The 143,897-nt window shown below is 39.6% G+C and overlaps 7 protein-coding genes and 1 long non-coding RNA gene across 10 annotated transcripts; 3 read left to right on the forward strand and 5 right to left on the reverse strand.

Moving 5' to 3' along the window:
* Positions 1-1,678: 1,678 nt before the first annotated feature.
* myl13 (myosin, light chain 13) lies at positions 1,679-4,811 on the reverse strand. The gene is made up of 5 exons (XM_086272042.1): positions 4,655-4,811; positions 3,115-3,142; positions 2,547-2,696; positions 2,194-2,367; positions 1,679-2,099 (listed from the first exon to the last, which is right to left on the reverse strand). The coding sequence occupies exons 1-5, from the start codon at positions 4,760-4,762 to the stop codon at positions 1,993-1,995; spliced, it is 567 nt and encodes a 188-aa protein (XP_086128168.1). The 5' UTR covers positions 4,763-4,811; the 3' UTR covers positions 1,679-1,992.
* Positions 4,812-24,564: 19,753 nt separating this feature from the next.
* On the forward strand, positions 24,565-68,269 carry pth1r (parathyroid hormone 1 receptor). The gene is made up of 13 exons (XM_086271003.1): positions 24,565-25,749; positions 47,628-47,730; positions 53,696-53,803; positions 53,986-54,107; positions 56,178-56,272; positions 58,006-58,189; positions 62,030-62,183; positions 62,584-62,644; positions 63,487-63,553; positions 63,703-63,797; positions 64,843-64,984; positions 65,321-65,362; positions 65,442-68,269. The coding sequence occupies exons 1-13, from the start codon at positions 25,681-25,683 to the stop codon at positions 65,802-65,804; spliced, it is 1,605 nt and encodes a 534-aa protein (XP_086127129.1). The 5' UTR covers positions 24,565-25,680; the 3' UTR covers positions 65,805-68,269.
* Positions 68,270-68,371: 102 nt separating this feature from the next.
* Positions 68,372-82,994, reverse strand: tmie (transmembrane inner ear). Its single transcript, XM_086271007.1, has 4 exons — positions 82,693-82,994; positions 78,508-78,625; positions 73,032-73,181; positions 68,372-68,679 (listed from the first exon to the last, which is right to left on the reverse strand). The coding sequence occupies exons 1-4, from the start codon at positions 82,801-82,803 to the stop codon at positions 68,390-68,392; spliced, it is 669 nt and encodes a 222-aa protein (XP_086127133.1). The 5' UTR covers positions 82,804-82,994; the 3' UTR covers positions 68,372-68,389.
* Positions 82,995-88,377: 5,383 nt separating this feature from the next.
* On the reverse strand, positions 88,378-100,545 carry ccdc13 (coiled-coil domain containing 13). Of its 3 annotated transcripts, none has more exons than XM_086271005.1 (13): positions 100,408-100,545; positions 99,980-100,172; positions 98,745-98,893; positions 98,495-98,637; positions 98,323-98,406; positions 98,112-98,225; positions 97,894-97,998; positions 97,564-97,734; positions 96,469-96,645; positions 95,514-95,720; positions 95,293-95,402; positions 94,725-94,787; positions 88,380-92,033 (listed from the first exon to the last, which is right to left on the reverse strand). In XM_086271005.1, the coding sequence occupies exons 2-13, from the start codon at positions 100,165-100,167 to the stop codon at positions 91,952-91,954; spliced, it is 1,593 nt and encodes a 530-aa protein (XP_086127131.1). In that variant the 5' UTR covers positions 100,168-100,172; positions 100,408-100,545; the 3' UTR covers positions 88,380-91,951. The 3 variants fall into 3 exon arrangements, with proteins under 3 accessions (XP_086127132.1, XP_086127131.1, XP_086127130.1); XM_086271004.1 differs by having other exon boundaries at positions 98,112-98,228; XM_086271006.1 differs by lacking the exon at positions 94,725-94,787 and having other exon boundaries at positions 88,378-92,033; positions 98,112-98,228.
* A 2,425-nt stretch (positions 100,546-102,970) lies between these two features.
* Positions 102,971-105,429, reverse strand: higd1a (HIG1 hypoxia inducible domain family, member 1A). The gene is made up of 4 exons (XM_086272845.1): positions 105,267-105,429; positions 104,699-104,773; positions 104,423-104,557; positions 102,971-104,288 (listed from the first exon to the last, which is right to left on the reverse strand). Exons 2-4 carry the CDS (start codon positions 104,766-104,768, stop codon positions 104,212-104,214), a joined length of 282 nt encoding a protein of 93 aa, XP_086128971.1. The 5' UTR covers positions 104,769-104,773; positions 105,267-105,429; the 3' UTR covers positions 102,971-104,211.
* Positions 105,430-116,720: 11,291 nt separating this feature from the next.
* On the forward strand, positions 116,721-118,618 carry LOC147308294 (5-beta-cholestane-3-alpha,7-alpha-diol 12-alpha-hydroxylase-like). Its single transcript, XM_086271198.1, has one exon. It carries the CDS (start codon positions 116,792-116,794, stop codon positions 118,355-118,357), a length of 1,566 nt encoding a protein of 521 aa, XP_086127324.1. The 5' UTR covers positions 116,721-116,791; the 3' UTR covers positions 118,358-118,618.
* Positions 118,619-123,440: 4,822 nt separating this feature from the next.
* On the reverse strand, positions 123,441-128,574 carry LOC147308295 (uncharacterized). Its single transcript, XR_015125973.1, has 2 exons — positions 128,138-128,574; positions 123,441-128,009 (listed from the first exon to the last, which is right to left on the reverse strand). It is a non-coding gene; the product is annotated as an uncharacterized LOC147308295 (long non-coding RNA).
* A 7,397-nt stretch (positions 128,575-135,971) lies between these two features.
* Positions 135,972-138,351, forward strand: LOC147308296 (7-alpha-hydroxycholest-4-en-3-one 12-alpha-hydroxylase-like). The gene is made up of 2 exons (XM_086271197.1): positions 135,972-136,099; positions 136,211-138,351. The coding sequence occupies exon 2, from the start codon at positions 136,314-136,316 to the stop codon at positions 137,877-137,879; it is 1,566 nt and encodes a 521-aa protein (XP_086127323.1). The 5' UTR covers positions 135,972-136,099; positions 136,211-136,313; the 3' UTR covers positions 137,880-138,351.
* Positions 138,352-143,897: the final 5,546 nt, after the last annotated feature.

The raw sequence follows: 143,897 nt of genomic DNA on the forward strand, positions 1-143,897 counted from the left end.
ATATGATGCTGCCAGTTTACTGCATTACTTAAACCATACAGTCAATATGTCCCAGCAACTATAAACTGGTGCCAGTCTAGCCGTCTGGTGGAAAATTGGCTGTGAACACATAATAGGTAAATATACTATATAGCCTGAAGCGGCTGGATGAGGAAAGCAGACTGAAAAAGATTATGATGAAGGTCAGCAGAGCAGTGAAAAAGAAGTGCTTGAAAAGCTATTTAAGGTGAAGGATAATGCCACGGTGAACTTGTTTCGAAATGAGTTAATCCCAAAATGGGATAGTCTTTACTGTAATGTCAAGATACAAGCGAAAAATCAAAGAAATTTCTATTTTATATTCAGATTTCAGACTTATGTTGAAATATGTTGTTTGTTGTTCAGCAATATCAGGAAAATAATGTAGGCGTAGCATGTTTGTATTTGTAGCTTCAGGCCTCAGGTAACAAACGAATGTAGTAAGTGGGTCCTTTTCAACTCATTCACAACTAGCGAAACCCCACAAGTATAAATAATGTCTAAGATTGTGATTCATTTAATTGAATGGTGCAGGCATAAAGCAACGGCGCTGAATATTTTACTTATTATTGCGTAGGTCCATAGAGCACCTGTTCAACCTAATCTACAACATGACAATGACGATATTGTTCAGAAATCTGAGCGCTTTTGTTCCTCTTGGGGAAATAAAAGGAAGATCCTTGTACAGGGTTGATGTCGTTAAGCTTGTATGAACTTTACCACCAAAATAGTATTTAAGCAGTACTACATAACAATGCTCACAAACAGCGAACATTTTATCAGTTATGGTAAATTGGCTCATTATGGGTCTTACTAGAGGCGTGGGTTTACACGCTGATTAACGAGCATTATGAAACTAACCCTGCCATTGGATAAAATGCCAACCAGAATTTAAATGACTTTCCGTAATGTGGGACTAGCAGGATGGATAGGCTGTGGCACCTTAATGTTCCTCATTTGTATATTTGTAGCAGGGCTGGAGGTGAAGAATGGCATGTTGTTTTTCATTCGTCAGTGTTTACAGAATCCCCACATTTACCGCAAGTGAGACATTTTTTGAGCAACAGCTCCCTCTGTTGGCTGATTAGGGAAAGTACTATTTTTTCAAAATTTCCTGTGATTGACACTGTAGTAAGTGCTGCTGCCCTATATTAGGTTTAATACAGACTTTAAATGTCAGTATTTATTTTTTTACTCTAAAGATGCTTTTCTCTTGGGGACTTTGACAAAATAAAATACATTTTGAGAAACGAAATTTAGGTATAACATTTTTAGAAGAAGTAATTGAATCAAATATATGCTCATTTACAGCAAACTACAGAGATTTTATATAGTTTCCTATTTTAATTGTTGTCCTGTTGCTATCTTAAGAATAACAAACAGGACACTCTATTGATTTGTCTGTTAGTATAGCTTCTTTTATTCATGAGGGGTCACCACAGTGGATGGTTCCACATTTTTTAATCAGCATTTTTTTTTCCTGAAACCAGTGAGCTTTTAGATTTGGCTAATGTGCTAACTACTAAACCATGGAGTCTCTGATTTGCTTCTTAATGCACTATATTATATATTATGACTCAATCTGAAGCAAAATGAACTGCCTTATGTGAAAGGCGCAGACAATAACACACATTTCTGCGTTCGTTTTTGAAAAATCGAGTACAGCCACAATGAGTGTTTTTATTTACCATGCTCTACAAAATAAACAGGGGCAATGTGCAGTGTGCGCACAGCATTAACATCAGGGACCTTAGAAGAAAAAAGAAAACATTGAAATATTGATGAATTATGCTGTAGATCAATCCAAGATGCATGGAAATGAAAAATATACAAGATGAGATGTACGGAAATCTTTTGCGGTCAAGAATTCACAATGAAGGAGAGACAAACTCATTACTCACTCATATTGATTTCATTATGTACTGCGATGTAGCACCAGAATGACAATGAGGCTGAAAGAAACATCGGCCCCTCTTAAGATGCCATAATGTACTTAACAAAAGCTTCATAATTTATGCACCCATTAGCATCCTCTTGGTTTTGCATTAGCTGCTCCACCTCGTCCTCCCTCATCTTCTCACCTATGATCCCCAAGGAAGAACACAGGAAAGCAGTCAGTTCAGTACATTTCCTTATGATGACAGATTCATGAATTAAAGTTGTTAATTAACTCACCCAGTGTTGCCAAAACGTGTCTGAGTTCTGCACCCATGACCGTGCCGTTCCCCTCCTTGTCAAACACCCGGAGGCCCTCTACAAAGTCCTCAAATGTTCCACGGTCCTTGGCTTTGCAGATGTGTTGGTGGATGGGTAGAAACTGGTCAAAGTCCAGCATCTTGGTATTCATATCTGCAGAAAATAATGAAAGTATAACAAATAAAGCACAAAAAAAGAAAGAAAGAAAGACGGAATTCCTTTGTAGTGGTGAACTTTATTTAGTCCGAGATTGTACAGATTCTTGAACTACATCCAGCTCCAACGCTTAACAACAGCAATGACTCAGTTTGCACACTTGTCTCATTACTAACCTTCAGCTTTGGGCTTTCCAAGCACGTACATTATCTCTGTATTTGTGGGATTCTGGCCCAAAGCTCTTATTAGGTCACCACACTGGGCATAAGTGATTTTCATCTCACTGGTTGGGGTCCTGTCAAACAGCTGGAAAGCATCTTTGAAGTCTGTGAATGAAAAGAAAGCGCATTATTCCTTTTGATTTCTCATCTTGTTATTGTAATCTAAGAGAACATGCAAAGTCTTTGAGAAAAGGCATCACATGCTCTCTGTTTGTGTAACGATCAACAGCATAATTGCACGCCTCACATAAAAGAGCCCACCGCTAATGAAGGAGTCAAACCCTCAGATGTTCCTCTCTACCTAGACTGACATGCATCTTAAAGCCTTTTCAAAGCGACTGACACAGATGGATGTTTATTTTAATATAATAGCATATGCTGGCTCTAGTGTATCACCAGCTGCTGCTGAACATTTCTCACACACTTATGGGTGGCATGATCACACAAACAATTTATTCACTCTATAAATAACTCACAAACCATGCAGCCCAGAAGACAACTGTAACAGCCGCCTGAGCCTTACCCTCAAGTTGTTCAGGAGTAAATTCCAGCTGCAAAAAGACATAGAAAACAAAGCGACTGAGGGATGCTGATCATTTGGGACATAGTACCGCAAACACAGTGAATTCATTTAAGACGGTGAACTTGATGACCCTCCTACAGCAAGCCATTTTAGCAGGTCGAGTTGTGACCTTGAGGCTAAAACCCCCTTCTTACTAGATGTATACTGTCTACCAGTGTCGGCGTCATTTGAGTTTATTTTTAGATGTAACGTGGAATCTTTGGTGCTGTCAGCTCCACGGGGAAGTAACAAGGCCATAATGTCATGTGCATATGCACACGAGCAGCATTATTAGATATAAAGAGTGTAAAGTACATAAAATCTGTTAAACACCATTTAGAGTTAGAAAACCTGAGATCCAGCGATTTATATATGCTTCTAATTATTCTTCTATTTGTTCAGCAGAACAAGCAGAACAAAACCTTGAAGGGGAACCCATCTGTTTCATCTCATTTTTTAATTTTTTAATTTTTGTGTTTGTGTGAGAGAGAGAGGGCAGGGCGGTCTTTATCCTTCAAGCTCGGGTCCTCTACCAGAGACCTGGGTGCTTGAGGGTCCTGCACAGTATCTTTGCTTTTCCTGGGAAACTGCACATGTTTGACACTCAGGTGGTAGAATATATAGTAGAAAGAGAACTGAATGTTAAACCAGCTGTACAGCTCGTTTCTACAATCAGCTTTGTGCTCCATTAAAATCTGTTATTTTAAATCTAAAAATAGCTTTGGCCTCAGTAACCACAACAACTTTTGAAGTTTTGCACTTCAAGCATATTTTGAACTGTCAGGGCACGCCCCTGTTTCTGTCTCATGTCAGGCTACATCTACAGACCCCTAGACCCTTTGTGAGGTTTTGTAAAAATATTATCCAAAAACGTATCTAAGCATGTTTAAAGATGGATGAAGATGGCTATAATTATCTGTATTTTTCTTCCTCCCAGTTTTTCCACCCCTTTTTCCCCACAGAGGAATGGTGAGGGTGGTCTGCTATTTGCAGACATAATGAAGATCACATTTTGTGGATTTAACCACGGTCCATTGTAACATGGCAGCTCGCTCAACCAAGAAAACATTTATCCATTGAGAAAGGGCCAAGTCAGCAGAAGACAATGTTTCCATGATGTCTGACGTATCAAGTAGTTTGCTTCTGAACCTCGCCCTGACAGTGAGTTACATGCTTTTTCCCCCATAACTGTCAAAGATGCGCGCAGTTTATGAAAAATTCTGTAAAGCTATGAAGGTTAGAAAAAATATTACAAGAATCACCATAATGCCTTGAAAAATCTTTACCCTCCTGTTTGTCTTGCACTGCCAAGTAAATGTCACATGGGGTCTCTGATGCACTTTAAACACAGGCATAGGTAACAGCATTGGACTCTTGAAATGAAGTCTCCTTATCTGTCTAATATGATTGAATAAAAAAAGGGGTTAAATTCACCAACAACCTCTATCTGAAGCCGATCCACAATCTGTGCGTACAATAATAATATCTGTTGATGTTTTACCGTCACTGATGTTGGGTCAAAGTCCGGGGTCTTGGGGCGCTCAGGCTCTGGGGGTTTGGGGGCAGCTGGTGCGGCAGGTTTTGGCTCTTCTTTCTTCTTAGGGGCCATTGGAAGAGACAAAGGGGAGGACTGACACACAGCAGAGTGATCCTGGACACTGCGGTCAGAGATGGGTGATTAGAGGCCCTTTATCCACTGTTCACAGGTGTCACCTCCACCCCCACAGTGCCAACAATAGGGGAGGACTATAAAAGGATATGCCTTTGTGCTTCTATTTAAGACAAAGGTTGTTGTGTGTATAACATCATCAAGACAGGAGTGATGGAAAACTACATTAGCTGAGATCCCCGGGCCTGGTTCCTTCTGTTAATGAAATATAAGCGTAGATCAGACTTATTTGCACAATCTTCTATAGATGCAGAGAAAAATGCTTTAGTGACAGAATGATGTCGTACAAAAATACTCAAAAAGAAGAAAGTGTTAACAAAGATCTACAAACTTTTAAAATGTCAAATCCACAATGCATCCATGAACATGCTCTTTATGAGCATGAATAATTAAGTCTCCGCTGCATCTGTGAATGGACGGCTTGCTTTTTACAATATTTTTATACGCTCACTGGTCTCTTTGTTAGCTACATCAGTTCAATTAATCAGTCAGTCATATTGCTGGGACTCAGTACTTTTAAGCATACAGACATAATCAGGATGACCTGCTGAGCAGAATGAGGAAGGTCGTTGACTTCAGTAATTTTGAATATAACATGACTTCTGTTGCCTGACGAAGTGGTCTCAGTATTTCAGAAACTGTTGATCTACCATCTCTGGAGTTTACAGAGAGTGGTTTAAAAAAGAGAAAATAAGCAGTAACTCAAATAAGTACTCATTGCAACCAACCCTTCTGCTACAGAAGCAGAAGACCACACTGAGTGCCACTCCTGTCAGCTAAGAACAGGAATTTTAGCCTAAAGTTACACAAGTTTTAGTAAAAAAATAAATAAATTGAACAATAGAAGATTGTTGCCTGGTCTGATGAGTTTACTTTCTGCTTTAACATTCACACGGCAGGGTCAGAATTTGGCACAAACAACATGAACACATGGATCCATCCTGTCTTGTATTAACAGTTCAGGCTGTTGGTGCTGGTGTAATGGCCCACTTTGGACCTCTTAGTTCCAGCTGAACATTGTGTAATATTATGATGGAACAATTCAATTCAGTTTTATTTATACAGCTCCAAATCACAAGAGTCACCTGAATGCGCTTTATATTATAAGGCAGACCCTACAATAATACACAGAGAAAAAGTAAACAACCCTATGAGCAAGCACTTTGGCAACAGTGGTAAGGAAAAACTTCCTTTTAACAGGAAGAAATTTCCAGAACAACCAAGCTCAGCGAGGGGCGGCCATCTGCCGTGACCAGCTGGGGTGAGAGAAGGAAGACAGGAAAAAAGACTTTTAGGATCAGGAAATTTTCATCATGAATGTGCAGCTGAGTAATGCTACAATATCTCAAATCCCTGAGAAATGTTTCCAGACCCTTTATGAATCTATCCCATGAAGAAAAGGGGAAAAGGTAGTCCAACCTGATCATGAACCAAAGTGCGTTACAGTGGGTTTATTTCTGTAGCTGGATAAACAAGTCACGTGTGGATACATCCACACATCTTAATCAAGATTTGTAAAGTCAGAAAATCACAGGAACTGTGATGCTAATATGAATGTCAAGCATGACCTTTCATTTCCAAGAAATTTCACTCTGCGTTAATTAGCAAATTAATTGCATGTTTGTGTGAGTTATTCTTGCACACATGATTCTGAGTTCATAACTATGTGAATAAAACCGAAAACATCAGACAGCTACCACCCTGTGTCTGCATTCAAGTGTGAATGGCAGCTACACAAAGCAGCACCCAGTGTTATCACAGATTACTTTATTCACTTCTCTGTTTGTTGTATTCAACTTTGCGAGTGGTTTGTACACATATAATCACCCTCGCAAGACTAAGATCACACAGACACAACACTTGGTGAATCCTATTTTAATGGCCTGAAAATCCCTCTGATCGCACTAGATAAACGGTCATCATAAAGGCTTGTCCTGGCACACAGTGTGCACAGCGGATGATGCCGTCTCATTGGTTGTAATTTTGAATAATAATCAAGGATAATTGCTGTTCATCACAGAGCATTGTGGCACTGGAATTTAAGCAACTTCCCCTCTTGTTCAGATATCATCATTTTCGTCTTCCTCTCCTCACTAATAAATGCTACACTTCACCGAACAAGGTCAATAGTCAAAGATTGGTTAGGTAACATGAGGTCTCGCGTAGCTTGATTAAGGACATTTGTCCATATAAAAACTTTAACAGTGCGTAAAAACCACAAAATCTAAAGGCTGATATGCTATGAACATCTCATTTCTTTGGTTCACATGACAGCAGGTAAAAATGAAGTCAAAAATAATTTTTATTATCGTAATTATAAAGACAGCAATCTTCAATTGATTGTCTACACTCCTCCAAGACTAAAAAGGGCTTCTCTCTCTCTCTCTCTTTTAACGCTGTGATTAAACAGTCGCAGTTTTCTGAATTTTCAGAACTCATTTTTCTTTCGATTGGCTAAAGGTAAGTGGTGAGCAAGGCAGTGGAGTATTTTGATTTTTTGTTCTGGTGCTGCGATCTGTGGAGGATGAAATTTGAACTGTGCCTAAATACACAAGAATGAAAGCAGTGTGAAAAATAGCAGCTACAGATTCTACAGCAGGGAAAATGTATAAATTTGGCCTGTTTTTAGAAATATATGCTCGATGTGCTCCATGTCTTCACTCTACAGACTGATCATGATTACATCTCCATGTCTTTTCAAGGAAAGATGCTTGTCAGCAGCTGCTCTTGGCTTGCCTTTAAAGCCTTTAAAGAGCTCCCATCAAGCTCATGTGATAAAAATGTCAACTAATGAAGTCAACATTGCCTGATGGTAAGTTTGGTAAATCCTCTGTTAGGAAGTGCAAATACTGAATAATGTGAAACAAATCCTTTAATCATCAGTTTTGTAGGAGCCTGAATCATGTAATTTCATGACAGTGACATATTCAAGCGCTTGATTTAAATCTTGAGCTAACTATAATTTCCTTTATTAGGAATGATGTCACAAAAAATATGACTGGCCTGTCAGCACCAGCTTGTAGAAATGCTAGAAAAGGAGAGAAGGAACTAAATCATAATGATCAAGGGGATATTGTCTTTAAAATGCAATGAAACACAAGAGAAACACACAGGAAAATAATTTGGCACGCTCTTCTTCTGTTGCTCTGTTTGACTGTGGCTTCATGGGGGAGATGGTGCATAAAATTGTAAAAAGAACAAAAAAAAAATCTGATGAGTGAATGCTTGAGAAATGATTAGTCATGGCTGCAGTTTGTTCCTCAATATCTTCAAATGGGAGATGACTTAAATTGTCAGTGTCTGGTTTGAGCGAACCTACACAGAGACAGATGGAAACAGTGTATGTTAGCCCAAGTATAAATGGATCCAGCCATACATAGCTCACTGCCACCTCCCCCCTCAGATACTGTCAGGTGATCCCATCAACAGGCCGCAGCAACAACTCCTGACATGACCAACCACAAACACTCAAGCTCTCAAACCATCTAAGACCTGTGCAGTTTGCTATTTTGGAGTTAGTCTGTTGTCTGGCTGGCATGCACCTTGGAAAAACTCCAGTAAGCGCACAATGCCAATTGTTACTCTGACCTATCACACGACCTTCAGTGCAGCTGTGGCTTTTAGTGTATGATGTTTTAGCAGCCAGGATAAAGCAATGCTATTACACTGCCATTCCAAAAAGTGGCAGTCCAGTTCTGATGACTCACTGAAAAAGTACAGTTTTTATCAGTCAGACATCAGAAAGACACAAAAGCCGCAACAGAAAAATCACGATGTGTCAGTGACATGTGTTTTTTTTTTGAGGCAATTAATAGTATATGATTCTGCTATACTGTAGATGTGACTCTAGTCTTCTGAGGATGTACTTAGCAATCTATGGGACTGTTATTTGTTACCACTGAAGGCAAAGTCCTGAAAAGGCTGCAAAATGACCCCCCAAAAAAACCTTCAACAGGGGTCGTTATAAGCTCCCAGAAGCCCTGGGCCCATTCAGCACTGTCAAACAATCAGAACATGTTAGCGACAGGCTGGGCGAAGACCTGCCAGATCTGTTCTGCAAACTATGGATATCGATGCGTGGATAACATAACATGTATCACATCCGGGTTAAGATTTTGTTTTTCTCCAGCGGGCATCCATTATTGAAGATTTTCTCATGTGCAGTAATGAACAAACAAAACATTCAGTTTGTCACCTCTGTAGTCCAGAACATTTCACACTGAGCACTATATTTGGATGCAGGTTAAGACCCACTCTCGGGATGTGTAGCCCCCTCCGAAAACATATTTTTTTTTGTAATTTGTTTTCCCCTGTAGGTGCAGGGTAGCACAGCTGCACATGCCAAAGCATTGTGTTGCTTTCAGAATTTGTTGTGCATTGTGTTGACGTCACTGATGTGGAAGCAGCCTGAGCTACAGCCGATCTTCAGTGGGGAAAAGAAATAGCTAACCCTCTTAACCAAACATGTAAAAGAGGCTGAAAGCAAAACTGCAACCTGAGCACTATGTAGATGAAGGCTTGAAACCTCTGTCATGTTTCATGGCTGACAAAAGCAGCCTATTCCCCATGAGCGCATCTGCTCATGTTGAGGTGCTACATTATCACTGATAATCAAAGAAATAATCAAAAAAATGCCTGACTTTAATGCAGAAAATATCTTTGGTCATTTCACGTTCTATGCTGTACAGGCTGTGGATTCACTTCTGATCCGCAGCAGAGAACCTGCAACCTTCCTCAGAGGAATGACTCACTGCTGCACTGAGCAGTAAGATCAGGAGCACACAGCGCTTGACCACACAATCTGCTCTGCTAACATGATCACAGTGATGGCATAGAGATGTAAAGCTCCTAATGCACCCGAAAGCCTCTGTTATGGCCTGCGCTAACATAATCGCTGTGTGAAGTAGCTGAAGAGAAATGGGCTCAGGGCAACGCTCCTTTACAAGCTGCCTCACTTATGTCAGCATAGGTGCCACATGGTGCAGGTCAAGAGGTAAAGAGGTAAACACCACCATCAGGCTGTTCCTTATTTAACTATCAGCTTTCATCTGAACCTATTGGTGTGATCGTGCAAGCAGTGTCAATAAAACACACTGACAGCCTGCATATTAATGCTTCTGTCAAACCTGGTGTTCCCTTATTCTGAGTTAGCTGGGGGCTTTCACTTGCCAAGCTAACGACTGAGCTCACCTGTGATTGTGAAAGTAGGAATAAAGCCCATAGCTACCATCCCCCTTTATTTATGCCACCTATAAGCTAAAAAACCAACGCATTTTTGTGCAAGACAGAAGCTTGGAAGCTTGGAAAGCCCCCACCTCAAGTAGGAGGTGGGGGCATTAGCAGGTCATATCTCCGCTGTGGTCAAATCTGTGATCTGGCAGTTTTTATTGTGGGAAGTCTGCCATGCAGGAATGCTAAACTGCTTGCCAGGGCTATTGCATACGCATACGAAGCAAGAATACAATAGAAAGATAGCTTATGAGCAAGGAAGACTGAAAGTGTGCAGGCTGGGACTGTAGAACAAAAGACAGAAAGCTTCTCTGTGTCAGAGCTCGGTGCAAGCCTTTCCATTGCTGGCATGGAGGGTTCAGACAGATTCCACGAGCTGCTGTGGGCTCGGGGTTAGCCTTGGCCTGGTGAGTTTGACTGAGGGAAAAACAGGCCTCGGGGTGAGTGTGAAGTCTAAAGCCGAAGAGACATAGAAGCTACTTAATTTTCTTTTTTCTTAAATTGCTTGTAGACTTATTTAGGTCCTGCATCAGTGTAGCAGAAAGATAAAGGAAAATAAGCAGCTTAGGTGGGCAACAGAGCTTTTGTGAAAAGAAAGAAACATTCTCGGGATTCGTTTCTGTCATTGAAATTGAACATAAATCATCAGAGATGAATCATTATGAGGTTGATACATAATTTTACAAAGCAGGTGATCTGCAGTAGATGAGCAATATTTTATAAATTGAATTAATTATTTGTAGCCCATATAGAATACTGCACATTCACTCAGAGATTTAAACACAGCATTAATGTGATTATCAGTTTTAACACTAAACAGATCTGTTCTATACAATTGAAAAAATTAAATCTGAAGCTGGGGAGATTTAGTCTTTTCCCTGTTGTAGCAGGTGCGGTGTTGGGGAAACCTTTTTTATTTGCTTTCATAATTCTTTACAGGGCAACATTAAGTCCAGTGCTCTGTAACTGCATTAACAGACAAACTACCCTTTGGCTCTGTGACAGGGCTCTGTGGAGCGGGGGCGACACTACTCCACTGTGATCATTTACGAGCACTCAGGATACAGCGTGTCCTCGCCAACGTTAATACTAATAAGGTGGTTAATATACCAGCTCAATTCCTGGTAGGTTTTGACGTGTTCATTATCAGGTCCACAAGGCAGTCAGTGAAGTGAAGGAGCGTGTAATTAAACTGTCCCCTGTCCAACTAGGATCCGATGTGCTATCCAGTTTAGTGTGCTGAAGTGGTAATGGTGCCAGTCTGCACAGGCATCACTCCAACATAGACTCCATAGCTGCCATGTTGTTTGGCAGAAATTCTTATTTAGTAAAGAAAATATAAACACAGGTTTTTTTGGGGGCTCTCAGTAGGATTTCCGCTAAAATATATTTTATGCGAAACATTTAATCTACGTGTGTTTATGAAAGTGTGCGTCGCCAGACAGCAACATTCGTCTTACAAACTCCTAGTCTTACCTATTCTGTCACAAACATTTACACGTGTAATAGATATATAAAAAAGCACCCTTAATGTTCACAAGCTAAAACTTCATGCATCAGAGGCTTCACGTTAAAATGTAATGAGAGAGAGGTATTATTATTCAGGCGCAAGATGTCAGTCCCTAATTATAACTTGTCAACATCTGTGCTGTCAAACATGGAGAGCCCAGCCAGCATCTGAACTACACTGCCCTCCTGTGGTCACAGGGTAATTAGCTGGGTGTCGATATTGCCACTTAATTTAGTCTTCTCAGTTGCACAATACTCAAAAAATACAGAGAGGGATGACATCTAACAATCCAGTAACATCTTATTACTGGTGGACATTTGAAAGAACATTTCTCGTTATTTGACCACAATTTATTGATCAGTTAGTCTTAAGAATATGCTAGCGTCATTTAATTGAATATGTCATCATCTTCAGAAAATGGGGTGGTTAACTGTCACAATCTGCCAAACTCACAGGTGTAAATTATGAATAGAAATAATTTTTTTGTGCATATATATGTATAGAATATGAAAGAGTCTGCTCAGACAAACATTTATTAGCTGGTGAAAAAGAAAGAGGAGCAAAGATATGGCAGTGTACCAACGGGAAGTCAGCAGAATACAGAGGGATGCAGAAGAAGTGCAGAGGTTGGATGCAACAAATCCCCTGTTACCTTGTAAGGGAGAGCATTAGGTGTGAGGTTTAATAGAGCCTGCGGGCAAAAGGATCCAGTGATTTCACAGCACAGCTTTGTTATTGTAGCATTCTTTTTTTTTTTTTTTTTTTTCTTTTTTGCCTGTCCCGTTTGGCTCTTTTGCCCTCAGAATTGTTGTCTAAAGGCAAAGAAAGATGCCCAACGGATTTACTTTACCAAACTGACCATCCCAGCCTTGCCGTAATGGTCCATTTGATTCACCTTTTATTGTTTATTTTATTTTCACTTACTGAATACGGGACAGACTTGACTGGGGGAAAGAAGGGGAGAAAGAAAGAGGGAAAGAGAAACAGCTGAGAAGAGGGACGGGGGAGAAGGGCAAAAGACAAAAACCAACAGAACGGGCAGAGAAAAAAAATGCATATATCAATCACCTGGATCACCTGCTGAGAAAGAAAAAAGAAAGCAAGCAGAAGAGAACAAGAGTAATAGAATAAACAACATCACAATGATATATGGGAATATGACAGGAAATACTAAATATTAAACATTATTGTGCAGCACATAAGATCAACAGAACACAGTGTGCTTTGAGGTAGGAGCCAAAAAGGGTGTAGTTTGTGGGTGTGATCACCCGTGTGTACACCTGTGAGCATGGACGCGCTTGTTTTTTGTTTTTTTAAAAGGTTCCTTCATGTAATAATCTGCTAGAGGGTGTGGGGGGGCCACAGCCCCGTCCTCCAGGGCGTGAAGCAGGTGTGGAGGAGATCAAAACTCCAGACATCCAGAGGCCCCCAGAACACAAGAGACCAAGGAAGACCAACAGAGGGGCAGCTGCGCCACTGTCCCAGAAAGAGCTGAGGAGAGTCCCAGATGAGGGCTCACTCAGCAGCCGCGGAGCAGAAGCCAGGGGGAGTTGCAGTGACGCGCCCGTGAGCTCCGCCGGCAGCCAGCTGCGCCTGAGTGACCGAGCCCCAGGCCGAGAGGCCGGGGGCACCCCACCTCCGAAGTGGCCCGAGCGAGCCCCAGGCTCCAGGCCCCGATAAGCGGCCGCCAAGGAGTGAGCCGGTGTGTACCTGGACGCCCATCCCCGGACACAAAAAACCACCAACGCACCGATGTCTGAGGGGGTCCGCCACTGGCAGGGGAAGTGGTGGTAGGGGGAGATAGGCCTCCAAACCTTGGAGGGCCTGAGATGTCCCCAGAGAGGTGGCGCCTGACACCCAACCTGACATATAGACACAGACATACAGGCACACACAGATACAAACATCCATTCCCACCCTCATGCTCTCATATGCACTTACTCCACACTCAACCAACGTGGAGACAGACATAAAGAGACGTTGTACACACGATCACACTCCCCAAGCGTACTCTACAAACCGGGTCTAGGTGCCCTCGCCCCTGGAGGGGGGAACTGCACCCAGACCCAGGTGGTGTTTCCCTTTTCCCTGCGGTGGGGGGAGGCAGACCGCCCCGACTCCGCAGCAGCAGGAAGGCTCCACACTCCAGACCGCAGTCGGACGGCCAACTCCTCCTCCTAGCCCCCCCGCTCCAGCAGGTCGCAGAGAATGGGGGTGAGAGAAGACTCCAAACCTCCCTCCACCCGCTCATTGTAATGTTGATGCATGTGTGTTCTAAGGTGCATTTAAAACCCAGGAGGGCATGGAGCTACCTGCCAGAGAGCAGCAGGTAAGCGCATGGTCCCTCCTGCTGGCCCTCAATGTCTACGTGTATTTAAAATTGAGAGGTGGGCAACGATGCCAGGGGTGGGGTGTACACCCTGATGGTACTTTGGACTCCGTGTATCGTGCCCACCCCCAAGATCCTATATGTATGTGTAATGAGAGTGTGAGTAATGTGAATGTCTAAGTTGTGGGATAAAATTGAAGCAGAGGCAGCCAGAAGGGGACAGAGGGGGGGGGGGGTAGCCTCCTCTGCACCCTGGTGACATACCCCTACTCCAAGGTCCTGCATGTGTGGGTGGTTGTGGTGGAGCGGGAAGAGGGAGGCAGCTGGAGATGGGGAGGGAAGGAAGGGAGGGGCAAGTGACCCCTCCCTGGGGCCAGCTCCCCCGCTGACCCCAGTAGGCACCCCCATACTCCGCGACCCGCCAGGGAAAGGGGGCCCAGGCCCATCCAGACCGGGCCCAGTGCAGCAGCGCCGCCCGGCCCCACAGAGCCCGGGACAGTCCACCCAACCCCACCACAGAGAAAACTGCACCCACCCCACCATCCACTCATCTTCCAGACTACATAAGACAATAAACACCCAGGCTGAGATCTTCCTCCACCTCTCCTGTATCTCCCCCTCCTGCAGAGGGAGCTCCTGAGGAGAGGAAAGCTCCTGCAAGATGTGACAATCTCCCCCACCAGTTGAAGAGCCCCCCAGGTGGCTCGACGCACCGGCGGCACCCTGCTCCAGGGCTGGGCCCCCATGCACCCACCCGCCCACAACCCCGGCAACACACCAACCAGGACCCAAGCCCCCGAGGCCCGGTCCGGGTCCCAGCCCAGAGACGGAGCGCCCCCAGAACCTCACGCCCATCCCGGACCCACCCAGGGCCAGCCAGGCTACCAGGTCAGTAACCCACGTCCGTCAGCACAGACCCTCCCCTAGCCCCGCTGCACGCAGCCGCGAGGAAACAGTCACCGGAGAGCCAACAGAGCCCCTAACCGGACATGACCGCTACCCCGGGTTGAGCCCCCCAAGGAAGATGCCTCCGGGGAACCCCCCGACGCCCTAAGCCTGTCCCTACCCCCACACCAATCACAACAGTGAAGGCGGGACCAAACTATGACCCCCCACCCCCACTAGGTGATGGAGCTGATCAAAGGAGCCCAGAGCAATTGATCTAATGTGGTGGCAGAGGCTGTGTCAAGACTAATGTAATCTAATAGATAATTTCTATATTGGTTAGAATTAAGATTATTTTTATTTTTCCAGTTCATGAGGACTGTTTTCTTGGCTATGCATAGGGCAGTGAAGATCATATGGGCTATATTCTTTTCTGAAGTGACATTATCTAAGCTGCCCAACAAACACACTAAGGGGGAAGTTGGAATGTTACATTTCAGACACTTCGATAAGTCTTCACATATCTCGCGCCAAAACTTCTGAACTGGTGGACAGAACCAAAGAGCGTGGATATAATTGTCCGGTGAATTGGTTTGGCAGTGTGAGCAGTTGTTGGTAGACGTAAAGCCCATCTTGAACATCCGATGACCTGTATAGTGTACTCTATGTAATATTTTGTATTGAATTAATTGAAGACTGGGATTTCTAATTAGATGAAAGGTTTTTATTGTAGCATTCTATTGCACGTAGCAGACTCGTGTTTTGTTTCCACAGTATGTGTTTTTTGGCACTGATAGCTGATGTGTTTTGTCTCTGTTTTTTCAGTTTTTCTGTAACTATAACTGTAATGTGCAGCCATTTAGAGGAAAAATGACTCATAAAACATGCAAATCACAGAAAACATTTTGTTTGCATGTCGAATGTAAAACCATAAACGTGCACACTCTCATATACAGTTGTGGAGTCAGAGGTTTACATACACTAATCATGGTCATGAATGTCATGGTAGCTTTGTACTTTTAATGGTTTTGATGAGCTTTTTGTTTTACAGGGTGGAACAATTATACAGCATGCATCTTTAATCACTTAAAAAAAAGAAAAAAGAATTGGATCCACAGGTTTGAATTTATTTTGGATTTTCTGTCAAGACAATAATCCCAAACACACATCAAAACTGATTTTGAAATGGATAAAGCAGGCTAACATTAAGCTTCTGAAAGGCCCTGACCTCAACCTTATTAAAAATTCTTTAAAAGCTGGATCTGCACTAGGAAAACAACCAATTTAAATGACCTATGTCAATTCTGCCAAGAACAGTGGTCAAATATCCAGCCAGAATTATGCCAGAAGCTTGTTGATGTCTACCAAAAGCATCTGATTGGGGTGCAACTTTCTAAGGCACATTTAACCAAATTTTAGTTGGGCTCTTTGGGTATATTTGAGCACAAAGAACAGCTCAAAGAAATCATCAAAACCCCCAAATTACTGTGACATTTATGTCCATGATGAGTCTACATTTAAACTTCAGACCACAAATGTAGCAGGTATTCTCAGGAAGGAATAACAGTTTTATTCAAAATGCATTTGTTGTTACTGAAAACACGAAGGACAAGACTGTAAGGAAACATGAAGAGAACAAACAAACTAAATGTCTATGCATTTTTCTGCCTGGCTTTAAACACTTATTCATTTGCACAGAAAAACTTGAATTTGCCTGCATGTATGAGCAGTTTTGGGAAATGCAGAGAAGAGAACTGAGAAAATAAACTTCAAAAATCTTTTGAAAAATGTGCCAAAGCAATTGAATAAAAAAAAACAAACTGTAAAAGCAAATCTTTGAATCCGCAAATGATTCATCATCATGTGTTTCCCTCATATCACCTTTTTCCCCATTAGAATACAAAATGTTTTACCTCAGTTAATATGAACTAACATAGAGAAAATAATGGGTCAATCTGGAAGTTTGGACACTTAATCGTGCAGAGCAGCACTGCTGAATTATTCCGACTTTTCGAAGACAGCCTTGTTTAAAATTATCCTCACATTAGTTTGATGTCACATCTAATTTATTTGATTAAGGCCCCATTCTTTCTGCTCTCTGTGTAATTATCTGCTTGTACCTTGTCCCCACTATAGACCTCTTATATTTCTGTGAGTCGGTGGGAATGAAGAAAGATTTATCGAGGTACTTCACATGTATTGATCCTCCCGAGGACATTCATTCTCTGAGTTTGACCGAGCTCAGCAGCCAAGTGGTCACAGTGACCACTAGAGTGCCCTTGCTGAGAGGCAAAAGTGTCACACCAAGTAACTCTGACAAGCGTTGTTTATTTAAAATTGCATTTTCAGCTCTGCAACGTGCAAACAGTTCTCTTATTAAAGACAGTTTTCGCTTAACTTTAAACCCCATGTTGCTCTTGACCAGTTAAGTGTTTACTCTGCTCTGCTCATATGATTCCTGTTTACCACAACCATATCTACTCACAGCAGTGGAGGCCATAGTTTCCACTGTAAATATGTTTTCCCTTTTCCCCTCATGTTATTATTTATGGCACCGAGCTGTAAAAATTTAATTCTGCTGATCTTATATTTTTTGTAAATAATTAAAGTTTTCCCGTTCCTTAAAGTTTGAGGCCAAGCGTGATCATGTTAGGACTCTGCAGGTGTGGCCTGGTATAACAAAAAATCATATATGATTTACTTTTGAACTTTTTTAACCTATTTTTTAAAGAAGTTGTTTAAACGATAATGATGGAAATGATGACCAAGTAGCATGCCACAACAGGACCAAGTCTAAGAGTATTATCATCACTTTGTTGTTTAGAGCGACCCACTTTAGCAGAAGCAACAGTGTCTATACAGAAATATAGAAGATGGGTGACGTGTGTGTGTGTGTGTGTGTGTGTGTAAACCAAAAATAAAAGAAAAAATGAGGAAATACACAATTATTCCTTCACTTTAACAAGGGGAAAGTTACATACTTGATGGCGCTCACCCTCCTGTGTCTCTGATTCACTTCTCATGCCTAAAACAACCAATTATCATTCCTCATGACTCATGCTTTAACCTAACCCTGTAAACCCAAACCAATCAGAGGGACAAAGCTTCGTAGAACTCTCTCACAAAGTTTTCAAAGTAAACGCCATCTAAAGCATCGCACGCTGGTTCGAGCCAGTTTCTGCTGTTCTGTTTTGGGAAAGAAATGGTGACCTCATTGCTGATTACATTCAGTTTATCCAGATAGTATGTCTGTAACAACAGATTAATTTGCTGAGAAAAATACATCGAGCTATCAGATATCCTAAGCAGCTACTGCGCTGGCCCCTCTGACATTAACTGTTAGATTTATGTGCCAACTGTTTTTCTTTTCTCGTACTTTAACAATTACACAACCCTACTTTTGTTTTTGAGTCCCTTTTTGGTTTTGTCTTATTGCTCAACACTTTGGTTATCTTGGAATTTGTTGACAGTGGTGGACAATCTCAACTCTGAAATTATAGCGCATTTTGTACTGAATTGCTTGTTGTGTTTGAAATGTTATTATATATATATATATATATATATATATATATATATATATATATATATATATATATATATATATATATATATATATATGTATCCATCCATCCATCCATCCATTCGCTTCCGCTTGTCCTTTTCAGGGTCGCGGGGGGCGCTGGAGCCTATCCCAGCTGTCATAGGGCGAGAGGCGGGGTACACCCTGGACAGGTCGCCAGTCTGTCGCAGGGCCAACACACAGGGACAGACAACCATTCACACTCACTTTCATTCACACATTCACACCTAGTGACAATTTGGATTATTCAATTAACCTATCCCCACAAGCTGCATGTCTTTGGACGGTGGGAGGAAGCCGGAGTACCCGGAGAGAACCCACGTGGGTGGGTGGGTATATATATATATATATATATATATATATATATATATATATATATTTGTGGGTCAGTAAAGGTCATTGGTTAGCTCATGCCGCCTTATCTTCACGGGCCATGTTTTTCATCAAAGTAGTTTCAATATGATAGACATGAAAGTGGAAGATTGATGTTCGTAATCATCAACTCCTCCACTTCCACAGTGTGTACGTGTGTCCTATGTTCACAGTGTCAGGTATGAAGTTTCTTTGACCAGATTTGTTCCTTTATTCTATTTCTGGATTATACCTCTGGGAGACCTGAGTGTGTGAGCTGTCAAGACAGCAGGAGGAAAGATGAGCTGACCCTAATCCAACTTGAAAAAACTTTGTCTGGCCCTGGGGGGCTTCACCAATTGTTTTGTGACAAAAACTGGGTATTGACTATATTGTATATGACATTTGCTGCCTTGGAATCATGATTAAAGTAAATAGAAATGATTAAAAAGGAAGCCAAGATTTTATTCCAATTACAATCCCTGGTGATTTCTGAGGAGCACTTGGTAATTGTGTCAGAATTTTCCAAAATGTTTCTAAACATGGGGAATAAATTATATGTGTACATTTAAAGCTTTCTTTTGCAATTTCCTTTGTTAGGGTCACGCGTGTACGTGAAAGTCAGGGCAAAGCAAACCAAAACAAAACGATGTTTATATGGAAAAGATATAACTGGATGTATAAAAAGAAGTCCAGCACACTATATGAAACCATACAAGAATGAGGAGTATCGTGTGTCCAGACATACATGTGCTTTGAATTTTTGGCTTTTTTCATGGCTTTTGACATGCGTCACACAGATATACAATTTCAGTGTCCCCATTCCTGGATTGTTGCATAGGGTGCAGCATATAGCTTATAGTATCATTTCAGTGGTGAATACGTAATACAAAATACATGCCATATGTTACACTGGCGTGTTTTTTTTAACGTATTATTTTTTTGTAAGTAGAGTCCCCTTTGAGATTGTGTCAGGAAGGGCATCTCGGGTAAATCTGTGCCAAATCAAACATGCAGTGGTACCTGCTGTGGCGACCCCTTGTGACAAGTGGAGAAGCCAAAACTATCTTTATTTTTTTTTCTAAGTAGAGAAAGTTAACATGAGTGGATGATAATGAGAGCTGATAAGGGGAACAGCTAATTTCCTCCAAGTGTAACAGATCGTGGGCGATCGTGGCTCAAGAGTTGGGAGTTCGCCTTGTAATCGGAAGGTTGCCGGTTCGAGCCCCGGCTTGGACAGTCTTGGTCGTTGTGTCCTTGGGCAAGACACTTCACCCGTTGCCTACTGGTGGTGGTCAGAGGGCCCGGTGGCGCCAGTGTCCGGCAGCCTCGCCTCTGTCAGTGCGCCCCAGGGTGGCTGTGGCTACATTGTAGCTTGCCATCACCAGTGTGTGACTCTGTGTGTGAATGGGTGGATGACAGGTTGTGTAAAGCGCTTTGGGGTCCTTAGGGACTAGAAAAGCGCTATACAAATACAGGCCATTTACCATAATAGATTTCTTAATAGCTTTTTTCACTTTCATCTACTTTGATATCTGATTCCTTTTGTAAATGTGAGAGAACAAGAATATACAAGTTGGTCTCCTACAGAGTTGGGCTCCAACCATGATGGAAGCTTGCTGCGCTCATAGATAGATAGATAGATAGATAGATCGATAGATAGAGATGTGCTGTCACAGCAGAGCGCTGAACCTAACAGACAATTACTGGACATGGATATTAATCATTCCAGATGGACAGAATGTTTCTGTGATAAATTTGATGGCAAAAGATGCAGGACAGGGTGAAAAATTAAGAATAAGTACCATGGATAAGACCATAACCAGCAGAACTGGCACAGAGATACAGTAATTGGCTTGAAGGCAAGGTTAACCTTTCCCAGAGACTGTTTCAAAAGAAAAGCTCTGTTTTAGAAAGACAAACCCTGACAGATGAATTGAAAACTGAGTGGAGATTATGCATATGTCTTAAACACAGTCTCGTCTGTTAATCTTCTGCAGCCTACTGTATCTTGAGTTTTCCATAGAGGCACAGTGGGGTGCAATCTTCTGCAAGGCAGATGAGCAAATATATTGATACATCTTATTGCTTGTTTATGACCGCTTTTATATTGTGTATTATCTTGCACCGCAGGAATTAACCTATATTTATGATGGAAAAGAAGGCTCTGCTGGTTAATACTGAGGACATTGTTATAGTAAGTACCATGACCTCTAAGAAATAAATACACAGAGCAAAAAGAAAATAAGGAAGTTAAAAAAAGGAAGTGGAAAATGGGAAAGATATTTATATATCTTTATTTTTCAATGCTGTGCAAAGACACACAGTTTCATAACCTATAGTGCATTGCTGCTTAGTTAAGGGGTTATAAAAATGGTACTGGATCTTTTTTGATTTTTTCATGCAAAAACAACTTCTCGTTATGTTGCGGCTTTTTTCTTTTATCTTTGACTGACTGAGCAAAGTGACACAGCAACAACCTGACATCAAGTCCTTATAAAAAATAAGAGACTAAATCGCTATATGTTGTTGCTTTTTTCGTGAAGAGGCAGAAAGAATATAGCAAAGCTTGGTCTTCTTATCAGCTTTAAACAAAGACATCAACTGCACCTCACTGAATCTGTCGGCAAATAAAGAGCTTGAATTATAGGTCCTATCATATCCTATATTTTAATTGCAAGTGAACAATATATAAATACCATCTTTGACTGACTTTTTCAAAAACGTATCACTGAGCAGCAACAACAACACTTTCTTAGCAGGTATGATACACATGAAAATCGAATGTAAGAACCGTATTGTGTGTATCCTCTAGGGACAACTGTAAAAGGCTTGAGAGCTCCACAAATGTAGTGAACCTTGAGTTAAGGCGAGCTTTTATGCTCAAATTACTAAATACCCATTATCCATCCTAGTACACAGAGAACTGGGGCTATGAATTTGTCCACTGAGTCATTATTCTATCTTAGTTTCACACTGTTAACAAAACGTACAGTTAATCAGCTGGTTAAAAGACATGAGCAAAAACGCCAAACTACAAAGATTTGGAGCATTTTAAACCCCACAATAAACACGTACATTCAAGTATAACTGCACACGTGATGAGTGCTGCTGCGACTTAAACTTTGATTTGATGCATGAAAACAATGTCAGCATGAGATGCCAGCCTGTGCCCTGTGTGGCGGAAGCATATGGCAGTTAATGACTTTAAAGCTGATTGCTGAAACATTATTCTCTCTGATGGATAATACACACGATGTTCATCCACAACAGCAGCCAATCACGGTTGTCTATCAGCATTGATGGCTTTTATAGTGAGTCACTGCTTGATGCTTGATATATTGTATCAATACAAAAGAATTGTATTTATATATATCAGAATAACAGTTGTATCAAAGTGCTTACTATATTCTCAGAAAAGAAATTGCCTTAATGGGAGCAGTAGCATGTAGCTGGGGCAGTACCATCTAAAGTGCTGTTGTTGTACCCTTGATACCCTTGATATTTGTACTTGCTAGCATACTTGTGGTTTGTACCATGTGGAAACCAGTCTTGAACCTCTGGTGTCTATATCTTAATGCCCTGTCAGAGCACAAAACAAATTGGAGAACAAATGCCTCAGAAAAGTTTAAAGCTAGAACCTTCGACAGAGCTAGCCTCAGCATCTCACCTCCTCTGTTTTACTTGGATCTGACTTCTTCTCTTTGACTGTACCTAAGAACCTCCAAGCTTGTAGCTTAATGCCTTTAAATGTTGCATTAAAAGCTATTTTTCTTAATTGGAAAAACAAAACAAAATGATCAATAACTCACTGGCTCAACTTGCTAACAGATCATGAAAATTTAGATAAATTGACTTCAACTTTATAGAAAAACTTGACCCAGTTAAAACAAAAACACTGCCTCCATGCTTATGTTGCGCCTAGAGCTCATTCCCTTTATAATACTCGGCATGTACTTCAAACACAAACAAGATAATATAAATCACATGCTAAGGCTGGCCACCATGATCGGTACATACAACCTTATCCCCATCACCCCAACCTCCATGTACTGTTTCTGTGTGCTCCTGTGTTTAATGCGAAATTATCTTGAAAATTTATATTTCACCTAAGACCTTGCATATCCCTGAACACACACACACACACACACACACACACACACACACACACACACACACACACACACACACACACACACACACACACACACAATCTTTTTAAAAGTAATCCTGTTTTAAAATCTAGATGAAATGGTGCCAGCGTGTACCTTTTTACTCCCTGGGCCCAAATATGTACCCTTTTTGTTCTTTGAAAAGGTGTAGCTGGGTATTTCTAGGTGGTGCACTGTAGGTTACACCCAGCAGGACTGAAATTGCCTTTTACTATATCTCTGCTTGTGGGAGCCTGTGAGGTGGTTTTATAATCCTACAACTATTCTATGATAGCTGGGACTCTGCATGGTTTAACAGCTGGGGCATTTCAGTCATTGTGCCATTTGATCACAACTGTGACCACACTGTAAAAAACAGCACTGTACATTCTGCTGTCAGAGTACCATAGGAACTGGAATAAGCAGCTCCAATGGTGTTTGCCATTTTCCCCGAAAACCATCATCATAACCTGCTGAACTGGTGGTTCTAGAATCACTTTTGAGAAAAGACACTTAAAAAAATTAAACAGCTGGAGATCTTCCCACTTGCCTTGGTCAAATGAGGACATCACAGCGGGATTGAAAGACTTCAAAATCAGAAAGTGGAAATTTTCAGTGGGATGGGGACACTTACATAATTTCATTACAGAATGAAATGTGAAGGAAGGAAGGAACAAGGAAGATAGTCAAAACATATATGTGATGTTTGCATGCATTCATGCCTGGTTTGGCATGGCAGTGTCATCATGTGTCATCAGTGTCAATGTGGGTCTCTGTCTCCAGGTGGACAGGAACTACTTTAGTATCTATCACAGAGTCCATAAAGCGCTTGGACATTTGGGATATAAAAGTGACATTATGAAAAACAGAGAGACCAAGGCTCAAAAAACGTACAAAAAACATTTATAGTTCATATTTCAAGTTGTCTAACATTTTGTTCATGTTAAATACCAGTTTTCACTTAATTATAACCGTGAAGACAAAAACTGTTTCCCCCCCTTTAAACAATTTTAAAAGTCAGTAATATAAAACAACTGCAAAGCTGAAAGCTGAGGTTAATCTGAAAGAACGGCGGAAAAAGCGTTCACTCATGTATGATTTCGGACTTTTACACCCAAAGTTACCAAATAAGACCAGGCGGCCTGTATTATATTTGGACACTAAAGGGTTAATCGTCTCTTAACCTGATAATCAGTTATAAACAGGTATTTGATTAGGAAAGACTTTGTATATATTATTATCACCATTACAATAATAGTAATAATTATGTCTGCCTGCACGATTAAAATAACAGTGTCACACAAACATATTCGCGAAAAAGCATAAAGTATAAAGTATAGACAAACTGCTATGAGACTGTCCACAAATCCTCTATTATTTCATTTCCAAACAAAAATCTTGATTCGTTAAAAGAAAATTGTGCACGCTCTCCTGCATTATGTCTCAGTAATCCAATCCTACTAGTAGTTGCAACTTTTGAGAGAGTGCAGGGGGAAAAAAGCGGTTTGGCAAAGGCCCTGCGATCTGTTGAATGTGGAGTTTGTTTGAGGGGTGAGAAAATATGTCATTTCGGAGCCGTGGTTTATTCCAACGTAAGAGAGCGCACCAATGAAAAGCTCTTACGCTCCACCCTACCTGCCTCCTTTCCGCCCCCCCTCCTCCTCCCCCCTCCTTTTCCATCCACATACTCACTACTGAGCACGACCTGCCTCCTGCCACATCTGGAGACGCTTTCTCAACACGAGGAACTTCAAGTTTTGCGCTTACTCTGCGAACAAACACGCGTTTGCGAATTATCTGTCCGTCAGGGTGAATTTGGGTTTCTCTTGATAGTAAGTAGCCTAAATTATTCAGACCAAGTTGGCGTTTTTCCTCCTTTCTGAAGCTTTTCACATCACCATCGGTAGCTTAAACAGATCCACAGAGTTCCATACATGCCGTTTCTGTCTGTCACGGTGGATAGATTTATAATTCGGCACGGTTTGTGGACATGACAACTGATACACTACCGTTTTGTGCTTTTATTAATTTATAAGAAAAAAAGAAGAAGAAAGAAAAAGACCGGTAACCAGGGGTAGCGAACACGCGTACAGTGATTGAGTTGAAACACGCAAATCAGACACTTCTATTAAAAGTTTGAAATTTCACGCTCCGCTCTTTCACTTGGCTGCCATTTACTGTTAAATGCACAAAGTAGACCCTGTCTGCGATCCTTCTGCTCCACTGCCGCCCTGCACGATAGATCCGTGCGTTGTTGATGGTGACATGAGTCACAGGATTGAAGTTGTGAAATTCAGCAGCGACTGGTGATGGAATGATACGTTTCGGGCTTATTTTTGTACAACGCTGATCTAACGCTTGGAAAAGAATACTGGAATAAGCCGCAAGGCGCACAGCTCCATACTGAAGTGTTTAAGTTAGTCTGAGGGGGAAATTTAAAAGACCTAAAAATACAGCGTCGGTTTCTTCCCTACAAAGAATCATTTGAACTTCCCACCGCAGAGCTAGGGCGACATAAATAGTTCTGACATGTGGATGTAATTTCAGAAGAGGAAAAAAGACAGATGCAGAGAAATAAAGAGAGCAGACTGAGCCGGAGCATATAGTAGATTATAGGAAATTAAATCGAGGGCAAAGCGAGGCGATTACAGAGTTATGATTTCACAAGCCATCATAAGCATCGAGAGGCCAGATGGAGTGAAAAAACACAACTCGTTCCACTTTGAAGAGAGTTAAGTAGATTAAATAATTTCATCCGAGCTCAATCAGCATCTGTCTGAGCCCTGCAAGGACTCTTGGAGGTAGAGTTGCCTCAGGTCAGGGATGGGATCCTCTCTGCTTCTCCGCAATCTGGACTTTCTACTCATCTCTCTACTCAGCGGTTTATGCCTGGTAAGTCATTTCAAAATGAAAATAAAAATGCAATAAGCACATTTACCCTGCCTGATAGACAAGATGCTGCTTTAATGTTGGTAAAGTGTGCACAGATCACTGAGAGGTTGTCAGAGAGATATCTGCATGTGCTGTGTGCCAAGTAAAACTCAAGTACCTCCTTTAGGATGATTATTTTTTTGCATCCCATATTGATGAAATCTGCAAAATTCACTCTGATTTCCGCAAAATTTGTCCATTGCTTCTTTTGCAAATCATGATTGAGGAAGAATGTGTTCAGTGTTAAGGAGAGAGTGCGTCCTCCAGGAGAGACTAAGTGCCTCTGTTGTCAAAAGCTTTTTACTCGCATCTGCTCAAAACCTTTAATTGTCTCTGCGCTGGAAGTCAAACTCTTGAAATTGCTGCTTTATCGGACCACATAGCTGTTTTGCCAGATTCAGTGAAAAGAAAACAACACATTTAAGCTGAAATTTCAAGAGAGACGGTTGACTAATGACAGACATATTGTCAGTTCCCTAACAGGATGGCAGCTAACAAAAAGCAGCTGTGATTAGTGATTACGCTCTTGTTCCATTAAGTGCTTCTTCCCACCCTAACAGTACAATTAGGGTTTGTGTAAGCACACAGTAACCTAGCTGCCCTAAAAGGCAGAGCATTGTGTTTTACTACATCACGTTTCATGCTGTAAGCTCGGAAAAGCTCTGACCCGCATGAGCTGATGCAGCTCGTGCAGTCAAAATGGGGCTAGAAATTTTCATTCACATCTGCAGCAGCAGCAGCGGCCGAACAACTCGCCCAACACGGTGATCAAGTATTGAGCTTTCAAACGTTGCCACAGTTGTATTTAGAATGTCTGCATACACAGGGACACACACACACAAACACACTGTGCAGGCAGAGCAGCACACGAAGTTGGTTCTGTGTGTTTTGGCTGAGGCTGTTGTGCATTCAACAGGCAGTTCGCCCAGGTTCTGAGGTACAGTGCATTTTCCCAGTGATGTGGTCCATCACTGTACCGCAGGACCTCTAGGCTCATTGGTTTAGATGGCAGAGGAAAACAATTATAACATAGCTGTGTATTTATAGCTGATTCAACACTGAGTCGTTCAAAGGCTCTGTCTGTGAATGGTGTTTACCCGTTTTTAAGTTTGGTGTTTGCTTAGTGTTCCTCTCCACAAAAAAGTATTTATTTTTTTCCAGACTGTAACCAAACGGGATGTAGATGTTCACTGAATCTAAACTAAGAGCGGAAAAATCTGGGTCTGTGTTTGAAGAAAGAATATGAAGGAATATTTTAAAAATTGAGACATGCTGTTTTCAAAATACAGCGTTTTACAACTTTCCCAGAGGCTCTGCGAATCCTCGTATTAAAAATACAAATATCAAAATGTGTACTTGCTATTTTTATCTGAACGAAATTGGCTGATACGGGGACTGACAAGGAATATCTCAATTGTGTTTTACACCGTAGCAGGCAAGCTGTAGTGACAGCTGACAGACAAAGCACTGCCTCATAGAGCCTTTGTTCAGTGTGACTGCCTGCCTCACTTACTCGGTTATTACATTTATTAAGAGGCAGCACTGCTTTCAGGAAAGCTTGGTGAGCGTTTAATTTTTACCTCATGACTGTGTTTTCCCTCTGTGATGACTTGCATGTGTTCGGATCCTAACTGGAAGAACTCAAACTGTAACTGCATCAGCATGACATTGTCAAGGTTTATGTCAGCTCTGGACAGAATCTGACTGTGACGGCTGTCATGTTTAGTATTGCACAAGGCAGTTTTGACTAGTTTCACAAGGTGTGGAAAATATCAGTTGTTGACATTTTTAGCCAAAACTTTTTTCCTTTCGTTTCTTTTTTTTCCTATTTTTTGTGCAGAGAATCAGCAGTTTTCTTTGTGGCTAAAATTCTAGATTAAGTAGTTCAATCAATGTTGTGTTAAACCAGAGACCGCCAATTTCCCTGAGGATATTTTTCAAAGTTATACCGAACTGAACTGACTGATGCAGAACTCTTAAATTCCCCACAGATGAACGACGTCTGTGTTTTTCTCACCAGAGAACAGCTCAATTGATATTCATAGACATGGTTGATCAATTTGAAATCAAGGGATCACGGTTGTGGTCGACAGCCGAATGCATCCAAGAGGAGAGCAGAGCACACAGAAAATACATTTTCATAATAAAGTACCCCTGTGTCATCAGTTAAAAGACTTTAAAGTTACTGATCCCCCCAAAAAAGCAAACAATGAATACCTGAATCCCCCCCCCCCCCCTTTTCCCAATAATCATTCAAAGTAGCTTTATCCATCTCTGTTGAATCATCCTCAATAGAGATTCATAACATAGATTAGAGTGGCGGATAATCTCATCCCAATCTGTCACTGGTAATTAGGGGCAGCAGATATCGCCTTACTGATTCAAATGAACTGCTGCTGCATCTGTGAAATAGGCTTTATTATTGAAATTCATTTCTGCACACCCATTTGACTGATCTCAAATATGACTTATGATAATTTTCTCCCACTTGTCTGTGTTTGCGCGAATATATGTGTGTCTGAAGATGCATGAAAAGAGCCGTCCTCCTAAATTTATTCCAGAAATGTGCTTTTCACTTAGTCATTAAGAGAAAACTGCTGAAACTACAGACTGTTTGATTGCTGCTTTTAATTCTACTTCATATGCAGCTTCATGCACAGAGTTAGCCTCCAAACTTTCTCAGATAAGAGCCGATCCAGTGTGGTAATTCTATTTATTCACTATGTATTGTTAATTAATAATGAATGCTGATAAATTTATATAGAGACATTATACTATATAGAGACAATGTTTTTTGCGTGTTTTCACCAACTGTTCATAGTTTGTGTGAGTTATTTCTTCACACTCAGCTTGTCTACATCTATACACTCACTGGCCACTTCATTAGTTACATCTTGCTTGTACTGTAACTGCCTTTTAATTTCACAGCTGCCTCAACAAGGTGCTGAAAACATTTGCTCCATATTGACATGACAGCATCACACAGGTGCTGCAGATTTGTATTTCCTCTCTGCTCTGCTGGATTGAAATCTGGTGACTGTGAAGGGCATGTGATTGCAGTGAACTCACTGTCATGTTCAAGAAACCAATTTGAGATCTGAGTGTTGTGATATGGTGCATTAGCCATCAGAAGATGGATACACTGTGGTCATAAAGGAATGGACATGTTCAGGAATGTTACTCAGGTAGGTTGTGGTGTGTAACCAATGCTTTAATGGTATTGTGTCAGGACAATATTGTCCAATATTGGAGAGGCCATGTGAACAGTAGTCACTAGTTTTCTGTTCCTAGCTGTGGGTGTGGTACCCGGTGTGGTCTTCTGCTGCTTTAGCCCAGATGCATCAAGTTTTGACATGCGCATTTAGAGATGCTCTTCTGTGAACCTTGGTTGTAATGAATGGTTCAGTTACTTTCTATCAGCTCAGGTTTTCCTCTGGTGTCAACAAGGCATTTTTATTGGGAGCACTCGCTGGATATTTTCTCTTTCTCAGGCCGTTCTCTGTAAACTTTAGAGACGGCTGTGCAGGAAAATCCCCCTAGATCAGCAGGTTCTGAAATACTCAGAGCAGCCTGTCAGCCATCAACAACCACGTTCATAGTGACTTTCTTCCCCATTCTTTCGCTCACTTTGAATTTCAGCAGGTTACCTTGGCCATGTTTACATGTCTAAGTGCACTGAGTTGGTGCCGTGTGATTTATGAATATTTGCATTAATGGGCAATTGAACAGGTGTACCTAACAAAGAGGCCAGTGAGTGTATAAATATTTGTCTGCATGTGTGTTTCTCTGCTTATATTACCATCAGTGCACTGAGTGTGATGAAAATGCTGGCCTCACCGGCCACTATTTTATTTCATTTCCTCAGAGAGTTCAAACAGTTTGGATGCGACTTTGATCTCGATGCCTTTTCTGTTTAGCCTCCATTAGGACAGAGAGGGACAACAAAGCCTGTCAGGGCCCATTTACACATGTCAGTGGACACCTCACTGACAACTGTCCACCGCGTGCCAGACTGAAGCCTTTTTATATGGGAAAACCACCTTCCTGTCATATATATTTATATATATATATATATATATATATATATCTTATACTTCATATATTGAATATTTCATGATGAAAGGCTCGCTTGCTTTTTTTTCTTGATGACAAATTTTCAAAGGGCTACTTGAGGGTTAAGATTTGGATTTAGAGTTCGAGCTGGAATGCGGTGTAGATTAGAGCAAGGGGTGTGATTATATAAACACTTAGTTATTGAGGTAGCCCTGACATCTAAAGGCACTGCAGCTCAAGAAAACAAATCCAAATTGAAAAGCACAAGAACATATCATAACTAATTTGCCAACACAGAGGCAGCACTTATAAAATAAAAGGCTTCAATTACAGGAAACACAATGGAAGAGCAAAACATGTTGCAGTGATGTGATGAAATATTGAAGATGTTGTCTTAATTTGCTTGCATGTTATCTTTTTGCTTTTTTAAAATATTTTTTTCTTTGGTTTTTGTTCAAATTGCAGTACAATGAGCTTTCAGGGCCACTGTACAGCATTCTTTTACTCTTTGGATTAGTAGCTAAGGAATACATCATGTCAATAAGTGTCCTCACAAAGATAGGCATGGAAATGTGTGTGTGTTTGATGCACGGCTGGACTTTCTGACCTTTACATTTCCCAAGATGGCGGGGAGAGAAAGTAGGAGGTGTGTCAGCAATGATTAAATAGTGAAGTGAGGTTTTAACATGAAAATTTACTCAACTTTGTTACCCAGTTTCAGTCTACATCTGAATCATGTGATACACGCTTTGTTATCTAACCTTACACACAATGAAGAAATGACTACTGCTTACAACAAAGGGGCTTCTTTAAGCAATCCATTACAGCACTACCGTTATGCTTGAGTTCATCCGTTTTCACTGGGATTTGTGATAAGTTGCTTATTAATTAACCTGCTTAGCACTCAGAAAAATAACCGTAGGAAGTCATTCAGCCTTAACACAGTTTACATCTTACTTTTTCAGTTAGTTTAAACTCAGCAGCTTATGCTTAGTGGAGGGATTTGCTAATTGCTCCTAATCATGAGTGAATCAAAAACTACTGGACAGGCTAAAGGAGGACTGCCAAGCAAGCTATGTGGATCCATTAAAATCCATTTGAGGAAAACAAACAAACAAACAAAACACTAATTAATAATCTAGCACGTGAGTTCACATGAGTTTGTGATGTGCCACCATCTACCACTCAAACACAGAATCTTTTATATTGGATCCACTTTAGCTTGTTCTCTTTATCACTAGAAGTGCAGCTTTGCAGAAAATAACTGCATTTAAAGGCGAGATAAGGAGCCATTTTAAATGGTTGTCACTGAAGTGAGCTCCTAGTGATCATTTAATGCACCTCTCTGAGTTACACCCAATTTCTAACCAGGCACTATTTGTGCTACATGAAATCTCTAAACATCAGTCACTGTGCCTTGTGTGCCCACACCTAACCGAGGTGCTGCACTGTGTGTGCTCTCAGTCTGCCTCTCTGCTTTTGCTTCACTTTCATACCTTTTACAAATTAATACTTGCTTCTGAAATTGCTACCTTTTGTCTGTGGCCACAGGGCAAAATAATATAATCTAGTTAGTGAAAAAGCCCTTAAATGTTTGTTCTAATCAGTGAGTTTAAATGCATTACTCCTCTCTTGGGCATTGGATCTTTGCTATAGAGCAACAGAGTGGGGGAAATAATGGATTTCTTGCTGTTGGAACCTGGTGTTAGTATGGAGCGAGTCACTGTGTGACCAAATAATTTTTCATACATTGATTTTGAATTTAATATACAGTGAGGTGAGCAACAGAGAGTGAGGGAAGGATCAGAATCATCAGCCTCATGAGAGCCACAGGAGGCCAGTTTTTGGTTTCAGTTTTTGGGGCATGTATTCTTACTTTACATTCAATGTTTCACTGCTTTTTTACAGCCTTAAAATGTTTTGCGCACACTCAGCATCATGCTTCTTTGCTTCAAGATGATGAAATCACAAGAACACAGTCTTTATGGTTTTTTCCCCCCTTTTCTTTATATAATGAAAAGGGGGGAAAAGGGGCTTTTATACTTGTGTTGGAGGTATAGTCATGGATGATGCTCTAACCACTGGAAGTATGAGGCTGAGTGGAGATGGCTCAGTGACACTGCACTCTGATTGAGTGGAGTCACTGAAAACACCAAAAATAACACATTTATAACTCAAACAACAGAGAGAATCGTGTAATTGGGGCGATCGTGGCTCAAGAGTTGGGCGTTCGCCTTGTAATCGGAAGGTTGCCGGTTCGAGCCCCGGCTTGAACAGTCTCGGTCGTTGTGTCCATGGGCAAGACACTTCACCCCTTGCCTACTGGTGGTGGTCAGAGGGCCCGGTGGCGCCAGTGTCCGGCAGCCTCGCCTCTGTCAGTGCGCCCCAGGGTGGCTGTGGCTACAATGTAGCTTGCCATCACCTGTGTGTGAATGTGTGTGTGAATGGGTGGATGACTGGATATGTAAAGCGCTTTGGGGTTCTTAGGGACTAGTAAAGCGCTATATAAATACAGGCCATTTACCATTTACCATTAATTGTGCATGATGGACTGAAAAATCAACAGTAGCACATGAAGCTGAAGGACTTAAGAGCGGGTATTCTAGTGCACAGAGGGTATTTATACCCAACTTGGATAGGATATAATTTCTCCATCCTAATAAGATTAGGATGGCAGATCTGAGACATCCTGTTTTGTAATTTGGTTTTTACAGCACGTGTTGTAGATTTAAGCAGTATGGAGGTGTAACCTCAGTAAGCCCTCGTTGCTATATGCGCTTGCTGTCGTCAGTTTGCATGTTTGCCGGAACTTTCGTGCGATCAGCACAAGATTTACCTCACAGAGGCAACTTGTAGTGGGAAAAATAACCTTCACACACATACTCTCCTCACGCTGAGAGTTTTACTCTCAGTAGCTGACACCACCTCCTGAGATAACTGCAGAATAATCTAATTCTTGTAACTTTCTCTCAGGAGTGCATTCATCTGTGTGGCGTATTGACCGATGCATTGCTCGCTTTCAGAGGGCCTGTGAGTCAGACCCATAACGCATGTGTTAATACGCGAGTCTTCAGTTTCACCAGCATGGTAAGGTAACACCATGGCAGTATTTGACTCAGGAAAGGGGTTGTTTTCTTGACTTACCATGACCTCTGCTTTTTTTTTTTCTTAACTTTTCCACTTGAAGAATGCCAGAATATGTGTAACTCAATGCCACTTTTACACCTCAATGAAAAAAGTTACACTTCTCACTGATATTCTTATGATGGTTCCTATGTTCCTATGACTTTAGCACCCACAAAAATATGGTGTTGTAGTGAAAACATTGCATTTTGTTTTATTTATTATTTTTTAAACTCCAGCTTCATTTGTTTAACCATGGCAACTCGTAAAAATCTGCTTCTTTAAACTCAGTGATGCTTCTCTTGATGCTTCTTCAAAAGCAACGGTAGTGAGCAGCAGTTATACAAAGATACTGACGAGAAACCAGCTGGTGATGTCAGTGATGCTTCACCCAATTGCATTTAACAATTTAGCAGAAAAACCTCTAATAATGTTTTTCCTGTGGAGTTTCAGCTGACTAACAGCATCATGCACTGTGGTGATGCTTATCAAAGAGAAGCTGAATCTTTGAAGTACTCTAATTCATTGCGATAGTCTTTTCTCTCGTGTCGGTTTCTGATAAGATTAAGTCTGTGCAAAATTCAAATGCAAACAGTCTTGAGAATGACCAATATGAACATTTTTTTTATTTAAGCATTGGAACTAGAAATTGTTGGACCTAAGACCAACAGTGTATTATAATCTCAACATTGCTAGAAGTCAGGGACACGCTGATTGATTGTCAGCTCTGTGACGAGTTTGAGTCCTATGCAGTCTTTTTTCATCAGTTACCCGCTGTATCAATATTGTGGTGCAGACTTCTTTGCGGGCAATATGCTTGGAATCCCAGAGCACCTCCGTTGAGTTGACATGTGAAAATTCTCAGCTATGCAGATGCCTTTGCCATTGACCGACAGTTCAGCTCAGCCCTACCCCCACTGTTAGCGAACGGATTGAATTTCAAATATACAGACTCTTCCAGTCTCATTCTGTCCTTTTAAATGCAACAACAAATTAGGTCGGTAGACAGTTCCAAGTCAATTCCTTAATTACTGTGGGCACAGAGAGTAGGATTTCACACGTGATTCAGTTGTTTGCGTAATTTGGAAGCGGTTCAAATTTTGGGTAGGAATACTCCCCTGGCACATGGCTTATGGCTAAGAGGAGGCTGGATTTCTTAAAAGGACCTTTATTAGTTTCATTGCAAAACTCAGGGGCTTATGGGTTTGTAAGTATGCAGTTCACAGCTCCAGATTTTCCAGCAATAAGTAAAAAATCCTTACACTGCAGTACAGGGGGAAATCTCAGCCAATTTAAATTCAGATAACAGTGGGTGGATGGGTTTTTCTCTGTGTTAAATTGGTGGCATTTAAAGACAAGCCCCTCTCAATGCGGTTAAAAAGTTATAGTTTGAGTCATCACAGATCTCAAGTTTGAGTGCTTCGTATAAGATACTTGTTGGTCGTGGAGAGATTTAATGAATGTTTTCAGACTGACATTTACAAAAAGTACCGTTCATTGTGTAGTGAAGGTCAGACACATGATTAATTTCAAGTTTTGTCACAAATTATTTTGCATGAATTCTTCTTCCAGCATTATAGCTTATTGCTCATTGGTTAAGGTTCACTGTGTCTCTCTTTGCTAGACTGTGATTAATGTGGCCCTATTAATGTAATGAATAGAAATAAAATATTGCAAAAATTAATTACATTTAAAATATTTTTTTTTATATAATTTGGGTTATTTTATTGGTACAGGCAGTTTTTTTATTACAATTATTTGTTGTTTTATTTTGGTGGATTCAGTTACTATTAAATATTTAAAATTGCAAAGACACCAAAAATATTGAATTAGTGCACTGTATGAGTCCCACAGCGGATGATGGTGCATAGTTGGCACTCAGTCATTGAACTGTCTGCATCCATATGTGGACTAACTTCAATGGATGCAATATTTAAAATGTAATCCTTAAACATGTAGCATGGTGTATGATCTCCATATACACTGACTATTATTCAGAGCTTTATTGTTCCATATTCGAAGTGTATTTATACAAAATGTCCTTGTGTGATGTAGCTGTATTCATGGCTACAGAAATGCTATACTATACTTTAAACATGATGCAATGAAGATTTAAAATACATCAAAAATAAATGAAGGTAATAAATTTACCTTCTTTTCATAAAATCATTTCAATTCTATCTCATTTTAAAGAGATATGCACGTGTCCTCTCTCGTGGGAAATTGTGTTTCTTTGTAAAACAAACAAACAAACAAACAAGCAATTATTTAAGTAAGAAACATATATTTCAACCAGCCATTTTTACAACAAAGAGAAAACAAAATAAACCAACAAGTGTGGCAGTATTGTTTTTGTCGAGGGTAAGGGTTAGTCTCAGTCTTGCATTCAATCATACATACTCCCATACAAGCATTTGGAGTGATAGCTGATTGTATTGAGCTGACCTGATGGGCAAGGAAGGCTGTTTATTATAGTGAGAAATAAATGATGTAGACATTAGGGTCTACATCATTTATTTAGCGTGCTCTTACTCACTGCTTTAAGCTACATTAGCCATTACAAACACAATACACTGACTGAATAACTATCCGATTTTTGACAAGAAAGAAGCATACCTATAATGAATAAGATTTACCCGTTGTTATTGTCTGTCTTTTAGCGGAGTTCAATAGTAAATCAGACGGGTGCTTTTTAAAGATAAAAATGTAAGTTTTAAGGTTTCTGGGGGGGCAATTAAGCTTATCTGATCTGCAATGGAAAATATTGGTTTCAGTTTAGAGCATATGACAGGACAGACGTTGTTTTGTCTGGGATGAATTTGAAAGGGATCGATATCAGCTAGAGAGAAAAACTCTGAAAACAGTATTGATATGCAAAGGATCAGCTGTCCTTTAATTCATCACTGCACTGCAACAGTAGGTGCATTTTAATTCAAAGATGTGAGCCTTTTCCCGTTGTGCAACAATTCAAACTTAGTTTAAGGTTCGAAGGTTCAGAACTGGACTGAGTGGCTGTCTCCTTAAAAATAAAGTGGTCAAAAATATATATTTCTTTATGTGCAGCACAGCTGTTGCTTTTATCTCTATTAGCTTATTTTTACTTTCTATTGCTGTTTTCTGGTGAAGTACCAATTTGATATTTAGATTGATTATTGCTCCAATCCTGACTGAAAGAACAGTTTGTCAGTGACAAAATGCTACATGGGGTTGATCTCGTCAGAGTTCAGTTTCGTGCTTACTTTGCAGCAATTAAACCAGCTTTTCTTTGTAAGCTTTTTAAAACATGTGTTCAAGTGAGTTTACACCAATGAAAACCTCGAAGAGTGTCTCTTTCTTGGCCACATGCTTTTACTTTTGTTATTGCCAATCTTCACTTGTGGCTTGTGTGTGACAGGATGACAGAAAAGTGCAGTAATGAGTCTCAGACTGGGCTGTAATCAGTCTAAGTCAAAAAGTTTGGTTAAAAATGTTAATAGATTTTCATTTTTTTATGTATGACCCGTGGACTTTGGCTATTCTAATAGTAAGCACAAATTCAGGGAATTGATATTCTTGGATCTGTTTATTTTTCACATATTCTTTTACAAAGTCAGTAAACTAGCGTTGAAGTCGAGCTCATAACTGAATGATGAGTTTTGTCATTGCAATATATATAAAACACATAACAATGCAGTGAGAATAATATTACAGCAATCCCAAAAGGTTCATTCTGTTCATCTGGACGTAGCGTTTTCAGTTTCTCCCACTGAAAACGCTACGTCCAGATGAACAGAAACAACCATGCAGCAACTAAAAGGTATGTTATAGTTAGCTTTAGGATTCAAACTTAATTGTCATTACACATGTATGAACATGTACAGGATAACGAAATACAGTAGATAAAAGGGCTGCAGGTCGGACTCGAATCCGGGCCGGCTGCTCTCGGCCACGTGCCATATGGTTGGCTGCACATCCAACTAAGCTAAATCTGCACCCATGTTTGTGAGTCTGCTATGGTTCACTTTGGTCCAAGTGATGTTATCAAACAGCGAGTCCTAGGTTATGAGGGGACATCCACATGCTACCAAATTTTCTGTGACCGTAACAACTCGTGTTTACATTAAAATTCAGCTATTAGATAAGTGCCATTCAGTCAGGCTTTAGTGAAGTATCACAAGACCTCCAGCTTCCCATGTTCACAACAGAGTATAATCACCACTTAAAGTAGGAACACATGCAGATGAACAGATAAGCCGACAAAGGACAGGAAGAGAGAGAAAACCTGCAGTCGCACACATACACGCTCAAGCACAAACAGACCTAAAGTAATGCTTTCAAAAGAAAACATATAATTAGACAAATTAAACCATTACTTGACAAAAACTCAGCACCATGACAATCCTGACTTTTTTCTGTTTTGCCACCGACCTTTTATTCACAGTTTCAAGTAATGTTTAGTGAAACAGGAGCGTGGTTCGAAGGCCTCAGCACCATTGGCCTTGTAAGAAAGTGTGGACGGCTCATGCTGACAGGTCAGCTGCAGGCCTCTCAGCTGGAGTACAGCACAAACAGTGTAGCCTGTGTCTGCTTTAATTTTCCCTGCTAAATAAAGTGCATCTTATTCACGTGCATTAATGTTAGTGTTTAAAAAATACATTAAATCCTTAAATGTTTTACTAAAGAGATCCTCTGTATATGTTTATCGCCAATAAGTCCGCAATAAAATATATCTGCATTTCATTTAAAGGTTTTATAGAATCAGAAAACCCATTCAGGCATTTTCTAGTGAAGTTAAAATTTGAGAAATTAGATAAATGTTTTAATGTATTTAGAAAATTCAGGAGTATGAATTACGGCTTTATTGAAAATGCAGTTTGAATTTTATTCAGTCTTTCTTAATAGTTTGTGTTTTTGCTGTATAGGTATTTTTCCTGGAAGCCTTGTCAGTTTTTATTTCAACTCTTACAACTGTATATGCAACACAAGATTATTTTAATTATCATATTGCAGGTCATGAAAATTTACTGCTGTCAGATTTGATTATTATCATTGTATAAATGCAGAAATATGAAAAAATGCACATTATGTAGTCTTGATCTAGAAATAATTCCACTGCATTTAGTGTGGTTACATAGGTGTTAATTACATTCTGAATACGTATTTGATATTGATTGTTATTTTATTAGCGTGGAGTATAATTCTTACACCCTGTGTGGTTCTATTCAATTTGAGAGCATGACTTTTCCTTTGCTTTTGATTTGAAATTATTGACTGCCCTGAAAAGCACTTCAATCAAGGTGACCATCTGCAAGAGGTTCACTCTAAGTGGCCCCCTTCAGCAAATCAGAAGAGTGCAATATTAACAGGCAAAGAGAGACACCTTGGGTGATTAAGCTATGTCCAATTAGTCCACAATTTTGGAGCTTTTTATTGGGAAGGCAGTTATGATGAGGGGTCTTATGCAAAAAGTGCCCTTGTCCTAGTTCTTAGTGGGCAGCGGGCCCCTTGGTGTCCCTTTGGTTAACAGTGGAAAGGGGCTGATTGAAATGCTGTCCTCTATATGTGTTGTCTTTTTGTATTCATCCCCTTCCTCACTAAAATTATAATAATTCATAGTTATTCAAGGTAGACTGTGAAAATTCTAGCATGTCCATAAATTACTTTTAGTCTTATTAAAAGGATAAGCTGTCTTACCCTTTTCACCAAGACAAAGCTTTCTTGCCTCAATATATCTGTCTGTCTGTCTGTCTGTCTGTCTGTCTGTCTGTCTGTCTGTCTGTCTGTCTGTCTCCCTCCTCCTTTACCCAGCCCTAACTGACTGTGTTAAACAGACAGTATTACATTGTTTGGTGTTGACACATTGTCTGCATTACATGCAGCATGCATGCTGAGATTGCTCAGTGGTGTTTCACACTCATTTGGAATTGTAAAAGTTGGCTTTGTGATACTAATTGAAAAACTCCCTGTAGGCATAATATTGACAGCGAGATAGACAAGGCTCTGCGTATTATGTGAATTCACTGTTAATTATGGGATCAAGCAGCAAAACAAATATAGCAGTAGAAAAGATGCTGATATGAGTGAGTTGACTTGAATGAAAAACACTCACTGGACAGCTGGACAACTCATCTGAGTATTCTCACTGTCATCATTCATTGATGAAACTTTTTCATAAATGCCTGAATAAACTTACCTTTAGAAAGTTTTGAGATGTTTCAAAGTTTAACCTGTGACTTTTATTCTTGCTAAAGTATGTAGTTTTGTGGGGAGTCTCATTTAAAAATGGATGAGTCTGTCCATGGTAATAAATATTGCATAATCCTACTTTCTGCAACCTCACATAGTTAGTTTTTACAATTACTGTAGGGCAAGGCTATTTGCAGGTATATGATTGGATTGACCCACAAACCTGACATCATTCATTACTGTTACAGATGACAAAAATGGAATAATCAGTTTTGACTGATTGAAGCCTGTTTTCAGTCATGCATTTAATCCCTACTAATGTTTTACATCAGCTGATGTTATTTAAAGGGGTAATAGCTGTAATGCCAAGCTGTGACTGAGATGGTCTCATAATCCATTAATGCCGATCTGCACTATAAAGCCACATATGTAAGGTCTGAAAAAACACATCCAAAATAAGCCTTTTATGGGTTTTAAATCTACTTTAAAATGTATATTTTAACCTATAATCCTCTTATTTCATGCATAAAGTTGCATTTATGGCAGTGCATCATTCTGCTATTGAGGCCCAGTGACCTGTGAGCGTTGTTTTGTTTGTTTCATCAGTTGCTTTGTGACATCCGTTAAGACATTATGAAATGTCTACTGCATTTGACTGTTGCATAACCATTAGTTGTTTTTAAGCTTTTGATGAAAATTAAAATAGTGCATTTATATTGCTTTGCTAAAGCAACAGTCTGTAGTTGCTGTATTAAATCACTTATATAATGCAAGAATGATCCCTTTTTAATTTGTGAGAACAACAGTCACAGCTATCTGCCTTGTGTGCAGCCTCTCGGAGTACACACAATGTTTCCATCAAGGACAAAAGTGCTGTTCTTCAGGCTTACGACCAGAGCAGGGTATAATTAGGAACTAAATGCTGCTTTAAGTCAGAATGTGGTCTGCGAGCATTTCCAAAGGACAACCAGTCTTGTGGTTTGTGGTTTTTATCATCAAATGCAAATTGCACAGTTGAAGAGGAGTGGCACTGACTCATAGAGTTTATAATATCCAGGAACCTCATCCGCTAAAACATTCATGCGGCGCAATATGTCAAAAGTAACATATTCATGTTTTTTCCAGATAGTAGACAGCCCATTAAACACTAGATTCAGCGAAGTTATAATTTTCTAGAACCTTACTATTTTGTGAAGAAAAAACATGCAGGAAAGTCCAAAAGCCCTTGGGATCAAATTTTGAGCACATGCCAACAACAAGGAAGTGAATGTTAGCCTATGGTGTAAAGAATGGCAAATGACCAAAACAAGTACATAAAACAAACATTCAGCTGTATTCCTAAAATTGAGACGTTTCACAGCAACCAGAGTAAATATTATATGTGTAGTATTTATCATTCATGTGATGAAGTGTGATCTGGAATGGAAAGCCTTACTTATGACCATTACCTAAAAAAAACCCTTATCTTCGCACAGGGATTGTCTAACAGAGAAGCATTATTGGATGTCTCTGAACTTATAGAAAAATTAATATGGTTCCCACTGAAAACACTGCCAGAGTTGTGATGAGAGGTTCTATGTTGACAGTGAAAACATCTGCAAACACTGAACTGAAATAACACAGAATATGTGTCCAGTGCTTTTAAAGTCATGTGAAGTTTGGCCTAAAATAATTCTAATAATAGTTATAGAAATTTTGTTTCAGAGTTTCTTCTGCTTTCATGGTTGTTAAGGTTTTACCCACAATTTTGGTAGTATTTTTAAATATGAAATCACTGTAACCAATGAGCTCATATATGCCACTGCTACAGTAATCCTAGATACACTTGGGTATAAGATCAGGAATGCATATAGAGAAAGCCCTTATGGAAAGGTAGGCTGGAAGCCAAAATCAGGGAAACTTGAAAGGATGTTATAAAAGTTATGAGATGTGGGTACTGGATGGATGGGAATGACAAAAAATGTCCATAATTGGGGGCTCTACAAACTACCAAGCAAAGGCTTATAACTATGGTGACTAGGCTGAAGAGATACACCAGAGAAGCAAAGGCCAAGAGAATAAATGGTCTGTTTGCCAAAGATCCAGCAGCAACCTCCCAGAAAAAGAACCAGTTAACAACACAAAGGCAAAAATCTTATAAGGTGTCTCAAGAATGAAATGCTGATAGCACCAGGATCTGATATCCACACCAACTGGCTGAAGAAGTGGTACTTCATCAACAAACACCTGGCAACACAAAGAAGCAGGCTGCTAGTAGCAGGTACTCATCTTGACTTGCTAACACAATCATGAAAGATCCCTGCAAGTTTATGACACCATGAAACTACCATGCCAATTAGCTCTCTCTCTAAAACATGGAAGCTCCTCTAAGGCATCATAGCAACCAAGCTGAGTAGGCTTGACATGAGTTAACATATAAGCACAGCTCAGAAGGCATTGAAAATAATACCAGAAGGCCAAAACACCAACTGCTGGTTAATAGAGCACTACACCAGGGCTGTAAGACCAGGAAGACTAATCTCAGCACTGTCTGGTTGGACTACAAGAAAACCTACGACTCAATGCCCCACACGTTGATAGTGGAGTATTTGGCACTATACAAGGTAAAGTGTGTTCATAACATCAATCAGGAACTCAGTGGAAGACAACATTTGAGGCCATTTGGCTGGATAGGTGTGGCTGGAAAATTGCAAAGAGAGGTATCGTGATCAAGGCTGAAGGGGTTAAGATATCAGAAGGTATAATAGCAGATATACAGGACAGCAGAAAGATGAAAAATCAATGAATGCTTTAGAAAGATGACCCCAGGGATAAGCTGCTCTAAGATTTCCTCAGATATCTGAAGACACAACAGTGATGAGAAACTATCATGGAATACCAAGCCACTGCATTGGATATATCATGGACTGATTGAAGAAGGGGTTGACATCAAGTAATCTGACTAGTGGCTAGAAAAGCACAAAAAACAGGGAAGTAACAGGGGCTGAAGGAACAACTGGAGCAGATGTGAAAGGTAAAGACCAAAGTGGCCCCACAATGATAGGAGCAATAAGACCAATAACGCCCAAGCTGGAAGAGTGGCTCCAGCAGATTCCAGGCACATCAGAGGCAGCTGTGCAGTAGAGTACAGTTCTAGGAATAGCTAAGATGTTGATGCATTTTTACTCACCTTCACCAAAGAAATTACTCACAAAAATATATATATTTAACAATTGTGCAGACTGAATTTTGAGCCAGCTTCACCTAACATATATTTATAAACATTCATTTATATTAAATCAAAAACTCTTCTTGATTTGAAAAAAAAAAAGCTCATAGCTAGTTTATGTAGTGTCTGTTTACCTCCATGCATTGAGTGGTTGCTTTGGAACTTTTGGTCTTGTGGATTTATTTTTTGTTTATTGCTAAAAAAAAGTAAAAAAACAAACATTCTGGCCAATGATAATTTCTTGCAGATCATTAATAATCCTTTCTCTTCGACTGTTGTCTTATTAGCGTAAACTGGATATAACCCCAACTCCACAGAAATGTTGGCTTTTCATAAGCCTTTTAAACAATAACACGGGGACAGTCTGATGTTGAAAAAGAAGATAAAAATGCACACCTTCGATACTGAAAGCTAAAATCTGCAGTGTCTAGTTCAAGTGTAAATGCTGAAATGGAGCACCGGAACATCTTTAACTATGGAAGAAGTTTTTCAGAGACCTACAACACCTTCTACATGCATGTAAAAAGCCAAAATGCATAGATGGGGCTCGTGTATAGACAGGATTTCAACAATTCAGTTTTAACAAACTTCTGAAAGTAATCAAAGCTGTTGGGATGCATTTTTTATTGCCCACTGAGTTTAGCTTGAGGATAAAGTATATTAATTTTGGCAAAGGAATTGTCCCTACATTCAACTTTCTGGGAGATCAGTACAAAGTTCAAGCCACTTCGAAGCTGTAGTGTTTTGCTCAAAAATGCTTGCGTCTTTGCCGTCATGATTGGAACTCGCTTTATGTTGTGTTTTTGATAGAACTTTTTCATGGTCTGAGATAGTACTAATGAGATCACTGAGCTTTATTTTGAATCCAAATACACTGTTGACTCACTGCAGATAATTATACTCCACTGAATCCAGTGGTTTTTGTGGTTCATTTAAACTTTTTGGATACTCGAGTTTTTGTTTTGTTTTTTCTAATGAAAGTCTACCTCACAAGCTCCACCATTTGACTCTCTGATTCCGTGTAGGACATTACAGGAAATGACTTTGGTTAGCCACAACTTTCTTCAAAAAAAGAAAGAAGAAGAAATAAAAAGCGCAAAGCAGTCCGCAATGAAGGCTGTTGGTAATGCAGTGGAAACCCAGTGTCTCCACTCAATGTATGCATGGCGTCTAGCCATACGACACATTTCTGATGGACAGTTTATTAGAATTTTTTTTAACCTTTGGTGCAAACTATTTGAAAATCAACAAATGGACACTGAAAATATTTAACTGTCATGCCAGACAAATCAATCTCTGACAGATAAATACAACTTGCATTAATGACCAAATGCTGAAAATAGAAAACTAAAACTAAACTGTAAATGTGCCTTCACTCCCACACTGTATAATGTTAGCATTTCATCCTAGCGGTTAAACGCTCTCTTGACTGAGCACCCTAAATACAGTTCTCTCAATATTGGTCTTATATTCTTGCAGAGGGCTGCAGTTTAAGTCATCAAGCTGCAGTTTGCAAAGACAAATAGAAACTTGTGGTTTATCCAAGTGGAGTTTGTATTCTAGCGACCGGTGATGAAAACACACATATTTATATGTTGTGTATTTTTCTAATTCTCATTTTGGCACAAACTCAAAAGCATTTCACAAAAAGAATACTGTGTTTTGAATGCAATGCAGTAAATAAGAATGTCCACGTTTCTCCCTGTGAGAGGTGTGTTTACTTTGGAGGTTTGGACTCTGGCCAGTGGAGGAGGAATAGTTTTCAGAAATAATCACGGGGCATACATATCACCACTATAAAGGCTGGGATGTTTGTTCTTAATGTGCTGGAACAGCAGTCTCACTCAAATGGCAGAAATAACTTAGAGAAATTGCAATATTTCACACTGATTTGAAGTGTGTGGAAAAATTCAACATATATCAGCATAATGCATGCAATTATTTAAATGGTGAAAATACATTATGCAGCTTCAGCTAGCCTTGTCACTTATTCTCCAAATCTTATTCTCCCCAAAGAGCCCTCATTTGGTGTTTTACGGTGGTGATGAGGAAAATTATCTGCCAGTACAAATTCTCTCATAAGGCTATAACTACCTTAAAACCTGGTGCATGTTGTTGCACCTTAATAACTATGCAGGAAGTGATCGCTCGTATCGGAAAAGAAATATATGATCTCAAGATAAAGCTGATCGTGATAACGCTTTCTGCAGCATAACAGTCCCCTTAATGTAGAGGTTAGACGTTCAGTGTTTTTCCTTTAATTTGTCACCTGTCCGCAAATAGAAAGAGTAATGATAGTGGTGTTATTCTTACCAGAATAACTTCCACATCCACTGTTTCTGATTACCTATTGGTCATTACCTAAAGTAAGACTAGGCAGCTTTTCAGATGAAAATAGTGTGAACGTCTCAGAAGCTGTCAGTGGAATATTCTATATTGGCTTAGTTAGTACAGTAAACAGGTAGTATCTATCCTTGTTCGCCTGCGGTAAAATGTTATTCCATCTGTGGTTGTTTACTGTGCAAAGCCATAAACGTCTTCATTCTGTAACCTTATTCAGTTCTCAGACTGGACATCCTTATTTCAGGGCTGAAAGTAGTGAAAATATTGATGGATTGAGGTATTGTGGGTTTGTATGGAGCAAACCCACAACGGCTTGGTATTTACAGTTAAATTTAAACCTCGTGAAGTTGCGTACTTCTGTTAGAAACAAAGTATACATGTCTTTGTTCCTATCTGTACTTATTTATTATATTTCTCATTATGAACAGGCACAAGAGACGGCTGAAAAAGTCTTGAAAAAGGTTATACAACAGTTGGTTCCTATACGGAGCTGTATTGCCAACTGCAAAAATATAAATACTTCTTAGTAGACTGTACATCTACTATAGTAACTGTTATAGTAAATAAGTACATTCTCTTAAATGTTGTACTCGGGAACCAGTGTAAAATTCTTGTAATTTATTTCAGTACTGCAGTGTTTCGGTACTGTCCTTTTTATGGTTGGTTCTCAACATTTATACTGCTGTTACTGCTGTAAAATTTCAGCATTTCATATACTTTAAATAAACACCACGGCAATTGGCTGTACTAAATTATAAATAAGAAGAATACAATATAAAATACTGTTGCAGAATGAGTAAGCTCACTTCCAGTATTTCTATACTCACAAAAAAGAGTATAAGAGTAAAAGTCTTATTACTAAAACTTATTTTTCATAAGATGTTTTATCTATAGCTAGAGGCTTGAACACAAATATTAGAATGCAAACATCAGCTTTCATGTTGTTTCATGTGGCACATCAGACCAGGTAATGTTTTTCCAATCTTCTGTTGTCCAATTTTGTTGAGCCAGTGTGAATTATGGCCTCGGTATCCTGTTGTTAGCTGACAGGAGCTGTACCCAGTGCAGTCTTCTGGTGCTGTATCCATCTGCTTCAAGCTTTAACATGTTGTGCATTCGAAGATGCTCTTCTGCATATCTTGTTTGTAACAAGTAGTCATTTGAATTGCTGCTGTCTTCTATCAGCTCAAAGTAGTCTGGCCATTCTCCTCTGATCTCTGACATCAACATTGGATATTTTCTGTGGAGATCAGCAGGTTCTGAAATAACCAGGCCAGCCCATCTAGCACATTCAAATTCACTGAAATCACCTTTCTTTCACATTCTCATGCTCAATTGATAATGGCTACTTGGTTAAACACACTGAGTTGGTGCCATGTGATTGACTGATTAGATATAACAAGCATACCTTAAAAATAAGGTACACAAATTATTTAGTTAACATCTGTCTGAACAAATTAACAAATATTGTAGAGACTAAAATAAGATTTTTCAGGGCAACAAGAGAAAATCAATTATATTACTTATATTTAGAGATAGAATCAGGCATGATCATTATATCACAATGAGATTCGACAAGCAAGTCTCCACACCGCCTTTACTTTGTACCTGCAGCTATCTGTCCATGGTTATATATTCCATTGTGTCACGTTTAAAAAATATATATTCTAGATCCAAAATGACTGTGATAAATGTTTAGAAAGGTGAATTGTTTATGCATAGATTTACCTTGTTCTCCCTGCTGTCTCTTGCTCATCAGTAAAACAATTACTCGTTACTATTTGAAGTGTTCTGCTTCTTGCTTTCATAGAAGCAAAATTTGATTTCTTCACATCCAGACATGTAATTTGTGTCTGAAACTGACAGATGCAACTGCAGCCAGGCAGTCAGCTGCTCTGAGTAAACGTCTGTCTTTAATTTGCACTATTTGCTCTGGATCACTGGACCAAAAAAACAAGACTGTGTGTGTGTGGGTTTTTTTTAGCCGCACCTCCAGGCGCTCTGTACGGCATACGTGTTAGTTTATGTCTCATGGTGTGCGTCTTATAGTTTTGCTGCAGTGTGGCTCAGAGAACAATGATATTGCCTACATGACAGCATTAAATATCCTGGCGATCTAGCCTTTAGTTTAGGCGGCCTGTTTTTTCATTTCAACTCTTCTTGTCATGCTCTGTTAAAAATGAATGTTGTCGTTTTCAGTACAGTCACATTTGTCAATGCCCGAAAGTGATCCACAGGCAAACAGCAAGTCAGTCAGTGTGACCTATTAGAATGGAAAAAGTTTCCCTGACTGGAAAACCACACCTGCGTTACCACGTCACCCTCATATAAAACGTTCAGAAGCTGAAAATATATAAGGGGTAAAAAAAAAACAACTGCATGGAATAAAATGTAATTTTTGTCAGTGTTAAAATTTTCCTCATGTCGATCAGTTTACCGCTGGAATAAGCCTGCATGCTGCGAGTGAAACTGATGCTGTTGAGTCAGGGAAGTTTAGCTTTCATTTTATCACAGTAAGACTGATAGAACTCTTCAATGAATCCACTGATGTGGTCAAAGTACGGGACTTTCTAATATTTATCCACTGTATTACTGTCACTCATATCCGGTGAATTTTGGAGGTAGGAAACTGGATTTAATTTTTTTCTCCACAGCACCAGGAGCAGGGTTCCAGACAGTTTGACAGTTTTGAAGCAGCTGTAAAGAGAAATTAATGTCTAAGTCTGAACTGATTTTCATGCTCATTTCAGATCCAGAGGAGAGTCTACATCTGCAGCGAAATATTTACACTTTTATGTTGTTCTTGTCATTTTAACTGCCATGTAGCTGAGTTGTAATAGATGTTTTGTGTTGGAAATTTTCTTTGAAAGTATCTATTTTTCACACTATTCCTGTTTCCACTTCCATATCCTTCCGTTAACTCTGAGGCTTTCCCCCTGATTTGCAGGTTTACACCGATGATGTGCTGACAAAAGAGGAACAGTTAGAGTTTTTGTACAGAGCCAAGCAAAAATGTGAGGCCATCATCAAGGCAAAGCAGAGGATTCCTGGTGAGTACAGAAACAAATCTGTCAGTCTTTAGCCGTATGAGTGGCTTTGTGAGTCTGTAATGACAATACTGTTATTCTTCAGGGGGACTTGAACTTTCAGTATTGAATTTCATGGCAAAATGGTCAACAGCCACATAGGAGATTTAAGTAGGATTCATCATCAGGGGGCCGGAGGAATATCTGTATAAACCAGCATGGCTCTTTAATATTTGTTCACATATTCCATTGTGTGCTACAGCTGTGGATTGAGTGCAGTCATGTGAAAAAAAAATCACAGATCCCTAAATCCAGAATTAAACCTTAAATCGCCTGTAGGATGTCTTTTAGCTGGAGACTCATTTTTAACCTGGGGCTTGAAATGGATGTGCACCGCTTCTCTTGCAAAAGCTGAAATCTGTAAAAAACAACAAAAAACAAAAACTAGGTTAAATGGCATATCTGCACACCTGACCCCAGCCCCTTCCATTTTTTAGACTGGGGAAAGTGGTGAAAGTGGGGTGTGAGGGGTGGGGTGTGGGACATGTACGCACTTATCAAGGTGTGCTGTGGTTTAAAATAGGAACATTGCCTCCAGGTGTGCGTGTGCATGATAGTGCAGATTTGATTAACATTTAGCGCATGCACAGGACATTGTTTGCTTTTGGTTCATTGTTTACTCTGTTAGCAGGATTGTGATTCTCCTCATTCCAAAGCAGAGTAACAAAGGGATCACAGATTCAATGTTTGTCATGCAAATCACCCAGTAAAAGGGGTGTGTTAGAGAGATAACAGATACAAATCCATAAGTCGTCCCTAATAGCTTCTGTATATCGAATAACATGTCTTGTTTAGCTACAGATTATTATTACAAGATAACTAATAGCTAAAAACTGGAGGAAACTAATCAAGCAGAATGCGTGAAATTGAAATGGGATCATGCGTTTGGAAGGTGCCGCTTTATTTGCCTTTTATTATTGGTTTCCAATAGTGTGATGTTCCACTACCTGTTAAAGGTTTTTTAGTTAAAAGATTTCTGTCACAGGCACATTTGCCAAAGGCGTTATCACTTAAAAATAGTTTGGGGCTTTCCGCTTGTGAGGAAGCTCCCCAGTGAATTCTAGCTGAAGCTAGAGGTTCAATGTGGAGTGCAGTAAATCCCCCAGAGGCTGCACATGGCTGCCGAGCTGAAATATAATGTATGAGGCGGAGGATGCCATCAGACACGGGAGGTGTACCGAGAGAAGGCTGTGTATGGAGGGAGAAACCAATCAACAGTGAAGTTTACCAAGAACTGTGGAAGTAAACTGCATAACCAGCAACATGATGAACACAAGCTTGAAAGTAAAGAGTCCATCGAGACGCCATGTTGATTGAATGTGATTGGTGACTTGTTTGAGAGTGACTGTTGATTATAAGAGCTTAAACTAATCAACTGATGATGTTCATACTTCACCATAATAAGTAAATATTTAAATTAAAGGGACCGTTTTGCCTGTATTTCGCTGATATGTTAAAATCACGGCCCATTCTTGGAGCAGTTGCAAGACATTTTTTGTGAACTGTAAGTTGATGGTTACATTTAAAACCTCAGCTTTGTTTCCTTTGTCTTCTCTGTGGCTTTCCGAAGGCTGAGCTCGAAGGCAAACCTGGTCCTGGGGTGTTTTTCAATATTTATGGCTATCTGAAGAATGCCATTTTCCTGCAGACCCCAGCACACTGTATCGTCATGTGGTTGCTGTCATTCTCCCAGTTGATTGGAGAGGAATTCCACAGCCAAACCAATCATATTATTTTCTCTTTAACCCCAGTGCATTGTGGTCACATGAAATTCTTTGCCCTCCAAACGATACTCCTTGTAAATGAAACACATAATTAAAAACGTTTACTTCCTGGCTCAGAACACAAAAGCTATTGTTGACTGTTCCCTGTAGTTACATTACCCACGTGGTATGTCCCAACTTTTCATGGTTTTGATAAATATCCACTAGCTCAAATTAGATTAAAAAAAAAAGTCAGAATTGCTACTTTTGAGAATTGCAGAGGGCCGAGCAGCAGATTTTGTTTGCTTAGGGTTTATGTTCCAGCTCTTACAGCACGCTTAACAAGATGGCTATAGGCGCCAATGCAGAGGAGAGCAATCAGTGAAACATCAGAGATCTCGCAGACGAGAATCTATCCTGACATGTTGTAGTGACAGGAAAGGTTGGTGTCACATGTCCGCATGCACCTCCGAGCGCATGCTATGTTCAGTACGAACAATGGGATAAAACCTAACATTTTGCACTATCTTGACTAGACATATGGGACTATATGTACATTTATATTTTAATCTGGTATAAATAGTTGATAACCACGGCCTTATTGCACTCGCATGTTCCTGTGTCTGCACATTAGGGGAGACTTTGGCGCTCAATCTGGACTCTAACAAGCCCATCGGGAATGCCTGACTGGGATTCTGTGAAATGCTTGAGGTGCTGTTTAGGGGGCACATCAGCACAAGAGAGCTGACCTGCATACCTGATGATGCTGGTGTGCCGAATGTGACTCATCCTGCATGTAGTGGTTTTTTGCTGACCTCTTTTGGAAGGTTGCACATGTCTGTTCAATCACATTACAGATGAAGAAATTAGAATAACCCTATTACCTTAATATAGAGTAGAGTCCTCAGTTAAGTCCCCCAGTGTGGTGGAGACTAACGGCTTGAGAAGCACATATGTGCTCCTTGCATGTACTTGTTTTGAGATTTTCTTTTTCCCTGTAATGCCAGATGAATTGCTTTAACCTTCATTTCGATTTGATTTGAACTCCAGAGCCACATCTGGCTGTTTGTAATTATGCAGTGTGGAAGTCATTTAAAATCTGGGTAGTGGGTTTGCTGTGATGTTGAGTAAAATTATAGATATTGTCAAGATTTTGCCATTAAGTTCAAAGAAAACCGAACTTGCGCTTTCTGATGAAGGATGTCAGTATTTTCCTTGAAAAAGTCATCAAGATTTCAGCAGAAATCACTTTTTAAGAGACATTTTCCTTCCTTTTTGCATTGTGGCGTGAACTTCAAACCATGGGTTGAGATAAACTGATTGCACCAACTACTAGCTTTAGATTTATATCTGTAATTGTTTTGCCTAATCTCCCAGGATTTTTTTTCTGGCTCTTTAACTGTAATCCTGTGGCTTTTTGAACTATTATTGGAGATTAGGAATTACGACGGCTTCAAATGGCAGCAGAGTAAAATGCAGAAAGTGTAGAAAAACTATCCAAAATTATGTGTTAATTAAGAAAGCTTTGAGTGCTGCTTGAAAGGAAAAGCCGTTGTGCTTCATTTGGGCTTCAAATGTGTAAAATTCACCATTTGATGCCTGGGACAAGGTTTTCTTTGAGGGATGCAGTGAGGTTTGCCTGGGGAGGACAGTGGAGGGATGTGGGTTCAAATCCCCAGACCTTGCAGTGTGAAAATAGCTCAACCTTCAAGCTTGTGGTCTGGGTGTAGAATAACTTGGGGAATCATTATAAAAGGCTGCATGTATCAGGAGGAACTGCATGCAGTGAGTGTTTTGACATCTGCAGGTCAGAATCACATGAGTTGGGGGAGAAAAAAACATTCTTCAAACCCCAGTGACATCACAAATACCAAAGTCCCCCCGTAGGCACGTTCATATTTAAATTGTGGTCAAAAAATTTACAGGAAATTGTATGTGTGTGTGTGTCTGTGTGTTTGTGTGTTTAATTTAAGCCTGTTAGTAGGTGGTCCTATGGTAGTAAAACCTATGGCAAAAGCAAGCAGCAATTCTACTTTTACTCCCAGGATGTGTGGTCAGCGTGATTTTCAAAACTAAACGCATTTTTTTCCCACCATGCATCTGCAAGAATCAGTCAGCTCCACTCAGTCTACTCTTTAATTTTGTGCTCCCAGTGACAAGCAGTTAAAAGCAAGTCGTCATTTTGTCAGATGTTTCTTTGTAAGTTTGATTACAGGAATGAGAAAATAATGGATCTACTGCAAAGAGAGGAGAGTTTTAGTTCTATGCTTACCTACTTATTAGTGGTCAAAGTGGGGCAGATGTTTTCAATAATACAACATAAATGCCAAGCCATAAGAGAGGTTTTGCCAAGAATCTGTGGTGAAAGGGACTCCGCTCACACTATCAGCAGGCTCCGTTCCACGGTTTAGCTGAGAATTAGGGGACTGTGTGCACTCATAGGTTTTCCCCCCACTTTGAACGTAAAGTTCTTTGTCTGAACTTAGCACAGATGCATTATGGCAAAGTTTAATGTAGCACAGTCTTTGCTAATAATTTGACACAAAATTTTCTGTTGTGATCACCGGGATCACCATGCATCTTGTAAAAATGTGGAGAAAACTTTTTTTGCTTTAATGATTCCTGGTAAAAAATTTTGCATTCATAATCAGCCTCATTTAAAAAAAAACGAGAGAGAGAGAGAATTATTATCATTAACCAATTCTGTTGTTCAAAGAGAAATATGCAATAACTGTTTTTCATGTGATATTTTTATATGTAAAAAAATGAATGCAAATATGGGATTTCATGATCATGATCATTATTATTATTGTTGTTGTTATATTATTATTATTATTATTATTATTATTATTATTATTATTAGTCAATTCTTTACTATATAATTTATTGTTATTAATAAAGTGAAATCACCCAAACCACTATGGTCACCTAAGTCCAGACTGATACAAAATTGTAGTTCCTAACACATTTATTAGACCACGTCTCATAAAAAAAAAACCCCAAAAAAACAAAACAAAACTGAAAACTAAAAATGACTGAATTCAAATTTTACCTAAATTTGAACAGGAAAAAAAAGAGAATTCTGAGAACCATAAATTAATCATTTATTACAAAATTACATGTTTTATTATGGTTGTTTTGAAAAACAGTGAATCTGAAAATTCATGTATATTAAGAATAACTATACTTTAGCACTAAAAATGTGATTTTGATTAAATAGCACAGCTGTACTGTTGGATTAGCTGTTATAGAACATAAAACAATATTTTGGTAATCATAAATACTGTTAATTTAAGGAAGGACTGGCACAAACCTTTTAGTCGGTGGTGGTCTAAAACATGTTGAGGACTGTAAATTGTAATGAGAACTTGAATTTTTTTTTTCAACTTAATTACTAAATTTTTAAAATAAATATTTTACATTTTCAAAAAATTAATTTAAATATACATAAAATTGTTGCACTGGGTATAATGATTGGCCAAATAAGACATTTGTTTTACATCTTATCACCATTTTTCCCATTCTCTAAAATTTCATTCACCCTAGCAAGACATAACTCTGTACGTAAATGAATAATCAAATTGGATGTTGTTAATTAATTGAATGTGATCCATCTAAAAAAAAACCTCAAAACATATGATACATATTGAAAGTGAATTATATAATATAGTGCTGTTATTTAACCATAATTTGCCAGTTAGGGCACTACAATGCAGCTAGTGTTGCAGGAAGTCTTTAAATAAGATCCATGCTAAAACCAATTCCATACAACATTATAATGGTTGTTGTGTTATCAACAACGGAGCAGTTATGGAAATATCCGGCAGCTAACAAACAAGCCTTAATGAACACACCACACCAGATTCAATGGACAACTTGTTGTCAGCATGCGGGAAATTCCATGGTTGCAAGTCTTAATTATGTGACAATAGATGGGAAGTGGACAGGCATGTGTTTTCTTTTGGTGACCCATATTTCCCACAAGTAGAACAAATATGAATAAAAAAAAAGGGGGGGGGGGGGGGTCAGTTATGCCACACATGAAATTACAAGGCTGCTTTTGCAGTGCCATTCTAGTGCTGTTTATGTATCGTGTGTCTGCTTTTTAAAATTCAAACAAAAACCCTGAAAACAAGCAGATCTTGGAAATGCCTACTGACCATTACTGCAGTGCTATAGTCATGACAGGATTTGGTTTTAATTCAACTCTTTTCTTTTCTCTGCAGATGGTTTCTGCTCACCAGATTGGGATGGCATTGTTTGTTGGCCTGAAGGGCCTCCTGGGAAAATATCCACTCCCTGTCCAGAGTATATCTTTGACTTCAACCATAAAGGTAAGCTTGGCCCTGGATACAGTAAGCAGTTAAATCCCTGAATTTTAAAATGAGTTAGGCTGCGCTCTGCAAATTCATTGCAAATTATAACTCGAGCTCTCTCTGAACCTGCTTTGGCAATTTATTGAATTATGCAGCTTTAAATCTGTAATTAAAAACAGACTTCTTTTGTTGATTTCTAGGATTAGCACACCGTCAGTGTGACAGCAATGGGATATGGCAGCTGGCAGCAGCCAACAGAACATGGGCCGATTATACTGAATGTTCAAAACACCTCCCCGAATATAACCCAAGCTATCAAATGGTAAGATCCATCTGATTTCCATTTACATGCTGACACTGTCTCCCACCAAAATAATTAACAGCAGCACCATAGCAAATTGTCTCACTTAAGGTATTTAAGAAAAAAATGTACCCTGCAATTATACTTCCTTTGAAATGCGTAACAAATTAACAGCATGCCTTCTTAGTAATGTGCAATGCAAATAAAGTCTGATCGTATTTACTGAAATGTTGAGAAGATGATGAGGGGATAATGAAAGGATATTCATGTGGTCGCTTTGTGATAAAATGGCTGTAACTGGCTAAATTTATGTTATAATACAAAGTGAAAACAGTGCCAGATTAGTCTTGAACTGAGTCATTCCCTCGCAAATCTAAGACCACTAAGAACTCACCAGACATGGCTCAGTTGAGTAACTTAACAATAATAAGACCCGCAGTTGCACAGTTGAGTCATGCAGCTACATTCGTCGATTTTAATGATTTTTATGCATCCTTTCTTGTGAATGCAGTATCGTCAAATCTTGCACAAATGTTCTCTTGGATTAAGGAAGAACCGATTAGATTTTCATCTTCTTTGAAAACCATTAGTGTGGAGCATTAGCAAACATTTTTATGCTTTTGCAACAGCCTCGACCATTTTGGGAAGACTTTGCTGCAAATCTTTGATATAACCTTAACAGCATCACTAATAGGTGACGAGACCTGGATGCTAGTCAGGGGTCCACCTTATTACAGGTCTCTTCGAGGTGTTTGATAGGATATATGTCAGGGCAGGCCAGACCTGTGTAGGCCAGTTACGTCTGACAACACACACATATAAAAAAATATATAATATGCTATTTCCAAGTGTGTGCATGAAATCTATAATATAAAAGTCAGTGAGTGAAGAGTTGAGAAGGTTTTAACAAAATTTTTAGGATGGTTTGGAAAGGGTTAATGAAGTTGCACCTCATACTGTAGTGCAATCTATTTCATTGATTTGAGGCTATTGCAGTGAAAGGTAATTTCTTATGACCATTTTATGCTGTAGAATTATTATTTTTCTTCTCTAAGGCCAAACCATAAAAATTGACATACTTAGGCCCAGGGTGGAGTGTGTTGTATATTTAGCTCAGCTAATGTTTTAATGTTAGAGCTTTGTTGTCATTTACCTGACGTTATAATTAATTATCATAATGAGGTCTTTATAGTTGTTGTATTTGTTTCATTGTTTCATAGCAGACCTGTCAGCTGATAGTGTTTCTTTGCTGTGTATCCTGACACAGTTGCACATTTTAAGCGGGCGTACACGTCTTACAAAATGGAAATCTTTAACTTTAATAAAGAGGATTATGTGTTGCATAATCTGTAATACCATGAGCACCAACAGCACCATTACACTGCAAAGCATCGTGTGGAAACAGTTAAAAGAAGAAGAACTACTACAACCCAGTGTGACTGACAGCTAGATGTGACCTTGATCGCAGGTGCCTGTGCAGAGTTCCTCTACCATCGCTCGGGGTGTTAGATGTCAGTGCTGGCAGTAAATAGCTCTTGTAAGAAGGATGGAAAACTTGTTAAAAATATTGATAAATGAAAACATTCAAAGGCTGTGAGAAAGCCGTGAAAGCTGTCATGCTTTGATCGTCACCCTTTTCTGGCCTGAAACGATACGATACCGCTGTCATCTGTATGACGTCGAATGTTCAGATCGATGTTCCAACAGAGGAGCAGTTGCAGTAGATAATGATCAATATGTGTGCATGAACTAAAGCAAACAGCAATACTGCAGACGCACATTTTTTTCTGGCACAAGATCCTGATGCTAAATGATAACAGCAGTGTAGTATCAACTTACATCACAAGGAGGTCCTGGCACTTATTAACTTGGTGACGTGCAGCCAGGCTTCTTCTGCTGGAGGATTAAACTACTGCCCAGTGTACTGATGCTTTCCAGTGACAAACCAGGTTATTTGGAGACATCCTTAAATAAATTTTCCCAACAAACAGGATTAGCATGTCTGACTAAAACATACAGCGGATCAAACAATGCAATTAGGAGGGGATAATGTGTCTGTTGATATTCTAACAAATTATCCTTTTCCAACAGGACGTCTTTCACCGTCTGTATCTCATTTACACGGTTGGGTACTCGGTCTCTTTGGGGTCGCTCATGGTGGCTGTGGTCATTTTGGGATATTTTCGGTGAGTCGATGCTGCTGCTGGACTTTTTCAATCAGTACTTTCAACTACAAATGTTCCCAAAAGAGAGGGCATTTGATCAGGTCAGAAATTAAGGTTAGAGCAATTGGAGAAGGGATCAAAACAGGGAGTCCAAATGATTCACAGCATGATGGCATGCTGTGAATCCCCCATCACCCCCACCCCGACTCCACCGGATAATCGTGCATCGCAATATATGTGTTGTGTCACAGCGACGGCACGGAGCACACACTCTATATCAAGCATTACCTTTGACTTTTACTTTGACTTTTAACAGACTATGATATGACTGCCTTTGAGGAGGAGCCTGCCTTCAGGCGTGCTGTAATGCATGCCTCATTGCCTGACATTTAGGTTCTTTGTTATTTTCATGCTGATTTCAGATTTCGCTGACACACAACCAAAGTGTGTATGCTGAGTTTTTATTTTTTATTATTCCTCCCAGCTTACAAAGATTACATTTCCTAATCAACATCCACCTTTTCCCACATGTAAACATCTAAACAAGGGAGTGAAGGGATGTGAATTCAGAGCAAAGTGCTGTGTTTGAAAAGCTCTCCTCCTACTGTACAAACATAAGAGGTATCAGCCTTACCTTAGGGCTACTTTCTTAAATGAAAAAGGAAAAAACCTTAAAACAAGGTTGAATTCAGTCTGAAAATGTCTGTTTTTTTTAATCATTTTGATTAACACAGGGCAGATTTGTTATTATTTGCTTATTTAGTTGAGCACAGGGACTATCACTAATCAATGGGAAGGAACTGTTTACCAATGCTCCAACCGGCGTGACTTACTGTACAGGCAGGCAGTCAGAAGGTTTTTAGGAATGCTCCCAACTGGCACCAGGAAATCTACGGGCAAAATGAGTTTAATAAGTTGTCCCAGGGGCCCATCTGACATTCTGGCTCTGTGCTCAGAGCACTCCAGCCATGTCTCCTCTTTAACACATCAGCTTTTAGACAGGAGAGTTCATAAATGTTTTCCAGGGAGAGAGAAGAGGGGATATTTTGCATTACCACTTGTGTTCAGAATTTTTCACTGGGGAAATGTACGCTAGATTAGTTTTTCTCAATCAATAGCTCTCTGAGGGTTGCTCGTCAAAGAATTCAGCTCATTAAAGAGTCTTTAGAGAAAGAAACAGTGGGTAGAAATTACACTGATCTAATGTCAGCATCAAGTAAATGTTGACAAATTTAGACTTTAAACTGTCATGTCTTTTTTTTTTGCACTAGTAAATATTCAAGAAATTTTAGCATTGACGTTTTGTCTTGACTGCAATAATGTAGCCTTTATGGCTATTGATCCTGCAGCTCCCTTTGGAGCACAGTGCCAGAATCACTTCACAGTTGCAAATGTTAACATTTCTACAAATGTTAAGAATGAAGAATTTTTGACTGATAAACTTGTGCTTTCGTGGAAGCAAATTTGGATCCCTTTCAACACATGCTTGCAATTTCGTTTTTACTGCTCACTTTGAGTGTAACGATTTAATATTTGTGTGTTTCAAGCTCCTAATTCTTGAGAATGTGTTGTAGTCAGCGTGGAATTCAGCTGGCTCTAATTAAGATGCGTATTGTTTGTGTGCGTGTGAAAAGTCGAGCACAAACTTAACATTGAGGTGTACCAACTGTCTAAAAAAAAGAAAAATAGGAAAAATTTCTCACATATCTGATATTTGACCATACCACTCTTTTTTTTCTCTCTCTCTTTTTTAGACGGTTACACTGTACCAGGAACTACATCCACATGCACCTCTTTGTGTCCTACATGCTAAGAGCTATAAGCATTTTTGTAAAAGACGTTGTTCTCTACTCCGGATCGACATTAGACATGGAAGGAGTCAGTGTGGAAGACATCAAGTCTATTTCTGAAGCCTCACAAACCGACAAAACGCATTTTGTAAGTAAACCAAATAGAAACAGAAGCAGCAGATAAAGTTGTTGTCGTAGTCAGTGAACGTGCAGTACTCACAAAAAAATATAATGTCAGGATTTGTTTGCTTTACGTGTACACATAATTTGATTAGTGTTGCTTGGTGTGAAGAGTTGTGTTTCCGCATGGGAAGTGTTAGGTAAGTTTTGCAGGAGTCTCAGTTGCTTTTCCAGTACTGCAGCAAATAAACTGTACTGCTTGTCACCGTGCCAAGGTTTTACTAGGCCAGGACTTGGCTTTCCTGAACAGAGTCAAGTCTGAAAAAATTTGTAAAGACTGTGTACTTTTCACGGATGCTTTAATACACAAACAATTTACACTATATATTTAGGGATATCTTTCATCCTCTGTATCTCTGCAAAGTGACTTATACTGTATTCAAACTGCTTAGTAAGTGAAATATTGTGTGTGACACAATGAGGGAACTTAGGTGTGTGTACTCTGGCATAATTCATCATTTTATGTATGGAGCAAATAACCTTTTTTAACCACTTATTTTCTTAATTAAGAAAAAGAAAATGTAAGGTCTGAACCACAGACCAGTCCGATCACAAAAGGTCTGACGCTCCTGCAGAAATCACAGGCTGAATATGTGTATATAATGCAAAGCCTTCTTCTTTATAGCAAAATTGGAATTAGGTGCAGCAACTTATTGCACTTTATTAATAAGGATGTATGGAAGCTCAACTCAGTCTGAGCTCTCTTACTCAAACTTTAAGTAGTCTTCATGAATAGTCCCCGAGGCTTCTTAAAGAGATTCCAAAATTCCTATTTGGATGCTTGTTCTGTTCTCTGTGAAGATATTGCTGCAGAATTTTTGACACACTGCAAACCAGTTGAAATATGTCAAGTTTTCAGCTTTGGGAATCACCTGTTGGTTCAAAAATACCTGTCAGACTGTGTTATGTGCGTACTTTTTGTTTGTATATTCAGCTAAAGAAATGGAAAGAAATTATGGGTTTAATGATACTGTTTAAAATTGGTTCTTTGCTAAGTGCAAGTTAATTGTAGACACAACACTCGCTCGTCCTTTGAGTTGTGTGCAGTACTCTGTGCTTTGAGTCCCAACTTTAGTGTTTGCGGTTAATTTTGTTGGTAGTCTATTGATACATTTATGTCACATTGCTTTTAAAGATTAATACAATTGGCATGAGAGACACCGATCATTCACATATAAAATGTGCTTCCCGTATGTTGCATGGTGATAACGCACTTAGTTTCAAAACTTTATTCTGTGCATGAAATAAAACATTTTCACTCAGAACTTTGAAACAGTGGGTTCAAAAGCTTTGTTCCACACAAATACAGATAATGGATTAAGACACTGGGATGGACACAGAAAATAAGAGGCTGCGAATAACACAGGAACAACATTTGTGAATTAGTGCGCTTGGGACTGATAATTAGACATTGCGTAAGAACTGAGTTAAGCCAGTGAACTACATCCATTCTCTTTATTTGTGGTAGAAATATATATAGATAAAAAGAAGTCAAACATTTAATTAAATTATTATTTAATTGAATGTTTTAATAAAACAGACGCATTTCAGAAAGCTGCAATAATAATCCATTGGTCGACCATATAACACCGTAACTATGAAGCGCAGATGCTGTGAAAAAACTCCACAGTGGACTCTGTATGTGCTGTCTGCATGCTTTTAATCTGCATATTTAACATGCAGCATATTTACCAGACTTATCATCTGGTCTTAACTCGCTAGCATGATGATGTTTTGGTTCATTTACAGTACAAACATAACACAGCAGAGGTTAACAGAAATGCTGTTAGTTTGCAGGTGATGAATATTAACCTGTTGCTAACTCTAGTACAATTACAGCAATGTTTATTAATGTACACTGTCCCTGTTAAAAATAAACAAACTCAGTTCTATTCAATTCAATTTTATTTAAATATTTAGAAATGATCAAAATAATCAAACAAATAAATAAATAGACAATTACTGATCACATGGAAACTTATGAAGGTACTAGATAAAAAAAAAAAAAAATCAAAAGATTACCAAAGCCAGTCGTGGTAGACGCTAACCTCTTTTTGTCTGTAATTCCACTGATACCCATCTAATAATCTAATAATTGCTAAATTTTGTAATCAAGAATCTCAACCCTATAATGGGAAAGGCAGATGGCCACGACGCTTGAGACCTGAAGCTTTCTTAATAAGTGAAAACGTATACTTGCTGGTGGTGGGAGGAAATTGATCCACGCCCTCTGGGGACCAACAAAATTTAACAGCAATCCATTAATGCTCAAATGCGTACAATGGATTGTTAGCACCCTATTATGGGTTATGTCTGGGAAGGAGTCATATCTCTGTAACTACTCGCCCCAGTTTGTTTGTTTTTTCAGAAATTTTCTCATCCCCCCCACCCGTAAAAAAAAAAAAAAGACATGTTATTTTTTATCAGAAAAAGAGTCTGGCTAAAAAACCAACATATACAGTAATGAGCCTAAACTCACACAGTGATCCATGAGCAAAATGTGGGATGGCCCGAGGGATGGTTTTGTCGGAAAACCCCAGTAGATCAACAGTTTCTGAACGACTCAGACCAGCCTGTCTGCCACCAAAAACCATGCCACATTCAAAGTCGCTTAAATCACCTTTCTTCCCCATTCTGATGCTCAGTTTGACCTTCAGCAGGTCATCTTTACTATATCTCCATGCCTAAATGCATTGAGTTGCAGTCATGTGATTGACTGATTTGCAATAATAAGCAGTTGAACAGGTATACCTAATGAAATGCCAGGTGAGAGAGTCTTCATTTTTCTGACACTATCAGAGTTGTAAATTGCCAATATATCATTCATGTTTATACTAGCTGGAGGTCAGCTAACAAGATTTTAACCTCGTTCGTGCCTCTAAAGTTGCTCAACAATTAGCGGTGTGGCGAAAAGCAGCAGGAGTGAATCCTGCCTGAAAAATAATCATGCCTGTGGTGAATAATCTGAACATGAGTAACATAAGCCATATTGTTTTGCACCTTTCAACAAGAGGTCAGTCAAACGTGCATGACATAAAAATGCATGAAGACAAAAGTTGCAGCTGCAGACACAGATAAATTAGAGCATTATTAAATGGGAGACTATAAAAAAATAAAATATATTTTAAAAAAATGGGTAAAGCACTTAATGTGTGAATTAATTTTATTTATTACAAGGTTGTAGCAAACAGAAATATCTAAGCCTTCAGTGGAGCAGTCCTGCTGAGTTTTTTTCATCTTATCTGGATTTTTTGGGAGCTCATTTCAGCGCTGATGCACAGTATTGCAAAAATATATTCATTTCTCAATGCAATTTTGACAGTGTGCAGGACTTTGTTTGCAATGTTAGATCAGTTTCCCCTGCTCATATTCAGCTGTCTCGTGAAATACATGTGCAAAGTGTTTTTCTGCTCAGCTGTGTGATGCATAAAAACCAAATTCTTCCTCTCCATGCTTAGTCCTGACCCTGGGGGATAGCGAGTAAAACCGTACCCAGACAACTTGAGAGGCGTGAATGGTCCATAATGTATCAGCAGGCGTGAAATGTATTTTGGACCCAAACCTTCCAGTGGCCTTTAAACCAAGCAGTATTTGATATTCAGCTCTGTGGCACATAGGAAACCAGCGCTGACATGAGAAAACTGTAGAGGCCCACAATCCATGTCAGTGTCATCATAAAAACCTATTGAAAGTGCCCTTCTAGTTTATCACCTGTAGCTGAAATCAGAGTACCATAGGTGTATGTTAGAGTTATAAGGTATGTGTTTAAACTTTAAATCTGTTGCTTCTTTTCTTCTTCTCTCTATAGATTACCTGTAAGGTGGTCGTGACCTTGTTTATGTACTTCCTGGCAACTAATTACTACTGGATTCTCGTGGAGGGTCTCTACCTCCACAGTCTCATTTTTATGACCTTCTTCTCCAATAGAAAGTGCCTGTGGGGATTTACTGTGATTGGATGGGGTGAGTTTGCTTGCTTAATTTACATTGTACTTGCATGTTCAGTAGATCCATTGACCTGCAACGCAGCTCTTATCAAAGGAATTAAATTTTTGATGGTGTAATTAGCATGCAAATAAGTTGGAACACTTTGAGGTACTTCCATATCTGCTGATGAAATTCTCATGAATAAGAAAGGACAATGGAGAATGACTCATCTGGAGAAAAAAAAAAGAAAAAGATTTTGAATATGGGCTTTACAGTTCCTGCATTGTACACACTGTGCGTATAAATGTCATAAGCACAGCGCATACAATGTGGATGCTGTGCTACCCGGATTCTTCTCACATGAGCAAATTATTTTTTGTCTTTTTGATAAATTTTTTATGATACCAAGTTAGACATTTTTTATTTTATTTTGCAGGTGTACCAGCTGTGTTTGTAACCATTTGGGCAACTGTGAGAGCCATGTTTGCAGACACAGAGTAAGTGATCCATAGAAGCAATTTAGTTTCACTACTTTCCCATTAAGTGTGTGTGTACAGTTGTGTATGAATTAACCGCACATATTTGGTATTAGTGTGTCCAATAAAGCTTAAAGTGGCCAAAAATCATGTATTCAAATTCGATTTACAAATGGGCAACTTCACCTGGGTCAAAACTGCCAAAACTCCCAAACCAGACGGGCAGAACTTCAACCACCTCCAACTACCATTATCTGCAGTGTCCACATTGGTCCTGTACCACAGTAAAATATGAAGTTTCTGCAGCTGGGAGCTCGCGACTAAGCTTGTATCCAGCAGCTGTAGAGTGGAACTAAACCACATAATTCTCTTCTCTGTCGGTGAGAGAGCAGCAGAACATTTCTGCCTCCTGTCTGGGTTGTTTTATTGTTTTGTTTTTTTTTTTAGCAAAAAAACCTACCATACATGATGATAACCACAATATGTACCTTTGCAATATATTTGGGAAACTGAGTAAACATAATAATATCCATATGGCTTAAAATCTAGCAGTAAAACCGGCCTATGGTTAATACCATACTTAACCTAAATCAAATGCTGTCATTGTGCATTGTCTATAAATCTTTGAAATGACATCTGGGGTCAAGTGAACTTTAAGATTTGCAAGGCTTTGAAATAACAAAATCTGCTCTTTTTATTTGGAATTAAAAGTTCTTTGAGAGCCATAAAACATGACCTGATGTTGTGTTTGTGCCCTTTCTGTATATCCGACATGATGGCAGAAAACAATACCCCCCCCCCCCACAAAGAAGGTTGTCATATCACTTGTTTATTGATGCCTTGTTATTATTTGTCTATCACAGGTGTTGGAACCTAAGCGCAGGCAATTTTAAATGGATATATCAAATGCCCATCGTGGTTGCTGTAGTGGTGAGTACGTGCTGATTTCAACTTTCCCCTACCGTGTGCGAAATGACAGTGTTTCGCTGCACCTGTGGCATCACAGCTGATGGATAAGACACCTTTCAGTGATTCCAATTACATCTAATTCTAACATTATGTTTCTATTTCCTCTTCAGATTAATTTTCTGCTATTTCTGAACATCGTCCGAGTCCTGGCAACTAAACTGCGAGAAACAAATGCTAGAAGGTGTGACACCAGACAACAGTACAGGTGCTGCGTACTAGCGAAGTGCAAAATTATTATTTCTTTTTTTCAATATTTTCTTTTCTGAGTCATGTTACGATTCATTTGAAATTTAATGCTGCAACCAGCAAAGGTAACATTTAGCTACATCATGAGATGCACACGATATGGACAAAAGTCTTGGGCCACATCTCTTTGTAAAATCATGGCTAGACTGCATCTAGCCATGCAGTCTGCCTTTACAGGCATTTGTGAATTAATGGGTCGGTACTGTAATAGTATGTCACCATTGCAACAAGTCAGTTTGTGACATTTCTTTCCTCCTAGATATTTGCGATTAACTGCAAGTGATATTACTGCAAAGTGGAAGAGCTGAGGAACCACAGCAACCACAGTAAAGTTACAGAGCAGGGTTGCTAAGCGCTGAGGGGTTTAGTGCGTAAAAGTCACCACAGCTCTGCTGACTCTGTAACTGCAGAGCTCGCAACCTCCTCTGGCATTAACATCAACACAAAAATTGTGCGCCCAGAACTTCATGGGAGAGCAGCTCCTGTACGCACCTTTGTCCATATAATGCATTTTTGTAATCACTTATGCTTCTCGGGGTGACAGTCTATCCCAACTGTCAAAGTAAAATAAATCCTGGGAACATACTCGACAGGTTTCTAGTCCATCACAGTGCACGTACAAACACACCTAACCCTAAACGACACACTTTTATCTGCAGTGAATTTCCCCACATAGCCTAAGTCTTACAAATGTGGGAGAAAACCCACACAAACACAGGGAGATTAAACGTGGGAAATTCTCAACACAGACTACAAGGTCATCTTCAAATTGCATTCCAACTGTTCTGCACTGTTCAGCATTCAATTTCAAATGATTTCAAATATCATCAAAAAAATCATCAAACCCTTGCATGTAAAAAGCTGGAAATTAAGCTTGATTTGTGTATTTATTTATTTTTTGCTAACAAATGACTTTAACCTTCAATCCACCAACTCATCTTTATTGTTGATCTATCAAAATGAGATGTTTATAAAGTATTGTGTTACGATTTTGAATGTTACAGAAAACTGTTGAAGTCCACGCTGGTGCTGATGCCTCTGTTTGGCGTCCACTACATCATATTCATTGCCATGCCATATACAGAGGTGCATGGGATTCCATGGTTGATCCAAATGCATTACGAGATGCTCTCAAACTCCTTCCAGGTAAAAATCCTGTGATGAAAATTTCATTTTATTCTGATATAAATAATGATGTGCTCAAAAAATCTAATAGGCGTGATTTTTCAGGATTTTAAATGTCCTAAGGGTTAACCTTATCACCAAAAACCAGTTAGTGAATGTCCAGTTGTTGCTTATTGTTTAGTTCTTGAGTTATGGTTAGATCCTAATCAAGATTAAAAGAACAACAGGAGTAGCTGATGACTGAAAATATCAAACAAAATGCCAAATTTTACAGCTAAAATGTTAAATTAAAGTGCATTGCAAAGATATTTCACTCACGGATAATGGGAGTAAAAATCACTGTTTTCTATATTGCAGGGATTCCTAGTGGCAATTATATACTGCTTTTGTAATGGAGAGGTAAGAACTCAGAAATGTTGCCTTTTACACATTTTTACTTCTGCTTTTATGCATAAAAAAAAGTATTTTCTCTTCTAAGGTGCAAGCTGAGATAAAAAAGTCCTGGAGCAGGAGAACTCTAGCCCTGGACTTCAAAAGAAAAGCTCGAAGCGGCAGTAACACTTACAGCTATGGACCTATGGTATCACACACCAGTGTTACCAATGTCACTGCCAGAGGACCGCTGGGCCTCCACCTCACCACGAGGCTGGGACCGGCGCCTGTGAATGGGCACAGGAACCTCCCTGGGTATGTGAAAAATGGCTCCGTGTCAGAGAACTCTATACCGTCATCGGGACAGGAGCTCCACATTCCAGCCGAAGAGCATTCTGCGCATACTCGGCCTTGTGAGGACGAAAAACCCTCGCCCGTGGTTGAGGAGGAGAGGGAGACAGTCATGTGACCTGCAGGACGCTGTCGACACTGCCAGTTTTTTTCTCCTGTGAATTGAGCCGGAACATTGCCAAGCGATGAGGCTCGAGGCAGAAAGGCCGTATCGCTTTTGCGGGCTTATTTGATGGGTGATGACTGTCGTTGTTGCAGCAAATAACTCTTTCACCAACCGCCTGCCACACTGAATGTGTAAAATGTTGAGAAGAGGACTGCCGTTCTTTACTTCTTATTCACTGCCATAACTGTTGTTATCCTTCATTTATGTTTCCTCTGGAAGCAATCATCTTGTGGTCATTTTTTTTTGTGCATAAGTAAAAACTGGGGTTTTGTAGTTACTACAATGGCCAAGAATACCCTTAATCACCAAAGTAAAGCCAGGTGGGTACTGAGCGCTCTCAGAGGCAAAAATGTTGGCAATTTAATCAGGAAGTTTTGAATGAAGATTACGTGTGACTTTAAAACTATTAATCCTACTTGTTGAGACGTGTTCATGTTTCCTGGTGTGGAATCTCATTTGTTCTGCATTGGATTAAATCCACTTCAGCGTAAAAGGGAAGTTACTCAGGTAATTGAAGTCCTCTGTTGTTGCACACCTATTTTTATACTGTTCAAGTGGTGTTTTAGCATAGTCAGCTTTTTGCTCCAGAGGATCCATGTGTGTCATAAAAGATTATTTTGTGTTTCTCTTCCGTTCACACACCGCTCCCCCCACCCAGTATTCAGTCCTCTGACTCCACAGATTTTGAATGGTTAAAATGAATGTACTAGTTTTTAGTTTTTTGTCCATATAAAATGTTAATACTCACACGGCCAAACTAAAAACACCAAAGTAAGAATGTCTTTGCAGACAACCCTTTTCTCTGAGTAACGTCATGTAACTCAAAGGAAAACTGTATATACTGGATATATTCTCAAAGTTGTCAAAAGATGAAGCCCTATTAGAAGGCACAGGATGGAGGCAACAGTCTTATTAATATTCCAGAGGAATATTAATTTAAGGAGGAAACAAAGAGTCTTAAATTCCCCGTGGGATTCTAGGAGTGATATTTGTGATGCTCTAGAGAAAAAAAACTGAAGTTACTACTACACAGTATTTTTTACAGGTAGTCAGTCCAGTGTTGTGCTGCTTCTATGATGTATATACGAGTCACGATGTTTACAAAAATCAGAGATACATTCTAATTGTGAGCTTAAAGTGTTCCTATGTATGGATATGTTATATGTTATAAAGCTGTTTTGATGTTTTTGTTTTTTTCATGTATTGGTTTATGGGATGTTGGCAATATTTGGTTATGTACATAGGCCAAAACAGAACAGTTGAATATCTTTGTAATTTACTATACTTAGCCTGCATGATTGGCAGGGTAGCTCACATGATCTATTATACCAAAGAGAAAAGACATGATAAGCTGCCAGAGAAGAGGTTATACTGAAGATTTTATTTGTATTATCCTCCACCATCACGTTTACAGTGACCAGATTGTCTTAATTTTGCAGTAATATTTTATTTTTTTCTTGTCTTTAAAAAAATATTTTGCTATTATATATAAAAGACCAAAACCAAGAATGATTGAACTTACAATTTCAGTGTCATATAACAAATTCCCGTTTGCCATAGAGCTCCTAGCTGCTTTTGACAGTCAAAAGGAACATTTTCATTCTGCTATAATTATGACGTAAGCTTGACTGGATTGACTACAATAGTAATTACAGGTGGCTGCATGCCGCAGTGATGAAAATAGAAAAAGACAGACTGAGGGAAACCTTTATAAAGTCATGTTACCGTACCTTGCTGCCACAGAAGATTTAAATATCTATCATCCATTTGTATCCTTTATAATGGGTAATTTAATGCATTTCTCCCAGGCTTGTGACAACTGAAAGTTAGCCTAATTTGCAGACCATCAAAGAGTATACCATGTTACTGTTGTATAATCCAGTTTTTCACTCAGAGGTCGGGCAATGTCAGAGCATGAAGATCTTTTTTTTTTTTTTTTTTTGTAAATCAAGAACACTTGGAAAATTCTCTTTGACCACTTTAATACCCTTTAATATGGTGTTTTGTTCTGATTGTATTATGTAAAAAGATTGTGTTTTGGAATCAAGTGTACAATAGGGCCAATAACCGTAGAGCTAAGGTTGTATTTCATTGTTTCAAATACCTCTCATGGAAGTATAATGTGTATTCCATTGTCATTTATTTATCTTGTGCCGAAGTGTACTCAGTGGACTTGACTTTATAGTCTTCATGCTTTAGATACTGTAATGCGGGCAGTGACACATCATTCAGTCATTCTCTCTTCACTCCTTTGTGATGTAGGCATGTTGTAGATACCAGTGTAAACTTCAGATGAGATTGGAGGATGCTTTCTGATCTCTATTGTTCATCAGTGAATTGTGAATAAGATAATAAATCTATAATTCTACTGTCTTTTCATATCCTAATAAGACACAAACATCAATAATGTAATAATGTATCCGCATATATTTTATTATCAATATAATATACAAATTCCACTTTAGAAAAAGAGTTTCAAAATGTTCCCAGTGAAAAAATTGGATTTTTTTCTCCCGGTATTTACAGAAAAGCAGAGTTTACTTTTGAGCTTTCTTGCCCCCTCCTTTAGCCCCTCCTTTTGCTCCCTTTTCCCCTTTGTCTCCCTTCTCTCCTGGTTTCTTCCCTTTCCCGTCCCCATCTTCCTTCTTGGATGCTCCCTTCTCGCCTTTTTCACCCTTCTTCTTTGTAGATGCGTCCTTTTCATCTCCTTTCCCCTCTTTGGCACTCTTGCCCTCTTTCTTGTCCTCCTTGGTCTTTTTCTCTCCTTTTTCAGCATCCACCTTCCCAGAAACTGTTTTTACCTCCTCAGTGGCTTCTGCTTTTGCAGCTGCAGGAAAAAAAAAAGAAAAAGGGTTAAAGGCTTCACAGCGACATCAGGTATCGTCGACACTCTCTGCCTCTAATTTTAATTGGGTGGGAAAATTTAATCCAGCGGAGTGTTGGGCTAAGTAGGTTGAATATAATGAAGGCGCATCTGTTTCCACCTTTTCTAATAACCATTGTCTGTTTATTCTTTTAATGGGATTGTTTGAAGTGCTTAACAGATGAGAACAGGAGAGCCAAAGTTAACAATCAGGTTTGTTTTCGCTCATTATTATTCAGGAGGCGAGATCTTGAGGCTGAGGCCAACAGAGCTACTGAAGATGCATATCGCATAAAAAGCAGTTTAGTATTGGAGAACGATACATTTGAGTAAAATAAAATGTATTTTTATCTTGTCTCATCTTAAATATCACCCTGCCTGGCTCGCTAGCCCTATATATTAGCCCTCGTCTTTGTTTGATTTTTGCCAGATGTGTTGCTGGTATAAGTCTCCTCATCTTAATCTCAGACAGACACTAAACAAGGATATATCCAAGGTTATCACACTTTATCAACACTAAGTGAATATAAACTCCACCAACAAGGATTGATGGGCACCCAACAATGTAACACTCATTAGGACCAACTGTGAAAATTCCTCAAAGGACATACAGACGGCGAGCTGGAGTGAAATATGGTTTCTTCTATTTTTTCTTCTTCTTTGTATGATTTTTCCAAAAGCTGCAAAAAACACTGGCTATATAATCAAAGGCCAAGAAACCAAATGACAAACACACACCAAATGTCAAAAGCTGCCAGAGGGACTCGGAGTAAACCTAAGATCATTCAGTCCCCCGTTTAGCTGAAGTGGGTGAATCCAGCTGACTTAAAATAATCAAGCAACCATAAGAATGTCTGTGAATAGATTTCTTTGTGTTTCCATATTTTGAAGCTGTCTTCTGCTATTATCCTCGACTGTAAAGCTCTTTTCTCTTGGTTTCTTCTAGATCTATCAGACGGGTTATGATTGAACCTGGCGAGCAGAAACAAGCATTTAAATTTCCAACATTTTGATCCCATGTCCATCAGACTCATATGTCATTTAAATTCCAATGTCAGACATGTAGGCTTTGTGCCATTTTGCCAGTGTCCTGTTGTTTACTTACTGCGGTGGGTTAGTTTAAGGTTAAGAAAGGCTCTGACTCTCACTATTAAATGTCAGATGTTCAGCGTGGATAAAACTGGCACAATTTTTGATAAAACATGAAGGCTTAGTGAATTTTAGAGTTGTGACATTTAGAAAATTAAAAAGTGACTTCCATCTCAATAAGTGTATTAAGATTTTGACAAATTCAGCTAAAAATGGCCACAAAGACATCATAAACAGTGAGTGTTTAAGAACAATAACTTTTTATCTTGCCCTGAGATGGGCTTGTAATAAGACTAAAGTTGTTTTTGGAAGTCTTTGCGCATCAAACTATGTTTTCCTTACTGTCTGAGGGGGGCAGATGTGCGAGAAATGCATTTGATTTCTTACAAACAAAAGATGCAACTACTGGCTGACACACGGGAATGTCTTCATTTCCAGCTACTTGAAACTATTCACTTTGAGCTCCAGAAGCAGCAGCTCTGGATGAGAGATGATGGTAGATAAGCGAAGACGACAAATTGGAGGAACTGTTTCACAACTGTCTTCTGTGAGTGTTTCTGAGAGAGATGGGGAGAGAGAGATAATAAGTTGACGCTAACGCTCTGAGGCTTCCATCTCTCACTGTAACAGTAGTTGAAACAGATACAGGCTGTGAAGCCAGAGATGCTCACTACTTTCTTTCCACAGATTTCATTTTTGGAGCCAATATGCTTGAAGCTAGTAGGTGCATGCAAGTGACACAGGATGCCCGACATTTTAGTGGCGTGAAAACCAACTCGGCTCATTTTACAGATGCTCACAATATCTGCCTTTTTGTTTAGCTGCGTTTTTGTTTTATGTTTTTTTTTTTTTACTTTTATGCAATGAACCTATTTTATTCCTGATTTGTAAACAGATCTGATATCCACACACATATCCAAAAAATAGGAGTGGACACTTCTTGATCCTCATTTGTAACATTTAATTAATAATTCAGTGCTACTTTTACCGATTAGCCTACTTCGGGAAAGCATTTCATGAATTTGATGTTGCTTTGCATAATCAAAACCTCATTGTAGAAGAAAAAACTCGCAAAACTTTTAATCCTGAGCTTCATATTAACATATTTGCTGTCTTACATTCAGCAACACAGGATTCGTTTTATTTTCTTTACTTACAGGGTCATTTGGTTTGTCAGATTTTACTGCTTAAAAACTTGGCGTTGTGTCAGCTGGTTATATTCCCCGGAGAGAGGCAGCAATTTGCATGTTTGCTTGTGTGTTAGTGCTCCTCTTTTGTAAACCGTGTACTGTGGTGTGTTTTTTTTAGCACAAGCATATATGTTTTCACTCTTTTGTTTCCCTTCAGCCCCACTTCAAGACATATGGTCACTCAGTTTATAGCCAATAACAGAATATTTACTCCAGTGCATATTGGACCAACATTTTTTGGTTGACACTAGAGAGTATAAAACTCTGGATGCTTTGACCACAGCAGAGTCATCATGTGCCCAAATGCAGGTCTTATTTTAATAAATGATCACCTGGCAACTCAGTGACTGCTGATTGTGTTGTTTTTTCTTTTTTCTGATTTTTACAATAAATAGTTAATGTACTGTTACATGATATAGCACCTAGAGGAACAGGAAGTGACAGCTGTCTGTGGTTATTTGCCATTATTCTTACCTAAGAAAGCACCATCTTTGAGGAAACGCACCAAAGAACATTTGTAAGAATAAGAACACTTAATCGTTCAAATAATTAAACCCAGGAGTGCCGTGCAGATCGTCCATATACACTAGAAAAAGAGAGCGTGCTTGATTTGCTTTATTTAAAACCACTTTGGAGAAGCAAACAGACAGAGAGGGACGGGGACAAACACAGAGCACAAACAATAGATACGAGGCGTGGTACGTTCATTACAGTTTACAATGATTTTGTAATAGCAATATCCTGTCTTCAGAATTTCTGATCAAATCCGTTTTGTCTTGAAATCCACATTTTCATCAACATGAAGCAAAAAAATATTGGGACATTTAGGGACATAAGTACACAAGAACATACAGTATGGACTACAAAAGCCAAGCTGCCCTATAGAGCCAGAGTAGTTACATTCACAGAAGCAGCACAATACCTACTATTCAGCTCCATTAAAACTCACTATCAAGCAAAGTTTGGAGAAGTTAGATTAGATTGTACCGGTACTCTAATTTCTGACTAGTTCAAAAGTGATGAGGTAAGCAGCTGAATGAGAGATGCTCTTTTCTGGTTGAGCTTCTCTTAAATTTCATTCAAGGAAAACCAGATGCACTAAATATCGAACAGGCTGATGCATGTGTGATAAATGCAAGAAGGGGACTTTTAGAGCAGCTGCCAATGTGCATGCTATGTTTTTTTTTGTTAAAGCGATTTAGCCAAGAGGAGTGTCTGAAGGAAGATAAGAGCTGAAGAAAAGGAGGGGGAAAATATCATGCTGTCTCTGGCAAAGTGAGGGAGCTGGGATGCTCCTCACTGACCCTAACAACTGAGGGCTGGCTGTTGTTAGCACTCTGAGTTTGAACCTGCTCAGAGAGTGTCTGTACTGCAGAAGCATCAGGGGCAGCTGGAAGAGAAGAGAAGAGAAGAGAAGAGAAGAGAAGAGAAGAGAAGAGAAGAGAAGAGAAGAGAAGAGAAGAGAAGAGAAGAGAAGAGAAGAGAAGAGAAGAGTTTAGTACATGAAAGTATCAGAAGAAGACTTTAACCAAGTGTGAAACATTTTGTCAGGTGAAAAAAAAGAGACAGCAAAAGTTTAATAAATCAAAGCTATCCTAGAAAATAAGTTATGTAAAAAGAGAGCTGTCCTTGATCTTAATCACAAAGCAGAACTGCAATACTAGAGAGAAAAACTTCTGTGATTGTAGATAGAAACCCAAATTCCTATTGTAACTCATCCATACAGAACTGAAGTCACCAGTGTTACCCCCCCATCCATGTCTGCGATGTGCTTTGGTCTAAGGGAGTCTGATGTCTCTCTCTGTCTATCTCTGTGCACTTCACTAATGGTTCAAGAAGAATGCATGGAAAATTCAAGCAGTTATCCATCATTTCTCTCATTTGAAGGAACTGGTAGTTGAAGTATTTAAGGAGTAGGACAGTTCTTGTGAACTTCCGCAGCTGGTAGCTGGTACCTGCTTGCAATTATAACTCAATTATAAACCAATCTAATACTATCATATTAATATTTGAAAGATATGAGAGAGGGGTACTTACAGCCTGGGATCTCAGTCAGCTCATTAAGAGGTGGCACTGTCTCTAATGTGTTGGCGTATTTCTTGGCAGCCTGCCTTTGTGCATGCCTTGCTTCAATTTCCTTTTTTGTTCTGGGAATTCGGCATTTGAATATACAGCACAGAGTGATGACTAAAGGAGAGAAGAACAAGGATAAAGACAGGGTGGCGTTATTTGAATAAGACATTTTAATAACACCTTACATGATCAATAAGAACTTAAGGGGCAGTGGCAGTCACAATATGCAGTGGGGTCCAAAACACTGAGAATACTAAGGTACATTTTTATAAATTCCACATTACAAATGAATATAAGCAAAATACAATATATATTAACATTCTGACTGAATGTTTAAAAAATAAATAGATTTCAGAATATCTTTGTATTTGTTTGGTGTTTTGGTCGTCCTCCTCCCATTCTTTGATGACAGAAAGCAATCAAGCTGGAGGTGTGTGCAAGAAAATACCTTACCCTATCCTACCATTACCGGACAAAGTTCCAAAGAATGTTTTGTGACATGTTTTGCTTTGTCAGCATACAAATGCTTCCTCAAATATTCAGTGGTGAGTAAAGTCGAGCTACTGAGGAGTCCATGAGTGCTCCTTAATCCTGGTTCACTTGGACTCATTATCCTGCTGCAGTATGAATCTCTCTACACAAAGATGCAAACTAAGAGGGAGAAAATGTCTAAAAACGCCTGTGAGTGCTTCTTGTTCTAAACACATCCCTCAATGACTAACTGACTGAAACCGATGCTGACGTGTGATGAAGTTGCACCACAGCCACATGGCTGCATAATGAAGTGTAACTGTGTTACATGTTTAGCAGGCCAACTGTAGTTTTGCTGTGTTGGTTTGCTGTGTTGCTCTTCCCGGTCTCGGTACAGCCCACCTTCCAGTGGAGCCAGTGAGCAGCTGGCTCCACTCAGCAATCAGCTGTGGTAGTACTTAAGCTGAGGAGAAGACAGCCAGTGCCAGAGAGCTTTGTCCTGACAGGGACTGAGCTGTGGTGTTTGTTGCCTACTCCCTGGTGAATGTGAATTTTCTTCTGGATTGATGTGTTGAGCTGATCAGCTTCAAAGTCTGTTGCCGTATTTCATTTTGTTTTTCATGACAGTTGTTGCTTGGTCATGTTTTTTAAAGTTAAAATGGTGATAAATTTATTTATTTTGTCCCTCTAATTCTGCTTCAATTTCCCCGCAGACACCATTTGTTAGTTCCCCACATCCATTGGACTTACTGGTGACAGTTTTAACATTGATTGGTGTATTTTCTTTTTCTTTTGTAATTCTAGCTGGAGAGAAGGTACACAGCCACAGGATATGTTTAATAGCATCCTACATCTTGCATGCTACTTCTAGTCTTGCTCTCTCTTTCATCACTCAAACATGGCATGCTCAGCAGGGAGCGGTGAATGAAACATCCATAATTAATCTTTATTTACCAAAATGCTGGTTATGAAGAATCTAGTTAGAATGTTAGATTAGGTTTAGTCATATTTGCCCGTCTGGGTCTCTGCATGTGCGAGTGTAAAGTGTAAGTTTGTGAAAGGCTTTCTATTGTTACAAACCGCTGTGTGCACATTGAATAGGTTTTGTATATTGTATTGTTAAATTGTTGCTATGCTTTTATGTTTGTTACTGAAGCAGAAGCAGCCATGCATGTAGAGCCCTTTTACAGATTACATTGTCTATAGAAGTAGAGATAAAATGTTTGGTTGATTGAGCACAAAATTAATTAGCAACTATCTAGTTAATTTTCTAAAATAATTTTTAAAAACCATAACATTTCATGCATGAAACGATAGTCCTAGCTTTAAAACAGCCACCCCCCGGCACTCAATAAACTATTAAAGATCCAAAGTATATACTTAGGATTTTTTTTTTTTACTTATTTATTTATGTACACGAGGATAATTCATTCATGTCTTAAAAAGGCTCAGCTGTAACTCAACACCTTTGGCTCATTTTGTATATGCACATTGATGAATATGCAAATTAATCTGCACCTCTTCCCTGCGTCTTTTGCCCACAGCCTCCACCTACACTCTCCCATGGTATCGGAAAGAGCTCTTGCAAGATGAAGTCAGACATAGAGACCGCCACTGTGTGTGCCTTTTTAAGCAAGAGAGGAAAACAAGAGGTTTAGGACACAGTCGGGACTTTAAGGGTAAGGGGAAAGAAAAAAATAACATAATGCTTAAAATATATGCAGCACATTGAAAAGCAGCATCAAGAACAAAGCAATTAAAAAGATTAAAACTGTCAGGGAAGCTTCTGCACACCAAATCCCCTCCTCGTGGCTCCATTTGTGTCTTCTCCACTCCTCTCCACGTGTCTCCAAGTGGAGCAGAGGACACACAAATGCACACAAATGGTGCAACAGAGAGCAGAGGGGAGCAAAAATAAAAGTAGAGCCTCTCAGGCGGAGATTATATTCATTTCAGGAAGTATGCATGTGCAACTGTGGACACGATGGAGGATTAGTTACTCTTGTTGTACCTTTTCCCCATGAGTCTCTTTGATGACACATGCATGAAGGGCAAGTGGGCTCTCATACATGCACAGACACATGAAACGAGTGTAGATTAGGTGATCAAATAGCTAATAATGTGTCATTAAGCTATAACTTGTTCCCTATCACCTGCTTTGACAAGTTAGCCCCACTTTGCAAGTTCCCAGCTTCTTGTTTTCTTGGTTTGTCTCAATCATGTTTTAGAGACCGTTACTAGACACTGAAATTCCACAAATATTGCAAAAATATTTGGCCATGCCATCAATGCCTTTGCAGATGATATGTCTTATACACAATTTTAAAACCTGCTTTTCATTAATTGGGTAATGTTGTGAGGTTTGGGCTGTTGGTTGGACAAAACCATGCACTGGGGTGACATCACTTTGAGCCCTGAGATTTTTTAAATAATTTCAAACCAAATAATTGAGAAAAACATAATCAGCAGATGAATCGCCGTTAATAACCATAAGTTGTAAACATCACATTGTAAACGTCCACGGCAGACCCAGTGGCATTTCGATAAGTTTTTATTAATCCCTACACGGTTGCTGTACATTCGCACTCAGAGCTGCAGCTCTCCCGCTGCCAGCTCAACATAACACCAACAACAACAACCCAACCACAGGACCCAGTACAATATTTAAGTCGGCGGGGCATGATTGCGGATGCCGTGCAGGTGCGTTATTTTTGATTACTTTCTGTGCAGTGTGTCAGCTCAAATTTGGATACAAAAAAATTGAACAAAATTTGGTTTTTGCTTAACAAAAAAGTATTTTTGTCAAGTTTTGAAAGATTTCTTAAATATTTGTGTTTTCTTGTTTTTATGGCGAGGGTCTAAGAAATTTGTTAAACACTGTATGGATTAAGCTTTCAGTACTAATTACACTCAATTACTTTTTAAACCACTGAATAGCATCACCTATTGAACAGTTGTAGGTGTATAAATGAGTTTATCAGAAAAGCTACACCTGTGGCGTTCATGGATTTAATGGTTTTATTGAGGTATTGTACTTTTGAATCACTGATTTTGTGGGTCTGCATGCTGATAGATAGATAGATGATTGCTGGCAGCAGATGTCATATGTTTTTTGTATTACTGTACTGCCAATTATGTTAGCGCTTTATTTTGCTGTTCGGTGTTTTTATTTAGTTCCCTTTTGCATTGTTCACTGTAAAATCTGTATTTTGCATAGTTCGAGGATTCAGTCCCGTTGCTCAGTGTCTCCAGTGCTTTGGCCTGTGTTGGTCTCTAGTCAAAACTGTAGTTTGAATATGAGAATTGACTTGATGGATATTTGTGGATGTCATTTTTTTCTTCTTCTTCTTCTTTTTTTTTTTTGAGAAAATGCATGTTTACTAAATCTTTTCATAAATAGCCAGCCAAGACAGATAACCCACAGAGTCTGTTGTGGTATCTTCACTTAGGTCAATTGACTCCCAGTGGTCTATGAACAATGGGTGTGAGTTTATTTATGAAAAGAAGCCTATGATGAGTAGGTCAAATCAATGTGATGCCGGCTGAATACATGTCTCTGTGAAAGGTCAACATAGAGAAATAAGACGTGCATGGGGGAAATGCAGACTTGGTAGGTGGACAAACCATAAACTGTCAGCAGCTGCTCTGTCAGTGCTACAGTCCTGTCTGCTTGAAGGACCTGATGCTGCTAGCCCAAGTTTACAGTAGGGCTGCAGCTCTGGGATGAGTGATAGCGGTGAAGCCTGGGGTGGCACTACCAGATAGGGTTAAGAGGGATAAAGACAACTCCAGTGGAGAAAAAAGCTGCTAATAATAATATGTCGCTTCTTATCAGGGCCTTTCAAGGAGAACAGTCCTTTTGGCAAATATTCACAATGTTAGAAACTATCTAAGGATAAGACGAACACACCCAAACAGCCTATCACTTATGATCTGGTAGTTGGACTTGATTGATTTGAGCAGTGACTTTTCCCAGAAGAAAGTCAATGCTTTAAGTCAGACATTTCTTCCGGTTTCCAGTTTTATTTCAATTAAAGTATGTCTGAATCCTTAAGATGTAAAATCGTGCTGTAAAATATTATATACTGTATATACAGAATACATAGAACATAACAAAATAGCAGAAATTTAACATTACAAAATGAAAACTATGAGGTCAAAATAACACATTCTGCGTGGTTGTAAGTTTCCTTGTGTTACTGTGCAACCAAAATCCATGTTCTCAGAAAGGGCACATGGAGTGTTTACTCTCTGCATGAGTAGGTAAGTAGGCCCATGGCATTTTTGTGTCTAAGGCCAGTGGTCATGATAACCCATCATGGCACCAAGAGCTTGCATGAAAGCAGGGTTATTATTTTTTTGCTTGCACAGTGACATGTTTCACAGTGGCACTAGGACTGTTTATCAATCAAGTTCTTTAGGATGTGGTAAAATTATTATTTCATCTAAATGCACCGGGAGGTCATGTTTTCTAAAAAATGATTGGTGAAGTATCTCAAAAGCAAATGATGTGGTGTCTCCCCTACAGTATTCCTTTTTAATATGCAATTAATGATTAGCCCCGGCTGAACTGCATCAGGGAACAAATGTGTAACCTGCTAAATGTCATTATGCTACCACTGCCAATGTGAGCATGCCAAAGACTCCATTCAGGCCAAAATGCAGATAAGAATGAAGACTTGAACTGTTTTCTGAAACAAATCTGCCAGAATAAAACAAACAAACAAACAAAACAAAGTATCTCTGCCCTCATCCTGCAGTTGTTCTTATCAGCTGCTTAGTGAAATTGTTCCATTTGCTGACATAATATCAGTATTATTGTGATAATCAATCACACTGTGCTTGATTATCACATCGTGAACTCATAATTGAGGACATTTGCATTCTGCGGCTACATCTCAAGATAGCTGTTTTCTTTATGAATGATTTGTGAAGGTGACAACAAAGTGATTTCCTGAGATATACTAACCAACTGCCAGAACAAACATGGAAAAGATACCAATGACCTGCCATAACCGCAGCCCCCAGAAAACAACGGTCTCTGAAGTGACAGGGTCGGGCTTCTTTGGGGGATCTGTGGGTAAAAGCTGTGGGCAAAAGAGAGAGAGAGAGAGAGCATCAACTGTTTTTTATATATCTGCACACAAACTAAAAATAAATCTTCACAAAAAAAAAAAAGGATTAACAACAGTGCAAAGCTCAAGGAGCAACACGATCTTAGAGGACCTCAAATTTCAGAGAACTATTTTTAGTTTTCACTGTGATACTTCATTCTTTAGGCAATGCAGCATGTCAGTAAAGTACTTGGTGTTCGAGTTTTCAGTCACTCTGCAATCTTTTCTGACTCAAAGTAAAATGAAAAGTTTTTGAATCTGTCATATTGTCACAAAGCATTACCATTTAGATAAGAAATAAGGGTTGAAGTCAGACGGGCATTGATTCTTCAGCATACAGCTGGATGAAGCATTAAGGAATAATATCTGCCTCCTTTCTGTGAATTTACTACAAGTGTGCTGCCAACATCCTTGTACTGTATGTCCTTGTACAGCCTCACATTTCATTCCGAGCAATGTTAGCGCCTCAACATCATTTCAGTTATTAACAACAACTACAGTGTAGCTCATATTGTATTTACCTGGCAAGGATACTTTGGCAAATGTTTACATGTCCACAGATTGTAGATTTTCTTAACACAATTTCATGATAATAAAACATTAAAGCTTTATAGCTGATATCAAAATGAACCCATATAATGAACTCATATAATTATAGACACCATCTGGTGCTGGGATCGTATCAACCCTAAATGCCGTCACCACCAACTCATGAGTACACAGTAGTCATTACAACATTATTCCATCAGTAGGCAGTGCTGAGTCTTATCTTTGAACTCTTTCAGTTTGATGACACCTGTGAAATCACACTCACTGGGCCACAGAAACACATTTTGACAGCCACACGCATGCAGTACATTTGATATATAGATGTACTGTAAGAAAATCCCAAGAGACAAAGCAAACAATTATCAGAGCATTTTCTAACAAAATTGTTTAATCAATTATCGTACAAATAAAAAGGCTAATAAAATAAAATAAATAAATAAATAAAAAGGCATAAATATATGGATTTGGAAAATAAGTAAATAAATAGAAAATAAATAGCTATAAATAAAAACTAATTCCCTTGTTAACTTAGTGAATGGAACAGAAATTGTTGAAATCATTTTCAAATAATATATTAATCCATAAATATGTTGTTAAAATGAAAAATTTTATTAAATTAAATAAACTAAATGTATTAATAATAATAAATTAATTAATTAATTAATAATATTAATAAACCAAATGTATTAAATGAAAAATATATTAAATTTAAACATAAAGCCATCCATAAGTATGTAGTGAGTAAATAATTAATTACAAAAATAAAATGTAGTTTGAAAAGAGAAATTGAACAGAACCCCCTGCTTCCTATTCCTGTATTCCTCTCATTTAGTCTTTCCTATACATGTTGATCCATGTGCTCCATTCCTGAAACAATTTGTGAATGTTTTGTAGCTCTCTTTTAAAAACTGCATTTTAATATACATTTTCATTATGTTCTTAGATTTATTTGTAACACTTTAAGATGATCAAATTGTATTTTTATGCAAAGTATTTATTGTTGCTTCATATTCAAAATCTTTTTTAAATCTCATATACTATAATTTTTAAAAAGTAATATGTAATTTAGTCAAATATTTAACTTTTGATTAATTTTTATTCTGAATGTATGTTTTCATATTGTACATTCTGTTAGTGTGACTGCATTTTATTTCTCTAATATTTTAATGACACTTTCAGTCCTCCATAAAAAGGATCTTTAGTATTTCTTTAAGGAAATCTCCCCAAACCCCCTGTATGTTTCCATGCCAGATGTGAACTTACATGGTCCCCCTTAAAAACAAGTACCCACAGTGACAGCAGTGAATGTGTTGCACAAGTTGCCTGCTTTCCATAAACTTTCTCAGTGTTCTGAGATGTCTCGCATGTTGTACAAAGTTTTTCTTGTTACCGTCCAAGACCAACTATTTTGTGATTTCAAAGCTCTCTCCAGAGCTGTGGATTAGGGAACAATAAGTGTAGAAACTGGCTGTAGTATGCGTTTGTCTTCCTGCTAGATCAATGACTTGGATCGGTACTACCACAGCCATCAGAGGGCCGGCTCCCTGATAAAATTACTGAGTAGATTTCTCCCTGTCTCCTCTGTATCGATCACTTGATTTGATGATACAAGGCTGTTTTGGAAACTCTACACTTTAGTCCATAAACCAACAGAGAACAGATCAGAAAATGGACATTATTGCATTTGTTGCCTTTATGTGTAACAGAATTATGAGATGAACCACAAAAAAATCAAAGTTTCAAAAATAAACTAAAATGGTGATATCATACACGTGATAAACAGCAGCATAGGATGAGATGAAAAGGAAACAGTTGATGGGAAGGGTAAGTCAGTTAAAATACTAAAAAGGATGAGAGATGTCACTATCATACTAGAAATTAAAAACAAGCGCTCGTCAACTTCCCAGGATATCTCTGCTTGCTTTAAAAGCGCCAGTGCAAAAGGACCAGTTTGTTTACTCTAGTCTAAAAAGAACTGATAACAAGCAAACACGCCAAATGTGACAGTGTACACGGCTTCAGGGTGTCTGCACCGTTTATGCACTGAGCAGGATACAAGAAGGGCTGTGATCTTTAACAGAGAAGTTGCCAAAAAATGTTTTGTGTGTGTGTGTGTGTGTGTGTGTGTGTGTGTGTGTGTGTGTGTGTGTGTGTGTGTGTGTGTGTGTGTGTGTGTGTGTGTGTGTGTGTGTGTGCAACTCACTTATTGAGGATATTTTGCACATCTAATAAAACAACTGTTTTTCTTTAAGAGTGATTGTGTAATGCTAAGTACTTTCTTCCTGAGGACATTTCTTATTTTATTAATTATTTATTTGCCTTTTTTTTTCTTTCAGTGAAACAACAAGCACAAAATGACCTCAAGTAACCCCAATGTTAATGATTACATACCTAAATCTATAAAACATTTTTATTTGTTGGATGTTTGGCTGATTAGTTGGTATGTTAAATCTTCAAAGCCTTGATTGAATATTCTCCCTCAAATAATAGTTCTGATTTGCTCCGCTAAGGAAAACCTCTGGGGACTAATCAAGGAACATTAGTATAAGAACAAGGGATTAATACCTAAAAATAGAAAAGTGTGCACTTGGTTAAAAATGACTCAACATATAAGAGCAAAAGGCCAATTACTCAAGTAATGAAGTACAGGACCAATATTATGCACAAAGAATATGGACAAACAATTTCCTGAAATCTAAAGCCTTATATTTAATTCTACATTTAGCACATGCTTACTAGAAAATAGTTTTGCTGTCCTCTACAGCAACAACAAACATTATTATTATTTATTAACCATCTTCTGTCTCAAGCTCTTAAAAGGCATCACACAAACACCAAGAGGGAGACTGTTACTAGAAGTTTCTCATGCTTTCTCTCATCTTTCTCTTAAACCTGTTTGCTGCAAACTGAAGTTCAGAGGATGTTGATGCAAAAATGAGTCATAGATAAACATTGGTATATTGTTTCCTTGTGGAACACATTAAATATCACACTATTAGTATTCAACACAAAATTCATTCACTTTCATGTTCCTGTAGTTGACTACTACTGATTGACTTGATGTTATAAGAATGTTTAGTCATGCAGTCATCATTTATTGTTTCATACCTAAGAAAATGGACTTCAGATCATTTTTGTAGCCAGGTCTAATCAAATTCTCTGAATGTAACTCTTTTTTCTCTATCCCGATCAAAAGCACGAAAACCCTTCGAGTACTAGTCACCTAGCTCCCCTCTAAGAGCACCCATTTAAACATGTGTGACATGGCTGTTCATGTCAGCCCATATAATATATCAGGGTTCAACATAGGTTCACCCTCTCCTCCTCCAATAAGGCAAGACACAACTACGGCGGCAATACAAAGGAGCATTAATCGTACACATTTAGGCTTCCCCTTAAAACGCCGATGTACCTGCACTCGTCACTTAGAAACCTCGAGGCTCTTTCTGAGAGGAACCTGTGGAGGACAAGGTGATGTATCAGGTTCTTACCTCAGGATCCGGGATCTGGGAGAACACGGAGGACAAACACTGAGACAGCAGCACTGTTCCCCAGCCCCGCAGTAGGAGCTGAGGCGGGCATACAGGCTGATCCCCAACCATTCTCTCCCCTCTTTCTCCCTGCAGCCACCCTGCCCCCTCTTCCTCTCTTCTTTCTCTGCCTGCACTTGCGCTGTTTACAGGACAGGACCACAATGGCCCTGGGTGATTAATAGTGACTATGGTGATGAAGTCTTCCTCCTATCCACGGTCATGTCTATCTGTTGCCTTTATGTCACACCAGAGCAGGAACCCAAAAGCACCGGCAGTCACCAGTGCAGCCAGCTGAAAACTGCTCCACTAGAATGGAGGGAACCAGCCCTGCAGTTAGGGTACATTAATTAATTAACAGACCTGGTGTGGTTTACAGCCAGCTCATCCTGCTGGGGACAGGCTGTTAACTCAGACTTGGGGAGAAGCGAACGAGTGAGTCATCGCCTTTATTGCCCCTGGCTGAAGTGTAAAATCCTCACAGCCTCATCCTTTCAGTGTGGTAAAAGATGACGAGCCAAGCTGTCGTTTTCAAGTTGGACTTGCCTGAGGAAAAACGAATGACTTCTATGTGAAAATGAACACAACAGGGTAAATACTTGAGAAAAGAGCCAACACCACAAACCTACATTAACTCTATATCCAACTGCAGTGTTAAAGAGCTTTAAACTTTGCTGTCCAGCGACCTTGTTAGTGCAATATTGCCTTTATTGTAGCTCTACTTTAGTCTCCATCAAACCCTGAAACAATGCGATGCTCTGGTTCTGCTGAATGCTCAGTTTGCCTCTTAACAGTTTTGTTTTTGCATGTTGCAGCTGGCAAGTAAACCAGATAAGAGATGTGAAAATCAAATGATGTAATACCCCATGTGGAGCCTGGACGAATAAACTGTATGTGATAGTCCTCTGTAGACAAGAACCTTTGGATAACACACACTCAACTGATTGATTGTTAATATGAAATATTGATTAGACTGGCTGTTGATCTTGCTCTCAAACACATTTAATACTTTCCACAGCAATATCTGGTTTTCTGTTTTTGTAAGTCATCAGTTTCATTACTAATGGAACATAATGTCAATATGTCTTTTATTATCAATTATCCCACTACTCTCATCTGCTTCTGCTGTAAACGTGAATTTTCACAAATTTCACATATACCGCTTTATTAGTGGAGAATTACAGATTACATAAAGGTTTCTGTGAAATGACTGCAAAGAGACTGACTGACGCATCCTGCAGAGAGATGCTTTTCCAAATAGATTCGAGTATCATGCTGATGTCTCGGGGCACGTCTAATAGGCCCTTTGACATGAAATGTCATTAGTCAAAGTGGATTCGGTGTCATTATAGCTCCATTTTTGCCATCCAGCCCTTTTCACATTCCTGAGTAAGTCTTTAATTAACAGTGACAAAGTACCTTGTCTTTGAATGTTTTCTTTATAGCTAAAAACAGTCTGAATTGTCCCTGTAATCACCAAAGAAACAGGGACATCGTGTATTATTTAAACTGATGGGTGAACACACACTTCTGTTCCTCCATCACACTTGAATCTGACTTCCCTGATCAAAATCACTGAGAAACATACACTACTTTAGAAGGCAGAAGCCCCATCCTGAGGGGGTTTCGGTGATAATGACAACCCTTATCTGCATGCAGAATTAGTCAGAAATAGCTCCCTGTGATTGGCTTTCTGACAGAGGTGTAGGATGTAATCACTATACCAGTGCAGGATCTGTTAGGTCCAACCACTGGTGTATGAAAGAGCCTTTCTTGTTGTTTAATGCAATATGCTTGCACAAAGCTTCTTTTTTGTTGTTGTTTTTTATTTTTGCCATGAAATTGCTATTCGTCAAAAAATGTTATCTCACAGGCAGTTTAAAAGAAGTCTTTGAAATTGTGTTCCCCTCACAGACTATATATATATATTACACAGTGAGTGTCTCCTCTCTAGCTTAGCATTATATTTATGCGGCAAGCAGGTCTGCTGGGAAGCAACCCTTAGTGATAATGATGCTTTGTTGTGACATTTTATATGTAAAATGAGATGGTTATGAAAGACTGAACAGCCAATTCACACCCATTACACATTTGTTTTTGTTTTTTTAACCAAGGTTAAAGTATTAAAATGAAGCACCAGCTTCATATTTTACATTTGAAGCACTTCACATATCTACTGAGTGCACCTCAAAGCCCTGAGCAAATCCAAATCTTGTTTGATTCTATACCACTGTGATCGTAATTGATGGTGAGCAAAAATATTTATACAACAACATATCGCTTTGTTTTCTCTAATGAATATTGATACACTGGTGCCAAATGCATTAGATGAGACTTCCTGTGGTCCCTCTTATCAAATGAATCATGGAAAAGTGTAAGGAAATGAACTTACCTGCAACAAACACAAAAAAATCCCACAGGATAAAAATCGCAGACAGTGGTAGAAAACAAAGTCACAAGCTAATTAATTTATGATAATATACACATGCTATTTCATTTCAATGCAATGATTACAACATCTGTTTTTTCTTGGTTTTGTTGCTTTCAGGGATCTTTTGGCTTCTTGGATTAACTCTACCATGGTGCATCTATTCTAAGTAATTATCTTGCACGTCACATAATCTGTGTTTAGAGATAACACTGTTAGTGTCGATATATGTGAGCATGAATTGCAAAAATAAGAAAACAAAGGGAAGGAAAAGGAAACTGCTCAACAGTACAATATTGCCATCTATATAGCCGTGGTGGCTGGCACACTTGCTTACTTTTTGTACTTCCAAGAGAACTATAAATTCCTTCAAAGATGTGTATTATTCTTCCTGCAAAAATGGCAAAAAGTAGTGCAATGGTGCTTGTTAGAAGTGTTTCTTGCTTATGGACACCTGTACTCTTACCTGCAAACAGTGTATAAAGGGGACCAAGCGAGAGTCACTGAACTTTTTATTGCCTAATTATTTCTGAAGTTTAACAAAGTGCTAAAAAATTGTTGAATGCGCTACCCTTTGTGACTAAAAATAACAGTATTGCTTGCGGTGGGCTTGAGGTTTGAGGTGAGAAAGAAGAACATGAAGACATGGAAATACGGGAGAAAAGAGAGCAGTGGTGGAGGAGGAGAAAGACATGATCACAAAGAAATGATCACAAAGAAATGATGAAAAGATACACTCACAAATGTTAAATGGACATATAGTGTTTTAAAAAGCTATCTGTGATCATGAAATTAAAAGTAACTTATAAGACATCCTACGTAACTGGCTGGTCATAGACTGTGATAAGGCAGAACAGCGATGTCCATCTCAGCCACCGTATTCAAGATAGCAAAGTTACATGGTAGCTTCCACAAACCGGTGTCCTCTCCCTTTTTTTTAAAAAAATGTGTTAATTTTAAGTTTATAGGAATGGATCATATGTTGGAAGATGCAATTACACAGTAATAAATGTATATTCATGAGTACAATATAATTTTTTCTGTTAAATAACTTTAAAAAATGACTTAATGTACGTTTAAGGCTCTTGTTGAACTGTCTTGTTCTACATGCCTCATATGGAAGTCTGGGACTGATTGACAAATTTGAGATGGAGGTCCTCCCTTTTTAAAAAAGGGAGCAGTGTCGCTTCCAACTTAAAGGGAATTACACTTTGTGGCCCCCTGGTCAGAGTACTGGAGAAGAGAGTTCACTGGTTATTAAACTGTGGACTGAGGAGGAACAATGTGGTTTTCCTTCTGGAAAACACTGGACCAGCTCTTTATCCTCTTGAGGATATGCAGGGGTGTGTGAAAATTTGACAAATCAGTTTATATGTGCTATGTGGACTTGGAGAGAGCATTTGAAGGTCACCCTTTGGGGTGACCTGTAGGATATATCCTGTAGGGGGTACTTTGGAAGTATGGAGTGTCAGGCCCTTTGTTATGGGCTATTTGGTCCCTGTACAACTGTTGTGAGAGTTTGGTTTGCATTCCCAGCAAGAAGTCATGCTGGTTCCCAGTGGGTGTTGGACTCAGGATCCAGGACTGCCCTTTGTCACAGATTCTGTATCCACCTCAGAGGCACAGCATCAACTCCAGGGGCATTGTTCACAAGTGAGGGAAGGAAAAGAAGCCTGGCAGATGGATTGGTGCAGTATCTGTAGTAATGGGCATGCAGCCATAAGTTTGGTGAGGAAACTTATGGCAGCACAAGCTGTGAGTAGTGAACAATTAGATCATAGACACAAGTGGTGGAAATGAGCTTCGTCCAAGGGTGGCTGGGCTCTCTTTTAGGGTAAGGGGCTCGATCATTTGGGAGGGGCTCAGAATAGAGCCACATCGCCACCACACTGAGTCAGTGCAGTTCAGGCATGCTCAACTGGGATGCGACCCAGGGCAGACCCAGAAGAAATTATATCTCTCAGCTGTCCTCTGCGTCCTCCAAGAAGAGCTGGAGGAAGTGGCTGGGGAGGAGGTGGTCTGGGAATCTCAGCTTAAACTGCCCCTGCGACCCAGATAAGCTGCAGAAGACAAACAGATATTTTCACCAAAATTAATTCACTTGCCCATTTTATTTACTGTTTGACGCTGATTTGTTTTTGCTTTCTTCGTGTTGGTCAGAAACATGATAATAATGACTTGTTGCATGTTCATGCCTCAGAAAAGGTCAAATGGCTTGTCTGATTATTATGCAGGGAGTCAAAAGGTCTCCCAAAATGTTTGACATTTTCGTCCTATGGCTATGTGCTGAACTAGATTCAGTGCAAAAGAGGAAACATGCTCAGAGACATTATGCTATGGTAGTAGAAAACAACAATGGTAAAACACACACACAAATATATATATTTATTTATGTATTTATTTATTATGTATCAGGCTTCTTAAAAAGTGTCAGCTTTTTAAAATAAAGCAACTGTTAGTAGTACAACACACAGGGTGGTACCCTGTTTTACTAATTCAATATGAAGTCATAATCTGAATGATTAGCTGAAAAGAGTTAGAGGGTATCTGTTGTCTTGCCTGAGAATATTCAACCACTTTCCACCCTTACACGCCTACATGCTACATTATATGATTTTGCACAGACACCTTGAGGACCTGTTAAGTGTTAATTAGTGGATGTGACTGTTGTGTCAAAACAAATATTCATACATTTATATTCAGAAAACATACACAGACAGCATTTCTGTGAGCAACTGGCCTCCTGGGGCTTCACTGCATCTCAGCTGGTGTGTCATTCCCCTTTGTCTCCCCCAATTATTTCCATCTCTCTCTCTTTCTTTAAAACCTTCAGACAAAGGTAAAACTAGAAAAAGAAAATCACACCCTTGTTATCAGTGATGCTCTCGCACACATCTCCAGAAGGCTGCAGATCTCATTAACCGTGATCATATCTGTGAGCAAAATGTCAACTCTAACATGGAAGCATTCACTAAGGGACTTATTAAACAATTTTTGCTTGTTAAAGGACGTCCTGCCACGCAGCTGCAGTCAGGCAGAAAGTCTGCTTGCAGGAACATAAAGGATATCTGCACCAGTGGTGATGCATACATATGACGAAACAAGCGTGTTCAAAAGAAGTTGGGCAAATAATACTGAATAAAAACAAAGAAGTTTTTTTATCCTTTTTTATTTCCCATGACCATCATCGGATATAAGGTGGAGTGGTTCCAGAAGAAATTGATTATTACCAAGTTTGATACAACATGGTGAGAAAATTCAATTTAGAGTGAGAAAATTGCCGGGAGGATTAGATGTGGAAGAGCCATGAGTCGAGAACAACACTGGGTTACTAAAGCGAATGGGGAGGGGGGGAACGCAGCCTTCAATGACAGAGCACTTTGAGCACAGATTGTGAGGAGCTACAGTTTTTCACAAGACAGCATTTTTGTAAGCAGCCCCCCTGATCCAGAATCAGTGTGTTGTCCTCTCAAGTATCTCAACCAAAACATCACAGCTGGTTTAGTCTCCAGTATTAATAATTCTGTATTATAACTGTATTCATTCTTTTTATCAACTCCAAAAGCTGGAAAAATCAATGATTAAATGACAACTGTGTCACAATAACGACAATTAAACTCTGCTGTATGAACCGATAATGCACATATTTGCTGTTAGTGTCACATAAATCCTGCAGGATCCATTTAATTTCATTTTTGGCTTCAGATCAAAACATAGGAGTCGCCATCAAGTACTGTACTTAACTGACCACACTGCCATCTAGTGATGCAACTTGTATTTAAACATATCTGAGCAAACTGAAATTACTACAGGGCTCACGCAGTATTGACTCACTGCACTGTACATATACGAAGTGTAAGCAAAGGAAGGAGTTTGAAAATGAACAAAAAAAGACTCAAAAAGTTTGAAATATGGGTGCAAGAGGCACAAATGAGTATCACGCTGAGGTGATCTGCTCACGAGCCTCACGAGGCTTTAGTGAACACCTCCGCACCTGATTTTTAAAATCAATTTCAGTGTCGTTAACTCACCCCGTACACTTTGATCTTTACCCTTTCCCTCACCGCGACCTGGAAAAGATAAAAACTCATTACTTTAATTCTACTTACTGTAAATGAGCACATTAGGACCCTGCTGTTTATTTTCTTTCCATTACATGTAAATGAGAGGGACTGGGAGATGAATGGACGCATAGAGGTCCAAACCGTTTTCTGGCCTGAGCAAAGTTCACAGATCCCTCATATACTGATGGCTAACTTTAACCTCTGCGTTCACAGCTGCACTATTTACTTTAGTTTCTGGATGCAGTCAATGGTCTGCAGGAAGCATTGGTCCAGAACGAGGGAATACCTCTGAGGAGAAGGATGGAGAAAGGAGTCATTCAAACTTGGAATGACAAATAGGTGAGGCTGTTTACGTATGCTGTGTTTACATAAGTTTGTGTTTGGTTTGGTGGGTTATTGGGCATTTTGGAATAAATCTACACCTTTCTGCGTAATACAGCTACATAAAACAATAATAAAATTGTCTGGCAAGGTGTAATTTATTTGAAAGTGATGACACTCTTAAATAACTGAAGTCAACATGAGCAGTCACATTAATCCCTGATATTAGGTCAACTGAAACTTCAGTATAACATGTCTGAAAAAGAAAAGCTCACTGAAAAAGGATGGAAATGATGTCCCTCTTGCAGTCATGCACTGCGTTAAAATTATATACGATTACAGGTTTGCGAAAATGCTCAAACGCTGGCTTCATATAAAGTACAGTTTTGTGGCAAAGTTTGAAAATGACCCCGCAAAAAAACCATATGAAGTTGAACGCTTTCCTGGCAATCAGACGCAGTTAGGGACCGTGACAAGCATTTGCTCCATCAACACCCTTTCTGACGCACATTTCCTCACTTGATACGTATCTGGCAATCTTCATCTGCTCGTCTCTCATCTTGCTCTTACGGTGACACGTCTCACTCTGTTGCATTAAAGAGCGCCTCACCTTCCATCCAGGAGGTATTCAAACACAAGCTGTTTTTTGTTACTCTGAGCATAAAGGCTTTCTTCATCATGTCCAAACTCTGATATTTTTGTCTTGTGGCACTTTCTCGCTCAGTCCAATGGGGACCTGCCAATCTCCCACAGGGTCCTGGAAGACATAGTGCGGTATTTGAAGCAGCACACTAACTCAGCCATGGTTTTAAATTAAGCGTGATGTGGAGAGGGAGGAAAGGGGGGGATGTTCTGCTGAAACCCTTTTGGCTACATCGGAAGAAAATAACTCGGATGTTAGTATGAATGTAAGAGCCACTCCCACTGGGCATATCCAGACAACCTTTGGATTAAGAGCCATATACTGTACATGTGTGACCTGCTCTGGGGAATGTATAGAGGACTACAGTGGGAGTTTGTGCAGCTTGAGTTTGCAGTTATTTTCAACCGCTATTCCCACAAAACTGGTTTCAAGTCAGAAATGATTAGTGTTAATATTTAATAGGAATATTGAAACGATTTGGGAACTTAACTGTGGTGATTACTATTTAGCCTGGCCTGTCGCACATTTATTTACAACTGTATGGAGCCAAAAAAAACCTTAAAAAAAGAAAGAAAAAAAATCAACCAAAGTCATCGCCATGAAGGTAAACAATGTATTGAAAATATTTGTTGAGGGTTCGGTTCCTTTTCACTGATTAATTTGGATGTTTCTTTGGTTTACAGAAAATATTTACTTTGAAAACAGACAGCATTGGTCTCGATACCTGTAATGCATTTAAGGTTACCAGCCGAGGAAAGACAAACATATATTTAATAAAATGTGACAGTGACATTTATAAAACAGCGAGCAGACGAGATGTGAAACCACGGGGAGACGTCTTATCAGCACCGACCGCTCCTGCAATCACCCGGGACACTTGTCTGATGCCATCAGGGTTAAGTTGAAAGCTATTTTACTCAAGGTACTTAAGTCGTTAAACCGAGGTCACCCGACCTTACGTCGCAAACTGTCTTTCGGGGACTCAAATGGAGAGAAAGTCAGAGATGCATATAATGTTTGCGTGGCTGAAGAGGAGAGTTTTTTTTTTTCCTTTCTCCTGCAGGCTGCTGTTTTGTCACATGTGACAGGAGAAGGTAGGGCTCAGCTGGAAGTGAGGCTGAGCAGGGACCAGCCAGTTCCCCTGGATAGTGTCTTGTCTGTGCTGTCACAGAGCCTCCAGGAAAACATGCCTGACTTGTCTCATCACGTCACTGAAAGCTGCAGGTCATGGTGGAGAGTGCTCTTTAGGGATGCCCTCAGCGCCCGCGTTTCCTCCAGCTGAATGACCAGCCAAGAGACAACATACAAGAACAACATGAACATCTCCGTGCAACCTTGATGTGACGGGCAGAATGAGCACTGCTATCTGCAGCGTGTCTACCGCCGCACATCATTATTTCTGTCGTCTGGTTAACTCTTATGGTTGGAGAAAGAAAACTCCTGAACCAGAACCAGTTTAAGGCAGTGTTGTCAAAGAAATAAAGTGTTTACAAATTCTGGACTGTTGGACAGTCTGTTCAGGTTTGTCTGTGGACAGTTCCTGTTGCTCAGAAACTCCATGGTGCTCAGGGACTCTGCTCCTGCCGACAGAGCTGTGATAGCCACGTGCAAGAAAGATAAGGGGGAAATTGAAAAAGAAGAAAAAAAAAAAAGAGAAGAAAAAAAAAATCCTGATATTGTCACATCATGCTGTCACTGAGCCTTGGCATATCAGTCCTAGCCATGCTGCATGGACAGTGTTTACTTTAATCTAATTTTGGCCTCTCAAACTCCCCCAGGATCACTGGCCTGTGGTGCTCCTCTTGGTGCTTGTGCCTCCAAACATGTGTGGCTCATCACTTTCTCTCTAGAAGAGTAAGACAAATGTTGGATTGCATTAGAGTTAATGCAACGGAATTCTTCTTAACAGACACAGCTTTGGAGTGACAAATATACAGTGGGGCAAAAAAGTATTTAGTCAGCCACCGATTGTGCAAGTTCCCCCACCTAAAATGATGACAGAGGTCAGTAATTTGCACCAGAGGTACACTTCAACTGTGAGAGACAGAATGTGAAAAAAAAATCCATGAATCCACATGGTAGGATTTGTAAAGAATTTATTCGTAAATCAGGGTGGAAAATAAGTATTTGGTCAATAACAAAAATACAACTCAATACTTTGTAACATAACCTTTGTTGGCAATAACAGGGGTCAAACGTTTACTATAGGTCTTTACCAGGTTTGCACACACAGTAGCTGGTATTTTGGCCCATTCCTCCATGCAGATCTTCTCGAGAGCAGTGATGTTTTGGGGCTGTCGCCGAGCAACACGGACTTTCAACTCCCGCCACAGATTTTCTATGGGGTTGAGGTCTGGAGACTGGCTAGGCCACTCCAGGACTTTCAAATGCTTCTTACGGAGCCACTCCTTTGTTGCCCGGGCGGTGTGTTTTGGATCATTGTCATGTTGGAAGACCCAGCCTCGTTTCATCTTCAAAGTTCTCACTGATGGAAGGAGGTTTTGGCTCAAAATCTCACGATACATGGCCCCATTCATTCTGTCCTTAACACGGATCAGTCGTCCTGTCCCCTTGGCAGAAAAACAGCCCCATAGCATGATGTTTCCACCCCCATGCTTCACAGTAGGTATGGTGTTCTTGGGATGCAACTCAGTATTCGTCTTCCTCCAAACACGACGAGTTGAGTTTATACCAAAAAGTTCTACTTTGGTTTCATCTGACCACATGACATTCTCCCAATCCTCTGCTGTATCATCCATGTGCTCTCTGGCAAACTTCAGACGGGCCTGGACATGCACTGGCTTCAGCAGCGGAACACGTCTGGCACTGCGGGATTTGATTCCCTGCCGTTGTAGTGTGTTACTGATGGTGACCTTTGTTACTTTGGTCCCAGCTCTCTGCAGGTCATTCACCAGGTCCCCCCGTGTGGTTCTGGGATCTTTGCTCACCGTTCTCATGATCATTTTGACCCCACGGGATGAGATCTTGCGTGGAGCCCCAGATCGAGGGAGATTATCAGTGGTCTTGTATGTCTTCCATTTTCTGATGATTGCTCCCACAGTTGATTTTTTCACACCAAGCTGCTTGCCTATTGTAGATTCACTCTTCCCAGTCTGATGCAGGTCTACAATACTTTTCCTGGTGTCCTTCGAAAGCTGTTTGGTCTTGGCCATGCCGGAGTTTGGAGTCTGACTGTTTGAGGCTGTGGACAGGTGTCTTTTACACAGATGATGAGTTCAAACAGGTGCCATTCATACAGGTAACGAGTGGGGGACAGAAAAGCTTCTTACAGAAGACGTTACAGGTCTATGAGAGCCAGAGATTTTCCTTGTTTGAGGTGACCAAATACTTATTTTCCACCCTAATTTACGAATAAATTCTTTACAAATCCTACCATGTGGATTCATGGATTTTTTTTTCACATTCTGTCTCTCACAGTTGAAGTGTACCTCTGGTGCAAATTACTGACCTCTGTCATCATTTTAAGTGGGGGAACTTCCACAATCGGTGGCTGACTAAATACTTTTTTGCCCCACTGTAGATTATACTTACCCAGACAAGCTATTAGCTTGATAAATATGTGTAATTTTATATAAAGTTTCATTTTTGCACCATTAAATTTCTGACGTTAAATTGAAAACTGTAAAATAAACCACCACGCTCTCATTAGTGCACACCACAGTCATTACTGTGGTGTGCACTGCATAAATAAAATGAACAAACACCAACAGAAATAGCCTCCCTGTGTTTGTAATCTTGGGATGGAAATATACAAACTGATTTAACATTTTAGTTGTGCAGCATTATAGCATTTAATTTTTACACTGACAAGAAAATAAAATGGGCTACTTTAGCTTTGTGCAGTACGCAAAAGTGCAAACTTGAAATGTGAAGAAAGAACATTTGCGTGAATCATCCGACCACTTCATTTGCAAAAAAAACCCCCAACAAAACAAAACAACCAAACAACCAACAACCACCACATGGGTATCGACTCAACTGGCCTTTTTTCACCAATAAAGCACTCCTTCATCACCATCTTTGACGAGTAAGAGAGCCAGCAGCAGTGGCATAAAGATGCCGTTCCAGATCAAGCTGGAGAGCTGTTAGCTACAGCAATCTGGATCCTCTGTAAGAAAATGAAAACTATCTCGCTTTTGGAGACATTTCATGACCTGTGCTGCTTGCTCGATGTTTTTATCTATTTTTTTTTTGTTTGGGTATTTTGGAGGAATCAATCAAAACTGTTTTAAGCCTTCAGGTGAAGTGGTATTTTTCGATCTATACTTTCACACAAAGATGTGCATTTCACAACCCTGTCCCACTGACAGAATTACACTGTGAGCGATAGACTGAAGAGAAAAAAAAAAAAACAACTAAAGAACATCTGCAGTATATTCTACAGACCTCTCAAGCTTGTTAGTCCTTCTCCACAAAGAGGACTTGGGTTATCATGTCACAGTCAGGAATTTTGTTTACTAATTTCATAGTGATGCCCATGTCAGTACAGAGCAGACATGGTACACATTAAACTTACGTGAATTCTATGCCACTTCCCACAGCTGGCAGCACCAGTTTGTGACCAAATTTAGAAATTGAACTGAAAAACAAAACATTTGAAGGTGGTAAACAGAAATCCCACAGGAATACAGAAGTGTTTAACATCACAGTCATCAATACGCCAATAACAGTGCACCCCAATGTTAACCTTAGGTAATTATTTAGCTTTATGTTTCTAGACAAGACGAGAGATATCAGTGCTATGTGTGACACTTAGCCTCAGAGGCTGGTTTCAAGTGCAAAACAGAAGACGAGATGAACAAAAATTATCTGTCCTAAAGAAGTAAATCAGGGTTCCTCAAAGTTGTATGAAGCTAAAACAGTTCTTACTCAACACGTCATAATTCTTTCTCAAACCTAAAAAAAAAAAAAAAAAAAAAAAAAAAAAAGGTTCCCAGCTTAATCTTACTTAAGTAATTTTTGGCTTAAATATTTTATTTCTCACCACGTGCAATGGATCCATATCCCACAGATTGGGACCCACTAAGCTAAACTAACAATAAGCATATTTTAATGATTATCAGATATTAAACCAGCACAAGTACCCTGAAGATGGAATTCTTTTGGTAATGTCTCCCTCTTCTGGGGAAACAGCAGAAGTACAGTTTGTTATCCTGATGCTGGGCTGTCTGTGCACATCATCGTTCTTCAACACCTATAAACACACGTTTAATTGCTGGTCAGACATCTCATGCTGAATCTCGGAGAATGCACAAAAATAAAAAAACAAAAACAAAAAAAACCCTGGTAATTATTTCTTGATTACCTTATCAGAGAATTGCTGTTTTTTCTGTAGTTTTTTGATAATGGCATCTTTCTCAGCAAGTATCTCCTTAAATCTCTGGATGATAGCACTGTGCTCTGAAGGTATGTTGCTCAGCTGTTGTCCTACACTCTGCTGCATCACCTTGCTCTGTACGTTTTGCTTTTGGCTGAGTTGTTTTAATACCATCTGCATCTGGGCCTGCTGCTTCTGCCAGAGGTAGAAAAGATATACACACTTTATAGGAACAGTAGTAGTAAAGCATGGACACATCACAGGATATCCTCTACTTTGCAGTATGTTGACTTCAACTCATAAATGTCAAGTGAAATTGGTACTGTAACAGTTGGTGAAATATTAGTATTTGACCACTAGGCGGAGCTCTTGTAATGATAATGTAACTAACGCATTTTATTTTGTATGTTTTATTTTTGTGTTAACATTTTCCTTTTTTGGTATAAGGTAAGGGCAGAGGTCACTTCCTGTTTTGGGAAGTAAGGTCAGAGAAGCTGCGCATGGTGACGGTCTAGCCGTGTAAAAGTCAAGCTAAGAAAGAAGAAATAAGCCCTAAGTTCCAGTTACACCAGTTTGTCTACTTGCAGGCCAAAGTGGTATGTTTGTTTATATTTTGTGAATTTTATATTGTAATATGTTTTAATGCTGAAATATAATTTTCTTGTACATTTGTATTCACCAGTTCTACGGTGTACCTGTGTACGTTAAGAGAAGCACAGTAAACATCAGTAAAGAAGAACTCTCGTGTCTCTTGTGTATGTGTACAAGCCGGCATAGGTACTAACTGCCATGGTATTTAACAAAACTATTAATAGTGTAATCATGCATGAGATACCTTATTTAAAGTCTTACAATACCTACTTTCTTATTAATATATACATTTATTAAAAGGTAGAATCTATACGACTCTAACCAGATATTTGTCTCCAGTCTAATTTCTTACCATCAAAGCAGCCACGAACTCATCATCGTGTTTCCCCTTCTCCATCAGGGTTGATATTTGATGCTTCAGAATTTTGACTTCAGCAGATAGAGTTTTGCTCCTGGCTTTAGAGGCTTCCAGCTTTTGCTTCACATCTTTGTGTTCTTTCAAGAGCGCCTCATAATCCACTGAGAGCCTCTGCACAGTTGTGGAAGGAGAGAAGGGCCTTAGCACATTAACAATGTAATGTCTATGTTCATATAAAATCATTGCCTAAGTCCCAGTTAAACAGACAGAGAGACCAGTCAACAACCCTCTCACAATCCAACATGCACGTGACTTCCAGCAGGCACTAAATGGCAGTTTCTTTTTTTGATTACATGTAAAGTCTGTTTTCTTAACATAAGAAATGAAATCAGAAAAACGTATGTAGGTTTGCACTGGCTCAAGGTGATTAAAAACACAGAGACATAAAATACAAGTCAACACACACACACACACACACACACACACACACACACACACACACACACACACACACACAATTATTAACTGTAAGCCTGTGAGGATAACATGGTTTGAGTCTGTCTGACCTCAAGTCAGTGGGATACTTGTTCCAAACAACAGGACCACAGTAACTGAAGCACCTGAGCACACTTAAATCTAATTTTGGGAATAGCCAAAAGATCTGCACCTGCTGACCTGAGAGGTCTAATTGGGTTAAAGAGGCTGCGCAAGTCAGAGATGTACTGGGGGTGCCAAGCCATTGAGAGCTTTATGAACTAATAGAAGGGTTTTAAATGTAATTCTGCATTGAACTTGGAACCACTGTTGTGACTTCGCTCCTTGAGTGCTAATAAAATGCTGAACTTACAGCATATGTGTAAGGACTCTCTTACAGCAATACAGTTTAACCTGCTTGATATGAATGCATGGACCCATTTCTCATAGTCAGTTTGAAATAAGAACTTTTTATATATCTCTGAAATTCAAATTTTCATTTAATAAGTGGCTGGCATTGGTAAAAAAAAAAAGAAAAACACACACACACACACACACTTTCGCCAAGCAACTGATGGTTGGTCTGCAGGCCTCTGTGGTTGTGGCTATACATACCTCAAGGGCTACCCTCTTCTCTTTCTCTATAGTGCGGATGTAGTTGACATTTCTTTCCTGAGGAGGAGTTTTCTGAAGAACACCCATGCCCAGAAACTCTTCCTCTCCACTCAGAACACTTGACTGCCTTTGTTGTGTTGATTTGTTCAGCTGCTGCTCAAGCTCTCGTACCTGTTGTTCAAGTTTTGTTCATCATCAGTTCAGTTTCAGGGTTTTTTTTTTATGCTTTCCTGTGAACTCACTATTTTGAAAAGCACTTCATTGGTTATAATGTTGTAACTTTAAAATACATTTATGTAAAATCAAGTTCAACTTCAATTTTGAACCTACCCTTGTCTGCAGAGCCAGTATCTGCTGTGCTCGACCTCTAAAGCTCCCAGGGCAGCTTAGTAATTGCTGAAGGTTGACCTCCTCTCCAATCTCACTAATCAGAACCTGAAGTAGTTCATATTTTAGAATCTATAAGTCACTTGTGAAAAATCATTCAGATATAAAATATTCTTCTTGAGTGATTGCATATAAGACAGAAAATAAAGTAAGTCTCCTACCTTCTGTGCCATTTTCAACTCCTGCTTGGCAGACTGCACCTGGTTGCGATACTCAGTCACCTTCAGTTGGGTAGTTGCTAATTTTTCCTGCAGAGATTTAACCAGTGCACTTTCCTGCTTTCAGAAACAAGTCATAAATGATCCTTTCAGTGATGCCATTATTTTAGTTAGGACCCTACAGCAAAATGTTCCTTTTGTTATTATTCCTTACCTCACATTCTTCAGATGAGATCTTAACTGGTGACTTTGAATCTACTTTTTGCCCAGGTACACCATGTACCAGCATGGCCTGCAGCTACAGAAAGTCACAACAGTTTTTCTGAGAAGGACAAATTTTCATGCATCAAATTATTTCAAATGATACACATAAAGCAAAACTTTACCTCTCTCTCAAGCTCTTTGATTCTGTTGCCGTTTTGCTTACATTTAATCTTCTCTTGCTCAATTTCAGCAGTTAGTTCTCTATTCTTCTTGGATAGCTCAACAATCTTGGTGGCAGCTACAGCTCCTGCCAAGCCTGAAGTACCTAAACAGATGAGTTGATGAAGCAGGAAGAAGCTGTCACATGTCTGTAACATCTCAATGCAAAAAAAAAAAAGAAAAAAAAAAAGAGTAAAACAATTTACATTATACCTGCTAAAGCCAGTCTTTCTTCGTCTCTTTTCCTCTTCAGGTGCTTAATTTCAAAATCCTTCTCGCTCAGAAGTTTGAAGAGCCGACCATTTTCATCCTTTAGCTCTCTCAATTGGTCAAGGAGGGCCTTATTCTGAATGTGCAACAGCCTATGGTAGACAAAATGAACAAGGATGAATGTAACATGACAGAATGGTTATTTACAACCATGTGAAAATGACAGTTTTCATGGGATTCTGTACAGTCCTGTGAAAAATTGAGTCCACCTTTAGTGGTTACCTTAAATGGGTTAGTGGCAGCCATGTGCAATTAACTGATCATCAGAAAGTGTGAGCGCTATGAAAAGCAGAAATTTTGGCAGTTTACTGGTCCGGACCATTCAGATGCCACAATCTTCCAAAAAGTGGGTGTCCCAGCAAATTCATCCCAAGGACAGACTTAGCAACGCTCAGAATCTACAGGCCTCACTTGGCATGTTAAATATTGAAGTTCATGACAATACAATTAGAAAAAGACTGAACAAGTATGGCTTGTTTGGAAAGGCCAAGAGAAAGCCTTTTCTCTCTAAAAAGAACATGGCATGGCATTGCAGAGTTGAATCTCAACAAACCACAAAACTTCTGGAACAATGTCCACCAAAGTGGATGTGTTTGATCATAATGCACAGCAACATGTTTGGTAAAAACCAAACACAGCATATCAGCACAAAAACGCCTCATACCAACTGTCAGACATTGTGGTGAAGGGGTGGTGATTTGGACTTGTTTTGCAGCCACAGGACCTGGGCACTTTGCAGTCACTGCTTCTCTGTATACAGTACCAAAGTATTCTAGAGTCAAATGTGAGAACATCTGTCTGAAAACTCAAACTTGGTTGAAATTTGATCATGCAATCACAGGACAATGATCTCAATCACAGCAGCAAATCTGACTGAACAACAACAAAAGAATGTGTTGCAATTCAAGTCAATGTTCAGACCTCAGCCTGACTTATCAGGCCATGGGACCTACCCTGCAAACCTCAAAGAACAAAAGCACTGCTGTATGGAAGAGTGAGCCAGAATTCATCATACAGAAAATGATTACTCGAAGTTATTGCTGCAAGCCACTTAGTTTTTCACATGACTGCATGCAGATGACAAAGATTTCCAGTCTTGAATAATATATTCCTTCATAGTGGTTTATGTAGCAACATTTATGGAAAATACCTTGAAAAACATTTAATTTAAGTCTCACCTGTTTTGGGGAGCATCACAGCTTGCCTGAACACCTTGGTTAGACAGATCCAAATCATCCTGAGCGCCACTGTCATTGAGCTTGTCTGGCTGTGTTTCCTTTTTCCTCTCCTGTTTCCTTTTTTCCTGCTGTTTTTGCAGTGCTTGAAACTGAAGCCGCAGTTCGTTCAGCTGATCCTCAGACTCCATGATCTCTGATTTATGGCATTGGAAAGTTAAAGGTTGATATTATAATCGAATCAATGCTGAGGCTTAAACTATTATGTCGTGTTGTGCTTCTTATCTGACACAGAGAGAATGCCCTTAATACGATGTCTGTAGTCGACGTTTACGGTACGTAAACCGTACGTACGTACCGAAAGACTATTTTCTGAGCCTAAGCGAAAAGTTCCCTTAAAGAGAGATTAAGTTGAAGAGAAAATATCTCACCTGTTAATTAGTCGGGTCCGTGTAAACAAATTGGTTGTAAACTTCACCACAGGTGAAGACAACTCCTGTATCCATAGCAACTGCCATCCGGGGACTCAGCTCAGCTTAAAACAACATCTCGCGGGAGCAGAAATGTAGTCATAGAGACCAGGGGACGCTTATAAAGGCTAAAACATATTTTTTTAATTGTGCCCTGGATATGTCACCTTTAATTCAAAGTCTGACTTTCTATGGCACAAATGTATTTACTTCATTTTTTTTTAACTGCACTGACAGATAAAAGCACCTTCTGCATCTGCAGTGCTTCTTAAACTTATTGGGCACTGTGCTAGTATTCGTTCAGTATAGCCTAGGTTTTGCGAAACTTCCATTGTTTTTGTTCTTCTTTTGCTCTTTTGTTTTTATTTTCCAGTGTAGTGGAAAATAAGGAGGCTACTTGTACTGCAGCTCCCTCCGGTGGATTGTAGATTGTTCACCACTACAAAAAAATGTAATTGGAAATTTTAATTTAGTTAGTTAGTTTAATATATTTCACATTAGATCTGTCCAGGGTGTACCCCAGCTCTTGCCCTCAGACAGCTTGGATAGGCTCAATTTGTTTCATGTTATGTCACCATACATCCCAGTATAGTGTTTTTAACTAATTTTAATTACGATCTTTTGTAAATGTGGTTTTAATCACAGCCAGAGGTACTCTTCTATGGTGTTTAAGCATGCGATCAGATCAAAGCTACTTTGAGTTACTCCTTTAGTCACAAGAGGTCAGCACAGCAGTTAGCTCCACATATTTGATTTGGCAGGCCCCTTCCTATCCTTGCTGTTGTTTCATGTTGCTATACAGCTAAGCAAAAAGGCATAACTCTTTGCTTAGCTGTATATTGCAGTGATAATGTAGGCCTGTAACTGTAACATCCACGGGTTGGATAGTTTTGGAAGTGATAGATACATACAAATCTTAACAGGAAACTGGAGTGGTCATAACTCTTATCCTGTGTACAAGAACGACCAAAGTTGTCTTCATCTGCTGGTCAGCTGAAGCCTTTTGAGAGGTGCAGAACATTACAAGGACCTTTTATGACACTTTGACTCCATAGAGGAGGTGGATGGGAGGAGGATGTTAGCCAAGCTAATGTCCATTATGGACAACAACTCTCACCATCTGTCCCTGAGCAGCTCCTTCAGCAGTAGACTGTTAAAGCTACAATGTAGGACTGAGCGCTATCATATGTCCTTCATCCTGACAGCAGACAGACTATACAACACAGTATTGGGGGGGGGGGGGGGGGGGGGTTGTACACAAAAGCGCAGCCTTACCTAATGTCCACCATACTGTTGCTCATTTTATGTTAAGATTAAAAAATCTAGCTGGTGTTGGTATGGAGAGTAACCTTCAGTAATAGTAGTAAATCACACAGCAATAGTACATTCATGTAGTTGTAAAGAAGCATGATAATATATTAAGTAATCCAAAGTATTCAGAATACGTTTCTCTCATTGAGTAACGTAACGGAATACATTACAAAATACATTTTGGGGCATTTATTCTCTAATCTGTAGTGGAATACATTTTAAAAGTAACCTTCCCAACACTGTCAGTACTGGATGTAAGATGATACTCGGCAGATGTCACGTAGACTTTATACGATGTCTTGGAAATGCCTATTTTCACAGCAGCCCCATAGTCACAGTGACAAAGCATTTTCATACCTCAAAATGATGCAATTAATTCCCCGTTTAGAGGAAAAATGAATACAAATAATATAATAGTGTATCAGTTAACAGAGTTGAAAGACTCTGACTTCAAGACCAGAAATGACATATTCGGAATAGCTTAACAAGGCATCAATTAAAGCACAAAACAGGTTAAACAACATTTTGGTGGCTACTACAAAGTATATATATATAATATCAAAGTAGCACAAATAACAAAATTAAAATCATTGAAAAAAATGAAAAAGAGAGTTCATTTTAATTAAATTACATAAATTGTTGTAATTATAAATTTATTATATAAACTTTTTATGAACTCACAAATTTTTTTATTGTACTTTGGTATGTTACGGATCACACTAGGTGGTGGGGATCTGTAAGAATAGGCAAAGCATTAAAACTTCTGTAGTTCAAAATATATGCACTCCTTGGCATTTTCTAGTATCCCACTGGATAGCTTTGTCCAGATTGGAGCCAGGCTGATTTGGGCCCCTGGACCTTATGCAGTCACCCGTGCCACGGGACCCTAACTATGTGTCACTTCACATACATTCAGATGTGGAGTCTGTTTGAGGTCACCACTCTACCACCTTTCTTACTGATGCTGTTTTTGCATAATTTTGTGCAAGACAACTAAATGAAGATAACAGCAGGATCTATGCATGTTTACGCATGCCATTGATAGGTGTGCTCTTTTCGGTACAGGATGTAACACGATACATGGCACGCGTCAGGTAGAATATCAAGGAAATGCCTGTTTACACACTTTCCAAAGTCACAGTGACAAAGCATTTTTCCCAGCTTAAAATGATGCCAGGCATTCCCTGATAAGAAAGTGAATAGAAACAGCATATGACTGAGCAAATCACAGAAGCTTTATTTGGTAGAATTAGAAAGGGTTAGAAGATTACCTGACCTGTTAGAAACTGTGTTGTCAGTGAGAAGCTCAAAAAAAAAAAAAAAAAAAAAAAAGACCCTAACAACAAAAAGCTGCAATGTTATATTGTGGTTCAAACTTGGGGAGAACTTTATGATCACTGTAGAGTCTGTCCTTTCATGCTGCTGAGTTCATTAGTTTACAGTGTTGTGAGCCTTTCCTGTTAACTGTAAGGGTTTTAGCTGCTGTAGGTGTACTACACAACCCAGAAGATGGGTGATCAATAACAATATAATGGCACAAAGACAACATTTAACAGTCAAAACACATCAAGGTACCAAAATCCATACACAAAAAAAAACTTTTTTCTTTAACACTTAAAAAAAACAACAACTCTAAAATGACATCCTGTACTTGTGTACAACTTAGCTTAGAGAATAACTTCACAAGGCAACTAATTAAACACAAGGCTGCTACACAGTGTATAGCTGTTCCACGGAAGCCAGTGCTAAATTGAAGTGAAAAAATAAATAAAAGAATTTCACCATTACAATGAAACTGCATAAAAGCTACAGAATTAAAGCCTTTTTCTCCACAGTTTCAACATAATGGCTATATAGATTTTTTTCTATAGGATAAGATAGCTCAACACCACCAGTATCAGTTATTTTATCACTATCATTATTTTTTACTTTAGGGCTCTGCTCCATCTGACAGCCAAGTGCTGTGAACGGCTTTAAATACCCAAAATGCACTGAGATGCTCATTTAGAAATATATGAGCTCAGGTGCAATCAATTTTAATCTGGCAAACATCCCAGTATTAGTACAGGAAATGAACAGGGATGGTTAGCTGATACGAGACAAAAAATAAATATGTAGCATTTGGTGGTTAATTTTTAATCCAGGCCCAACTTAGTAACACACATGTTCAGCAAAGTTTATACATTTTCATTTTGTTATTTTGTAGATATTTCACTCACAGCAAGAGCAGATGAACTTTCAGTAATGCCCCCAAACTATCAGGGATAATAACACCAAGAAAAATCTGATGGGATCAATACAACTCCTACTATGCACAGTGTCATCAAATAGTTTCAGCTATTTACAGCAGACATGTGCATAAAAAAAGTCAGGACATCTGTGAAACAAATCTTGTGCACACCTTAATATGAGGCAATACTAAGGGACATAAAATATGAGTCCAAGAGGCCATGTTCACTTGGGTTGGGTTGCTTTCTGTTCTTGTTCAATAGGCTTTGCAAAGTAATCTCTGTACATGGAGAACAGGACACCTGAAAACAACAACAAAACATAAGAAGCATGTAAAATGACTCGTGTTTATAGTATTATGATTTCAGGTTCAAACCACAAATCACAAATAAAGAACTGGTTGCAGTTTGGCAGTAAGAACTGAAAGATGACCCACCAACAGTCATTGCTCCCACCACAAAGCCTTGGGCAGCTACACGCATGTGAATCAGGTGCACCGACATTTTTGTATCGCCACGACTTTTCATTTTCATCAGCCTGTAGCCAACAATAGCAACAAATCCAGCCATCCCTGCAAAAAGCAAAAGTCACTAAAACAAAAATAAGACAGCAACATATCCCCCAAATCCTCTGAAAACTCACTCAATAAACCCAAAAACTTAAACTTTTCTGAGCACATATTTTATTTGTCCTTGTCATAATATGTACTCACCGACTGGGACAAATGGATTCTCCTTTGCCTTTCGCCAGAATTTGGACTCACTCTCCTCATAAGAAGACATCTCGCCTGAAACAAGAACGAGGTCGACTGAGTTCAAACGCTTGTTGGCCGTGTAGCAGTACAGCATGCAAGCTAATTCAGTGCTGATAGAAACCAATAAAACGCATAGAGAAACATGTCAGGAAGTATCAGGCTGTGCCTCACACAAAAAAAATCTCCAAAATCAGGCTTTAAAAGTCGTTCCCACGAAAGAGGTCCGAGAGTCGCTATTAACAGGACATGAAAACTTCAGAGGTGACAGATGAAGGGCACGGACTAGACCCATCTTTCACAGACCTAACATTAAACAACTGTGCCTGATATGACGCGACACTTTTAAGTAGTATTATATTTAAATATTAGATATTTTGAAAGGGAAGAATTTTTATTCAGCTGCGAGGCCTTTCCGTGTGGTGCGGGAGAAAAATGTGGAAAAGCAACAACTCTAGAGTTAAGATGAGCTACACTTTAAAAAGCACGTAAAGACACTTCCACCGAACTGAAGAGGGCTCCCTCTTACCTGCTTTAAGGTGTCGTTAGCTGGAAGCACCAGTGAAAGAATTATCCGCGGAGATCTACGTCTCCTCCGAGCAGCAGCCTGTAGTTATGGAGGAAGTAATAAGCCGGCATCTACGTGATACATTCTGCGTGCTACTTAACAGTTCCCTCGTATGCATGCCTAACGTCAGCAACCGCTGTGCTGTGTTTACGTTCAAACAGAATGTAGTAAATACAGGCAACATCTTCGAAAGCCTTGGACCTACAAGCTCAAGAAGGCGGAGAAAGTGGATGAGGTCCTGTTAGCATTTTCACAACATGTGGAACACGACCCAGTGTGACCTAGAGTAATGTGTGTCTACAAAGGATATGCTGGAGCACTCTCTGTATGTGTTAATGTGCTCTGGTTTTGTTTCAGTTTACTATACTGTCATTGCTGTTGGTCAGGGATCAGAATCAGAAAGACTATTTATCCCCAAGGGGCAATTAAGACACAATAGAGCAGCATGACGTTGAAGATAAGGACAGGTCATAAACAGGCAATAGTAGTGAGATAATAAATACACAGAATATACAGTATATATACAGTTTTAAAATGACACAGATTTAAAATTAAAGTGACTGAAAGCTGAATAAATAACTGTAAGTGAGTAAAGTGTTGGCAGTATAAAAAGAGTGTAGAGTAGTTTATGTTTATGGGTGTGGAAAATGGTCTTATTGGCTGGAGTTAAAAAGCAGGGTGGCTTTGTGGACAAAGGTTGCTCTCCTCCTCTCCTGCAGGAAATGCAGCGGAGGCGTCGCCCAGAGGGGAGCCATTGAAATGCGGGGTGAAGAATGTGAGAGGGGTCATTGATGATTTAGGCTGCCTGGCTGAAAACCTGTACCAGAGTTCTGACAGGCAGGCCAATGATTTTAGAGCAGACTGATGCAGTGTGCTGCAGTCTGTTCTTCTTCTGAAGGCTGAGGGAGTGGATCCACCAGGTGATGGAAAAGGTCATAATGCTTTCCAGGAAGGCATAGTAAAAAGTCATCATGATGGGTGTGCTGACTCCAAAGGAGTTGAGTTTCCCAAGGAGGTATAGCCATTGGTGGCACCTTCTGAAAATCTCTTCTATGTTGGCAGAGAATATCAGGAGGTTGTCAAAGATGGTTCCCAGGTATTTGTACTCCTCAACTACCTCCACTGGCTTCCCATGGATGGTGGTGGGGACTGAAGCAGCCAGCTCCCTCTGCCTATAGGACTGGAGAAGGTCACCACCATCTCTTTGGTTTTGCTCACATTCAGTTCAAGTTTGGAGCTGTCACACCACTACAAACTCCTGAAGAGTGGGCCCATGGTGTTGTGAGGGGCCTGACAGCAGTGACAGGAGAACCTTGTCATCAGCATATTTCACCAGGTGAAAGTTGGGCTGTGTGGATCTGCAGTCATTGGTGTAGAGGATGAAGAGCAGGGGGGAGAGCACACAGCCCTGGGGGGAGCCAGTGGAGGTGGAACGGAGACCGGAAAGAGAGTTGTTGACCCGAACTTTCTGAGTCCTGTTGATCAAAAAGTCCAATATCCACAGGATTAGCTGATCATCCAGGTGAAATCAGGAGGAAAGTTTAGTGGCCAGGATATGAGGCTGCAGAGTGTTGAACACTGATGAGAAATCAGCAAACAGAAGTCTGGCGGACGAGTCAGGGAGCTCCTCTGTGTTTGAGGGATGTCAAACTCATTTTACATGGTGTGGGACATAAGTGGGCCAGACCCTTTAATCCTGGAGATATTTTATTATATGGCAAAAGAAGTGTTAAAGAATTTCAAGAACCTTTTTGAACAATCGCATACACTTGCACACCTTCGTACATCAAGTTTCTTTTTGGACAATGCTAAGTACACTGAAATACAGGATAAGTATGTTACAGTTTAAACTGAAATGATAAGTCATTCGATACTGGAAGAACATGTAAGCGCCACACAGAAGTGAACCTGCTGTGAACCACCATGCCACCCTTTATCACTATTTAATAATAATTAAATATTTTGATGTTATTGTTGTTTTTTTGTTGGGGGGGGGGGGGGGGATGTTAGTAATGTAAAAGATCGAAAATCTTGATGAGATTACAAAGAAAATGCTTAAATGAATTCTGAATAAGAGGCTCCATGACTGTATAAAGACAAGGACAACTGGTGCACTCTGGTGGCTTGGCTAACAGAACGGCAAGAACTAAAAGTTTAAAGAGAGAGAGAGAGAGAGAGAGAGAGATGTATAAACATTACATAGAGTAGTAAATTCAATCCGGTTGTTCAGTCTGACGTCACTAGCCGTGTCTGGACCTAAACTCCGCTGCAGGTCCATATATCAAACGATCACTATGGCATTACTGAGAGTTGAAAAACTGTCTAAAGTCTTTCATCTTTAATAAAATGATCAGCATTCTGCTCTACCAGGTGTAACAATTGAGTTTAACATCCAGGCATCCATGAAAACGGAATTTATGACATTTAACGGAGTTAGAAGTTAGCAGATAGTTAGCTCGCTAGCTTCTATCTAAATACAATATAGCATGTCCTGACTGCGGGGTTTTGGAAACAAATGAAAACGTACAGCTCTGCTATCACTTCCAACATAAATGAAGACAGAAAACTAAACAGCAGTGACGTTTGTAGGGTTACTGAAGTTTGGCTAGCTGGTATATAATGATGTGCTACGTGACCGCTAGCGACACAGCTATGTTAGCATAATATAAACAAGCAAACTTTTTTTCCACTCGATAAAAGTTAACGTGAGTGTTCTCGGTGGTCAGGAACAAATGTAATCGCATGGCAGGATGCTGTAAAAGGACCAAACTTCAGCCAGGAGAACAACTGAGATAGTTAGTCATTCATATATGCTGCATGGGCTGGGCTGTATCGTAAGGTTTTAAAAACTGAGCTTAAATAAATGATTAGTGGTAATAAAAGCAGAGGGAGGTCAACAGTGATCACTGACTGTTTTGGGAGCTTTTTGAGATTAAATAGAAGAAAATACATAACATTAAACATGTTAACAACACAAAAGTCATATTAAACGCAGACTACTTTAGGCCCGGAAGTAGGATTCGTCACGTCATCACTTAACAATCGGATAGCCAATGATAGACATCATGATGACCCCTCCCACTCGATTTGTTCTCCTGGTCATGTGAGGAGGTGGGGCTACAAAAGAGCCACGCCTGACACTAATTCACTGAATTGCTGTAAGGAAACGTTTTGTTTCCGAGGTGTCCTAAATGCAACGTGAGATCGGTAAAACGCCTTTGAATAAAAAGTAAAAATGGGGACACATGATGCAAAATAGCTCTCTGCCTGTTGTTTTCTAATGTGTGTTATTGGGTTGCAGTTTTAACGAAGCGAGAGAGCTGTATGGTGTGAACTAATCTCTATTTAACCGGTCGCGGAAGTAGGTGTAAGGGAATCCTTTTGCTTCTCGTGTTAATCTCGGGGATGACGTAACTGTGGCCTCAAGTCACGTGCAACGCCTGCAACGTGCTGCATATGCTGTTCCATGATGCTGCTGGAACAAAAAAAAAGGAAAGAAAAAGAACTCTGTGAATCCAACCTCTCCATCTAATAACAATACACTGAGAACGAGAACTGTGGAGGCTTCACTGTGCCAGAATAAATCACAGTATTTGATTAGAAAATTACTTATTATGATGAATTTAATATCATCAACTCAATTTATATACTATGATTGGTTTGTTGTTGTATCAAAAAATAGTTGCCTATATTCCTGATGTAAAAGATTTCACTGCACTTTACTTTTTGTAAATTACACCCCAAACAAGCCCGTTATCTGAAGCAGAGGAATAAATTGTTTGTTTCTTAACAATAGTAGTTGGCCGTGCCTCTCCAAAAGCTTCTGCGCTGTGTTCAGCTTTCTTGAGAATGAACATCAAAAGAATCTTTCAAGTCCTAATGAGCCTGTGGTATTTCCTTCATGCAATTATGGTCCAGTTACCACCAATTATATGCCAGAACAGAGTGTACACAGGAGATTAAAGTAGAGATACAAAAGTGGGAGAGCAGCAATCGGCCTTCCAGACAACCTTATGACAGCACAATTAAATAAACATGGTTCATATTCATTCCCATTTCCTTTTAGAGCTTTAGTCTAATACCCTCTGAAGTCCTTTGTGCTATACAACCCATAAGATTCTCATGATTTCAAAAAAGATTTATTTTAAGAACTAATGACTAATATACTATTATACTATAACTCTTATCAGTGACCAGGACAAGTCACTGATGCTGTTTAGCACAGACCTGAACCCCGTGATCCAGCTCATTGCAAAGACTCGATACAGATACAGATTTAGAAGCAGACACCAAGCTTTACACAAAGAGGAAACAAGACATCAAATCACAAATCGACCTCACCAGGATCTACTGCAAGGATATCAGGATGTCCTAAAGATATAGTAACTCTGGTGATTGTCAGAAAGCCTTCCTACAGTAGATGGCTACAAGTTCCTAGACCACAAGTCAGTGAAAATCACGATGGAGATACTGAGGATGTCAGCTAGATACAAACATCTCCTGAAGTGAGCTTAGTCAGCCTTACATATATGGCCTACCAGCCACAGGAGGACATAGATAAAACAGATATGAAGACATAATGCAAAGTCCAGCACCCTAAGACTATACATTGTTGCAATAAAAAAGAGATAGGGTAAGGTTTAGCAAGGGTGGGATCCACAATGGGGGATGAAATAAGGAGTTCATCAGAGGGATGACAGATGATGATGGGAAGGAATAAAAAAATATAGTGGAAAACCAAGTCTCTGGGATATATCACTGGGACGTAGTGGAAGTGGGTGACATAATTGTTTATATTAGCTCTAATAAATGAGACAAATGCCAGAACTAAATTTCTCGTGTTGCTAAGGCCGTTCTTAACCACAAGGGGACCCTGTGCAAAATTTAACTTAAGGGTTTCTTATCAGATCCTGTAACGAATGAATATCTCCACCTCTGTGAGACTCAATAGCTGAAGTGGGTGACATCAAGAAATCCTCCCAGTGGTTAGAAATGGGTAGCCTGGTGAGCAGCACGGAGGCTACATATCTGATCCATAGAGCAGACAAAACCCAAGCTTCAGGCCCTGCAAAGATGAGACAGTCCAGAACATAAGAGCAGCAGGGAAGTAGGAAACAAGCTAGGCAAAACTAAGTTCATGGCATAGTGCAGAGGAAGACCTATTTATGGATTTGAAATCCCAAAGGTACAAACCTCTAACTACTTTTAGAATTCTCTTCTTCTTCTTTTTCTTTTAGTGATCCCTTTGGGGTTGGCCACCGTGGATCATCTGCCTTGATCTTACCCTCTTCTGTCACACCAACCCTCTCCATGTCCTTTATCACTACATCCATGAATCTCTCTGTGGTCTATTTCTTTTCTTTCTGCTTGGCAGCCCCATATTTAACTTCCTGTGGCCAGTATATCAACTATTCCTCCTTTGCAACCAATATCACATGAGTGCTTTTTTACACACATATCAGAGCACCAAATATGCATTCATCAGGGTGTCTCAGCTGAAAATCGATATTTCCTAATAATGAAGTGGAAAACTGCAAGGGAAGCTCAGTATTAATTCTTTCTTTTCTTTTCTTTTTTTTTTTGCAAATTTTGAGAGTTTAGCGAATTGGGAATTTCTTCTGAAAAGGGCTTTATCAATGGCCATCCCCAGGATTAATGAATGAATTTAAAATTTCCATCCAAAATTCACCATATGTAAGAATTGGAATTTACATACATTCAACCGATTTTCATCTGGTATTGAGAAACTGCCCTGCTGAGCTATCAGGATTCTATATTGACCTTAAAAAACAGATGGTTGCCAGACTTAAAGGTTTTGTGTTGTTAAGGCTATCCTCAGCCATTTGGGGACGGTGGCTGAGATTTAATCTGTAACTATCTGCACCTCTGGGAAACTGATATCATTCACTTATATCACTTTTATATCTTTGTGATATGCAAACTATCAAAGTACACATAAATTTGCACATATTAGGCTAAGCATCCCTATAATATTCTATTCTTTTGATTATTTTAATAAAATTTATTTCGGTTAAACAGTGTAACACAGAAATGTGCACAGTTGTGTTTAATGGCAGACAATTAATGTAGTTCATATACAGTTCATATATGCTACATTATACAGTTGATATAGCAGCATACCCTGCTTCTAAGCCACATTGTCACTTGTGTTGATGTTTAGATTAACACCTGTGCTGTTTTCTTTTTAAAAAAATAAATAAATAAAATAAAATAAAATAAATGGCAAGCTGAAAAACAGTTAAGCATTCAATTATGCTGATTCTTTTTGTTGTTCGCCATTAAAACAAAAGTCCACTAGATGGCGAAACATTCCCACTGAATTCAGTAGATCAGCGTGCAATTAAATTAATAGAGTTTAACGTTCAAAGACAAATCTCTAATCATTTATGATCGGTAATGGGTTTCAGGGTCAGTCCCACAATGCATGCGAGCTTTCAAATGCAGGCCGAAGTGATCTTTTTTTTTTCTTTTTTCTTTCTAGTTATCGCAACCATGAAACTAGAACATGTATAATCTCCAGGAAAATCTGTAAAACGCGTTGTTGAAATCTCCCAATTCTTTTAATCTTTGGGCTTAAGGAAGGACAATACTCGGTGTATAAATGCTCAATCAACAATTCTTTTATTTCCATACAATTCAACACTTATGAGCATAAGGCAAGGCAAGGCAAGGCAAGGCAAGGCAAGTTTATTTGTATAGCACAATTCAACAACAAGGTGATTCAAAGTGCTTTACAGAGACATTAGAAACAAGAACAAATAAAAAGCATGATTTAAAATTGATTAAAACAAGCAAATAAACTAACTAACTAATTAACAAACAAACAAACAAACAAACAAACAAAACAGTATATAAAATCAAAACAGATAAAATCAGAACAGTAGATAAAATCAGTAGTTAAATGTAAGTTTTGAAATTTAAGCTTAAAGTGTGGATTTGGTGCTTTATTCAAATGCAGCTGAGAACAGGTGAGTCTTCAACCTGGATTTAAATAAACTGAGTGTTTCAGCTGATCTGAGGCTTTCTGGGAGTTTGTTCCAGATATAAGGAGCATAAAAGCTGAATGCAGCTTCTCCGTGTCTGGTTCTGACTCTGGGAACTGATAAAAGACCGGATCCAGATGACCTGAGGGATCTGGATGGTTCATACTGGGTCAGGAGGTCATTGATGTATTTTGGTCCTAAACCATTCAGAGCTTTATAGGCCAGCATCAGAACTTTAAAGTCTATCCTCTGACGGACAGGCAGCCAGTGTAAAGACCTCAGAGCTGGACTGATGTGGTCCACTTTTTTGGTCTTAGTGAGGACTCGAGCAGCAGAGTTCTGAATGAGCTGTAGTTGTCTGACTGATTTTTTAGGTAGACCTGTAAAGATGCTGTTACAGTAATCAAGCCTACTAAAGATGAATGCATGGACTAGTTTTTCCAGGTCCTGTTGAGACATCAGATCTTTTATCCTTGATATATTCTTGAGGTGATAGTAAGCTGACTTTGTTATTGTCTTAATGTGTTTTTCTAAGTTTAGGTCTGCATCCATCACTACACCCAAATTTCTCGCCTGGTTTGTGGTTTTTAGATGTATAGATTGAAGTTCTCTGGTGACCTGTAATCGTTTTTCTTTGGCGCCAAAGACTATTACCTCAGTTTTGTTTTTGTTTAGCTGGAGAAAATTGTGGCACAACCAGTCATTGATTTCCTCAATGCATTTACCAAGAGCCTGTACAGGGCCTCGGTCTCCTGGTGACATTGTGATATATATTTGTGTGTCATCTGCATAGCTGTGATAGTTTATTTTGTTGTTGTTTATAATCTGTGCCAGTGGGAGCATGTAGATGTTAAACAGAAGGGGTCCCAAGATGGAACCTTGGGGAACTCCACATGTGATACTTGTCTGCTCAGATGTGAAGTTACCTATTGATACAAAGTATTTCCTGTTTTCTAAGTATGTTTTGAACCAGTTTAGTACAGTTCCTGAAAGACCTGTCCAGTTCTCCAGTCGTTTGAGTAATATGTTGTGGTCAACTGTATCAAATGCTGCACTGAGATCCAGTAAAACTAGGACTGACATTTTTCCACTGTCTGTATTCAGACATATGTCATTAAACACTTTGGTCAGAGCGGTTTCAGTGCTGTGGTTCTGTCTAAAACCTGACTGGAAGGCATCGTAGCAATTATTCTGTTTTAAGAAGTAACTGAGCTGTTGAGAAACTGCTTTTTCAATGATCTTACTTAAAAACGGGAGATTTGAGATCGGCCTGTAGTTGTTCATTTGTGTCTTGTCAAGATTGTCCTTTTTCAGTATAGGTTTGATTACAGCAGTTTTTAGTGATTCTGGAAACACACCTGATAATAAAGAAAAGTTGACGATCTGTAACAGGTCTGACTCTAAAGTCTTTGAGACCTTTTTGAAAAAACTTGTTGGCAGGACATCTAAACAGCAGGAGGAGGAGTTCAGTTTACCTAAGATGTCCTCCAGGTCTTTGCTGTTAATAGGTTGAAACTGTTTCATGGTGTTTAAACAGTTTTTTGGTGGACACAGTACATATCCTGGATCTGCTGTTGATGTACCAATTGCTTGTCTAATTTTTTGGATTTTTTCAGTGAAGAATTTGGCAAAGTCATTGCAGGCCATGGTCGAATGAAGTTCAGCTGCCACTGACACAGGAGGGTTTGTTAGCCTGTCAACTGTAGAAAATAAGACCCGAGCATTATGGCTGTTTTTAGTGATGATGTCAGAGAAGTAGGACCTCCTTGCATTCCTCAGTTGTAAATTATAATTGTGAAGTTTCTCTTTATAAATGTCATAATGAACCTGGAGGTTTGTTTTTCTCCATCTGCGCTCAGCTTTCCTACACTCTCTTTTTTCTTTTTTCACCAGTGTGGAGTTTCTCCATGGAGACTTTTTCCTTCCAGAGATAACCTTCACCTTAATGGGAGCAATAGTGTCCATTACATTTAACATGTTAGCATTGAAGCTATTGACGAGCTCATTGACTGACCCTCTGGGCAGGTCAGGTGTTAATGGGAAGACCTGGTTAAAAATTGCACTACTGTGTTCAGTTATACACCGTTTTGTGATCACTGTTGTTGATATATTTGTGTGGGCTGAGATTTTACTTTCAAAGAAAACACAGTAATGATCAGACAGGCCCACATCAGACACAGTAACCTTTGAAATGCTCAGGCCTTTGGAGATCAGTAGGTCAAGAGTGTGTCCTCTATTATGTGTGGCCTCTGTTACATGCTGAGTCAGCCCAAAGTTGCCCAGAGTGTTACTCAGGTCTTTAGTCCCTTTGTCCTGAGGGTTGTCCACATGAATGTTAAAATCCCCAGCAATAATTACACAGTCAAAATCAACACAGATCACAGACAGCAGTTCACTAAGGTCATTAAAAAAGTCTGTGCAGTATTTGGGAGGCCTGTAAACATTAAGAAACACAACTTTGGATGGGGCCTTCAGCTGTAAAGCCACATATTCAAAAGACTGAAAACTTCCAGGAGATAGCTGCTTACATTGAAATGATTCATTAAATAAGACAGCAACCCCTCCTCCTCTCCTGCTCACCCTGGCCTCACTGATAAAACTGTAGTTAGGAGGGGTCGTCTCGATGAGAACATCTCCACTGTTACTTTGGTCCAACCAAGTTTCAGTTAAAAACATAAAATCAAGGCTGTGCTCAGTGATTAAATCATTAATTAAAAATGTTTTCCCAGCTAGAGATCTAATGTTTAATAAAGCCAACTTAAGTGTTTTAGAGGTATTACTTGTCCCCTCGTGTTTGGGAGCAGTCTGTGGCACACAAGGTATGTTTACTATGTTTAAAGATCTTTTAGAGTGCAGCTCTCTGTGTTTTGACCAGGCCACATGTCTCCTGTCACCTAAAAGTACAGAAATTTTAAAACCTTCTAGTAAACAGGGTCCCAGCTTCTCCTGGGAAAAGTCATCACTGCCATAATCCTCACAGCCCGGACCCTTCACACATCACGCATCAGACTGCGGAGACAGGGCATGAAGAGGAACTAAGGGGGGCGAGGCTGGGCAATGTGACTTCGATTGCTCTGTTGAGGGTGGGGCTCGATGGCGAACCTTTGGCCGCTCTGGTGGGGGGTTTATGGGGGACAAAAAGGGATTGGGACGGGGGGTAGATCTGAGCCCAGCATTGACCCGCTCCATCATCTCCTCAGTGAATTTCAGGTGTGGGGAGGAGGGAGAAAGGGAGGGGGAGGAGGGTGATGGCCTGTCAGGGGTTTGGGGGACTGGGGAAGGTCGTGGTCCCTTGTCCTGGTCGTTGGTGTTGTTGAGAGAGTTGGAGGCAAATAGGGACCCCTCTTCTTGCCTTAGATGTCTCTCCTTTCTGAGGCTCTTCCTCAGATGCCATGGATGTCTCTCCTTTCTGAGGCTCTTCCCGGGTGGGGGCAAATGGAGCTCCTCCTCAAGGTTTCTGCTGGGCTTTGTCTGTTCTTGGAGTACTGTTTGTTCCTCTTTATGAGATAACTCCTCGTTTATCTCAGCCTTGGCACCAAGCACAGATGGATGACGTATGGAATAAAACAAGTTGGAGGTGAACAGTTTCACCCCTGACTTGTTAAAATTAAATCCATTTGCTTTGAACAGATGCCTGCGTTCCCATAAGCCATCATGATGGGGAGACATGCATGAAGAGGGTCACAGCAAATCTCAAAATGGTGACGGGTTACTCAGCTTCTTATAGCCTCTAGTGGCCCCCACCTAGTCGTAAAAGCCTAAACATTCACATTCTTTCTCTGTTACAGCGCCTAAGTTATGACCTCGGCTCCCTGTCTTTCTGCTCTCTGTAAAGGTGGGGGTATGGAATGTGGTCTGTCTCTTCTATTATCGGCACAAGGTCCTCTGCACACAACATTCTCTTCATGATTCAGCAGTATGAAATGTCAAGAAACAGTGTAACACATTCACAGCAGATCAAGGGTACAGGGTAATGCACACCTGTCTAACAAATCCAAAAATGGTCACATTCTTTTAACCCAAAAATATAATGGAAAATAAGCTACATACACAGCACACAATCTAGACTAAAGGATATTATATGACCTACAGCAGTTAACATAATTCAACTACTTTAACTACAGATATAAGATAACATATGATAACAGAATAATCTCACAGCGTCCTTCCTACATGTTTCAGCTCAATAGTTTCCTTTTTGGACAAAACAGTTTCTGAGTATTGGTTTGTTTTGCTTGCCTTGAGAAATCTGCAGTTTTTCTTTTCTTTCTTTGTTTGGTGCTATGAAACATTCAGTCTGTAATGAAAATCAGCTGGCCTCGATACCTCCGATGTGAATTGTTGCTTGTATTCAGGAGACCTTTGCTTTTTTTCCCCAGGACTATTTAGTTATCAGTTCCAGGAAAGCTGAAACCCGTTGGGCTTGTCAGAGGGGAGGAGCAAAGGTCTGCTCATTATAGCAGACCTGAAACTTTCCTTCAGATGAATCTGTGCTGGTTAACTGAATCAGTCATGGAGCTGCTGCTGCCGATACTTCTTGGCTTTCTTGCTTGTCTGGTCGGAGGGCTGTACCTTCTCGGAGTGTTCAGACAGCGGCGACCAGGAGAACCCCCCCTCGATAAAGGGCTCATTCCTTGGTTGGGTCATGTCTTAGAGTTTCGCAGGAACACCTTGAAGTTCCTAGAGAGAATGAAGAAGAAGCACGGTGATATATTTACAGTACAGCTGGGAGGGTTTTATATTACATTTGTCCAGGACCCTTTTTCATTTGGGGGGTTCGTTAAGGAGAGTCGGGACAAACTGGACTTTCAAAAGTTTGCAGTGCATCTGGTGCACAGAGTGTTTGGATACAAAGCTGTTGAAGGGGAGCACATTGTTCTCCACAATTCCAGCAACAAGCATCTGAAGGGGGAAGGTCTGCAAGAACTGACCCAATCTTTTATGAGTAATTTGCAGAACATGATGTTGCACAACATTGGATCAGCTGCAGAGGACAGGACCTGGAAAGAAGATGGACTGTTCAGGTACAGCTACAATGTTGTTTTCAGAGCTGGATATTTGGCCTTGTTTGGCAATGTGCCACCCAAGTCAGAACAAAGTGAGGAGAAAGCCAAAGAGAAAGACAGAGCTGAATCAGAAGCTTTGTTTCAGGAGTTTCGTAAATATGACCAGCTCTTCCCCAGACTGGCGTATGGGGTCCTCCCACCGATGGAAAAGTTGGCTGCAGAGAGGTTGAAGGCATACTTCTGGGATGTTCTGTCAATACTGAAAATGAAAACAAAGGACAATATCAGTGGCTGGGTGTGGGACATACAGCAGGGTAAAGAGGAGATGGGCATCGATATGTCAATGGTAAACAGATACATGTTTGTGCTTCTTTGGGCCTCTCAGGGCAACACAGGGCCTTCTTCATTCTGGCTGCTGCTCTTCCTCATGAAACACCCAGAAGCCATGAAAGCAGTGAAGGAAGAAGTGGATAAAGTTCTGAAAGAATCTGGACAGGAGGTCCGGCCTGGTGGTCCTATGGTCAACCTGACCCGTGAAATGCTGTTGAAAACACCGATCCTGGACAGTGCTGTTGAAGAGACCCTCCGACTCACTGCTGCACCCCTCCTCACCAGGGCAGTGATAAAGGACATGACCTTCAAGATGGCTGATGGGCAAGAATATTTACTTCGCAAGGGTGACAGAATTGCAATCTTTCCCTTCAGTTCTGTCCACCATGACCCAGAGATCCATCCTGAGCCGCATTCATTCAAATATGACCGGTTCCTGAATCCAGACGGGACCAAGAAAACAGATTTTTACAAAGCAGGAAAGAAGGTAAAATATTACACCATGCCCTGGGGATCTGGGGTCTCCATGTGCCCTGGCCGTTTCTTTGCCACCAATGAGCTGAAACAGTTTGTTTTCCTCATGTTGGTCTATTTTGAGTTTGAGCTGAAGAATCCGGATGCGAAGATACCTGAAATTGACCTCAGTCGATACGGATTTGGAACGATGCAACCTGTCAGAGATGTCCAGTTCAGATTCAGACTCAGATATTAAGCCAATCAGATGAAAATGAAACTGTGCTTTTCTTTTTCTTGGGATCAAGATGGTTTGATGAGCACATTATAGAAACTATGGAAGCAGATTTAAATCTAAAATTTTTGACATGTTGGTCAACTGTAACGATTCCATATGCAATTGCACTGATATTCTAGACATGTATATGTATATTGAACACATTCTGATCATAACTCTTCATATGTAATTTGCAGATCAGCAATCAGATTAAACACATTAGAAATGGTATTGATGGGAATTTTTTAAGATAACAACAATTATGATTATTGGTTATTAATTATTATTGAAATGCCTGTTTACACACTGGTTCCAAAGTCACAGTGACAAAGCATTTTTCCAGCTTAAAATGTTGGCAGCCATTCCCTGATAAGAAAGTGAATAGAAACAGCATATGACTGAGCAAAGAAAAGAAGCTTTATTTGGTAGAATTGGAAAGGGTTAGAAGATTACCTGTTAGAATGTGTGCCATCAGTGAGAAGCTTAAAAAAAGACCCTAACAACAAAAAGCTGCAATGTTATATTGTGGTTCAAACTTGGGGAGAACTTTATGATCACTGTAGAGTCTGTCCTTTCATGCTGCTGAGTTCATTAGTTTACAGTGTTGTGAGCCTTTCCTGTTAACTGTAAGGGTTTTAGCTGCTGTAGGTGTACTACACAACCCAGAAGATGGGTGATCAATAACAATATAATGGCACAAAGACAACATTTAACAGTCAAAACACATCAAGGTACCAAAATCCATACACAAAAAAAACCTTTTTTCTTTAACACTTAAAAAAACAACAACTCTAAAATGACATCCTGTACTTGTGTACAACTTAGCTTAGAGAATAACTTCACAAGGCAACTATTTAAACACAAGGCTGCTACACAGTGTATAGCTGTTCCACAGAAGCCAGTGCTAAATTGAAGTGAAAAAATAAATAAAAGAACTTCACCATTACAATGAAACTGCATAAAAGCTACAGAATTAAAGCCTTTTTCTCCACACAGTTTCAACATAATGGCTATATAGATTTTCTTCTCGTCAGGACATCTGTGAAACAAATCTTGTGCACACCTTAATATGAGGCAATACTAAGGGACATAAAATATGAGTCCAAGAGGCCATGTTCACTTGGGTTGGGTTGCTTTCTGTTCTTGTTCAATAGGCTTTGCAAAGTAATCTCTGTACATGGAGAACAGGACTACGGTGGCCCCTAGAGACAAAGCACGTACAAACTCCAAAACACGTGCAAAATCCAAAACACATGCAAGCTCCAAAACACTTACAAAATAAAAAACACATGCAAAAGACAAAACACGTGCAAAATACAAAAAACATGCAAAATACAAAACACGTACAAAATACAAAACACGTGCAAACTCCAAAGGACTTACAAAATCCAAAACACGTGCAAACTCCAAAACAGTTACAAAATAAAAAACACATGCAAAAGACAAAACACGTACAAAATACAAAACACGTGCAAACTCCAAAACACGTACAAAATCCAAAACACATGCAAACTCCAAAACACGTACAAAATACAAAACGCGTGCAAAATCCAAAACACGTACAAAATACAAAACACGTGCAAACTCCAAAACACATGCAAAATACAAAACACATGCAAAATACAAAACACGTGCAAAATACAAAACACGTGCAAACTCCAAAACACATGCAAAATACAAAACACATGCAAAATACAAAACACATGCAAAATACAAAACACGTGCAAAATACAAAACACGTGCAAAATACAAAACACGTGCAAAATCCAAAACACGTGCAAACTCCAAAACACATGCAAAATCCAAAACACAACGGAAGTGCTCCAGGACGCTAGGGGCAGTGTTGAGCTTTTGTTACCTAGTAACTACACAAGCCAGGAAGTACCAATGACCAGATTTGGGGTCTGCAGCCTTAAAGGCCGCATTTTAAGGCCGATTATGTCACAGCGACACGACAAAGACTGTCCCAATTGAAGGATATAAAAAAACAACAACAGCAATAGAATAATATTAAACACAAAGTGAACCCGTCTTCCTTCATTAAATAGGTTCTTTTAGGTGTTAAGGAGGAATTGACTTAACCAGGCTGGCGGAGAATGAAGACAACCGGACACCTGCTGCAGATGGGGAATCAGTGAACTTTTATTGAGACAGAGACAAGCTCTCAACACAGCTCACATCAGGAGATTCCTAATATTTGCTGTGAGGATGGGTATATATTCTCTAAAACTTACAGGAGGGGGTTGTGAGGAAAGTGCTGCATTAGCAGAAAAACAACTCCATAAAAGGAAATCGGCCTTGGGTGTTCTAGTCTCTTCGCTTGCAGATATCTTGCACCTGCAGGCTGAGGCGATCGCTTCTTATCGCTCTCAAGGCCAAAGTCGTGAGCACATTTTTATTACACAGTTGCACAGTAACTTTAAAGCTGAACAATATTTAAAGCTGAATAATGTTTAAAGCTGAACAATATTTAAAGCTGAATAATGTTTGATCAGATTATATTTTCTTCAAATCCCCCTTTTGACCCATCTTAAATGGGTCAACACACAAAAATAAGTAACATTCAAAGGAACACAGAGACGTGTCGAAGCCTGGCTCGAAAAACTCCTCGGGTCTTATCATTTGTCTTTATCTGTCATTGCAGATGAGGAGAAAAGAGTCCAGGCACCACCCTGCCCAGGGGTCGGCTGCAAGCAGTCTCGGTTCCCGACGAAAGCAGTAACAGCTGTCCTGCACACAAGGGTACAACGAGTTAGTGCAACCAGGGTAGTGACACAAAATTAACAGTTCCTGTAACTCAGCAACCAAAAAGCATAAGTAATGATAAAAATGTGGAGAGTACAGAGTATACTATAATAATGAGAGATATAAACGTGAAAATGTGAAAGAATAAATCAACCGTAAAATAAACTCAGAACGGTAACTGCTAAGGACATTCAAAAGTGAATATGGTAAAACTGGAGAGGAAGTGGTGGGCAAGACCCTAGGGGCTACATTTGTCAGATTGGGACTGTCAGAAGGGGGCGAAGCTTTTGAATTTGAAGGTGTCAGAAGTGTCGGGGGCCCTTAACAGATCAGGATTATGCCAATGGGAATGAGACCCAGGGCCAGGAAGCAAACAAAGACGCAACATCTTTGCCTGCCTGTCATTTCAGGGGGAAAGGGCCAAGACATGTTTACTTAGCTTGGATGTCGTCTAATAGAGGATGATGGGGCACAGAAAGGTGGTCCAGTTCCCCCCACCTCGCCAAGGGCGTGTTCTAGGAGTTAAAGAGCAACAACCTGCAATCTGTACCAAAAAATCTTCATAGTCCCACCGGAAAATCATAAGAGTAATAAACGATTCAGCTCAACAGACAAGTATCATGTTCAGGTTTCTCCAATCATTAAATCACTATTATTGCCACAATTTGCTTTATTCACCCTTTGGGCAATGTTATTCCAAGAGAGAGAGAGAGAGAGAGAGAGAGAGAGAGAGAGAGAGAGAGAGAGAGAGAGAGAGAGAGCGAGAGAGAGAGAGAGAGAGAGAGAGAGAGAGAGAGAGAGAGAGAGCCCCTAATGGCCAGTTAGTGGGCTCTAGGTCAAACTGTCCCCAAATTTGTTATTTGTTATTATTACTTGTTTTCATGTCACTTGTCTGTTTTCTACTGCACCCCTCTCACCAAAGCAAAGCAAACATTAGCAGCACATTGACCGTAGTCAGGCATCCTCATTCCATAGGTGCTATAAAACATTTCCTGTAAAAGAATCACAGTTTTCAAGACAGGGTGTGTCTCCCCCAACACTCTCACCAGAATACAGTGTAATAGCATCCCCAACTCCTAACCCATAAACACCGTTTCTTCACACATCCGCCCAGAAATCCTGTAATAGAAAAACATTAAAACTGTAACCCTGTAGGGAAGAAAATGTAAATGGTAACGCTGCGCAGTTACCTCTGTAAGCAACACAAGACACAAAAATGGCATTTACAGGTTCACTCATCCTCGAATATTTTGTCATCCTTCTACTCCTGTAAAAGAAACCCACATAAATTCATCCACCCTTTTATCCTATCTAGGTGGAGGTGGTTAACCTTGAGTCATGGTCAAGTCTTGTCATCTTTTACCAGTCAGTCCGTTTGTTTTTATTCCCAGTCTTTCATCCATTCATCCGTTCTTTGCTGATAGTGAAACCTGTCGTCGCATCTAGTTTCCACACTCAGCAAAATGACGTCATCTCAAAAAGAAACAAGAACTTGAGTTTGGATTACCTCGCTGAATCCTTTTTTAAACAGGGACTCTCGTTTCTAATTGTCCCCACAAGTGTTTCCTCCAGAACCCATTTCAATGCGGAGAAACTCACTTACAACAATTTTCTCGCCGACGTGTAATGCTTGTAATTTCCGATGTGCAGATCTGCTTAAAGAAAAGATTCACAAACAAAAATCAGTAAATATAAAACAAAATAAAATGAAAAATAACAAAAACAAAATGCAGACGCCCGGGTCTTAGGACTTGTCACTGAATATTCTTCCCATCAATAAAAATACCAACCTAAACCTACACAGAGTCAAATCAACACCACCTCAACCTTTTCATATTCATAAACCTATATGTTTTGCGTTCGTGAAACAAAATTGAACCATTAAGTAAGTTGAGCTCTTGAAATGTTTTAATTCTCTTAATTCTGCCAGTTTATTTCAACACTTATTCAATGACTTTTATTCAACTGCTACTTGGTCACTCGACTTTTACCTGTTCAAATTGCCTAGGGTTCAACAAAGTCTAGATCCCCGTTTTCATGAAACTTGAACGGTGTACGATGATTTACTTACAGTAATTTAGAATCATCACTCAACCTAGCTCTACTACTGGCACTGCGTGACTTTTCTCACACTGGAAACCAGAATTTAGTACAGAACTTTAATGCCTCAGGCAATCGCGTTCAAGGGCTGCCCCCCCTTCTCTTCTTCTTTGTCCGTGTGTTCCTCCTTTATTAAATCTCCATCACAATGACGTGGCGCTCTGAAATAAAACTCACACTGTTAATTCCTCGTTTTCACTCTGCACCACTGCTCAGAGTGTTTTCTTTTCTTTTTAGTGTAGAGTAAACAATTAAGTCGAGGCCTTAAGCCCCAGATATCTCGCACGGGCATCATTTTCATAACCAAACCGCTCCGGACTCTGCTCCCCAGACCACACAAATGCCCTCTGGGCTTATTATTATAGCAAATTCTGTATTTGACTTTGTTGTGTGCAGCATTGAGCCATTATTATAGCAAATTCTGTATTTGACTTTGTTGTGTGCAGCATTGAGCCTTTGTCAGTAAAGCATTCTTCATTGCAGCAGCTGGAGCATTGTGTGTCACTTCTTAGTAAATTAAATCAACATTTTGATTTTAGTGCATGGGTATGTATCAGTTTTTACTCCCTCAACAAGTGCATAAGTGTTCATGTGTGTGTTTCCCTTCATTCTAAGTAGGCGCATGCAGAAGTGTGTGTTCGTGTGTTGGTATATGTTTGTGTTCATCACCTTCCTGTTCTGTAGTTTAGGTAAACCAGCGGCCTGACGCATGGCCTAGGGTCCTCCCCTCCTCTTTGGGTCTGTTTTCATCCGTTGTTGCAGCTGCCTGCATCTTCTCCTTGTACCTTGACCCTTTTGCTTCTGTATGGTCTCCACGGCCTTCTGCAGCTCTGCTGTTCGGCTCTTCTCAGAGGTCAGCATCCTTCTGCTCACCGTCCCTTTTCCTCCGGGCTTAATGCGCGTCTCGTCACAGCTCTGTCAGCTGACGCAGCCTGGGAATTTCCCCCGTGTAGTGAAACGGGCTTTAGGTTTAGTGCTCTCCGTCTCTGCTGCATGAGATCACTCTTTTGCAGCACTGTTGACATCCTCAAGTTGTTGTTGTGAGTCCAGCTGCTGTGGCCTTCAGGGGTCAAAAGGGTCAAAGATGGTCGCGGAGAGGGCAACGATGGTAGAGGGGAGGGTAGGAGTCCAGGTCAGCTTCGGCTCTCAGAAAAAACAAAAACAAAACAAAACAGGCGAACAGGAAAATGATGTTGTGTTGGCTGTGCTGTGTTGGCTGTGTTATCCCGAGAGGGGAGAAACAACGAGATCTCGTCTCCCCCCTTTTTTTGTTTTTGTTTTTTTTTTTTTTTTTTTTCACCATATAATCAACTCATAACCCCTCAAGTTGACAGGACAACACAGGTACGTGTTAAAATTCTTAAGATCCTGTTTAGAAACCTAAAAAGGAATTTCCTATCATTCAGTAGTCATTTGTCTTAAACAATCAACAAAAACATGTCCCAAGTCGACCCTTTTAACCACTAAATTTGTCGTGTCCTCACTTAATCCTCAGACCAGTGTCTTTGTCTTTTGACGTTACGTTGTTGTCCTGCAACCCAAAGCGTTTAATTGTCAGTAATGTATAAACTATATCATTTAAAAACAGGTGTATGTTAAGTGTCGCTACTTTAACCTTGCATGTACGTGCACATGTATGTAAGCTGTTTCTTCATTGCATGTATGGGTGCGTCTGTATATGGGTTACTTTAACTTTTTCTCAAACGAGGCATGTCTCTAACACGCACATGTGTCTGTTCCTCACCCTTCTCATATCTTTCTCTGGTTGTGTGTGGTTTTATTTGTTTCAGTGATTTACCAGGAACATCTTTTCCTTTTCTCCATGTCTTCCGCCAGAGGTTAACACTGGTGAGATTCAGGGACACAGCACCCAGAGCAGTTCAGCGAGAAAAACCCGCCTCAAACTACATTCTCTCTTTTTTGTTTTACCGGGAGGGGTGAGGACAACTCTGGTGTCCAGCCGTGAATTTTAGCCAAAGCTTGGCCTGTCTTCTGCTGCCGTACTCAGGCTTCCAGGTTAAGAAAAAACACCTGTATGAAGACACTAAACATACATTTAGTATTTGTATAAACATAACTGCCTAAATCATTGAACTCTTGAGGAGGGTGTATTTCAGAATCAGAATCAAAATCAAAAACTTTATTGTCATTGTCATGAGACCGACGACATTAAGAATGGTCCCCGATCATTGCATCATCCCTAGTAATATCAAATATAAAAAACAATAAAATTCAATCAATAAAATAGATAGAATACTTAAAATACTAAGTATTCCCACCGTCATGCTTCAGACCGTGCATAGATTAACACAAGAGTGGCATGGTGGACATTTTGTAGTATTCAGATGTGTTATTGCAGTTGGATAACAGCTGTGTTTGAGTCTATTAGTCCTTGCTCTGATTGCCCTGTACCGTCTGCCTTAGGGCAACAGTTCGAACAGGGAGTGGCCAGGATGTGAGGTGTCTTTTATGATGTTTTGGGCCTTTTTAAAACAGTGGGCGTTGTTTGACTCTTTACTAACTTTAAAACCCCACCATAACAATTTCTCACTGACAAACTTCTATGCATCCATTTAAACATGCGAAGCCAGCACAAAATCACACACATACCCCTACAGCAAAGCTTTAACATAACCACAATGCAACTCCTCCCTTAAACGGGAGAAATCACCCTGAATCAACCAACTCTATATAAAACGTCAAACAAAGATAAACCACAAACATTTCTACACTTCTGTGTCTTCCACGCAGCACAATAGGCAGAAAAACACCGATTACTCACAGTCTACAACAAAAGAAAAACCTGCTCTTTTCACAACTCTCACAGCTAAAGTCAAAACTCTTACCCAGTGCCTCTGAAATAATAAAAAAAATCACCAAATACTCGATTACTCTTTTCACTCGCTCCCTCTCACTCCCTTCTTCCTCATACAGCATACACGCTCGCTCCCGCGGACCCGCTCGGCCCCGCGGGCTCACTCGGCCCCCACCTTTTTCCTCTCACAGAGACAGAGAGAGAGACCCTTTTCCTTTTTTTTTTTTATTTCTTTACTTCGGTCTATCTGCACAGAGTTTACCTCATCTCTTTCCTTCTATGGGCATGCACACTTCCTGTCTCACACACACAGCCCCTCTCTCAGAGAGAGCAGAAAAGAGTTTTTCCTTTTTTCAACACTCAGGAGAAATTCAACAGACAGTTTATACCACTATTTTACACTTTATTTACACACACCGGTAATTTATGTTCTATTTACACACGGGCCCGCATAGACATATGCCAGAAGAGGTTACCCCTAACTTTTTGACTAATTTAAAAGCACCTATAGCCCAGGCCTAGCCTTGCTGATCAATTACCGTTTCAAGTACGCCGCCTTGAAAACGGCCTCATTACTAAGTTCTAGTACTTTAAAACTGCTTCCTTTCTGTGTCTCACCCCGCTCATCACACCTGCACCTGCTGCTGCTGAGTTGGCTTCTTCCTCTTTCTCTTTTGCCTGCATAGCCTTATTCTGCCAAATTATTCCCCAGTTACCACTACTCCCCTCGTCCTTTCCCTTTTCTTTCATTAACCTTTCAGCTGTTTTCCTCAATGACTCTTTCTGCTTTTTTGCTTCTTTAGGCTGGTGTGTGGAGTTGATGACTGTCTCAACACATGTTAATTGTTCTCCCAATGTGCTAAGAATAACACCGGGACCCCAACCATCATCATTAGTTTCTCGATCTAATTCTCCATCCATTTTACTGTCAATGGAGGAGTGTTCTTTTATTGCTTTTAAAGGAGAATTTGGGCCAGCTGGGTTTCTGCCTCTGTTAGGCACTAATCAGCTGGGGCGCTGCTTTAAAGGTGAGTCAGCACTGAAATATCCCTTCAGGTGTTACCAAGCTTCTACCAAACCGGAGTCTGGCGGGTAACCTTGCCTAGAGCTTCCTGATAGGGGTGCTAGTTGGTTGTCACCTTGTTCACACGTCTCATTCACACTTCATACATTACCTGCAGTCACTCATTACCCTCCTTATGTATGTAATAAATGTGTAAAAAAAATTCTATGTGTGGTGTATTATTTTAACCAAAAGAGGAACCTAGTTCCTTTAATTGTGTAATCTGTGAACAACGGAGAACCAAACTGTCCTGCCCAGTGTTCCACAGCAAGCATTCAGCGTGTATTTATGTGTGTCCAATATCAAACAGAACATCAAAACATTTAAAACACTAAAATCATCGGGGTTTTAAGAAGAGATCCGTTTTCTCCTATTGATCAAAGGGACCCCTCCTATGGACTCCAACCAGTACTTCTCTTTTTTAAGTTTTAGAGGATCTTTTCTAATAAAGTCCTCTGGGCCTTCCTAACCCTTCTGTAGTTTAGAGAATATTACTAAAAAATATTCTCAAGGCCTTTAACCTTTTAATTTGTTTAGAAAGGCGTTACTAATAAACCCTTTCAAGGTCCCAGACCTGCTGAGGTATTTATCCGACACCGGAGAGCGACCCGTCGGCCGCAACCGTGGTCAGACCTCAGTTCACTCTTATCTTTATTCACTTATTCACTTATTTCTTATTCACTTATCTCTTATTCACTTGTCTGATTCTCAACAAGCCTTAAGTAAGCCAGACAATTTTGGTTATGAATTACTAGGAGTTTGGACACTAAGTATTTTTATAATGTTCAATATAGCAGAAATAAAAGGTCTGCTTACCTTGTTTTTGTGTGCACACAGCTTTTGTCCAAACTCCGTTCACTCAGACCACGGCCGATTTCCTCCCCTGCGTTCCAGTTGACCTGGAGCGCATCCTGTTCGTGACGCCAATTGAAGGATATAAAAAAACAACAACAGCAATAGAATAATATTAAACACAAAGTGAACCCGTCTTCCTTCATTAAATAGGTTCTTTTAGGTGTTAAGGAGGAATTGACTTAACCAGGCTGGCGGAGAATGAAGACAACCGGACACCTGCTGCAGATGGGGAATCAGTGAACTTTTATTGAGACAGAGACAAGCTCTCAACACAGCTCACATCAGGAGATTCCTAATATTTGCTGTGAGGATGGGTATATATTCTCTAAAACTTACAGGAGGGGGTTGTGAGGAAAGTGCTGCATTAGCAGAAAAACAACTCCATAAAAGGAAATCGGCCTTGGGTGTTCTAGTCTCTTCGCTTGCAGATATCTTGCACCTGCAGGCTGAGGCGATCGCTTCTTATCGCTCTCAAGGCCAAAGTCGTGAGCACATTTTTATTACACAGTTGCACAGTAACTTTAAAGCTGAACAATATTTAAAGCTGAATAATGTTTAAAGCTGAACAATATTTAAAGCTGAATAATGTTTGATCAGATTATATTTTCTTCACAATTCAAAGGCTGCTCGAAATGCGGCCCTCAAATGCGTCCTTAATTTCCCTGAATTTTAAGGATGGGTCTGTGTAGCCTTCATGGCCCAACATATCCCAGACTTCATAGCGCGGCGGTGGTTTGGATAATTTTGCCGAAAAAAAACGGCGGAAGCGGAGCGGACGAAGAGTAAACTTCCAGAAGTAAGTACTGAATATTATGTCACTTATTTATGCGCAAATGTTTTTATAATGAAGAACATTAAAACATTACTGTTGGCAACATGTCAGGAAAGTTATGTGACATTAGCGACGTTTGTACTAACTTGGTTTTAAAGCCTTCACTTCAAAATATTCGCCGTTCAATAGCTGACTTTAATCTTACAGAGAATGTGATGATTTTATGCGTAATTAAAGTCAGTCATGTCAGTCAGCTGACGGTTCACTCCTTAAGCTGAAAGAAAGATGCTTTAATCACAGGAGTCACACATGTGTCCACTGTACCATCTGGGAACTCTTCTTGTTTAGCACTCGTAATGACACAAACACTAAATCCTCCTTCTCTGGTGCTGTTTTGTAGCAGTGTGTACACCTGAGACTGTCACCTGTCTGTCTGTCCTGCACTCTCTCTCTGTTTCTTTCTCTCTGATTGTGGAATAAAAGTATGAACATGTATTTATAAGTCACACTTGTGTTTGAATCCTGCAGCTTATCACACATTTGATTTCTATGTGTGACACCTGCAAGTGTCCAGAGTGAGAACAGACTGAGGGACCCACTGCATTACATCATCTGTGAGGCTTTGCACCCCTGATGATCCACCAGGACAATCTCAGCAGTATGTGAGGAAGAGGAGGAGGAAGAGCCAGCAGCAGCTGACAGATGGAGAGAATAGACAGACTGTTCCCTGTTTGTGAAGGACTGCTAGAAAAGTTTAAAATAACTAATTGTCTGTCCTGAATCAGTCTTATTAGGTAATGTTCAAATAATTTTATCATTCCAGTGTTTCCAGTGTGGGAGAAAGTACTCAGGGCCTTCAAGTTACGCACTATGAAAGGCAGCAACAAGTTTAATGTTCAGAAACCTAAAGTCTGTATCAGCAGCAGAATGGAACTAAAAATAAATGTTTGTTTCAGTTCTATGAAGCTTTGAGTATTTTGGATCAGTAGCACTGCTGTGTTTGTTGCATCATATTGCTGTAATTGTTTATATGCTTTATATATTCTGAGGTAAATTGATCTATAGTGTTACATCATATTCTATAAGGATGTTATGTGTTTGTATACTTTCTGCCCAGTTTGACCCATTTAGCAGACGTCAGCCTGTTTAAAGCTCTGATATCTATTCTGTATGACTTAAAGCAGTTATGACATGGTCTGATTTTCTCACCCAATAAAGGAATATTTAATACATCAGTCTACTCTTCATTTTATCAGAAACATATATATACTATTATATATTGTACATATATTTATTAGTTTCAGATGTAGCCATTCTTGTATTTTGCTTGTTTACATTATTGTATTTTGCACAACTCTGTTGCTTGTGAAGCTCGCACACAAGAATTTCACTCACATGTGCTGTACCAATGTACCTGCACATGTGATGTGACAATAAAAGTGATTTGATTTGAAACAGCTCACAGCTTGTACATTTTCTTTTTACACATGTATGTAAGCATTTGAGCCAAATTTAGTAATGCCAACATACTGAAGGAACAACATTTGTCTCTTATATATGATACACCTATATATGCACTGTCAATATACATTTTGAACCAGCTGCAGATGTCAGAGTAACAACTGACTGACCCCCACATAAAGTGCGTTACAGTAGTCCACAGGGGAAGAAATAAAAGCATGGATCACGGTTTCAAAGTGCTGCCTAGAAAGAAACGATTTCACTCTTGCCAGTCGCCTTAAATGATAAAAATGGACTGGTCCAACTTAAAACCAAGGGCAGTAACAACAGGTTTAAAATAAACCTCCAGGGGTTCCAAATGAAAAGAAGAGGACTCACAGGGGCCACTGGGTCCAAACACCAACAAATCTGTTTTCTTTTCATTCAAATTTAAAAAGTTTAGAGCCAACCAAGCTTTAATGTCATCTAGGCATGTCAAGAGAGGTTTTATTCAGATGCCATCCTTCGGCTTCAGTGGCAAATAAATTTGGCAGTCATTCCTATATACTTGTCTTTGAGTGAAGATTTAAGGTGGTAAGACATGTAAATAACTGCAACTTGAATCTGTACTGAAGCTCAGTATTTGACAAAGAGTTCATGTTCACTGCTGTAATACCTAATAATGACTAATATAATAACCATAATATTGTCCATATTATATTTACATTACCAAAGTGATATGACTTTAGTCTCATGAACAACATTAGCTAATTGTTATTTACTAGCTAATCTTAAATGACTGTTCAGTACAGAAATGAAGCCCAAAAATCATGTTTTACTGTCCTGTGGTCTCAGCCTCAGATACTTATCAAATCACACAAAGCTCTTGTAGAAACAAACAAACAAATGAAAAAAAAATATGTTCTCCTTCATTTCTGTCAAAAAAAGTTGTATGACACGTTTCCAGCTGTTAGTATCATAGTTGCTAGGCAACCTGGGAAGCGCAACGGAGACTAGAGCCCATGTGTTTGCAACAAACTTGCCGTTTATTTTACAAATCGAGCTCAACACTGCCCCTAGCGTCCTGGAGCACTTCCGTTGTGATTTGGAGTTTGCATGTGTTTTGAATTTTGTACGTGTTTTGGATTTTGCACGTGTTTTGGATTTTGTACGTGTTTTGTATTTTGTACGTGTTTTGTATTTTGCATGTGTTTTGAATTTTGTACGTGTTTTGGATTTTGCATGTGTTTTGGATTTTGCATGTGTTTTGGATTTTGTACGTGTTTTGAATTTTGTACGTGTTTTGTATTTTGTACGTGTTTTGGAGTTTGCACGTGTTTTGGATTTTGCACGTGTTTTGTATTTTGTACGTGTTTTGGATTTTGTATGTGTTTTGGAGCTTGTACGTGTCTTGGATTTTGTACGTGTTTTGGATTTTGCATGTGTTTTGGAGTTTGCATGTGTTTTGGATTTTGTATGTGTTGAGGAGTTTGTGCGTGCTATTTGGAATTTGTAAGTGTTTTGGAGTTTATACATGCTTTGTCTCTAGGGGCCACCGTAATTTTCATCAGCCTGTAGCCAACAATAGCAACAAATCCAGCCATCCCTGCAAAAAGCAAAAGTCACTAAAACAAAAATAAGACAGCAACATATCCCCCAAATCCTCTGAAAACTCACTCAATAAACCCAAAAACTTAAACTTTTCTGAGCACATATTTTATTTGTCCTTGTCATAATATGTACTCACCGACTGGGACAAATGGATTCTCCTTTGCCTTTCGCCAGAATTTGGACTCACTCTCCTCATAAGAAGACATCTCGCCTGAAACAAGAACGAGGTCGATTGAGTTCAAGCGCTTGTTGACCGTGTAGCAGTACAGCATGCAAGCTAATTCAGTGCTGATAGAAACCAATAAAACGCATAGAGAAACATGTCAGGAAGTATCAGGCTGTGCCTCACACAAAAAAAATCTCCAAAATCAGGCTTTAAAAGTCGTTCCCACGAAAGAGGCCCGAGAGTCGCTATTAACAGGACATGAAAACTTCAGAGGTGACAGATGAAGGGCACGGACTAGACCCATCTTTCACAGACCTAACATTAAACAACTGTGCCTGATATGACGCGACACTTTTAAGTAGTATTATATTTAAATATTAGATATTTTGAAAGGGAAGAATTTTTATTCAGCTGCGAGGCCTTTCCGTGTGGTGCGGGAGAAAAATGTGGAAAAGCAACAACTCTAGAGTTAAGATGAGCTACACTTTAAAAAGCACGTAAAGACACTTCCACCGAACTGAAGAGGGCTCCCTCTTACCTGCTTTAAGGTGTCGTTAGCTGGAAGCACCAGTGAAAGAATTATCCGCGGAGATCTACGTCTCCTCCGAGCAGCAGCCTGTAGTTATGGAGGAAGTAATAAGCCGGCATCTACGTGATACATTCTGCGTGCTACTTAACAGTTCCCTCGTATGCATGCCTAACGTCAGCAACCGCTGTGCTGTGTTTACGTTCAAACAGAATGTAGTAAATACAGGCAACATCTTCGAAAGCCTTGGACCTACAAGCTCAAGAAGGCGGAGAAAGTGGATGAGGTCCTGTTAGCATTTTCACAACATGTGGAACACGACCCAGTGTGACCTAGAGTAATGTGTGTCTACAAAGGATATGCTGGAGCACTCTCTGTATGTGTTAATGTGCTCTGGTTTTGTTTCAGTTTACTATACTGTCATTGCTGTAGGTCAGGGATGTCTAACTCATTTTACATGGTGTGGGACATAAGTGGGCCAGACAATTTAATCCTGGAGATATTTTATTATAAGCCAAAAGAAGTGTTAAAGAATTTCAAGAACTTATTTGAACAATCTCATACACTTGCACACCTTCGTACATAAAGTTTCTTTTTGCACAATGCTAAGTACATTGAAATACAGGGTAAGTATGTTACAGTTTAAACCAAAACAATAAGTCAATAGGAAAAAAAAAATAGGGTAAGGAAGGAAGTGGTTGGCTGCAAAACAATAACAACTATATCAGTTTAAAGAAACTACAGAGTACACTCAGACTGGAAAGCTGTTCTAACAGTTATTTGGCAATAACAGGAAAAAGAAGCTTTTTCATACCCAGTCGTAGGGTGTAATATGTAGCTATAAAAAGTTACAGCACATGACAGTACTGAAGAGCATGAGCAAACTCAGACAGTGGAAAGATCACCAGATTACCCAGAGGTGAGTTTAGCCAGAATACTCAGAGAGCAACTCACACTGATCCATAGAGCAGACAAAACCCAAGCTTCAGGCCCTGCAACGATGAGACAGTCCAGAACATAAGACCAGCGGGGAAGTAGGAAGGAAGCAAATAATCAATATTCTTTTGATTATTTTAATAAAATTTATTTCGGTTAAACAGTGTAACACAGAAATGTGCACAGTTGTGTTTAATGGCAGACAATTAATGTAGTTCACATACAGTTCATATATGCTACATTATACAGTTGATATAGCAGCATACCCTGCTTCTAAGCCACATTGTCACTTGTGTTGATGTTTAGATTAACACCTGTGCTGTTTTCTTTTAAAAAATAAAATAAAATAAAATAAAATAAAAGCTGAAAAACAGTTAAGCACTCAATTATGCTGATTCTTTTTGTTGTTCGCCATTAAAACAAAAGTCCACTAGATGGCGCAACATTCCCACTGAATTCAGTAGATCAGCGTGCAATTAAATTAATAGAGTTTAACGTTCAAAGACAAATCTCCAGAGGTGGGACCAAGTCATTGTTTTGCAAGTCTCAAGTAAGTCTCAAGTCTTTATCCTCAAGTCTCAAGTCAAGTCTCAAGTAATGTCAGGCAAGTCAGAGTCGAGTCTCAAGTCACTGGTGTAAAAGTCCGAGTCAAGTCACAAGTCTGAAATTTTGAATTTCAAGTCCTTTCGAGTCTTTAAAAAAAAAAACAACGAAAAAATAATGTTGCAGTTATATGCTAAATGTAAATATTAGACCATGTAATTTTAAAATCTGTGTTTTTCTCAACACATGACAAAATAGTGAACTTAGAAAATATACACAAATTGTGAAATTGCACCTCTTTAAAATGCAGCTCAATTAAACCTAGCTCCAAGAATAATTTTCACCGACAGTTCTGAGATAAGCTGCATGTTATTCTTGGATGCGGTTGTAGGACCGGCTTTAAAACCGCATGACCAAAGTATCATACACATTAAAAAAAACTGTATCACCAACGTAGCCTGGACAACATTTGCTAGTTAGATGAAGTCAGCTATCTCATCTTAGCATATTTATATGCATATTTATAATCATACGCTTCTTGGAGTGAGTGCATACACTCATGAAGTTTAGTAACTTCAGGTCACTGCAACAAGCCCAGGTACAGTTTACCGACGGATGGGTGCAGGACCTTGAAATGCACCGTGTAGAAAGTAAAGACCATCGTACGTATCATAAGTTTACCAGTCTCACAAATCGTCATCATAAATACACATTCATTAACCGTTTATTAATAGGACCTTTGAGCTCAACGGTAATTAATTAGTAGTGGAAATAATTTCTGGTAGCATCACAGAAATGTAGCAGTGACAATAATATTGTATGCTGTAATCGTACTGGGCAATTAGTGATACAAAAAACCTGTTTTATCCTGTGAATAAAAGTATATGTTTTTGTCAATGTACCATAATAACAGAAGCGAAACGCAATATTGTGTCAGGACAATTCACTATTTATGCACAATAAATAAAGGAGCATAGCGCGACAATTTCTGTTCAGCGCCAGACTTACTTGTAACCTATATCACCAATTATGTTAAGAAAAATGACGTATTAACTACTAAAAAACACTGACCTTCGTGTAAATGCTTGGAGCAGACTAACCTGTGAGCTGGAGTGTTCTGGGACGTTATATTTGATCTTTGAATGGCTGCAATCCAGGCCATCCATCATGTCTTTGTTACTTCGGAAACATGGCTTGAACAATTTCTCTTCAACGACATAATCCGATAACAACCGATCTCTTTACCCGTCGGCTTCCCGTGGCTGTCATGTGACCGGCTATTGCAGTTAATAATACAACGGCTTCTTGACATTTTTGTGTTTCTTTTTATCGCTGTGATTTCAATTGAAAGCCTGCGTGCGCTAGTACCTCTTGCCACGAGTTCCCAGAATCCTTTGCGGTTCTACCCGTGAATGACGTCACATTTTCAATCTCTATATAATATGCGTGTTAAATTTTATATTTGGGGTAAAATATCAAGTCTTTTCAAGTAAACCGGTTCAAGTCCAATTCAAGTCCCAAGTCATTGGTGTAAAAGTCCAAGTCAAGTCACAAGTCTTAGAACATTTTTTCAAGTCAAGTCTAAAGTCATAAAATTAATGACTCGAGTCTGACTCGAGTCCAAGTCATGTGACTCGAGTCCACACCTCTGCAAATCTCTAATCATTTATGATCGGTAATGGGTTTCAGGGTCAGTCACACAATGCATGCGAGCTTTCAAATGCAGGCCGAAGTCAGCTTTTTTTCTTTTTTCTTTCTAGTTATCGCAACCATAAAACTAGAACATGTATAATCTCCAGGAAAATCTGTAAAACGCGTCCTTCCCACATGTTTCAGCTCAATAGTTTCCCTTTTGGACAAAACAGTTTCTGAGTATTGGTTTGTTTTGCTTGCCTTGAGAAATCTGCAGTTTTTCTTTTCTTTCTTTGTTTGGTGCTATGAAACATTCAGTCTGTAATGAAAATCAGCTGGCCTCGATACCTCCGATCTTTCGTCGGGGAATAAACGGATGAGAATGGAATTCTGCTGCATGCCAGATGTTAACTGATTGAAGAACTCAGTTCCAGAGAAATTTGACACTGACTTCAAAGACCATTTACGGGTTGTTGATCTTGATTTTAAGGATGTTTGAATATTATCGGATTGCATAACGGTAATTATAAGCAATTAAGATGAAAATTATTCTTCCGCGAAAGTACATTGTTGATTGAACACAATGTGAATTGTTGCTTGTATTCAGGAGGCCTTTGCTTTTTTTCCCCAGGACTATTTAGTTATCAGTTCCAGGAAAGCTGAAACCCGTTGGGCTTGTCAGAGGGGAGGAGCAAAGGTCTGCTCATTATAGCAGACCTGAAACTTTCCTTCAGATGAATCTGTGCTGGTTAACTGAATCAGTCATGGAGCTGCTGCTGCCGATACTTCTTGGCTTTCTTGCTTGTCTGGTCGGAGGGCTGTACCTTCTCGGAGTGTTCAGACAGCGGCGACCAGGAGAACCCCCCCTCGATAAAGGGCTCATTCCTTGGTTGGGTCATGTCTTAGAGTTTCGCAGGAACACCTTGAAGTTCCTAGAGAGAATGAAGAAGAAGCACGGTGATATATTTACAGTACAGCTGGGAGGGTTTTATATTACATTTGTCCAGGACCCTTTTTCATTTGGGGGGTTCGTTAAGGAGAGTCGGGACAAACTGGACTTTCGAAAGTTTGCAGTGCATCTGGTGCACAGAGTGTTTGGATACAAAGCTGTTGAAGGGGAGCACATTGTTCTCCACAATTCCAGCAACAAGCATCTGAAGGGGGAAGGTCTGCAAGAACTGACCCAATCTTTTATGAGTAATTTGCAGAACATGATGTTGCACAACATTGGATCAGCTGCAGAGGACAGGACCTGGAAAGAAGATGGACTGTTCAGGTACAGCTACAATGTTGTTTTCAGAGCTGGATATTTGGCCTTGTTTGGCAATGTGCCACCCAAGTCAGAACAAAGTGAGGAGAAAGCCAAAGAGAAAGACAGAGCTGAATCAGAAGCTTTGTTTCAGGAGTTTCGTAAATATGACCAGCTCTTCCCCAGACTGACGTATGGGGTCCTCCCACCGATGGAAAAGTTGGCTGCAGAGAGGTTGAAGGCATACTTCTGGGATGTTCTGTCAATACTGAAAATGAAAACAAAGGACAATATCAGTGGCTGGGTGTGGGACATACAGCAGGGTAAAGAGGAGATGGGCATCGATATGTCAATGGTAAACAGATACATGTTTGTGCTTCTTTGGGCCTCTCAGGGCAACACAGGGCCTTCTTCATTCTGGCTGCTGCTCTTCCTCATGAAACACCCAGAAGCCATGAAAGCAGTGAAGGAAGAAGTGGATAAAGTTCTGAAAGAATCTGGACAGGAGGTCCGGCCTGGTGGTCCTATGGTCAACCTGACCCGTGAAATGCTGTTGAAAACACCGATCCTGGACAGTGCTGTTGAAGAGACCCTCCGACTCACTGCTGCACCCCTCCTCACCAGGGCAGTGATAAAGGACATGACCTTCAAGATGGCTGATGGGCGAGAATATTTACTTCGCAAGGGTGACAGAATTGCAATCTTTCCTTTCAGTTCTGTCCACCATGATCCAGAGATCCATCCTGAGCCGCACTCATTCAAATATGACCGCTTCCTGAATCCAGACGGGACCAGGAAAACTGATTTTTACAAAGCAGGAAAGAAGGTAAAATATTACACCATGCCCTGGGGATCTGGGGTCTCCATGTGCCCTGGCCGTTTCTTTGCCACCAATGAGCTGAAACAGTTTGTTTTCCTCATGTTGGTCTATTTTGAACTTGAGCTGATGAATCCGGATGTGAAGATACCTGAAATTGACCTCAGTCGATACGGATTTGGAACGATGCAACCTGTCAGAGATGTCCAGTTCAGATTCAGACTCAGATATTAAGCCAATCAGATGAAAATGAAACTGTGCTTTTCTTTTTCTTTGGATCAAGATGGTTTGATGAGCACTTCCAAACTATGGAAGCAGATTTAAATCTAAAGTTTTTGACGTGTTGGTCAACTGTAACAATTCAATATGCAAATGCACTGATATTCTAGACATGTATATGTATATTGAACACATTCTGATCATAACTCTTCTTCTTTAAGTAATTTGCAGATCAGCAATCAGATTAAATCCAGTTAGAAATGATATTGATGGGCATTGTTTAAGATAACAACAATTATGATTATTGGTTATTAATTATTATTGTGAATGTTCCCTTTTTTTCTGTAATTGATGTGACATGTGCACTTAGAAATTGAGACGATTCATGTATATCGTAGTCAGTTTCAATTTTTAGTTCAATTTTCTATGTACATTACAAGTTTTTGCTTTTTGTTTTTTCCAAAATAAATTTTTTTTGTAAATGTCAGATTTTGGAGTTTTATGTGAGCCTCTTTTAAAACTCAAAAAACCAAAACAAACAAAAACAAAGTTATAGGCTGACTTCAGTCAACTCAGTGACATAGATTCTTTTACTTGTTCCCTACAACAAAATCCAATAGATGGCAGCAGATTCCCACATTCCCAATGTTTTTAAAATAAACAATAAATTGTACAAAAACACAGAATCTTAGAAGAATGATACAAATGAATACTAATATACGTGATTTTATATTTAATTTATTTTAAAATGAATGTCAGGAGTTTAAATACATACTCCAGTTTAAAAATAAAAATAAAATTAGAAACTTTTGGCAGTTATCTTATTGTTCATGCTTTACAGGTTAAAAAATTCCATTCACAGAATGGCTGGCTCACCACTTTAGTGATGAAACCTCAGTTACAAAAATGCTTTTGTGAATTTTGCTGAAGTTGCAGATAAATAGTAAGAATAAATGCATTTGCCTGATTAATAACTTAGAAGGTTATAATAAGAAGGATTTTGACATTCAAACACAAATTAATCATGAACAGAAATTATTTCAAGGTCATTCACACAAGGCAAGTCTGATTTCAAATGCAAATCAGGGTCAGATTTTTTTTACAACCATAAAACACGCACACATAGATAATCTCTAGGACAGCGTGGGGAGAAAAAAAAACAAGGAGTTTGTCTTCTGTGGTTCAGCTCAGTGCTGCTCTTTTAGGCCAAAACATGACAGTTTCTGTGTCTAATTGGAGTAAGCCAGACATGTTTTTGTTTGCCTTTGCCTTTAGTGTTCTTTGGTCTATGACTGATGCTGTGAACCATCTTTTGTAAAGTTCATTTAGCAAAACCAACAAAAACACTCCGACAGTGCAATTCCCCCTGAACTCCGTGACCTTGACCCGATGTTGCACCATATCGATTTTTCGCTTTCACGTGTTTTCTTGATCCCTTTGGTGCTCTCATCAGGAAAGTTCAATCTCACCACTAATGAAAACAGTTAAGACATTTTTAATAACACAGATTCATCACTGCAAAAGAAAGTGAAATGAAATCTTTATCAAATATGTAAAAACATGCAAAGCCAGTCAATCATTTTTGAACTTCAGCAGACTGTCTCGACTATCTACCAGACATGTGCAGAGGGGCCGGCAGGGGCTTGAGCATCTGCCCCTTTCCTGATGGGTGCCCTTTTCTTGAGCCTTTTTTTTTAATGTGTGTGTAAATACAAAATATGAGTAACTGTATTCCGTTACAGTTACCGTTTAAAAAGGTGGTATTTAGAATACAGTTACTTTGTTGAAATAAATGGATTACACGGCGGTACTTCCCTGTTTCATATTGTCGCGGGTCAGGACTGTTTGGGTTTTGTTCGACAGCTATGTTCTGTTGTTCCAGGCGGCAGCGTTACGGTTGCCATGGTTACAGGGTGACGCTCTCTCTCTGCGTGTTTCCTGGGTGAGAGAGCGCCTTTTTGTTGTTGTTGTGCTAAGCTAACAGGCAGAATGCTACAGGTATAGCTCTAAAGAATGTAGCATCATAGGCAGTGTAGTCCGTGCTGCAGGGAGAATGGACTGCCATACACGTTATGTGTCTGTGAGCGAGGGAGGGAGAAAAAGTAAAAGTAAAAGCTGTCATCAAGCAAAAACGGGAGCTGGAAGCATGTAAATATAATAATAACCACTGCAGCCAAGAAGAGTGCCTGACGAGCCCAGTTGTAAGTAAGCTATTAAGACTCGACTGTACACCGCAGAGGTGTGGACTCGAGTCACATGACTTGGACTCGAGTCAGACTCGAGTCATTAATTTTATGACTTTAGACTTGACTTGAAAAAATGTTCTAAGACTTGTGACTTGACTTGGACTTTTACACCAATGACTTGGGACTTGAATTGGACTTGAACCGGTTTACTTGAAAAGACTTGATATTTTACCCCAAATATAAAATTTAACATGCATATTATATAGAGATTGAAAATGTGAGGTCATTCACGGGTAGAACCGCAAAGGATTCTGGGAACTCGTGGCAAGCGGTACTAGCGCACGCAGGCTTTCAATTAAAATCAGTTATACAGCGATAAAAAGAAACACAAAAATGTCAAGAAGCCGTTGTATTATTAACTGCAATAGCCACGGGAAGCCGACGGGTAAAGAGATCGGTTGTTATCGGATTACGTCGTTGAAGAGAAATTGTTCAAGCCATGTTTCCGAAGTAACAAAGACGCGACGGATGGCCTGGATTGCAGCCATTCAAAGACCAAATATAACGTCCCAGAACACTCCAGCTCACAGGTTAGTCTGCTCCAAGCATTTACACGAAGGTCAGTGTTTTTTAGTAGTTAATACGTCATTTTCATAACATAATTGGTGATATAGGTTACAAGCAAGTCTGGCGCTGAACAGAAATTGTTGCGCTATGCTCCTTTATTTATTGTGCATAAATAGTGAATTGTCCTGACACAATATTGCGTTTCGCTTCTGTTATTATGGTACATTGACAAAAACATATACTTTTATTCACAGGATAAAACAGGTTTTTTGTATCACTAATTGCCCAGTGCGATTACAGACTGCGGTAAAGTGAGCCGTCATTTGTGAGCCGCGGTCAAGCCAGCCGCCTCCTATCCGCGCGGTGATTACAGCATACAATATTGTTGTCACTGCTACATTTCTGTAACGCTACCAGAAATTATTTCCACTACTAATTAATTACCGTTGAGCTCAAAGGTCCTATTAATAAACGGTTAAGGAATGTGTATTTATGACGACAATTTGTGAGACTGGTAAACTTATGATACGTACGATGGTCTTTCGTTCTACACGGTGCATTTCAAGGTCCTGCACCCATCCGTCGGTAAACTGTACCTGGGCTTGTTGCAGTGACCTGAAGTTACTAAACTTCATGAGTGTATGCACTCACTCCAAGAAGCGTATGATTATAAATATGCATATAAATATGCTAAGATGAGATAGCTGACTTCAAATGTTGTCCAGGCTACGTTGGTGATACAGTTTTTTTTAATGTGTATGATATTTTTGTCATGCGATTTTAAAGCTGGTCCTACAACCGCATCCAAGAATAACATGCAGCTTATCTCAGAACTGTCGGTGAAAATTATTCTTGGAGCTAGGTTTAATTGAGCTGCATTTTAAAGAGGTGCAATTTCACAATTTGTGTATATTTTCTAAGTTCACTATTTTGTCATGTGTTGAGAAAAACACAGATTTAAAAATTACATGGTCTAATATTTACATTTAGCATAACTGCAACATTATTTTTTCGTTTTTTTTTTTTTTAAAGACTCGAAAGGACTTGAAATTCAAAGTTTCAGACTTGTGACTTGACTCGGACTTTTACACCAGTGACTTGAGACTCGACTCTGACTTGCCTGACATTACTTGAGACTTGACTTGAGACTTGAGGATAAAGACTTGAGACTTACTTGAGACTTGCAAAACAATGACTTGGTCCCACCTCTGGTACACCGTGTTCGTGTTTTCCTCCAAAAACAATAAGTTCTGTTGGAGCAGCCTTTCAACGCCTCTCTCTGTCTCTCGCAAGCAAAGTTGACCCAGACAACAAAGTAAAACTAATTTTCGGCTACGAGCCCGACACAGAATTACCATATTAGCCAGAGGTCCCTTTACTACATTCGGAGCCGCGGACCTTCAGTGACAGTAATAAATCACAGCAATAGTACATTCACGTAGTTGTAAACAGCATGATAATATATTAAGTAATCCAAAGTATTCAGAATACATTATAGAATCAGGGCTCTAGAGTGCGACCAATTTGGTCGCAAATGCGACCAAATTTTTCAGTGGTGCGACTAAAAATAAATATTTGGTCGCACCTGTGCGACCAACTGTTCTGGTAACAAAAAAAAAAATCTCTGTAACTCTCCGTGTGGTCAACAACAGACACACATTATGCCCCTATCGTGGACTAAACCAATCAGAGATAGTCAGGGGCGGGACCTCTCTGATTGGCCGTGGTCCAGTTGAAAGTGCAGGTGGAAGAGAGAGGTGAGTAGCTTGAATAAAGCGATATCAATTCATTAACGGATTCCACACAAAGACCTAAACACGGAGCGGACCCAACACATCAGAATCAGCTTCGTCTTTCTCGGCTTTCTCACCCGATGGCCTGAACACGGACACGCTGTCGGAGCTTAGTGATTCTTCGGGTCCGCGCTGTGTTTACGTCTTTTTGCGCTGATTCTGAGCTGCAGGTTTTGCCTCTCTCCAACCAAAATTCACCGAGCCTGCAGCAAAAGAAGCAGCAAACTGCGCTTCACATTTGATCAATGTCGTCATGAATTCCCTCTGACTTTTGCTGTTTTGCTTCCACCACGATAAAAATCACACTTCCTGCACAGCTCTCTCTCTCTCTGTACTTCAGGAACAGTTTCCCGTCTCAAATCTGTTTTCTGCATTATTCATTCGCTTATTACCCACCAGTCTAGCGTTGTTTACAGCGCTTTTTCTTTTTTCACTTAAATGACCTCGGACAAGAAAGCCTAATTCTTCAATACTGAAGAAATTTAAATTTCTTAAAATTATGCAAAATTGCAGAATATTTTTAAGGTTATCTGCTATAAAAAGCCAGACCAGGAAAATCTCCTTCATGTTTTCCTGTGTTTTATTCTCAGTTACTTTCACACAAAGGCATCTGCTGTGATTTTCACAATTCTGATGAAGTCTCATGTGTATCAGTACTGATAAATGATCAGAATTATAATATTTCTGACTGTCTGAGGCTAAATTGAATCAAATCAGGACTTTGAGAACCGGAATTGAATGGATTATAGAAATCAGTGATGATACTCAGCCCTAGTGAGCAGCCTAGGCCTGAGAGAAGTGGATGTACTGTAGCTGTGGGTAATAAGAAAAGATCAAAAGAACTATTGATAACTTTTTTGTTAAGTTAAGGCCTGATCTGTCTGAAATTCATAGCCAGTGCTCTGACACGGTGCCATCAATATTTGAATGCTGAAAAAGCACAGTGTATCCAGAAAACACATTATATGCTGCAGTAAATGCACTGCCCAAGTGTCCCCTCTCCCCACGGCCTTTCAGCAGCAGACAGCAGCAAACAGGTCGTCAGAGGAGGCCAAGATGATGATTAAGTTTTTAACATTTTCTACAATATTGACAAAGCACTTTAAGCACAAGTTTGTTAGTTAATAATTTAGAAATTAATATTGTCTGTATGGACTTCCCCCCCCCCCCAAAGAAAGTGCACATGTAAAACTGCGGTGTTAAGCGATGCGGTTGAAAAATTTGAGTGCGCCTAACTTTTGTGCCGGTACGCCTAAATTTTTAAAGTTAGGCGTACCGGTGCGCCCATGTCAAAAAGTTAGTCTAGAGCCCTGAGAATACATTTTGGGGCATGTATTCTATAATCTGTCGTGTAATACATTTTAAAAGTAACCTTCCCAACACTGACTATAGTCTACAGCCCACAGGAGTATTCGTTTGTTATGTACACGTGGTTAAGTTCTCTTGTGGCAACTGATGAATTGAAACAAATGAGCATTGTTGTATGT

The sequence above is a fragment of the Aulonocara sp. 'chitande type north' Nkhata Bay genome, linkage group LG18, assembly GCF_057382095.1.
Source record: "Aulonocara sp. 'chitande type north' Nkhata Bay isolate Kocher_YH1m ecotype deep benthic linkage group LG18, A_spYH_male_GT1.1, whole genome shotgun sequence".
NCBI classification, from domain to species: Eukaryota; Metazoa; Chordata; class Actinopteri; order Cichliformes; family Cichlidae; genus Aulonocara; species Aulonocara sp. 'chitande type north' Nkhata Bay.

Bases quoted from the DNA above. Each gene is read 5' to 3' on its own strand.
- myl13 (XM_086272042.1), bottom strand. From the start codon at position 4,762: ATGGCCCCTAAGAAGAAAGAAGAGCCAAAACCTGCCGCACCAGCTGCC. The intron at 2,697-3,114 runs GTAAGGCTCAGG...TTTCATTCACAG, and splicing joins TACTCCTGAACAACTTGAGG to ACTTCAAAGATGCTTTCCAG. The intron at 2,100-2,193 runs GTGAGTTAATTA...TGGGGATCATAG, and splicing joins ACACGTTTTGGCAACACTGG to GTGAGAAGATGAGGGAGGAC.
- pth1r (XM_086271003.1), top strand. From the start codon at position 25,681: ATGGGATCCTCTCTGCTTCTCCGCAATCTGGACTTTCTACTCATCTCT. The intron at 58,190-62,029 runs GTAAGTAAACCA...TTCTCTCTATAG, and splicing joins AAACCGACAAAACGCATTTT to ATTACCTGTAAGGTGGTCGT. The intron at 62,645-63,486 runs GTAAGTGATCCA...TGTCTATCACAG, and splicing joins GCCATGTTTGCAGACACAGA to GTGTTGGAACCTAAGCGCAG.
- tmie (XM_086271007.1), bottom strand. From the start codon at position 82,803: ATGGTTGGGGATCAGCCTGTATGCCCGCCTCAGCTCCTACTGCGGGGC. The intron at 73,182-78,507 runs GTTAGTATATCT...TCTCTCCTTTAG, and splicing joins CATGTTTGTTCTGGCAGTTG to TCATCACTCTGTGCTGTATA. The intron at 68,680-73,031 runs GTAAGTACCCCT...TTTTTCCTGCAG, and splicing joins GCTGACTGAGATCCCAGGCT to CTGCAAAAGCAGAAGCCACT.
- ccdc13 (XM_086271004.1), bottom strand. From the start codon at position 100,167: ATGGAGTCTGAGGATCAGCTGAACGAACTGCGGCTTCAGTTTCAAGCA. The intron at 98,638-98,744 runs GTATAATGTAAA...TCATCTGTTTAG, and splicing joins AGAAAGACTGGCTTTAGCAG to GTACTTCAGGCTTGGCAGGA. The intron at 94,788-95,292 runs GTACTTGTGCTG...TTTGTTTTTCAG, and splicing joins AAAAGAATTCCATCTTCAGG to TTCAATTTCTAAATTTGGTC.
- higd1a (XM_086272845.1), bottom strand. From the start codon at position 104,768: ATGTCTTCTTATGAGGAGAGTGAGTCCAAATTCTGGCGAAAGGCAAAG. The intron at 104,558-104,698 runs GTGAGTACATAT...TGCTTTTTGCAG, and splicing joins GAATCCATTTGTCCCAGTCG to GGATGGCTGGATTTGTTGCT. The intron at 104,289-104,422 runs GTGGGTCATCTT...TGTTGTTTTCAG, and splicing joins GGTGGGAGCAATGACTGTTG to GTGTCCTGTTCTCCATGTAC.
- LOC147308294 (XM_086271198.1), top strand. From the start codon at position 116,792: ATGAATCTGTGCTGGTTAACTGAATCAGTCATGGAGCTGCTGCTGCCG.
- LOC147308296 (XM_086271197.1), top strand. From the start codon at position 136,314: ATGAATCTGTGCTGGTTAACTGAATCAGTCATGGAGCTGCTGCTGCCG.